This window comes from Drosophila teissieri, chromosome 2R (genome assembly GCF_016746235.2).
Source record: "Drosophila teissieri strain GT53w chromosome 2R, Prin_Dtei_1.1, whole genome shotgun sequence".
Classification (NCBI taxonomy): Eukaryota; Metazoa; Arthropoda; class Insecta; order Diptera; family Drosophilidae; genus Drosophila; species Drosophila teissieri.
In genome coordinates, this window is record NC_053030.1 from 2015823 (window position 1) to 2160001 (window position 144179).

At 41.8% G+C, this 144179-nt stretch overlaps 6 protein-coding genes and 3 pseudogenes across 13 annotated transcripts; 3 read left to right on the forward strand and 6 right to left on the reverse strand.

Moving 5' to 3' along the window:
* Positions 1-28881: 28881 nt before the first annotated feature.
* On the reverse strand, positions 28882-31204 carry LOC122612987. Its single transcript, XM_043786927.1, has 2 exons — positions 30780-31204; positions 28882-29671 (listed from the first exon to the last, which is right to left on the reverse strand). Exons 1-2 carry the CDS (start codon positions 31202-31204, stop codon positions 28882-28884), a joined length of 1215 nt encoding a protein of 404 aa, XP_043642862.1.
* An 8982-nt stretch (positions 31205-40186) lies between these two features.
* Positions 40187-48559, reverse strand: LOC122613001 (annotated as a pseudogene).
* Positions 48560-49089: 530 nt separating this feature from the next.
* LOC122613008 lies at positions 49090-57462 on the reverse strand (annotated as a pseudogene).
* Positions 57463-61995: 4533 nt separating this feature from the next.
* LOC122614801 lies at positions 61996-66569 on the reverse strand (annotated as a pseudogene).
* Positions 66570-70746: 4177 nt separating this feature from the next.
* On the reverse strand, positions 70747-84370 carry LOC122613796. 4 transcript variants are annotated; one of them, XM_043788179.1, is made up of 5 exons: positions 83928-84370; positions 82466-83857; positions 82118-82405; positions 81930-82056; positions 70747-71902 (listed from the first exon to the last, which is right to left on the reverse strand). In XM_043788179.1, the coding sequence occupies exons 1-5, from the start codon at positions 84234-84236 to the stop codon at positions 71745-71747; spliced, it is 2274 nt and encodes a 757-aa protein (XP_043644114.1). In that variant the 5' UTR covers positions 84237-84370; the 3' UTR covers positions 70747-71744. The 4 variants fall into 4 exon arrangements, with proteins under 4 accessions (XP_043644114.1, XP_043644113.1, XP_043644115.1 ...); XM_043788178.1 differs by having other exon boundaries at positions 82466-83860; XM_043788180.1 differs by lacking the exon at positions 70747-71902 and adding an exon at positions 72101-72357 and having other exon boundaries at positions 82466-83860.
* A 14806-nt stretch (positions 84371-99176) lies between these two features.
* LOC122613475 (phospholipase A1-like) lies at positions 99177-100680 on the forward strand. Of its 4 annotated transcripts, none has more exons than XM_043787675.1 (3): positions 99177-99318; positions 99375-100099; positions 100239-100371. In XM_043787675.1, the coding sequence occupies exons 1-3, from the start codon at positions 99273-99275 to the stop codon at positions 100293-100295; spliced, it is 828 nt and encodes a 275-aa protein (XP_043643610.1). In that variant the 5' UTR covers positions 99177-99272; the 3' UTR covers positions 100296-100371. The 4 variants fall into 4 exon arrangements, with proteins under 4 accessions (XP_043643610.1, XP_043643607.1, XP_043643608.1 ...); XM_043787674.1 differs by having other exon boundaries at positions 99236-99318; positions 99375-99380; positions 99486-100680; XM_043787672.1 differs by having other exon boundaries at positions 99375-100677.
* Positions 100681-101488: 808 nt separating this feature from the next.
* Positions 101489-102575, forward strand: LOC122613012 (pancreatic lipase-related protein 2-like). Its single transcript, XM_043786969.1, has one exon. It carries the CDS (start codon positions 101489-101491, stop codon positions 102413-102415), a length of 927 nt encoding a protein of 308 aa, XP_043642904.1. The 3' UTR covers positions 102416-102575.
* Positions 102576-127306: 24731 nt separating this feature from the next.
* Positions 127307-128862, forward strand: LOC122614269. Of its 2 annotated transcripts, XM_043788808.1 has the most exons (3): positions 127307-127647; positions 127702-128253; positions 128532-128862. In XM_043788808.1, the coding sequence occupies exons 2-3, from the start codon at positions 128224-128226 to the stop codon at positions 128745-128747; spliced, it is 246 nt and encodes an 81-aa protein (XP_043644743.1). In that variant the 5' UTR covers positions 127307-127647; positions 127702-128223; the 3' UTR covers positions 128748-128862. The 2 variants fall into 2 exon arrangements, with proteins under 2 accessions (XP_043644743.1, XP_043644742.1); XM_043788807.1 differs by having other exon boundaries at positions 127307-128253.
* A 13441-nt stretch (positions 128863-142303) lies between these two features.
* On the reverse strand, positions 142304-142936 carry LOC122614323. The gene is made up of 3 exons (XM_043788885.1): positions 142776-142936; positions 142539-142720; positions 142304-142490 (listed from the first exon to the last, which is right to left on the reverse strand). Exons 1-3 carry the CDS (start codon positions 142824-142826, stop codon positions 142370-142372), a joined length of 354 nt encoding a protein of 117 aa, XP_043644820.1. The 5' UTR covers positions 142827-142936; the 3' UTR covers positions 142304-142369.
* Between the last annotated feature and the right edge of the window lie 1243 nt (positions 142937-144179).

Below are 144179 nucleotides of genomic sequence, written 5' to 3' on the forward strand. Positions count from 1 at the left end.
TTTACCGTGTTTAATGCTCAGTGTTATAAGAATTATTTAAACCGTTGTAAGTTCCAGTTCGCACAGGATCCCAAACAGCTTTATAATTTCGTTAACACTAAGCGCAAAACAACTAGTTACCCTTCCTCGCTATTTTTTGAAAATACTTCGGTAACATCGGATCAGGCAATAGCCGATCTATTTGCCAAGTTTTTTCAAACCACATATTCTACGTTACCTCATTCCGAACGACCTTACTCTTACGCGGTATCAAAGTCAAATTTAATATTCTGTCCCACTTTAAACGAAAGCTCACTGCTTTATGATCTTCAGCGAGTTAAGCCTGTCTATTCGCCAGGTCCCGACGGAATTCCTGGCTCTGTGCTTAGATTCTGTTCGGAAGCCTTGTGCAAACCTCTACTAAAACTGTTTAACTTATCTCTAGAATCTACTCAGTTCCCCCAAATATGGAAGGAGTCCTTTGTGATCCCTCTCCATAAAAAAGGTAGCAAATCGGATGCAAGCAATTACAGAGGAATCTCCAAATTGTCTGCTATTTAAGCTTTTTGAAAACGTTATCACTCCTCATTTGCAGCACCTTTGTAGGTCAATTATTTCACCATGTCAGCATGGTTTCATGAAACGCAGATCAACAACTACTAACCTTCTGGAGCTAACCTCCTTCGTAGTACAGGGTTTCAAAAATAATCTTCAAACAGATGTCATTTCAATCATTCACTTTTAATAAAAAAACTTGATTTATTAGGTTTCCCTGTTGATCTCCTAAATTGGATTCTAAGTTATCTGAATGGCAGGACGCAACTGGTCCTCTTTAAAAATTCTCTTTCTTGTATTCTCCAAGTCACATCCGGCGTCCCACAAGGGAGCCACTTAGGTCCACTCCTTTTTACCTCATTTATTAACGACCTTCCCTTAATAATAAATCATTCGCGTGTACTAATGTACGCTGATGATGTAAAATTATGCTTGCAATATAAGGACATTTCTCGCCATTTGGACTTACAATCCGATCTAGATTGCTTTCAAACCTGGTGCCGTGATAACGTATTAAACTTAAATGGCTCTAAGTGTAAAGTTATGACCTTTTGTCGTGCCAACTCAATGCACGCAACTTACACTTTAAGTGGGTGCTCTTTGGACAGAATAACACATGTTGATGATCTTGGTGTTCTTCTGGACCCTAAACTTAAATTTTCAGACCATATTTCGTCTATTGTCAATAAGGCCAGGGGTGTGCTTGGTTTTATAAAACGGTGGTCAAAGGAATTTGATGATCCTTACATGACCAAAACATTATTTATTTCTCTAGTCAGTCCGATCCTCAAGTATGGATCACCTGTTTGGAGTCCACAATATGAAGTTTACTCGGACCGCATTGAATCGGTTCAAAAGAACTTCTTACTTTTTGCCTTACGGCGCCTTAATTGGGCAATTACGGCAAGCCTTAGATTACCTCCTTATTCGAGTAGATTAATGTTAATTAACTTACCCTCCTTAGCTAACCGTAGAACGATGCTTGGAACAGTCTTTATTTTTAACCTTATTCGTGGTGAAGTGGATAGTCCCGACTTGGTTAGTCGGCTAAACTTCACTGTTCCAAGCAGATTTACTAGAAATTACGTACCTCTAATTTTAAATCATTGTAGATCTAACTATGAGTTGCATGATCCCTACAGAGTATTATGTTCTGACTATAATAAATTCTATCCTATTATCTCTAATTCTGACTCTCTGCCGTTTTTAAAGCGATCAATACTAACGTACTTAACGAATTCTTAGATATTACTACTAGTATACATATATTTCCTCGTCCTTAACTGTCTTCTATATCACGTCTATCTTCCCGTGATTCGAGCCGTACGATACACGGTAGCGCCCCTCGGTCGGTTGGGCGGGAGGTGTGGCCGTGGAACTCGCGCGTTAAAAAAAAAAAAAAAAAATGTGGCCAAAAGGACGTATTACTAACGTAGTGATGGCCAAAGATGGGCAAGTACGCAGAGCTACAATATGGACACCAAAAGGCATCATGGTCCGCTCAGTGGCCAAGATTGCTGTCCTAGACGTCGCACAGTGGCGCCTTATATTATAGGTTTACAAAAATCATAACTCTTGAACCAGTTGAGATATTTTCATAATTTTTTTTTAATGAAAGGTAATTTTAGTACCTTTTGATTAAGTGGCCATACTATATGGTGTGATACATAGTAGATTTTATACTGGAAAATAATGTTTTTTGAGTCAGTTTTTTTATTTTCATCAATTTTTATCCAATTTCAACAAATACTTTTAATTTGTTTTCTCTGAAAATGCTAATATGGTACATATTTAATGTTTAATAACAACAAATAAATAAATTTTAATGAACAACATTTTTTGTTTATTTTTTATTGTGTCAATTTTTCATCCAAATTTATCTATGTATGCCCTTTTTGTTCAAAATAATCATTCAAGTTTACTAAATTTAATATTTTTGAAGAATAATTAATCATTATACATTCATTTAAAATCAGTACAAAGACAGGGACTGAAAAACAAGCCGCCAATACAGGAAACAATTTATGACCGCCATACAATTTCGTACTGCGCAGCGATTTGCACTAAGCCTCGCGTTTTATACGTTGAGTTGTTTTTTATACTTTTTTTTTTGTTTTTTTAATGTTTTGTAAATTTTGATTTGCCAAAAAACCTTTTTCCACTTTCACTCAAACGCCCACAAACAGTCCAAAACTAACATGCCCAAATTTTTATTTTTTTTTTATTTGTCGTTTTTTTAGTTATTTGGCCATGTCCGTCTGTCCGTCTGTCCGTCCGTCTGTCCGTATGAACGTCGAGATCTCAGGAACTACAAAAGGTAGAAAGTTGAGACTAAGCATACAGACTCCAGAGACATAGACGCAGCGCAAGTTTGTCGATTCATGTTGCCACGCCCACCTTAACGCCCACAAACCGCCAAAACTGCCACGCCCACACTTTTGAAAAATGTTTTGATATTTTTTCATTTTTATATTAGTCTTGTAAATTTCTATCGATTTGCCAAACAACTTTTTGCCCCGCCCACTCCAACGCCCACAAACCTCCCAAAACTGCCCCGCCCACACTTTTGAAAAATGTTTTTATATTGTTTCATTATACCCGTTACTCGTAGAGTAAAAGGGTATACTAGATTCGTTGAAAAGTATATAACAGGCAGAAGGAAGCGTTTCCGACCATATAAAGTATATATATTCTTGATCAGGATCAATAGCCGAGTCGATCTGACCATGTCCGTCTGTCCGTCCGTCTGTCTGTCTGTCCGTCTGTCTGTCCGTCTGTCCGTCCGTATGAACGTCGAGATCTCAGGAACTCTAAAAGCTAGAAAGTTAAGACTCAGCATGCAGACTCCAGAGATATAGAAGCAGCGCAAGTTTGTCGATTCATGTTGCCACGCCCACTCTAACGCCCACAAACCGCCTGAAACTGCCACACCCACACTTTTGAAAAATGTTTGGATATTTTTTTATTTTTGTGTTAATCTTCTTAATTTCTATCGGTTTGCCAAAAAACTTCTTGCCACGCCCACTCTAACGCCCACAAACCGCCCACACTTTAGAAAAATGTTTTGATATTTTTTTATTTTTGCATTAGTCTTGTAAAATTCTATCGATTTGCCAAAAATCTTTTTGCCACGCCCACTTTAAGGCCCACAAACCGCAAAAACTGTCAGTGTTGAAGACTCTCCTGCGCACTTTCACCATCTGAGTAACGGGTATCAGATAGTCGGGGAACTCGACTATAGCGTTCTCTCTTGTTTTTGTTATAGACTTGTAAATTTCTATCGATATGCAAAAAAACTTTTTGCCACGCCCACTCTAACGCCCACAAGACGCCATAAACTGTCAGTGTTAAATACTCTCCTTCGCACTTCCACTAGCTGAGTAACTGGTATCAGATAGTCGGCGAACTCGACTATAGCGTTCTCTCTTGTTTTTTTCCTAATTTCTACCTATATTCCAGAAATTGTTAAAATTTCTCGTTCGCCCTTCCACAACCAGAGTAACGGGTATCAGATAGTCGGCGAACTCGACTATAGCGTTCTCTCTTGTTTTTTTCCTAATTTCTACCTATATTCCAGAAATTGTTAAAATTTCTCGTTCGCCCTTCCACTACCAGAGTAACGGGTATCTGATAGTCGGGGAACTCGACTATAGCACTCTCTCTTGTTTTGATTTGGATTTCTGTTTCTCTATGTTTAAACGATATTGACCGATGTATGTGCGGCTTGTGAGCAATTTTTGCCGAGCAATTGAGGTAGCTTATTGTGGTTACACTGATTCTCGCCAACACCGGGATGCCTCCAATATTCTGCGTGGAACTCTCTTTTGGGCTAGTGCTTAAAATAACGTAAAACAAGCACGTAGTCGTGCTTAGTAGGCCCTTTCCACCTTCTGCACGCAGAAGCAAGCACTAGTCCCAGCCTATCAGGGAAATCTGCGTCAGCCTAACCGTGCCGAAAAACCTAAACAGCGAAGTTTCTCTTTGTTAACCACTGCTATTGCAAGTGGCGCAGAAAAGTGGTCAGCTGGCTTCTGTATGAACCAGCTGGACGGAACACAGCCTCGCCCGATGTTTACTTTCATTCACTTGCTATTAAACTGTACTGAACTTCGAATTTCTTAATTATTATGCGTGCTGCCAGTGTTCCGCCTCCAAGCCGGATCCCATTACTTTGCCATTCTGGTCAGGAGTGCCGCAAATAATTTCCACTCCCTTCTCTCTCCCACACAGCCTCCGATTTTCGGGAGCACAACGGTCGCAGGCCAACTATCATGGTGCTGAAACATTTTAATGCCTAAAGATCAGTGCTACTGGGAACTTATTATTAGATACAATTGCTGGTACGAGCGCCCTTTCAAATCTCCCCAAAACAAAATTATCGTGTGGAACGCGATAGAACCAGGACTGATACCGCATGTAGCCATCTATTGTCGTAAGTGCTTGGCATGGTATTTGCCCAGGAACTTACCCTGCTTGTCTTCTATCATATTATCGCAGCCATTTTTTTGGCATGACATTGAACTGCTACAGCCGTCATCTGGTACAGCAAAAACTGTATTGTCTATCGACTCTACATCCAAGAATGTAGGTCTAGGCTGATTATAAATTCCGCTTCAGGCAAACGACTGAAAATGCCGCTGATTTGGGAAAGCGAATAAGCATCCTTTTCTGTGAGTACGTTTTTTTTCTGCTATCCAAACATAAACGAAATTTTTCTAGCATATGCACTATGACTTAGGTTGATGGCCACAAACTAATAGTTTCCTTAACTTTCATTTATTTATTATAATAGATAGAGTATTTTACTAAACTAACCTAACTTAATTATTATAGTGCTAACTGCAGGGCCTATGGCCATGTAGGTTAACAATAGCATTGTATCTTAAAATCATATTGGATAATTGGCTAAATTATTGTTGTGTTCAATATGTACATTTGTATTTTTTACCCGTTACTCGTAGAGTAAAAGGGTATACTAGATTCGTTAAAAAGTATTTAATAGGCAGAAGGAAGCGTTTCCAACCATATAAAGTATATTTATTTTTGTATTAGTCTTGTAAATTTCTATCGATTTGCCAAAAAACTTTCTGCCACGTCCACTCTAACGCCTACAAACCTCCAAAAACTGTCAGTGTTTCAGACTCTCCTTCTCCCTTCCACTAGCTGAGTAACGGGTATCAGATATGGCAATATGGCTATTGCTTCGATATCGCTTTTGATGTTGAGGATAGTGTACTTGAATTGACTTATGAACTAGTAGTGCTACGCCCCCATATCTGTTGGTTTCTATATTTGTTAACAAAAGCTAAACGGTTTGAGGGTTTTATAATTTATTATTCGGATTTGTACGGTTTTTAATCAAAGTCTTTTCGGTTTTATCTTTGGCCTTAAGGGTCTTAGAAAACTGTGATCTCTTTTGGTTTGAGGAATGCTGGACATGATTTGTCTACCGGACTGTCATTTCTGCAGTTAATGCAGAATTTGTTACTTGTGCATTCGCTGTTGCCAGTGAAGGGCAGTTGAAGCAAAGTTTTGGGCTTTTACGGGCTTTTGTGATGTGTCCAAGTCGGTGGCAATTTCGGCATTTAAGAGGTAAAGGAATGGGAAGGATCGAGCCTTAACATTCTGTATTCTGGGTTGCTGGAAGGTTTGTGGTATCAAAGGTAAACTTTTCGATGGCTTGTTGTCAGAAAACTTGAGTATCTTCTCCACCTTGGAGTTCAACCTGTTGTGCTCGGATACATTTACTGTAAAAATGCTTTAAATGCTTGTCGGGCTTCCCAGTCGTCAGCATGTATTGGGCATATTAATTTTGGAATCACAATACTGCTCAGCAGTGCTAATATATCGTTCTCTATCTACGCAAATATGCAGAGAAGCTGCGGGAGCATAGTTGCTTAAGAGCTCTCCTAATCTCGCAAACTTACACTTTTGGCTCAGCGTTCTTCAATTGTCTCTCTTGTTATCGCCTTCGTAACCTATGCCACTGCTCGCTGCAACCAACCAAACGTACGGGTTCAGTCTCCATTACTATTGTAAAATTAAAATGTTCATTGAAGAGTAAAGACAGCCATAGGCAAAAGGAGGTATTCTACGGGCGGTTGTTCACTTTTACAATCGATTATCTATCAACTACATAGCTTGTTCTACATCGACAGAAAGAAATTAAGAACATTGGTTAATTTTTCTCAAATCCGAAAAACTTATTCATTTATGTATTTAAATCATTTCCCAAATTCGGTCACAAATCAAATTGACGCGACAGTCGATCCCTAAGTACAGATCCTGCTGCAATAGGAGCACAATGTATATGTTTAGATTTAGTCGTAGACTTCAGGGAGACAAACTTTTCCAACAATTTCTCGGTGTTGCCATCAGCAGTGCTCCCTTCCTTGACTCATTCCACCGGAAGTATCTCCTATAAGATATGCCGTAAAATCCACTTCTAATTCTGTCATATTTTTCATTAACGAGACAAGTTTCACATCTCCCAAAAGGAACTCCCTTCATCGACATAGTTGCGAAACACAGGTTATGTCGATCCGCAACGACATGATGATTGATGGTGTTAAAGAAGTCGTCAAAGGTTTGCTTCTTTGTTACCTTTGTCTTATTATCTCCCTTACTTTTTGCTTGCGCAAAGCTGAGCACAGATTTTCCCAATTTATGCTCTTATCCGATTTGTGGTGTCTCCAAAAAAAATCTTTTAACCAAACGATAGCAGGACCTAATAGAAGGTTTTTTATAGACACCGGCGCTTCTAAGAACTACATTCACACCCTAACCGGTGCTAAAATATATTATACCGGTGTGAAAAGATGTAAAGTAAATTCCATCCACAATGAAACACTCGTGAAACAAAAGTTTTCAGTCATCTTTTTCACAACAAAATGTATTTCTTCATTTTAAATTGCCTAAAGGAGTTTTATGGAATAGTGGGGTGGGACTTCCTAAAGGAAGTAGGTTCAAAAATCAACTTTTTAACATGAATGCGGCACTGAGTCCCTAAACTTTGTAAAAAACACAGATGTAAATTCCATCACTTTAAAAATCGAGGACGTGCAGAAATTAATTTAATTTAGTGATCAGCAAGAAGGACGGGTAATTCGCAGACCCTAATCAACCCCTGCCGTACAATATAAATACGATCGTAATAGGCAGAAGGAAGCGTTTCCGACCATATAAAGTATATATATTCTAGATCAGGATCAATAGCCGAGTCGATCTGGCCATGTCCGTCTGTCCGTCCGTATGAACCATTATTTCTGGAACCATTAAATATGAGGATTCGTATAGTGCTCTAATATAATGCATTTATATGTACTTGTTTGGATATGCTAAGCAAAATAAGAAAGCCTAAGCTGGCTTATCTTCGGGTAAAAGCCGTAACCACCAGAAATATTAGCATCTTTATAAATTGTATTTTTCAATGTCCTTGTTTAGCTATTGAGCTTTTTCAATAGCTGTTGCGAATAATAAATAGCCGAAGAAAGTTTGTTTATTTTCCGATACTGTTTATTTTGGGAATTGTTTACGGCAGCTAGGGCCGACAAAGAGCTATATCGAAACACAAGTTGAGTCTTTGCCGAAAAACGAAGAAGTGACAATTGGCGGGACAGACAGCCAAAATGCAGCGCCCAAGCTTAACGTAGGGAGATAACAAAGAGAACAAGGAAGATAAATGCGTGCGAGAACAGCGGTTTGCACTATGGGCATCGCAACTGCTACCACTGACTATTTCGGCTTACAATATTAAGAGTATGAGCTAGTCTACTGCACAGTTTTGGCGGCTGCATGACCCAACATCCTCCCCCCGTTGGAAGCTTTGCTTCCAACAGAGTCCTCAAGGGGAAGCAGACACAGCTTGTTCACTGCCCGCCTTATTACTCCAGACGCGGTCCTCAATTCTGCAACTCGAGCGACGCTGTCTCTGCCAGGAATCAACTGCATGACTCTCGCCAAAGGCCATCTCATTGGGGGTAGATTCTCGTCCTTAACAAGAACGACGTTGTCCACGGCTACGCCAGGCTTTGGGGTGCGCCACTTGGAGCGCTGCTGGAGCAACGTCAAGTACTCTTCCTTCCATCGCGACAAAAAGATTTGCTGAAGAAAGGAGATGCGCTGCCAAGAGTCAAGCCGATTATAGTTTAGGCCCGTTATATCTGTCTCGTCAAACGACGAAGGCGGACCACCATTGAGAAAATGCGCCGGAGTGAGGACGTCCAGATCGGCAGGGTTCTCTGAAATGGGAACTAAAGGTCTGGAGTTAATAACTGCCGAGATGTGGCACACCAGCGTCCTCAGCTCGTCGAAGTTCAGAACCGCCGTACCCACAGCGCGGTAGAAATGATGTTTGGCCGTTTTCACCGCCGCTTTCCAAAGTCCACCGAAATGGGGCGACCGTGGAGGGATGAACCGCCAGTCAATCGTCTCCGAAAGGCAAAAATTCTGAACGGAGCCTTGATGCTCGCTGCTGAGAAATAACCTTCGAAGTTCCAGAAGTTCATTCTTGGCGCCGACAAAGTTGGTGGCGTTGTCTGACCAAATTTGCTTCGGCTTCCGCCGGGTGCATATGAACCTCTTGAGTCCGCACAGAAACGCAACTGTCGCAAGATCCTTGATCAGCTTCAGGTGCACTGCCTTGGTTGCAAAGCATATAAATACGCAGACGTAGCATTTAACCGCGGGCTTGTTGCGAGTATCCGACTTGTGAAAGAAGGGTCCACAGAAGTCTATGCCAGCCACCTCAAAAGCGTGAGATCCTTCCAAGCGCTCCTTGGGAAGGTCCGCCATTATGTGCTCTATCAGCCGCGGTACATTTTACATATGTCTCCTGTAACAGCAACTGGGTGTGAGCGAAATCGAATTAGGATGTGAAATAGCTTGGGCTGGATGACCGGGCCAGCCATTAACACATCGTTAAGCGAGTAACCAGTGGAAGTGGCTGCTGATCCGTCAAAGACAACGCGAAGCTTGGTGGTAGTGCTATCCTCCTTCATGACGCAGTGATGTGGTAAAAAATATCAGCACGAGCTGACCTTAGATGCAGGCACAGGCGACATATGTCCCAGATCACGATATTCCTTCATGAACGCCGCATATTTAACCCTCAAGCCAGGATGCTTTGTAAGCTTCCTCTCCAGCAACGAGAATCTCCGCAAAGCCTGAGGATAGGAATCTCCTAAAGAATCCAAATGGAGTTTTAGCGGCAACCGTACCGAGTAATCGCCAGCTGGCAATCGTGTGTAATTTTTAACAAAGTGGGTCTCGCAATCTAGTTCCTCCTTAGTAGCTTGACCGGGACAATTTTCTACCTCCCAAAAGCGCTGCAGAAGTGAATCAAGTTCAACATCAATGCTGTTTTCCTTGCTGGCTGAAGAGGGAACGCGTGAAGCAATTAAGGCGCTACCACAAGGGCGCGCGCAGCCTCCAGACACAACCCAGCCCAGACGATTTTTTTGAAGCAATGGCAGTCCTGGCAACAACATTATCTGACCTACGCACAGCAGCTCATAAAACAGGCTAGCTCCTATTAACAGGTCAACACGCTGAGCTTTATGAAATTCCGGGTCGGCAAGCTGCAGGTTTTCTGGAATCTTCCAGTCCCCAATGTCCACATTAAAACTTGGCTGGCGATCCGTGATATTGGGAGCGATAACTGCTGTTATGCTCGTTGAGAAATCCGAAGTGACAGACCGCATCGCAATTCCTACCGAGAATCCATCAGTCGCGAAATTGGAATCCCCGATTCCAGTGTCGGAGACGGACGACCTCGACCTCTTAAGTTGCAGTTGATTTGCAAACCGAGAGGTGACCAAGTGCAGTTGAGAGCCAGAATCTAAAAAGGCCCTGCAGGGAACGAACAGTCCCGACCGATTCTGCACTAGAACGATTGCAGTGGCTAGCAGCACAAGGTCACTACCGAGATCCTGGGCAATTAGAGTAGAAGAAGTCGAAAGCGGGGCAGAAGGCTCAGTGTGGGAGCTTGAAGACACCGGAACATGTGGCTGCGAGGAAGGCGAACCATCTAGATGGAGCAGCGTATGATGCCTGATTCCACAGGTGCGGCAGCGGCTCGAGCTGCACTGGCGTAGCTGATGACCTGCCTTTAGGCAATTTTGGCAAAGTGCTAGTCTCTTTGCCTCGCGCAGACGATCTACTGGCGCTAAGTCTCTAAATTGCGGGCAATAATATATGGCATGCTCTGCACTATGGCAAAGCATGCAACCAACAGAATTTTGGGTGGTAGCAACTAGCGTCGAACGATTTCTGCCCACCTGAACGCCTGGCACATAGGTGGCCATGGCGCAATCCACGGCCTCCAAAGTCCTACATCGCTGCTCCAGGAATGCAGCCATCGATTCCCACGACGGAATAAGGTTGACAAAGACCGGATCCTCCAAGCGCTCCTCCCACTTAGCTTGGCTCGCCGCATCCAGCTTCTGCAGCAGCACTTGCACTATGATGCAGCCAGCGATTTGCTCAGTGGTGCCCAAACCCTTCAACGCACGAATGTGAGCGTTAAACTTGTCCGACAATTCCCGAAGCGATGCCACTGAACCATTCCGTACTACCTTTAAACCCAGAATCTCGGTGATGTGCGCCTGAAAAACGAGACGCCGATTATCAAACCTTTTTTGAAGCAACTCTAAAGCCGCTTCGTAATTGCCGTTTGAGATCTCCAATGATCGGATAGTTTCCAGCGCTGAATCCCTCAAACATGACCGCAGATGTTGAAATTTCTCAATGTTGGAGAGGTCCGGATGGCTGTCGATTATACTCGTGAACACGGAGTAAAAATCCGCCCAGTTTGCGTAGCCTCCGCCAAACGTTGGCAGCTGCACAGGCGGCAACGGCATCGGCCTCGGCCGCGGCCGCATCTGATGACCACTACACTGGTGGGGCACAACACCTTTCGCAAGCGTTGAGTGCGGCGCGAAATGCACATTGCGTTTGGCTATTTCCGCGCGCACACTAGCCTTGAATTCAACGATGAATTCATCGAAACTCTCGCTCATTTCACTGCCAATTTCGTCGAAATCCTATTCCTCCAGTTCAGTATGCAGAACATTGAAGGCACTTTGCAGCTCATCAATTTGCTCCAGCCTCACCGTAAGAGTGGGTTCGTCGTATCCGCTCAGCGTCTCATTAGACAGCGACGTTTGTAGCCTCTGCAACCTGCTGAACAGCGCATTGGCTTTTCGCTTTAAAAAAGTCACCCAGTTTTTGTCACTTTCAGCGGGCATAGCAACAAATCGCTTTTAATTCGGTTCAGCGGGAAGATGAGCACAAAACAAATGCCGAAAATGCAAGCGGAGTCAATGCACGTAACTATATATGTAGCAATGTATGTATGTATATATGTAATGCTAGCTCGCTTAAACACAGCCACTATCACCGAAATCACCACTCACTTGTCCAACCGATTGCGATTTAATGTATTTATATTTATTTATAAGCGGGATAAGTGCATTAATTAATGCATGCAAATTAACAAAAATCACGTCGGGGTCACCAATGTTTAGCTATTGAGCTTTTTTAATAGCTGTTGCGAATAATAAATAGCCGAAGAAAGTTTGTTTATTTTCCGATACTGTTTATTTTGCGAATTGTTTACGGCAGCTAGGGCCGACAAAGAGCTATATCGAAACACAAGTTGAGTCTTTGCCGAAAAACGAAGAAGTGACAATTGCCGGAACAGACAGCCGAAATGCAGCGCCCAAGCTTAACGTAGGTAATTAACAAAGAGAACAAGGAATGAGCGCCGTACAGATAAATGCGTGCGAGAACAGCGGTTTGCACTATGGGCATCGCAACTGCTACCACTGACTATTTCGGCTTACAATATTAAGAGTATGAGATAGTCTACTGCACAGTTTTGGCGGCTGCATGACCCAACAGTCCTCTTTTTAAAATTGTGCATGTATTTTAAGTTTTCTAGAATATATGGATACACACATGTATCGTACATATATGTAAAAGAATTAAAGCCATATTCTTTAATAGGCTTGTAACGAATTGCCTCCCACTTTTTAGATAGGTGTGTAGGCCACGCACCTTACACCTCGCTTAAACTGGAATTAAACACATTCGCGTCTCTTGGTTATATATATTTCACATGGCTCCTAAAAGACGACACAGCGTGTGTCGTTTCTGGTAGAGAGTCGGGAGGAAACAGGCTCATAGGGTTGCCAGTGGGATAGTATCGATCCAATCCAATCAGACTGCAGCTTAGGACATCGTCCCACACTACGAACCCGAGAGTGAAGCCAAAACCCTTCTCCCTTACAAATTCTACCGAGTGGGAACGCAGATCATGGCGGAACTTGTCAACGCTGGCGGCTGCGATGAGATTTTGGCGTCCGATCTGCTGCCTCAGTCCGAGGCGGTTTTGCAATCACTCCACGAAAGGCTGGAAGCTTCCTGGTCCTGGGGATGGTCATGCATGAACTGGTGGCAGCAGTTTGTCCAAGTCTCGTTGATCGATGAAAACAAACTGTGCCAAGTAGGCTTCGGTTAAACTTTTCAACCATTCCGTTCGATTGAGGGTGTAGCGGCGTCGTGCATGTCATTTTCACGTTGAGCAAGCGGAGGCAAGCTTGAAATACCTCTGACTCCAAAATACGACCTTGATCTGAGTGAAGGTGGAAGGCACCTCCGTAGTGATAGAAAACTTTTTGGACTAGGGCTCGGGCTACCGTTACCGCTGTTTGGTTGGGCAGTGCTATGCACTCCAACCCATTTGTGAAGTAGCACGTGACAACCCCAATAAAGCGGTTCCCGAGTGCGAACGGAGGGCTGTAGTTGGTCCACAGAAAGTCGGCTAAGTCCATTTCTGGCATTGTATTCATGGCAGCGTGTGCAGCGAGGGATCACGCCTGCGCGATTATGGGCGCTGCGTAAAGCTTCTTTTTGAACAGAGCACCACTAAGGCGGCTTCCGCCGTTTCGGTCTTAGTCATTAGAAGACCCTGGTCTAAGTAAAGTCTGGTCTCAACAAATACCAATACGCTTTAGTTTTGGGGCTTTCATTTCTTTTCTGATTTTGTCGTTCGCTCCTCTGATTTTATTTACGGCAGGATCAGCGCTTAAGTGGTAACCTAAACGGTGGAAATATCGCCTGGATGGACTTGTAAGACCATGACCTTATGACAGTCAATTTGTTCCGTGAATTTTCGATCATATATGTAGGTAATGATAACACTAAGCACTTTAGTGGATAGGACAACGGCTAGCAGTTCTCGCCGAGTTACGCAGTATTTGCTTTCTGCCGCTAAATTATTTGCTGTATTATTCCAGTAGACGCTCATGGTCGAGTTGGTGAGCACCGCGCCTGCAACAAGATGAATAACCCCTCTGGGGCGGGAGGTGGCGTCGTAAATTTGGCTTTTAGCGTGTCGAAGGCATCGCAAACCCTTCCGTTAGCTCATGCAGGGGGAGAGCGATGGTGGCGAAGGCCGTAGTGAGCTTTTGGTAATACAGAGTCCCACGAAGGATCTTTTGTTTTGAGGTTGTGGCCAGTTGTCGAATTTCCGAATCTTTTCACGTTTTCTCCATTAAAAATTGCAATGTATCTCTGAGCATTTCTCTTCCCTTCCGCTTATCAGTTTCTAGAGAGATTGGTAGTGATGAAGTAATAATAGTAATAAATATATTTCTTTCATGAAAATAGGTAAATGTAACAAAATATGAAATATATACATAACTCATACATGTGTTCTGCTGAGGTTAACAGTAAATTTGTTCTTTTAACTCTTGAATGCTGTTTCTGTTTATCTATAGTTACCGAATTTCTGTCAAACTCCACGTATTCTATTTGCATATTCCGATTTAATATTTATTTATAAACGTATTCACCATACTTCGCTGTAGCTTAGGTATATCCTTAAGTTTTTTAAAACATTACGATAAACTTGTTATCTTTTTTTTCCTGGGAGTTCATATTTTCCTATAATTTCCTTTAAATGTAGGATTTCAAATCTCCTCTCTATGGCCATGGTTGACGAACACCTGCAATTATCTTTATTCGTTGGCTTTTGTTAATTTTCTATTTTTTTCTTTATGAATTTTCTTGTGTTTATTGGTTGTAATTATTAATACGTTGTCTTTCATCACCTTGTGTTTTTAGAACCTTAATCTTAATCTTGCGTATCTCCCCTTTTCTCCTTTCTGAATATAGTGTTCCCTACTGGCACCGAATTTGCATCCGACTGCACCACTGTTCAAAGGAAGTTGTATGCAGCTCCAATTCATTGACTACAAAGGTCTGAAAGAGACTCAAAATAATAAGACTTTCTTTATTGAGTTTTTGTAAGAAACTGATTTTAATTAGAAATATCTTCGGCTTAAGTAGGTGACATAAGAATCCCATCTAAAAGTAAATGGCCTACGCAGAGGCCTTATTAAATAGTCCCCGCCTTATCGAGGTCTCCCACTAAGGGACTAATTTGGGGAACGATCTCAAGTGGTGTGCACTTTGATTACATGTTTTTGAGCACTGCACTCATATCGCCATAAATAATAAAATCCTAAATATAAATTTAGCACTCTCGATTCATTTACACAAGATATGAACGGAGCCCAAAATTGTATGTCTTTAAATATATTCGTGTTCGTCCGAACAAGGACCTAAAATAAAATTTGGAAGAGAATTCTATTCCTTAGTTCCAGATTATTTTCTTAGATATTTCAAACAAAGCCATGAAGTTCATTATTTTCTTGACTATGTTAATACTTTCCCTGACTGGAATAGTGAATCCCAATGCTTATCTTGAAACTTTTTCAATGATGGTCAATACATTTTTCTTGTTGACGAAATATACATCAACTGCTTTCTTGTCAAATCTCTTTTCTGTCCAAGCTATCTTCATTTTATTATTATTATTATTATTATTTGTTTCTATTTCTGGTTGGATTCTGCTCAATGCGTCAACCACTAAATTTGACGAACCGTTTTAGTACACTATCTAATAACAATACTCTAACGTGTGGAGTCTCCATCTTACGAGATTAGAGTCAGGCTCGTTAACACTTATTAGCCAAGTTAACGGTCTATAAGTCCGATGTTCAGGCACCAGGTTTCTATACCTATATGGTCAGGCGTAGACGGGCATATACTCCTTAGTTCTTATTTGATATTTGCCTACGTTTGTAAAAGTTTTTTAAATTGTCTGCTTCTCTATAATACCTTTGAGAACTTTCTACAAATTCTTTTTGTGAGCTATTCTCTATTCAAGTGCTCTATCCTGATCTCGTGAAATGGTACGCTGCTACTGTCGTTATATGTTGTTTAGTTCAAAATGATGTGTGGTTTTGAATTCAACAACATTTATTGATTCTTCTAAAAACAACTCTCGATCTGCCTCCGCATAATTTATTACCTCTATCAAACGTTGTCCTTCTGAACCTTGACCTTCTGAACGTTGACCTTCTAAAATCGCCATGTCTTTTTTAATAGTTCTGTGAAGATATGATTTTTTGTATGATTGTATACAGTTCTAATGTATAAAGACCATTAGAAGTAGGGTAAATTTTTGTTTCGTATTTGCTACGCGGAACCATTCGTTCTATATGTGTCATTAACTGCCTTTAGCTGTTGTAGTATATCTATTCCGAGCAGCCATTCAAAGAACTGACGGAATTTGCGTTTTCGTGATACTACTTTCTCAATGACTGTGGGTGTGCTAACTCAAGTCGAATAAACGAAAATGTGGAACTACATTTTATTGATTTATTAGGTGTTATCTTTAAAAAGGCAGTTTAGTTTACCCTTTTTTGGTCCCTGTTTGGAATATATGGAATCATCCTGGAAAATATGTATCATCCTGGGTGTTGTAGAGTTGTACACTTCCTGACGCTTTATTCTCGCTCCTATAGAAGGTGTTGTCCGAATTATGGGACTGCCTTGAGTTATTTGAATTATTAGTCCTCCTGTCCCTGCATTTGTTGTGGTTCCACTGTTCCACTGCCTTTCTCGATTTGGCTGACCATGGATCCAATTTGTGTTCCTAAGAACGTCCGTTCGCTTTTTATTAATTCCTCGTTCTTTATAATGTCTTTTTGCCACCGTTTTGCTTACGCTAATATGCTGATTCAACCGAAATGGAAATTTTAGCGGATGCGGTTACATGGCTTTCGGCGAGGGCCTCCGAGTGTAAATGCTGAGGTGTACTTGCTGGGTGTCATCTAAATGTCTGGCTGCCATAAGGAGCTTTTGTGTGGGGACCACCGAGGGTAAATGCTTCTTTGTCTGCTTATTTTTGTTTCTATTATTTGATTTCGTAAGTACCGTTTGTTCAAAATTCTCTTGCTTCCGAATGTGAACTGAATGCATTCTTCTTATAATTATGGCTTTTATCGCTGACAGCGAGACTGCGAAAATAGACTTGGATTACAAGATTTCGATTGGTAAAAACTGTGGCTGAATGTTTTGTTTAATTAATTGGTCAAAGCTTTTTTTGCTGGACCTTTTATTTAAAAGTTTGAAAATTATTTATGTCCGTTGTCGATGGTAAAGGCGTGTGAAATATTTACGACTACGGTGCCGTTGTTCTAATACGTGAGAAAGATTTATGTCGCCTAAGAGGTCCAGAAACTTTCCGATTCCCCGCGATTCGCTGAGATCCTTGTCACAAGTGTTCGAGGCGTAATGCTTTGCCTTCTCATACTCATCATCCAGGCTTGCCAAAATATCATCCTCCTCCGGTTCCGTTGAGACATCCGATCGCCATATCTCGTCTCCAAGATAGAAAAATTAATTTCCCAAAAGGAATATGCGCTGGTAGCTTTCCTGGATATAGAAGGAGCTTTTAACAACGTCATCCCAACGGCGATTACCGGAGCTCTGACAGACCTTGGGGTGGACCACCACTTGGTGGGACTCATAAACCAACTGCTCACCTGCAGGAAGGTTATGTCTTCACTAGGCGCGTCAACCCTCACTAGGCACGTCAGCAGAGGCACTCCGCAAGGAGGAGTCCTCTCCCCACTTGTATGGAACATAGCAGTCAACTCGACATGTGCGACATGGAAGGGGGGGGCTGCAGGATAATAGCCTATGCGGACGACGTTGCTATCATCTTCACAGGCAAATACCCTCGATCTCATGAGCGAAAAGCTAAGTGTTTTGTCCAACTGGACCAAAAATAACGGATTAGGAATTAACCCCTCAAAGACCGAGCTGGTTTTCTTCACTAGGAAGTATAATATACCAGACTTAGTCCCACCTATCCTATGCGGATACGACGTTGCTATCATCTTCACAGGCAAATACCCTCGATCTCATGAGCGAAAAGCTAAGTGTTTTGTCCAACTGGACCAAAAATAACGGATTAGGAATTAACCCCTCAAAAACCGAGCTGGTTTTCTTCACTAGGAAGTATAATATACCAGACTTAGTCCCACCTATCCTCAACAATCAAAGGCTTTCCTTCAGTAGCAGCGCAAGGTACCTGAGCGTAATACTTGACAGAAAACTAAACTGGACCCTGAACCTCGCAGACAGATACAGAAACGCTTCAATAACACTCTTCACGTGCAAGAAAGCAATAGGGCTCAAATGGGGCATGACACCCTATATAGTAAACTGGATATATACGGCCATCGTCAAACCAATACTACTGTATGGGGTCGTAGTATGGTGGCCGGCCCTGAAAAATAAATCCACCATAAAAATGCTAGCATAGTGCCGCGGCTCTTTGCATCAGCAGTGTTTTACGCACCACCCCAAACGAAGCCCTAAATGCCATACTCAACCTCCCAAGCCCAGAACTAGCTGGCATGGAACAGGCCACAGTAGCGGCAATCAGGGTTAGAGATACCAAACAGTGGAACCCACAAGAAGCGGGTCACTCATGTATCCTAAAACACACCCAAATAGTCCCCTCCAGGACAGACTACTGTACTCCAACGGAATACATACAAACACCGTTCAACACTATTATCCCAGAAAGGGACGAGTGGAACTCATAGACACCTGGCCCCCAGAATGCAATATGCTTTTATACGGACGGGTCAAAACTACAGAACAGAGTAGGAGGAGGAGTTTACTCCGAACAACTAGGCCTACGCATCTCGTAAATGCCCCGTATAATGATTTCTGCCGTAGCTGTAGGGACGAGGAAATGGAAGAAACGGTAAAGCATCTATTATGCCACTGCCCAGCACTGCAAGCGAAAAGACTTGCTCAACTTGCTGAATTCCTGATAGACACGTCCGACCTATCCGACACCGATCCACATCGGATACAAAAATTCACCAGCGCCTCTGGCTGGGGAAACTGTTAACTTCGCTCGAGCCTCGACGGGTAAAAAGGGAAATCACACACGGTATCACAATGGACCTCTAATGGTCTAAGTGCGTCGGATAAAACCGACAGCCGGCAAAACCTAACCTAACCCAATCATCGAGATTCGGTAGAGCGTTCATGAACTCTCTCATCTCAGCATCGTAATCGTCCCTCCCTACATTTGATTTGTGTATGCCTTTACCTAGTGCTAATAAAGCTACAATTCTTTGCCAATTTAAAAAATCTCACATATTGTAGCCACAGACAGCCAAAACGAAAATAGATGTGTCCGCATTATTAGTTAAGTTCTTTAATCAGGTGCAGCTATAGAAACTTTTTATGCAAATGGTTGCACTCTGTCGATCTGTTCGATCAGTCGAAGTGGCTATATTTGCTTCCGTCAGAAGCATATAAGTTAACACAAGCCAACGAACTAGAACAGTTGGCTCAGTGTGCGAAATATAATATCAAAATGTAAAAGTGCTGACCCAGCATTGGGCCGGAAACCCGTGCGCAGCCGACAAACACAGCATATTTGCGTGGCCGCTGCGAGTCTTTGTTAGCTTTAAGAATCAGTTCGTTTTTGACATTCAAAGAATAAAGAGCAATCGCTCATAAAACTTACTCCGGCAACTGTCGTTATCATTATAAATTACCATAGCTATCTGAGTCCCTAGGCCAGAAGCCAAAAGGAAGACAGTCATCTTCCCAACATAATCAGCGTAACTCTTCAAGTGAACTTACTACCTCCTACTCCCGTACGAGGAGCACCTGAAGATAATCACACTTACCTTGACTACCAGTGACCCAGTGACTGCGGCGAGGGATCCCCTCTGCAGCACCCCACACTTACATTAATTGGCGCTCAACTAGTGGTAAAAACCACCACCCACCACCACCACCATCACCAACACCGCCCACACAGCTTCTAAATTTGCGGCAAAGCAAAAGACAGCGGCGCGGGAAAAGTGAAGGGAATTAGTGATAAAATAACACACACACCGAAAAAAATCATGTGAGTGGGAACCGATGCTAAACGCATTTTAAGTCTGTTAATATTTTTATGTACCACAACCGCTGCACAGAAGCGTTTTTTTTTAATAAAGCAATTGTTAATCAACGCCAATGTTACAGTGAAAAAAAATTATTTTCAGCAGAAATTATTTTAAACAAAAAAATTATTTCCAACAAAAGTTAATAAAAAGAAATTATTTTCAACAGAAATTATTTTGAACAAAAAATTATTTTCAACAGAAAATAATTTAAACAAAAAAATATATTTTCAGCAAAAATTATTATGAACAAAAACAAATTATTAATCCAGCAGATACACTAAAACGTGGTCTCATATCAGTGTGAATAAAAACAAAAATCATGTAATTATTTTTTACAACAGCGCATACGTTAGCTTTTCATTTTTTATTGTTGTTTTATGTTTCCATTCGATTCAAGCGTGACACTTGACGCTGCAGCCTTTGTCTTTATTTATTGTTTGTTTGTCTGTGGTCAACTGCTACCCACACAGGCAGTCTCTGCATGCCTAGGCGAATTAAACCGCTCATGCAGCCCGGGTTCTCACAATATAGGAATAAAAAACCATACTCCAGCGACTCAGAGTCCGACAGCGAAAATCTAGCTTCTTCTCTAAGACGTGTAACCGCGAATCCCCCCGAAATGTCGATAGATCCAGAACAACTCAAAGCTATAATACAGGCAATTGTGACCAACGCTTTAGCGGACGAGGCCGCCAAAAACCAACTCGTACAAAATGAACTGCGTCAGACAATTCAGGGACTGGCCAGCCAGTTGGCAGCAACACATGTCGCGCCCACCTCAGCTGTGGCCCCCGTAATTAAAGCCTACGAGCCCATAGACATAACTAATAATTCTCAATGTGGCGTGACTTTAGACGCCGTTAAATATTTGCCTGAATTCTCGGGGTCACAGGAATCATATGTTTCGTGGCGACAAGCGGCGATTGCTGCGTATCGCATATTTAAAAATTTCAACGGCACCTCTCGCCATTATGAGGCAGTGACAATTATTAGAAACAAAGTTAGGGGCGCGGCCGATAACGTTTTATCCTCGTTTGGCACTGTACTGAATTTCGATGCTATTATAAATCGGCTCGATTTCACTTACAGTGACAAGCGTCCAATGCATGTCATTGAACAGGACATGAGCACTTTAAGACAGGGATACAACATGACCCTGCTACAGTATTATGATGAGGTCGAGAAAAAACTCACCTTACTCACAAATAAAGCTCATATGTCTCACGAGCCATCGACGGCAAAAATATTGTGCGAAAAATTCCGAGAGGACGCCTTGCGTATTTTCATCTCGGGACTTAAACGCAGCCTCACTGATGTGCTTTTCGCGGCAAAGCCGAAAGACATGCCGTCAGCTCTGGCCTTAGCGCAAGAAGTGGAATCTAACCACGAGAGATATGTTTTTGCAGCCAGTTTTGCAAGAAGTCAAGAAGATAAAGATCGCAAACCTACTACAAAAGCGCAGGGTCGTCAACTTGACAAGCACGACCACCATGACCCACAACCTAATAATACCAAAAACCCATATTTCAATAGGCAGCATAAGACACAGGTTCACGCCGAACCGCAAAGTACCAAAAATTACAAGAACAACGGCACACCAGAACCTATGGAGGTCGATCCCTCATTTTCTAGAGTGCTGCAGCCGACCCAGGCAAACGCCTACCAGAACAGAAGACCAGCCACCTCTGAGCGCACAGGCGCCGTGAGGAAACAACAACAAATTAACTTCATTACGCAGAATACGGAAGAAAAGACAGGAGCGTATGCCGCCGCCGCCTCCAAAGCGGAATCAAAAATAGACGACGATGCCATCGCCGGGTATGATTCTGACTACGTCAATTTTTTAGGGGAAAATCCCTGTTACCCGTCATCAGACGAAGAGTAGCAGGGGTACCAATGAATTTCCTTTTAGATACCGGCGCGTCAAAAAATTTCATCCGACCTCGCAAAGAGCTAAAGGGTATCCGCCCGGTGGACTCTCCTTTCGAAATTCACTCAATTCACGGCACCACCACTGTTACAAAAAAATGCTTCGTCTCGATTTTTAATCTGAAAGCGACTTTTTTCATTCTACCAGATTTTACAATATTCGACGGGATAATCGGGGCCGATCTATTAACACAGGCCGGCACATCACTTTGCCTCGCTTCCGCCCAGCTCAAATGGGGTAACGAAGTTGAGAAGATTTCATTCCATAAATGCACTGACGTCAACTTCACTAACGTGGAGTGCGCAGATGCACCACCTTTGGTGAAGAAGGCATTTCTGGGAATGATAAAGAGCCGAAAAAACGCCTTCGCAGATCCCAACGAGGCCCTGCCATATAACACATCGGTAGTGGCCACGATTAGGACGACTAGCGAAGAGCCCATTTACGCCAAATTATATCCATACCCCATGGGGGCAGCAGATTTCGTCAACAACGAAATCCAAGACCTGCTTAAAAATGGTATAATTCAAAGGTCGGTGTCTCCTTATAACAACCCAATATGGGTGGTTGATAAAAAAGGAACCGACGAGGCCGGCAATCAAAATAGACGATTAGTCATAGACTTTCGTAAGCTAAACGAAAGAACTATCCCAGACAAATACCCGATGCCAGATATCTCCATGATACTGGGCAACTTGGGCAAGGCCAAATTCTTTACGACACTGGACCTCAAGTCCGAGTATCACCAGATCGTCTTAGCGGAAAATGACCGCGAAAAAACTTCCTTCTCCGTAAGCGGAGGGAAGTACGAATTCAAGAGGCTTCCCTTTGGCTTGAGAAATGCTGCCAGCATCTTCCAGAGAGCCATTGATGACATTCTCAGAGAGCAAATCGGCAAGACTTGCTATGTCTACGTCGATGATGTAATAATCTTCTCAGAAAATGAGAATGCTCATGTCAAGCACGTGGATTGGGTTTTAAAAACCATAAGCGATGCAAATATGACGGTCTCAGTAAAAAAGTCAAGTTTTTTTAAAAAAAGCGTAAACTTCCTTGGCTTTATAGTCACCAGTGATGGCACTACCACCGATCCAGAAAAGGTCAGGGCCATAAAAGAGTTCCCCGAACCAAAAACAATATTTGAGGTTAGATCATTCCTAGGTCTCGCGAGCTATTACAGATGCTTTATTAGGGACTTTGCAGCCATAGCAAGGCCTATTTCGGACATCTTAAAGGGCGAAAATGGAAGTGTAAGCAGACATAGATCGCGACACATCCAAGTACAATTCAATGAGGCGCAAAAAAATTCTTTCGAAAAACTGCGCAACATTTTGGCATCCGAAGATGTTATGCTCAGATACCCGGATTACAAGAAGCCATTCCATCTAACGACGGATGCTTCAGCCTACGGTATTGGAGCAGTGCTTTCACAAGAGAACCGTCCTATTACAATGATCTCGAGGACATTAAAGGATAGGGAAATAAACTACGCCACAAATGAAAGGGAATTATTAGCCATCGTTTGGGCGTTGGCCAAGCTGCGACACTATTTATATGCGGTGAAAGATATAACTATCTTCACTGACCATCAGCCATTGTCATTCTCGGTATCAGATTCTAACCCTAACGCGAAAATTAAAAGGTGGAAGGGTCGCATCGAGGAAACGGGTGCGAAGGTAGTCTATAAACCGGGAAAAGAAAATTTGGTTGCTGATGCCCTGTCTAGGCAGCAAATTAACGCCATAGAAGAACAGGATGCAGAATCATGCGTTGCGACCATTCACAGTGAGATTTCCCTCACTCACACCATAGAAACAACGGATAAGCCCCTAAATTGCTTCCAGAACCAACTAATTCTAGAAGAGGCCCGCTTTCCGCTAAAACGCTCTTTCGTTCTCTTTAAAAATAAGAAACGACATTCGATCAACTTCACCGACAAGAAGTCATTACTCGATGACCTTGCGGATGCAATAGTCCCCAAGGGCGTAAACGCCCTCCATTGCGATTTGCACACGCTAGCAACGGTGCAGGACGACTTAGTCCGGAGATTCCCGACTACAAAATTCTGGCACTGCAAAAACCGTGTTACAGACATTTTTGGGGTCGAAGAAAGAAGGGAAGTCATATTAGCAGAACACAATAGGGCCCACCGGTCGGCCCAAGAAAATGTGAAGCAGGTTCTCACAGAGTACTACTTCCCAAAAATGGCCAAACTGGCCAATGAAATTGTCCAAAACTGCAAAACGTGCGCGAAAGCTAAATATGATAGGCATCCGAAGAAACAAGAGATTGGCGAGTCACCGATTCCCTCTCATGTAGGAGAAATGCTACACATAGACATTTTCTCAACGGATAAAAAGTATTTCCTCACTTGCATCGACAAGTTTTCGAAATTCGCCGTCGTACAGCATGTGCCGTCAAGAACAATTGAGGATTTGAAACCAGCCTTATTGCAGGTCATGAATTTCTTCCCAAAGGCCAAAGTGATTTACTGCGACAACGAGCCATCGCTAAAATCGCACACGATCACGGCCATGCTAGACAACCATTTTGGCGTCAGCATCACGAATGCGCCACCCCTTCACAGTGTCTCAAACGGGCAAGTGGAACGTTTTCACAGCACTCTACTAGAGCTCGCCAGGTGCCTAAAAATCGACAAGGGCATAAGTGATACTGTGGAAATAATCTTGTTAGCCACTACCAGATATAACAAGTCAATCCATTCGGTCATCGATAAGAGGCCAGTCGACGCAATACAAGAATGCACGGACGACACACAAGAACGGATTGCTGACAAAATTAAGAATGCCCAAGACGCGCTAAGGTCTCGAGAGAATGCTTCTCGACTAAACATAGTCTTCGAATTGGGCGAAAAGGTTTTGGTCAAAACTAATAGAAGGCTCGGCAATAAACTCACTCCCTTGTGTGAGGAAAAAGCCATACAGGCAGACCTGGGGACCACGGTCCTCATTGAAGGGAGGGTGGTCCACAAGACAACTTAAAATGACTCTCTCGCTTAATTTTAAATTTTTTATTATTACTACCTATCATCAGCCGTTTGGCAAACTTCCATTTAGTAGACATTAAGTCCATTGCCAAAGGCACGATGTTTTAGTTTATTATAAAATTAATTGGTGATGGGATAAACCTCAGCGAACAAGAAAAAGCGACTAAAAGAATACATTTCCACAGGTGCAGAATTTTCATCCTCCTTTCACTGTCATTGGTGTCAGCGCACATCACTAACTATTCACAAGCAAGGTATATCCCCATCATAGATGGAGAGATCCTGGTGTGGGAGGAGCTCGCGTATGTGACCCACTCGGCAAATCTTTCGGAATACATGCGCGTAATAGAAGAAACAAGCAGCATGAACGAGATGTTTCCACAGTCTCATATGAGGAAATTGCTAGAAGTGGATACCTCGCACCTTCGGGACACGCTGGATTCGTTAAAAGTCCACCACAGAATCGCAAGGAGTTTAGATTTTCTGGGCTCAATGCTAAAGGTAGTAGCGGGGACGCCGGATGCCGGCGATCTAGAAAGAATTAGATTCACAGAGTGGCAGTTGACACAGTCAAACAATAGGCAAATCAAAATTAATACTAGAATACAAAGTCGAATCAACCAATTAACAACAACTGTAAATCAAATCTTGCAAACACATAAAAATACACAAATTGACACCGGCCATTTATATGAGACACTGCTGGCTAGGAATAGAATACTAATGATGGAGTTACAGAATTTAATGTTGGCTGTAACACTGGCGAAAAACAATATTGTCAGTCCAAATATCCTAGATCATGCAGACTTAAAATCAGTTTGGTTGAAAGAACCCACAGATACCCCCATAGGGGATCTTATGTCCGCATCGTCTGTAAAAATACTACAATCCTCTAACATGATACACTTTATTATCAAATTCCCCAAAATAAAATTATCTTGTAAGAAGGTCACTATTTTCCCAGTAGCTTGCAAAGGAGTTATGCTGCGGATAACCGACAACATGGTAGCAAAGTGTGGAGAAGAAGTCCATAAAATCAAAAACTGCACCCCAACACCGGGGGCTACCTTTTGCCAATTATCAACGGAAAGCTCATGCGCCAGGGAACTACACACAGGCATCATAGCGCATTGCGAGTCGCAACCAAGCGACCTACACCCGCTTACCCGCGTGGACGAGGGAATCATCATCATCAATGACCGGCCAGCCAGGGTCACGGTGGACAACGGAACAGAAGTTTACCTACGTGGCACTCATCTCATCACCTTCAATGATCGCGTCGTGATAAATGACACCACCTTTATAAATCACGACAAGGCCCAAATACGAGCTCCAGGGGTAGCGAGTTCCCCATCATTGAATATCACCGCCAACAGAGATATTCTGAGTCTCCCCTATCTTCACCAGCTGAGTGAACGTAACTTGGAGTTCATCAAAGAGTTCGGGAGAGAAATGATACTAATCATTCACATCGCATAATATTTATCGCAGCAGCGATTTGTTGTGCATTGATTTGTATTGGTATCACCTGTCTACGGTTCCTCGGAGCGCGGAGATCTGCAATCCAATTAAACGGGATGATCGCGAATTAGGACCAGCCGAGGACGGCCGTAATCTTGAAGGGGGAGTAGTTAACACAAGCCAACGAACTAGAACAGTTGGCTCAGTGTGCGAAATATAATATCAAAATGTAAAAGTGCTGACCCAGCATTGGGCCGGAAACCCGTGCGCAGCCGGCAAACACAGCATATTTGCGTGGCCGCTGCGAGTCTTTGTTAGCTTTAAGAATCAGTTCGTTTTTGACATTCAAAGAATAAAGAGCAATCGCTCATAAAACTTACTCCGGCAACTGTCGTTATCATTATAAATTACCATAGCTATCTGAGTCCCTAGGCCAGAAGCCAAAAGGAAGACAGTCATCTTCCCAACATAATCATCGTAACTCTTCAAGTGAACTTACTACCTCCTACTCCCGTACGAGGAGCACCTGAAGATAATCAACTTACCTTGACTACCAGTGACCCAGTGACTGCGGCGAGGGATCCCCTCTGCAGCACCCCACACTTACATTAATTTATACATTAGCTTCCCAGACAGCCTCAGTAAGTCAAGGTGGCAAACGCCAAGTTATTGAAATGGTCAACTGAATGGTCAACGAACTGAGGAGTTGCTAAAGAGTTTTAGTTCAGGGGGTAGCAAAGAGAAGCAATAAATTAGATTTAGCAAATATTTGACGCAAAAGTAAACAGACACAAACACATATAAACTTGCCATAATTAAACGTTATTAGAGCGGAACTAGAAAGAAACCCCATAGACTGACTTTTGGGATTAAAAATGCTCATCTAAAGTAGGCATTGCCCGTATTCTGATACAGACACGCGTTTATTCCCACTTAAACGTTACGTTTGAATGACCGGTTCTATATAACCATTATGACGTTGCACTGCACCAAGTTGTAACATAAAAGCATGGGAAATTCTCGGAGTACACCGTATTTTTTAATATTATGGGGAAATAAAAAGGGAGCTAGTTTCGGAGGCTTTGAAAAGAAGGAATCAATATTGGCCAGCTCAGTCTCCAGAGTCAATCCTTCAACTTATTAAAGGACATCGATCCATATAGACTTCACATAGACTAAAGTTTCCAATTTTGTATGCTAATCACCGGACTATTAAACTCTCGATCGATAGAAATTTACAATACTCATAAGAAAATGAAAAAATATCAAAACGTTGTTCAAATGCGTGGGCGTGGCAGTTTTGGGTGGTTTGTGGGCGTTAGGGTGCGCGTCGCAAAAAGTTTTCCTGCAGATCGATAGAAATTTACAATACTAATAAGAAATGAAATAATATCACGCCTGTGTAAGCGTGGCAGGTTTGTGGGCGTTACAATGGACGTGGCCAAACGAATCGACAAACTTGCGCTGCGTCTACGGACAGACAGACGGACATGGCCAGATCGACTCGGCTATTGATCCTGATCAAGAATATATATACTTTTGTAACGAACTGTTTTCTTGGTTTCTGCTCGCTACGGATTGCAACGGCTTTGTTCGTCCCACCAAATTTATGATTTGTGTGATTGCCCGACTAAGAAGAAGAAGACGAAGTTTCTGATTTAAACCACCTTTATTCAGTGAGGCTTGCTAAAGAGAATCCTGTGATCCTCGCCTTCGGATGCGCGTCGTCGCTCCTTCGCCGTCCTTCTTTCGTCGTCCTGCGTCGCTCTTGATGGCGGATCCGTGCCGCCTCGACTGGGCTTAGGATGTTATAGTGACAGGGTGTATCGTCCGTGAGATAAGCTAGCGCTCCGCCCCGAACCACCTTTGCGACCACTGACTCCACCGTCCCTTTCTGACCACGCTAGGTCATGGTGTTTGCTTGTCCTTCGCTTGTCCTTGCTTGCGGAGATCCTCTTTTGATGCTCGCTTCGACGCACTTGTACTTTCACTTGTTCGCTTCACTGTATAGTTCTCCATGCACTGTTCCTGATCGACTGTCTGCCTGTGTGGCACTCCGCGTACTTTCTCATTGACTGTCTGTGTGGCACTCAGCGTACTTTTCCTGATCGACTGCCCGTATGGCACTCCGCGTGCTCTTCTGATCGACTGTAAATTCAGACTGAGTTTTGGCCTCTCATCCATTCTCCTTCTCTCCGTTCTATGCGCTGCCCAGAAACGAGCGAGCGATCAGCTGATCGCCGCTCTCCCGCACATTGGGACAAGCAGCAAACTGAACATGCCGCCCGCCAATGCTAAACGTAGCATGAAAAATCGCAAGAAATAATTTTCTATGATTGAGGTGCGTAAGAATGCTTAAGAACGGATTGGATCGGACAATTTACGCAACTCCATGTGAGCGGATTTTATAGCACCCTCTACCTGTGTTCGTTTATCCTGCGTCTCATCTATCGACGAATGTCGTCCACATATATCTCGCTGATCAAAACTTCTTCCGCCTTAGGAAATGAACGCCGCTCATCCTTCGCTAACTGTTGAATGACCCTGATGGCCGTGAAGGGTGCAGAAGCCGTTCCGAATGTTAGCGTTGACAAAGCATAAATATATATTTATGGCGCCGCCCGCCATAAAATCGGCTGATATTGGCCGTCATCCGGGTGCACATCTATACAGCGATACATTTTCTGTATATCCGGCGTGAAATCGAAACGATATTTCCGCCAATTAAGTATGACTGCCGTTATGTCGTTCTGCAGGGTCGGTCCAGTCCAAAGAATGTCGTTTAAAGATCGTCCATTGCAAGTCCTTAAGGAGGCACCGAAGACGATTAGCTGTTTGGTCGATTGAGGATCCTTCTTAAAAACAGCGTGATGCGGGGGAACACAGAATGCTACGTGCCTATTCGTGGAAGTATTCCTTACAGAACTGCTTCCACTGCCCACCGCCGGTGCTATTTCCTCAAGCGCGAAGTATTCCTCGATCTCCTCCACATATTTGCTCCACCGTTCTGGGCTGCTAGACAGACGTCTTTCCAAGTGCAGGAACCGATTAAGTGCCATTTGATGAGATCTTCCCAGAACCATGGCTGGCTGTCGATAGGTTTTAAAGGGCAACCGCACTACGTAGCGGCCATCCGATCGATGCACAAAAGTTCTCTGGAAAAAGGACTCGCACCACAAGTCCTCGTCTGTTGCTGTAGGGCGGTCTGGAACCGACTCGACCTTACAGAAACGCTTCAGCAATGCCTTGGTGTGCAAAAGCACTCGATGACAGCGCAACTGAGTTGAATCCCTCACTCCTTCAGGACGTCCAGATAGGATACATCCGAAGTGCGTATTCTGAGCTATGGGCTCGCCTGGCAAACCGATCCTGGTGTGAATTGCGCCAACATGTCCACTCCTAAAATGAGATTGACTCGCTTCTACCGCGCGTAATGGGGATCAGCCTATGAGAGCCCTCTAACATGATTCCAATGTTGTGGCGTGAAGCTTAGACTTGGCAAGCAGAAAGTAACTGAATTGAGCACATATGCTGAATCAACACCTAAAGTGAAATTTGGGTTAATAATACTACAGATTTCGAAATTTACTGTGTACTTGCAACGACGACCGCCCCGGGACCCACCCCAAAAAATAGATGCTCGGGTGGCTGACCGCTTCAGGTGCAGAGACTGAACGACGTGTTCTGATACTATGGTTGCATCGTGACAGCGCATGTGATTTGCTCAAGCTAATAATGCATAATTTCGCGCTGCTCACTATATCCTTCCTCCTGTAAGGCTAGAAAGGTTGCGTAACGACGCAAAATATGGTCGCCGCCGCAGTGGTAACAGGAGTTATCCGGGCGTCTTGAGCGCTCCTGTGCATTATGCACTCGAACTAGTTGGCTCGGGTTTTATTTGTTATGCGTTTAAATTATTTCAGGCAATTTTCCGAGTGGAATTGCAACTTAACGCGGCCGCAATCAAACGTAAGCTAATCACAGAAAACTTTTCGAATTTAAATTTTTACCCTTGCAGGCTCCCCTCATGGGCCCACATGTAGAGTTGTGTCCCCTTATATATGGTTAAATAAAGGTCATTGTAAGAGGAGTTCCCCGGCAAGAGTAAAAACACAGTCGAATTAATTTCAATCGTTATAATTATTCACTGATTTACTTTAAGCTAAGCTAAGATTATGTACATGCGTGTTGTTGGGTGTGATGGGGGTTGCTGTCCTGGAATTTTCCAAATCGGCTGAAATAGAAAACACTCGAAAGGGCGAACACTTGACTTTTCTTAATTGCGCGGGCGCGACCGGGCGTATGTTTATTCGTTAGCAATAGTTTTTACACTGAAGCTTATTCTAATTAGCTAGGCTCTCCCAAGCGCAGCGGAGACTCCTTGGTGACTCTGTGGTGAAGAGCGAGAACCCGTGAGAGGGAGCGGAGAGCGGGTGACAGTCCAAACCCCGTAACTTGGACATTCCGCCCCCCTTGCAATCACTGGGGTGCAAAAAAACCATCCTACGGCAGGCTGCAGGCACCGGACACGATCCACCCAAAAACAGTTTTCTGGGCGACCGGCATTCCCTCGTCGAAGGTCAGGAATCCGGATTGGATGACCTTTGGATAAGCATCTGCTCCCAAGACCATGGAGACGGTAGCAGGCCGATGGAACTGGTCATCAGCAAGCATGATGTCCCGGAACTTGGACACCACTGTGTCGCTCAATGCCCGGACAGGTGTGCGGATCCGCACACTGGGCTCGATCTTGAGCACGACCTCCAGCTTCGTTCCCGCGTCGACCCTGGAGCGAATCGTCGTCGTGCAGACCTTCTCTTCGCCAACACTGGTCATCGGCAGCTTAAAGGCTGACGGATGGAGTACCTCGGGTACGTCTGCTCTCCAAGGCACCGAGCACTGCGTTTCGTTTCGGATGACGGAGGGGGCCATCCTGCGCGGGGTAGTTCAATGGCGAAAGGAGATCCGAAAACCGAAATGAAAAAGAATGGATGATTTAGTGATAGTGAACTACAACTAAGGACAAGAGGCGCGCCTATTTATTGTGGAGATTCGGAAGACTCCGTCGGCAAAAGCACCACTTTTGCCACTGGACGTTTAAGAACTCCACGTGCAGTACGGATATTTACTACACGGACGTTGCCGTCGGCTCAATTCTGCGAGCCGCCACTCATTAAAGGGTAAGTGGTCGTTCTTGATGACGACCCTGTCATCGATGCGGAGATTTTTGGACGGGGCCTGCCATTTAGTGCGCTTGTGGAGTTCTTTGAGGTACTCTTCTTTCCATCGCACACGGAACTGCTGATGGAGAGCCTTCAAATGCTGCCACCGATTAAGAATGGATTTCGTTTCTCTCTTTACTTCGGGTTCCACCGTGGACATAGGGGTCCCCCGACAAGGAAATGACCTGGCGTCAGAGCCAGCAAATCTGTCGGATCCTCAGACATAGGAGAGAGCGGCCTGGAGTTAAGGCACGCTTCTACTTTTGACAAGAGCGTGGAGAGCTCTTCGAACGTGTACTTTCGTGTGGCAGTGCATTTGTAAAATAGCGTCTTAAAACTTTTTACGCCTCCTTCCCAAAGGCCTCCCATATGGGGTGCTCCCGGAGGAATAAATTGCCATTGCATCTCTTGATGACTATAGGCATTCGTCACCGACCTTTTACAGCTTGAAGGAAATCGCGGGAAAGCAGGGTGGCAGCGCCAACAAAGGTTTTGCCATTGTCTGACTGGACTTGACGTGGACACCCTCTTCTGGATACAAACGAGCGAAAGCGGCAAGAAACTTTTCGGTCGTTAAGTCAGATGTAGGCTCTAAATGGATGGCCTTGGTAGAGAAACAAACAAAAACTAACACATACCCCTTTGTAATAAGACATGCTCTTCCCGTATAGTTCTTTATATCAAACAGACCGGCGTAATCCATGCCAGTATACGTAGAATGGTCGGGAGAACGATGCTCTTTCTTTGGGCAGGGCACCCATCAGTTGGCTTTGCAACCGCTTTTTGTGGATCACACATACTTTGCACGAATTTACTACTGCTTTCATCAGGTTCTTAATTCTCGGAATCCAGTATTTCGACCGGATGAGGCGCTCTGGATGCCGTTCATTGTATTGAAGGCTTTCGGAAGCCGCCACACGGCCGCACGCCCTGATCAGTCCTTGCGGATCTAGAAACGGGTTCATGCTTAGGATGGAACTTGAACTTGGCACTGGACGCTTTTCACTTAGGCAGTGATATTCCACAGGGAATTCTCTGCGCTGAGTGTTCGAAATTAGGAACCGTTCGGCGGCGGCGATTTCAGTGGCCAGCAAATGCACATCAGATGGAGATGTCTGCTTCCTGCACCGCTGTATGAAGCGATGAACATAAGCAAGGACCCGTAGAGCTTTCTCAAGCTTGGAAAAACGTGCCAACATCTCTTCAGAAGGAGCTTTTGCGAGATGGACTTTCAGAGCACGCTTCTCCAGGTCGGTCACCGGAGCGTTGTCGACCTGAGTTGGCCATTGGTTGCTTGGATTTTGCAACCAAGTCGGCCCGTGCCACCATAACTGGCTATCGGCTACATCTTGGAGGGAAACTTCTCTACTTGCCTGGTCTGCTGGATTATGCTCAGATTGAACATGAGACCAATTCTCTGTTTTTGTGGCCTGGGCGATCTTCGTCACCCTATTGGCTACAAATGTGGTCCACTGGCACGCTGGCTTGCTTAACCATGCAAGCACTATTGTCGAGTCCGTCCAGCAGTAATGTTCGGAGTTGATCGTAGGCATCTGCGGAATGATGGCTGCAGCCATTTCGGAAAGCAATAACGCTCCGCACAGCTCCTCTTGGGAGCGAAACCGTTTTGACTGGTGCTACCCGGGTTTTCGCGGTTAGGAGTTGCACCATAATGGGGCTGCCCACTTCTACGCGGACATATATTGCCGCCCCATAAGCCTTTTGCGATGCATCGAAAATGCCATGATGCTCGACCTTGAAATCTGGATGAAACGAGAGCCAGCGTGGAATGCGTATCTGCTCTAAAACCGAATAACTTTGGAGAAAATTAAGCCATCGCTGAGAAAGCTCATTTGGAATGTTTTCGTCCCACCCAAGCTCCTGTAGCCAAATCTCCTGCATGAAAATTTTAGCTCGAACGATAAACTGCGCTAACCAGCCTGCAGGGTTGAACAATTTGGCAATTTGGAACAGGACTTGGCGTTTTGTAAAGGACGTTTCAATAGCCAACTCTGGCGGAACAAAGAAGAATTCGTCGGAGATTGCCTTCCAGCGAATACCGAGGGTTTTGGCAGTGCTTTCTGCAACAATCTCGAGAAAATCAGTATTTAATAGATGGTCGCTCTGAATGGCCGCTAAAACTTCCTTTTGGTTGGAGCTCCATTTCCTCAATGGAAATCCGGCGGAACTCAGAGCGTCTCGGAGCTCTTGCACCTTGAGCTGAGGTTCTTCCGTGGAGTCCGCTCCGGCTAGAACATCATCCACATACATGAAATTTCGAATGATATTGCTAGCTTTTGGATGGCTGATGGCTTCTACGTCAGCTGCTAGCTGCTGCAGTACTCGGATGGCCAGGCGCGTAATTGACTGCAAAGGATACTGTTTTGAGTTCCCCTCTATTGTTTTGGAAAAGTATTCGTTGGAATTAAGTGCGCTTCGGATCTACCCAGATCTGCCGATACATTTTTTCGATATCAACGCTAAACACGTATCGGAAATAGCGCCACTTCAGAATTTGAATGGTCAAGTCGGACTGTAAGACAGGGCCAGCATGAAGGATATCATTTAAACTGGTACCATTCGATGAAGGGCTGGAGGAATTGAATAGTACACGGAGTTTAGTAGTTACGCTCTCCGGTTTTAAGACGGCGTGATGTGGCATATAATAGGCGTTGCCATCATGGGTAGGAAGAACTTGTCGCCTGTGCTTTAAGTCGAGATATTCCTGGATCACCGAATCGTATCTCGCTTTTAAGGCCTCATCTCCTTTTAGACGCTGCTCATTTCTTAAAAACTGAGCCAACGCGAAAGACCTGGAATGCCCTAGCCCGGAACCGATATGTTCTGGGTAGCGAAAAGGCAGAGTAACGACATATTTGCCGCACTCGTTTCGCGTGGTCGTTTAAAGGAAATTCTTCTCGCACATGGAATCGGACTCTTTTACCAACTTTGTTGGTATATTCTCCACCTCCCAAAATTTTGTGAGTAGTTTGTCCAGTGAATTATCGTACGCGTGGGAGATCTGCGTCGAAAAGGAGGAAATTCTGCTTTGTGCTGAGGCTGACATAAGGAGAGAGTTATCTTCGGGAGTTTGGATGAACACAGATATACCAGCAGGCAGTCCCAGTTCTCAGTGTTGATGCCTGACATTTCTAAGGCAGTCAAACAACCCTGAACAGTACTTTGCAGTACCTTCAAGGCCGTCCCAGATTCCTGTGGTATCGACTGCACATTAAACAGTATTTTCAATTGACTGTTTACCAACAATCGTTTATTTTCGAAACGCTCTGTTAGGCTTTCCCACGCAGAGCGGAAACCCTCGTTGGTGAGAGGCGAAATCGAAACGATGGCATGCGCGTCGCCACTTGTTTTGGCATTTAAATGGAATAACTTTTCAACCGGAGTCAGCCGTGGATTATTGATATAAATGGCTGTGAAAAGATCCCGGAAAGTCGGCCAGCGAAGATAGTCGCCTGCGAAAACTTCTGTATCGCATGGAGGCAACCGACAGCCAGAGGAAATGTAGGCCTGGGGCGCAGCGTTCGCGGCTGGGATGGACTGAGAGGTGCCCTGCTCGATTTTATCCACGAGCTGGGCAACACACCTTTCATAGACTGAATGCAATAACTGTATTTAGCCCTGAGAATACGCATGTTGCCTGCTGCCGCTTCGCCTGCTGACACAAGGCACTCTGAGCAGATGTCGAATTCCTTTTCCACCTTGTCCCATAGGGCTCTGACTTGGTCGCGACGGACGCTAAGCATCGTGACGGTTGGAGCTGCGGATTCCGGAGTGTTAATCTGAACCTCAAATTCGCTTAAGCAGTCAGAAACCGAAATGAATTTGGCTAGCGCTAGATCGGAAGCAGCCATATTTTTTAGCTATGCGCTGTACTGTGGCTTTGGATGGAGTAGCACAGTCGTCGGAAATCTGCGCAGGCGTTTTCACCGAAATGCTTGGAATTCTTGGACTCTTGGGCCCTTGTGGCGAAAAAATAGACCTGGGTTTGTCAGCGGACAATTTCTTCTTATCATCCCCGATGGGCATAATCGAAGAAATGCGAAATGGAAAGGAAGCGGTTTTGGAGCACGGTCACACTTTTGAAAATGTGGACAGATTCCTTAGACTGCACTTAATAAATTTAAGCTTGCCGCCGTGAACGGTATAAAGCAGCGGAAAAAGACCGTATAGGATGTAACGGGTGAGAAAGTGGTGTAAAATTTACGAAGTAGAAACGCCGTAGTTTCGACTAATTGGACAGCTGACTCGGAGTGAACAGCAAATTGTATAAATGACCGGTGATTTATGGTAATTAGGTCCACCTGATTTAAGGTTGGAACACTTGGAATGTGGAACACGGTGAAAAAAAATGTTTATTAGAACGTAGAAAATTTTATTTTTTTGTTTACAACTGGAAACGGAGAAATTGGAATGGTGGAATTGAAATCTTTTTTCCGCGTTGTAAGTACTTCTAAAAACAAACACAAATTAATATCCAAGCAATACAGGAAAAAATATTTGTCGGGTAAACGACTTATATTTGGCGGTCGTATTATTTATTTATGGATGAACAAATTATTGTCTTGTAGTTTTTAAAATTTTTTTTGAAAATTTAAACAATAATTAAATAAATATTAAAAATTTATTTGTTAAAAAAGAAAAAACCGCTTTTAATTTATTGCTCGGAAATTGATTTGGAAATTTATGGAAAAAATTGATGGAAAACAAAACGCCTTTTCCGCGTCGGCACTTGGAAAAAAATTTTATTTGTGGTTTGGATTTGCCGACGGGAAACAATTTACACTTTGGTATATGTTTAAAAGGAATGCAGATAATATGCGCAATGTATGTCGGTAATATATGTGGATGTAATATATGCAATGTATATGTGATATATGTGGATGTAATATATGTAATGTATATGTGATATATGTATGTGGGTGTAATATATGTAATGTATGTGAATGTTGTATATGTTGATGTAATATATGGAACTGGCGGGTAAATGTTTCATTAATATTTTATTTGGAATGGCCAGAGGGTATGTGTTGTTAATTTTGTTATTGCATTCTTCGATAACAAATTGTATTAAGTGGACTGCGGAGTTAAAGAAAAAATGTGTTGCGAAAAGAATTTGGCTTGCGTTGGACACAGTGAAACGAGAACAGAATATTTGCCACTTTTGGCAGAGCTTTGGACTTAGAAATTTTCACTGTACTTGGCACAAATTATTTTCACTTTTTCACATTTGGAATTTTGCACTTTTCGGACTGGATGAATATTTAAATATATTCGGAAATTTGGACTTAGAAATTTTCACGAATGAGGGTGAAAGGAGAACGGTGGGTAATATGGCGGCGCCCGTAGGAATGAATAAGTACTTTTCTTTAATTGCTTTTTTTCGGAGAAATCCGTTAGATTTGACAATAAATCTTACAGCAAATTGAACGAAAACCTTTTGCTGCAGACCGGCAGTTAAATGGAATGGAAATTTCGTACTTATCTTGTAATTTGTTCGCTGGTGGACAGACTTGAAAATCCAGGTGATCTGGCTCGAATGGATCAAAATGTTGAGTGTGATGGGGGTTGCTGTCCTGGAATTTTCCAAATCGGCTGAAATAGAAAACACTCGAAAAGGCGAACACTTGACTTTTCTTAAATGAGCGGACGCGACCGGGCGTATGTTTATTCGTTAGTAATAGTTTTTACACTGAAGCTTATTCTAATTAGCTAGGCTCTCCCAAGCGATCTCTCCTCGATCTCCTCCACATATTTGCTCCACCGTTCTGGGCTGCTAGACAGACGTCTTTCCAACTGCAGGAACCGATTAAGTGCCATTTGATGAGATCTTTCCAGAACCATGGCTGGATGTCGATAGGTTTTTAAGGGCAACCGCACTACGTAGCGGCCATCCGATCGACGCACAAAAGTTCTCTGGAAAAAGGACTCGCACCACAGGTCCTCGTCTGTTGCTGTAGGGCGGTCTGGAACCGACTCGACCTTACAGAAACGCTTCAGCAATGCCTTGGTGTGCAAAAGCACTCGATGACAGCGCAACTGAGTTGAATCCCTCACTCCTTCAGGACGTCCAGATAGGATACATCCGAAGTGCGTATTCTGAGCTATGGGCTCGCCTGGCAAACCGATCCTGGTGTGAATTGCGCCAACATGTCCACTCCTAAAATGAGATTGACTCGCTTCTACCGCGCGTAATGGGGATCAGCCTATGAGAGCCCTCCAACATGATTCCAATGTTGTGGCGTGAAGCTTAGACTTGGCAGGCAGAAAGTAACTGAATTCAGAACATATGCTGAATCAACACCTAAAGTGAAATTTGGGTTAATAATACTACAGATTTCGAAATTTACTGTGTACTTGCAACGACGACCGCCCCCGGGACCCACCCCAAAAAATAGATGCTCGGGTGGCTGACCGCTTCAGGTGCAGAGACTGAACGACGTGTTCTGATACTATGGTTGCATCGTGACAGCGCATGTGATTTGCTCAAGCTAATAATGCATAATTTCGCGCTGCTCACTATATCCTTCCTCCTGTAACAATATAAGGCTAGAAAGGTTGCGTAACGACGCAAAATATGGTCGCCGCCGCAGTGGTAACAGGAGTTATCCGGGCGTCTTGAGCGCTCCTGTGCATTATGCACTCGAACTAGTTGGCTCGGGTTTATTTGTTATGCGTTTAAATTATTTCAGGCAATTTTCCGAGTGGAATTGCAACTTAACGCGCCCGCAATCAAACGTAATCTAATCACAGAAAACTTTTCGAATTTAAATTTTTACCCTTGCAGGCTCCCCTCATGGGCCCACATGTAGAGTTGTGTCCCCTTATATATGGTTAAATAAAGGTCATTGTAAGAGGAGTTCCCCGGCAAGAGTAAAAACACAGTCGAATTAATTTCAATCGTTATAATTATTCACTGATTTACTTTAAGCTAAGCTAAGATTATGTACATGCGTGTTGTTGGGTGTGATGGGGATTGCTGTCCTGGAATTTTCCAAATCGGCTGAAATAGAAAACACTCGAAAGGGCGAACACTTGACTTTTCTTAATTGCGCGGGCGCGACCGGGCGTATGTTTATTCGTTAGTAATAGTTTTACACTGAAGCTTATTCTAATTAGCTAGGCTATCCCAAGCGCAGCGGAGACTCCTTGGAGACTCTGTGGTGAAGAGCGAGAGCCCGTGAGAGGGAGCGGAGAGCGGGTGACAGTCCAAACCCCGTAACTTGGACATTCCGCACCCCTTGCAATCACTGGGGTTGCAAAAAAAACCATCCTACGGCAGTCTGCAGGCACCGGACACGATCCACCCAAAATCAGTTTTCTGGGCGACCGGCATTCCCTCGTCGTCCCTTTGGATAAGCATCTGCTCCCAAGACCATGGAGACGGTAGCAGGCCGATGGAACTGGTCATCAGCCAGCATGATGTCCCGGAACTTGGACACCACTGTGTCGCTCAATGCCCGGACAGGTGTGCGGATCCGCACACTGGGCTCGATCTTGAGCACGACCTCCAGCTTTGTTCCCGCGTCGACCCTGGAGCGAATCGTCGTCGTGTAGACCTTCTCGTCGCCAACACTGGTCATCGGCAGCTTAAAGGCTGACGCCAACGAAGCGTCGATGCAGCTCATGGGGGTGCACGGATCGATGAGTGCTGCGGTCTCGAAGGTCTGCGTCCCGGTCTCCAACTTGACCAGCGCTGTCGGAAGAATGTTCACGCTGTGGCGTTGCAGTAGCGACGCGAGCGATGGGCCTGGCGTGGTCGATTCCTTGCGTCGTGGCGGTGAACTCCTAAGCTGAGTTGGCGGATTTTGCCGGCGGGAACGCTGGGACGAGGCCGAAGCTGCTTGCCGGGTTGGCACCGGTTGGAGACGCGAGCGCGCTCGCGACCGCGACGACGAGCTAACCTGCTCGTTCATGTGGAGCAGCGTGTGGTGGGATCGGTCGCACTTCTTGCAACGATCACCGCATCGGCAGTCTCTCGTGGAATGCTCGTGAGCGAGGCGATTGGCGCAGTATTTGTTAATAAGGACTGCTCGCAGACGCTTTTCAGCGCTGAGCTTTAGGAACCTCGCGCATTGAGTACCTCGGGGACGTCTGCTCTCCAAGGCACGAGCACTGCGTTCGTTTCGATGACGAGGGGCCATGCTGCGGGTAGTTGAATGGCGAAAGGAGATCGAAAACGAAATGAAAAAGAATGGATGATTAGTGATAGTGAACTACAACTAAGGACAAGAGGCGCGCCTATTTATTGTGGAGATTCGGAAGACTCCGTCGGCAAAAGCACCACTTTTGCCACTGGACGTTTAAGAACTCCACGTGCAGTACGGATATTTACTACACGGACGTTGCCGTCGGCTCAATTCTGACGAGCCGGCACTCATTAGAGGGTAAGTGGTCGTTCTTGATGACGACCCTGTCATCGATGCGGAGATTTTTGGACGGGGCCTGCCATTTAGTGCGTTTGTGGAGTTCCTTGAGGTACTCTTCTTTCCATCGCACACGGAACTGCTGATGGAGAGCCTTCAAATGCTGCCACCGATTAAGAATGGATTTCGTTTCTCCCTTTACTTCGGGTTCCACCGTGGACATAAGGGGTCCCCCGACAAGGAAATGACCTGGCGTCAGAGCCAGCAAATCTGTCGGATCCTCAGACATAGGAGAGAGCGGCCTGGAGTTAAGGCACGCTTCTATTTTTGCCAAGAGCGTGGAAAGCTCTTCGAACGTGTACTTTCGTGTGGCAGTGCATTTGTAAAATAGCGTCTTAAAACTTTTTACGCCTCCTTCCCAAAGGCCTCCCATATGGGGTGCCCCCGGAGGAATAAATTGCCATTGCATCTCTTGATGACTATTGGCATTCGTCACCGACTCTTTTACGGCTTGAAGGAAATCGCGGGAAAGCAGGGTGGCAGCGCCAACAAAGGTTTTGCCATTGTCTGACTGGACTTGACGTGGGCACCCTCTTCTGGATACAAATCGAGCGAAAGCGGCAAGAAACTTTTCGGTCGTTAAGTCAGATGTAGGCTCTGAATGGATGGCCTTGGTGGAGAAACAAACAAAAACTAACACTTACCCCTTTGTAATAAGACATGCTCTTCCCGTATAGTTCTTTATATCAAACGGAACGGCGTAATCCATGCCAGTATACCTAAATGGTCGGGAGAACGATGCTCTTTCTTTGGGCAGGACACCCATCAGTTGGCTTTGCAACCGCTTTTTGTGGATCACACATACTTTGCACGAATTTACTACTGCTTTCATCAGGTTCTTAATTCTCGGAATCCAGTATTTCGACCGGATGAGGCGCACCATTAACTGGTTACCATTATGGAGAGTTATGCGATGTGTGAAATTCGCTAGGACGCGAGAAAGCAGGCAGTTATACGGAAGAATCACTGGATGCCGTTAATTGTATTGAAGGCTTTCGGAAGCCGCCACACGGCCGCACGCCCTGATCAGTCCTTGCGGATCTAGAAACGGGTTCATGCTTAGGATGGAACTTGAACTTGGCACTGGACGCTTTTCACTTGGCAGGGTGGCAGCGCCAACAAAGGTTTTGCCATTGTCTGACTGGACTTGACGTGGGCACCCTCTTCTGGATACAAATCGAGCGAAAGCGGCAAGAAACTTTTCGGTCGTTAAGTCAGATGTAGGCTCTGAATGGATGGCCTTTGTGGAGAAACAAACAAAAACTAACACTTACCCCTTTGTAATAAGACATGCTCTTCCCGTATAGTTCTTTATATCGAACGGAACGGCGTAATCCATGCCAGTATACGTAAATGGTCGGGAGAACGATGCTCTTTCTTTGGGCAGGACACCCATCAGTTGGCTTTGCAACCGCTTTTTGTGGATCACACATACTTTGCACGAATTTACTACTGCTTTCATCAGGTTCTTAATTCTCGGAATCCAGTATTTCGAAAGATGAGGCGCACCATTAACTGGTTACCATTATGGAGAGTTATGCGATGTGTGAAATTCGCAAGGACGCGAGAAAGCAGGCAGTTATACGGAAGAATCACTGGATGCCGTTCATTGTATTGAAGGCTTTCGGAAGCCGCCACACGGCCGCACGCCCTGATCAGTCCTTGCGGATCTAGAAACGGGTTCATGCTTAGGATGGAACTTGAACTTGGCACTGGACGCTTTTCACTTAGGCAGTGATATTCCACAGGGAATTCTCTGCGCTGAGTGTTCGAAATTAGGAACCGTTCGGCGGCGGCGATTTCAGTGGCCAGCAAATGCACATCAGATAGAGATGTCTGCTTCCTGCACCGCTGTATGAAGCGATGAACATAAGCAAGGACCGGTAGAGCTTTCTCAAGCTTGGAAAAACGTTCCAACATCTCTTCAGAAGGAGCTTTTGCGAGATGGACTTTCAGAGCACGCTTCTCCAGGTCGGTCACCGGAGCGTTGTCGACCTGAGTTGGCCATTGGTTGCTTGGATTTTGCAACCAAGTCGGCCCGTGCCACCATAACTGGCTATCGGCTACATCTTGGAGGGAAACTTCTCTACTTGCCTGGTCTGCTAGATTATGCTCAGATTGAACATGAGACCAATTCTCTGTTTTTGTGGCCTGGGCGATCTTCGTCACCCTATTGGCTACAAATGTGGTCCACTGGCACGCTGACTTGCTTAACCATGCAAGCACTATTGTCGAGTCCGTCCAGCAGTAAAGTTCGTAGTTGATCGTAGGCATCTGCGGAATGATGGCTGCAGCCATTTCGGAAAGCAATAACGCTCCGCACAGCTCCTCTTGGGAGCGAAACCGTTTTGACTGGTGCTACCCGGGTTTTCGCGGTTAGGAGTTGCACCATAATGGGGCTGCCCACTTCTACGCGGACATATATTGCCGCCCCATAAGCCTTTTGCGATGCATCGCAAATGCCATGATGCTCGACCTTGAAATCTGGATGAAACGAGAGCCAGCGTGGAATGCGTATCTGCTCTAAAACCGAATAACTTTGGAGAAAATTAAGCCATCGCTGAGAAAGCTCATTTGGAATGTTTTCGTCCCACCCAAGCTCCTGTAGCCAAATCTCCTGCATGAAAATTTTAGCTCGAACGATAAACGGCGCTAACCAGCCTGCAGGGTCGAACAATTTGGCAATTTGGGACAGGACTTGGCGTTTTTTAAAGGACGTTTCAATAGCCAACTCTGGCGGAACAAAGAAGAATTCGTCGGAGATTGCCTTCCAGCGAATACCGAGGGTTTTGGCAGTGCTTTCTGCAACAATCTCGAGAAAATCAGTATTTAATAGATGGTCGCTCTGAATGGCCGCTAAAACTTCCTTTTGGTTGGAGCTCCATTTCCTCAATGGAAATCCGGCGGAACTCAGAGCGTCTCGGAGCCCTTGCACCTTGAGCTGAGCTTCTTCCGTGGAGTCCGCTCCGGATAGAACATCATCCACATACATGAAATTTCGAATGATATTGCTAGCTTTTGGATGGCTGAGTTCTACGTCAGCTGCTAGCTGCTGCAGTACTCGGATGGCCAGGAAAGGCGCGCAATTGACTCCAAAGGTTACTGTTTTCAATTCGAAATCTCTGAGTTCCCCTCTATTGTTTCGGAAAAGTATTCGTTGGAATGAAGCGTGCTTCGGATCTACCCAGATCTGCCGATACATTTTTTCGATATCGGCGCTAAACACGTATCGGAAATAGCGCCACTTCAGAATTTGAATGGTCAAGTCGGACTGTAAGACAGGGCCAGCATGAAGGATATCATTTAAACTGGTACCATTCGATGAAGGGCTGGAGGCTTTGAATAGTACACGGAGTTTAGTAGTTACGCTCTCCGGTTTTAAGACGGCGTGATGTGGCATATAATAGGCGTTGCCATCATGGGTAGGAAGAACTTGTCGCCTGTGCTTTAAGTCGAGATATTCCTGGATCACCGAATCGTATCTCGCTTTTAAGGCCTCATCTCCTTTTAGACGCTGCTCATTTCTTAAAAACTGAGCCAACGCGAAAGACCTGGAACGCCCTAGCCCGGAACCGATATGTTCTGGGTCGCGAAAAGGCAGAGTAACGACATATTTGCCGCACTCGTTTCTCGTGGTCGTTTGAAGGAAATTCTTCTCGCACATGGAATCGGACTCTTTGAACCTGAACAGTACTTTGCAGTACCTTCAAGGCCGCCCCAGATTCCTGTGGTATCGACTGCACATTAAACAGTATTTTCAATTGACTGTTTACCAACAATCGTTTATTTTCGAAACGCTCTGTTAGGCTTTCCCACGCAGAGCGGAAACCCTCGTTGGTGAGAGGCGAAATCGAAACGATGGCATGCGCGTCGCCACTTGTTTTGGCATTTAAATGGAATAACTTTTCAACCGGAGTCAGCCGTGGATTATTGATATAAATGGCTGTGAAAAGATCCCGGAAGGTCGGCCAGCGAAGATAGTCGCCTGCGAAAACTTCTGTATCGCATGGAGGCAACCGACAGCCAGAGGAAATGTAGGCCTGGGGCGCAGCGTTCGCGGCTGGGATGGACTGAGACGTGCCCTGCTCGATTTTATCAACGAGCTGGGCAACACACCTTTCATAGACTGAATGCAATAACTGTATTTAGCCCTGAGAATACGCATGTTGCCTGCTGCCGCTTCGCCTGCTGACACAAGGCACTCTGAGCAGATGTCGAATTCCTTTTCCACCTTGTCGCATAGGGTTCGGACTTGGTCGCGACGGACGCTAAGCATCGTGACGGTTGGAGCTGCGGATTCCGGAGTGTTAATCTGAACCTCAAATTCGCTTAAACAGTCAGAAACCGAAATGAATTTATTTTTTAGCTATGCGCTGTACTGTGGCTTTGGATGGAGTAGCACAGTCGTCGGAAATCTGCGCAGGCGTTTTCACCGAAATGCTTGGAATTCTTGGACTCTTGGGCCCTTGTGGCGAAAAAATAGACCTGGGTTTGTCAGCGGACAATTTCTTCTTAATGCGAAATGGAAAGGAAGCGGTTTTGGAGCACGGTCACACTTTTGAAAATGTGGACAGATTCCTTAGACTGCACTTAATAAATTTAAGCTTGCCGCCGTGAACGGTATAAAGCAGCGGAAAAAGACCGTATAGGATGTAACGGGTGAGAAAGTGGTGTAAAATTTACGAAGTAGAAACGCCGTAGTTTCGACTAATTGGACAGCTGACTCGGAGTGAACAGCAAATTGTATAAATGACCGGTGATTTATGGTAATTAGGTCCACCTGATTTAAGGTTGGAACACTTGGAATGTGGAACACGGTGAAAAAAAATGTTTATTAGAACGTAGAAAATTTTATTTTTTTGTTTACAACTGGAAACGGAGAAATTGGAATGGTGGAATTGAAATCTTTTTTCCGCGTTGTAAGTACTTCTAAAAACAAACACAAATTAATATCCAAGCAATACAGGAAAAAATATTTGTCGGGTAAACGACTTATATTTGGCGGTCGTATTATTTATTTATGGATGAACAAATTATTGTCTTGTAGTTTTTAAAATTTTTTTTGAAAATTTAAACAATAATTAAATAAATATTAAAAATTTATTTGTTAAAAAAGAAAAAACCGCTTTTAATTTATTGCTCGGAAATTGATTTGGAAATTTATGGAAAAAATTGATGGAAAACAAAACGCCTTTTCCGCGTCGGCACTTGGAAAAAAATTTTATTTGTGGTTTGGATTTGCCGACGGGAAACAATTTACACTTTGGTATATGTTTAAAAGGAATGCAGATAATATGCGCAATGTATGTCGGTAATATATGTGGATGTAATATATGCAATGTATATGTGATATATGTGGATGTAATATATGTAATGTATATGTGATATATGTATGTGGGTGTAATATATGTAATGTATGTGAATGTTGTATATGTTGATGTAATATATGGAACTGGCGGGTAAATGTTTCATTAATATTTTATTTGGAATGGCCAGAGGGTATGTGTTGTTAATTTTGTTATTGCATTCTTCGATAACAAATTGTATTAAGTGGACTGCGGAGTTAAAGAAAAAATGTGTTGCGAAAAGAATTTGGCTTGCGTTGGACACAGTGAAACGAGAACAGAATATTTGCCACTTTTGGCAGAGCTTTGGACTTAGAAATTTTCACTGTACTTGGCACAAATTATTTTCACTTTTTCACATTTGGAATTTTGCACTTTTCGGACTGGATGAATATTTAAATATATTCGGAAATTTGGACTTAGAAATTTTCACGAATGAGGGTGAAAGGAGAACGGTGGGTAATATGGCGGCGCCCGTAGGAATGAATAAGTACTTTTCTTTAATTGCTTTTTTTCGGAGAAATCCGTTAGATTTGACAATAAATCTTACAGCAAATTGAACGAAAACCTTTTGCTGCAGACCGGCAGTTAAATGGAATGGAAATTTCGTACTTATCTTGTAATTTGTTCGCTGGTGGACAGACTTGAAAATCCAGGTGATCTGGCTCGAATGGATCAAAATGTTGAGTGTGATGGGGGTTGCTGTCCTGGAATTTTCCAAATCGGCTGAAATAGAAAACACTCGAAAAGGCGAACACTTGACTTTTCTTAAATGAGCGGACGCGACCGGGCGTATGTTTATTCGTTAGTAATAGTTTTTACACTGAAGCTTATTCTAATTAGCTAGGCTCTCCCAAGCGATCTCTCCTCGATCTCCTCCACATATTTGCTCCACCGTTCTGGGCTGCTAGACAGACGTCTTTCCAACTGCAGGAACCGATTAAGTGCCATTTGATGAGATCTTTCCAGAACCATGGCTGGATGTCGATAGGTTTTTAAGGGCAACCGCACTACGTAGCGGCCATCCGATCGACGCACAAAAGTTCTCTGGAAAAAGGACTCGCACCACAGGTCCTCGTCTGTTGCTGTAGGGCGGTCTGGAACCGACTCGACCTTACAGAAACGCTTCAGCAATGCCTTGGTGTGCAAAAGCACTCGATGACAGCGCAACTGAGTTGAATCCCTCACTCCTTCAGGACGTCCAGATAGGATACATCCGAAGTGCGTATTCTGAGCTATGGGCTCGCCTGGCAAACCGATCCTGGTGTGAATTGCGCCAACATGTCCACTCCTAAAATGAGATTGACTCGCTTCTACCGCGCGTAATGGGGATCAGCCTATGAGAGCCCTCCAACATGATTCCAATGTTGTGGCGTGAAGCTTAGACTTGGCAGGCAGAAAGTAACTGAATTCAGAACATATGCTGAATCAACACCTAAAGTGAAATTTGGGTTAATAATACTACAGATTTCGAAATTTACTGTGTACTTGCAACGACGACCGCCCCCGGGACCCACCCCAAAAAATAGATGCTCGGGTGGCTGACCGCTTCAGGTGCAGAGACTGAACGACGTGTTCTGATACTATGGTTGCATCGTGACAGCGCATGTGATTTGCTCAAGCTAATAATGCATAATTTCGCGCTGCTCACTATATCCTTCCTCCTGTAACAATATAAGGCTAGAAAGGTTGCGTAACGACGCAAAATATGGTCGCCGCCGCAGTGGTAACAGGAGTTATCCGGGCGTCTTGAGCGCTCCTGTGCATTATGCACTCGAACTAGTTGGCTCGGGTTTTATTTGTTATGCGTTTAAATTATTTCAGGCAATTTTCCGAGTGGAATTGCAACTTAACGCGCCCGCAATCAAACGTAATCTAATCACAGAAAACTTTTCGAATTTAAATTTTTACCCTTGCAGGCTCCCCTCATGGGCCCACATGTAGAGTTGTGTCCCCTTATATATGGTTAAATAAAGGTCATTGTAAGAGGAGTTCCCCGGCAAGAGTAAAAACACAGTCGAATTAATTTCAATCGTTATAATTATTCACTGATTTACTTTAAGCTAAGCTAAGATTATGTACATGCGTGTTGTTGGGTGTGATGGGGATTGCTGTCCTGGAATTTTCCAAATCGGCTGAAATAGAAAACACTCGAAAGGGCGAACACTTGACTTTTCTTAATTGCGCGGGCGCGACCGGGCGTATGTTTATTCGTTAGTAATAGTTTTACACTGAAGCTTATTCTAATTAGCTAGGCTATCCCAAGCGCAGCGGAGACTCCTTGGAGACTCTGTGGTGAAGAGCGAGAGCCCGTGAGAGGGAGCGGAGAGCGGGTGACAGTCCAAACCCCGTAACTTGGACATTCCGCACCCCTTGCAATCACTGGGGTTGCAAAAAAAACCATCCTACGGCAGTCTGCAGGCACCGGACACGATCCACCCAAAATCAGTTTTCTGGGCGACCGGCATTCCCTCGTCGTCCCTTTGGATAAGCATCTGCTCCCAAGACCATGGAGACGGTAGCAGGCCGATGGAACTGGTCATCAGCCAGCATGATGTCCCGGAACTTGGACACCACTGTGTCGCTCAATGCCCGGACAGGTGTGCGGATCCGCACACTGGGCTTGATCTTGAGCACGACCTCCAGCTTCGTTCCCGCGTCGACCCTGGAGCGAATCGTCGTCGTGCAGACCTTCTCGTCGCCAACACTGGTCATCGGCAGCTTAAAGGCTGACGCCAACGAAGCGTCGATGCAGCTCATGGGGGTGCACGGATCGATGAGTGCTGCGGTCTCGAAGGTCTGCGTCCCGGTCTCCAACTTGACCAGCGCTGTCGGAAGAATGTTCACGCTGTGGCGTTGCAGTAGCGACGCGAGCGATGGGCCTGGCGTGGTCGATTCCTTGCGTCGTGGCGGTGAACTCCTAAGCTGAGTTGGCGAATTTTGCCGGCGGGAACGCTGGGACGAGGCCGAAGCTGCTTGCCGGGTTGGCACCGGTTGGAGACGCGAGCGCGCTCGCGACCGCGACGACGAGCTAACCTGCTCGTGCATGTGGAGCAGCGTGTGGTGGGATCGGTCGCACTTCTTGCAACGATCACCGCATCGGCAGTCTCTCGTGGAATGCTCGTGAGCGAGGCGATTGGCGCAGTATTTGTTAATAAGGACTGCTCGCAGACGCTTTTCAGCGCTGAGCTTTAGGAACCTCGCGCATTGAGTACCTCGGGGACGTCTGCTCTCCAAGGCACGAGCACTGCGTTCGTTTCGATGACGAGGGGCCATGCTGCGGGTAGTTGAATGGCGAAAGGAGATCGAAAACGAAATGAAAAAGAATGGATGATTAGTGATAGTGAACTACAACTAAGGACAAGAGGCGCGCCTATTTATTGTGGAGATTCGGAAGACTCCGTCGGCAAAAGCACCACTTTTGCCACTGGACGTTTAAGAACTCCACGTGCAGTACGGATATTTACTACACGGACGTTGCCGTCGGCTCAATTCTGACGAGCCGGCACTCATTAGAGGGTAAGTGGTCGTTCTTGATGACGACCCTGTCATCGATGCGGAGATTTTTGGACGGGGCCTGCCATTTAGTGCGTTTGTGGAGTTCCTTGAGGTACTCTTCTTTCCATCGCACACGGAACTGCTGATGGAGAGCCTTCAAATGCTGCCACCGATTAAGAATGGATTTCGTTTCTCCCTTTACTTCGGGTTCCACCGTGGACATAAGGGGTCCCCCGACAAGGAAATGACCTGGCGTCAGAGCCAGCAAATCTGTCGGATCCTCAGACATAGGAGAGAGCGGCCTGGAGTTAAGGCACGCTTCTATTTTTGCCAAGAGCGTGGAAAGCTCTTCGAACGTGTACTTTCGTGTGGCAGTGCATTTGTAAAATAGCGTCTTAAAACTTTTTACGCCTCCTTCCCAAAGGCCTCCCATATGGGGTGCCCCCGGAGGAATAAATTGCCATTGCATCTCTTGATGACTATTGGCATTCGTCACCGACTCTTTTACGGCTTGAAGGAAATCGCGGGAAAGCAGGGTGGCAGCGCCAACAAAGGTTTTGCCATTGTCTGACTGGACTTGACGTGGGCACCCTCTTCTGGATACAAATCGAGCGAAAGCGGCAAGAAACTTTTCGGTCGTTAAGTCAGATGTAGGCTCTGAATGGATGGCCTTGGTGGAGAAACAAACAAAAACTAACACTTACCCCTTTGTAATAAGACATGCTCTTCCCGTATAGTTCTTTATATCAAACGGAACGGCGTAATCCATGCCAGTATACCTAAATGGTCGGGAGAACGATGCTCTTTCTTTGGGCAGGACACCCATCAGTTGGCTTTGCAACCGCTTTTTGTGGATCACACATACTTTGCACGAATTTACTACTGCTTTCATCAGGTTCTTAATTCTCGGAATCCAGTATTTCGACCGGATGAGGCGCACCATTAACTGGTTACCATTATGGAGAGTTATGCGATGTGTGAAATTCGCTAGGACGCGAGAAAGCAGGCAGTTATACGGAAGAATCACTGGATGCCGTTAATTGTATTGAAGGCTTTCGGAAGCCGCCACACGGCCGCACGCCCTGATCAGTCCTTGCGGATCTAGAAACGGGTTCATGCTTAGGATGGAACTTGAACTTGGCACTGGACGCTTTTCACTTGGCAGGGTGGCAGCGCCAACAAAGGTTTTGCCATTGTCTGACTGGACTTGACGTGGGCACCCTCTTCTGGATACAAATCGAGCGAAAGCGGCAAGAAACTTTTCGGTCGTTAAGTCAGATGTAGGCTCTGAATGGATGGCCTTTGTGGAGAAACAAACAAAAACTAACACTTACCCCTTTGTAATAAGACATGCTCTTCCCGTATAGTTCTTTATATCGAACGGAACGGCGTAATCCATGCCAGTATACGTAAATGGTCGGGAGAACGATGCTCTTTCTTTGGGCAGGACACCCATCAGTTGGCTTTGCAACCGCTTTTTGTGGATCACACATACTTTGCACGAATTTACTACTGCTTTCATCAGGTTCTTAATTCTCGGAATCCAGTATTTCGAAAGATGAGGCGCACCATTAACTGGTTACCATTATGGAGAGTTATGCGATGTGTGAAATTCGCAAGGACGCGAGAAAGCAGGCAGTTATACGGAAGAATCACTGGATGCCGTTCATTGTATTGAAGGCTTTCGGAAGCCGCCACACGGCCGCACGCCCTGATCAGTCCTTGCGGATCTAGAAACGGGTTCATGCTTAGGATGGAACTTGAACTTGGCACTGGACGCTTTTCACTTAGGCAGTGATATTCCACAGGGAATTCTCTGCGCTGAGTGTTCGAAATTAGGAACCGTTCGGCGGCGGCGATTTCAGTGGCCAGCAAATGCACATCAGATAGAGATGTCTGCTTCCTGCACCGCTGTATGAAGCGATGAACATAAGCAAGGACCGGTAGAGCTTTCTCAAGCTTGGAAAAACGTTCCAACATCTCTTCAGAAGGAGCTTTTGCGAGATGGACTTTCAGAGCACGCTTCTCCAGGTCGGTCACCGGAGCGTTGTCGACCTGAGTTGGCCATTGGTTGCTTGGATTTTGCAACCAAGTCGGCCCGTGCCACCATAACTGGCTATCGGCTACATCTTGGAGGGAAACTTCTCTACTTGCCTGGTCTGCTAGATTATGCTCAGATTGAACATGAGACCAATTCTCTGTTTTTGTGGCCTGGGCGATCTTCGTCACCCTATTGGCTACAAATGTGGTCCACTGGCACGCTGACTTGCTTAACCATGCAAGCACTATTGTCGAGTCCGTCCAGCAGTAAAGTTCGTAGTTGATCGTAGGCATCTGCGGAATGATGGCTGCAGCCATTTCGGAAAGCAATAACGCTCCGCACAGCTCCTCTTGGGAGCGAAACCGTTTTGACTGGTGCTACCCGGGTTTTCGCGGTTAGGAGTTGCACCATAATGGGGCTGCCCACTTCTACGCGGACATATATTGCCGCCCCATAAGCCTTTTGCGATGCATCGCAAATGCCATGATGCTCGACCTTGAAATCTGGATGAAACGAGAGCCAGCGTGGAATGCGTATCTGCTCTAAAACCGAATAACTTTGGAGAAAATTAAGCCATCGCTGAGAAAGCTCATTTGGAATGTTTTCGTCCCACCCAAGCTCCTGTAGCCAAATCTCCTGCATGAAAATTTTAGCTCGAACGATAAACGGCGCTAACCAGCCTGCAGGGTCGAACAATTTGGCAATTTGGGACAGGACTTGGCGTTTTTTAAAGGACGTTTCAATAGCCAACTCTGGCGGAACAAAGAAGAATTCGTCGGAGATTGCCTTCCAGCGAATACCGAGGGTTTTGGCAGTGCTTTCTGCAACAATCTCGAGAAAATCAGTATTTAATAGATGGTCGCTCTGAATGGCCGCTAAAACTTCCTTTTGGTTGGAGCTCCATTTCCTCAATGGAAATCCGGCGGAACTCAGAGCGTCTCGGAGCCCTTGCACCTTGAGCTGAGCTTCTTCCGTGGAGTCCGCTCCGGATAGAACATCATCCACATACATGAAATTTCGAATGATATTGCTAGCTTTTGGATGGCTGAGTTCTACGTCAGCTGCTAGCTGCTGCAGTACTCGGATGGCCAGGAAAGGCGCGCAATTGACTCCAAAGGTTACTGTTTTCAATTCGAAATCTCTGAGTTCCCCTCTATTGTTTCGGAAAAGTATTCGTTGGAATGAAGCGTGCTTCGGATCTACCCAGATCTGCCGATACATTTTTTCGATATCGGCGCTAAACACGTATCGGAAATAGCGCCACTTCAGAATTTGAATGGTCAAGTCGGACTGTAAGACAGGGCCAGCATGAAGGATATCATTTAAACTGGTACCATTCGATGAAGGGCTGGAGGCTTTGAATAGTACACGGAGTTTAGTAGTTACGCTCTCCGGTTTTAAGACGGCGTGATGTGGCATATAATAGGCGTTGCCATCATGGGTAGGAAGAACTTGTCGCCTGTGCTTTAAGTCGAGATATTCCTGGATCACCGAATCGTATCTCGCTTTTAAGGCCTCATCTCCTTTTAGACGCTGCTCATTTCTTAAAAACTGAGCCAACGCGAAAGACCTGGAACGCCCTAGCCCGGAACCGATATGTTCTGGGTCGCGAAAAGGCAGAGTAACGACATATTTGCCGCACTCGTTTCTCGTGGTCGTTTGAAGGAAATTCTTCTCGCACATGGAATCGGACTCTTTGAACCTGAACAGTACTTTGCAGTACCTTCAAGGCCGCCCCAGATTCCTGTGGTATCGACTGCACATTAAACAGTATTTTCAATTGACTGTTTACCAACAATCGTTTATTTTCGAAACGCTCTGTTAGGCTTTCCCACGCAGAGCGGAAACCCTCGTTGGTGAGAGGCGAAATCGAAACGATGGCATGCGCGTCGCCACTTGTTTTGGCATTTAAATGGAATAACTTTTCAACCGGAGTCAGCCGTGGATTATTGATATAAATGGCTGTGAAAAGATCCCGGAAGGTCGGCCAGCGAAGATAGTCGCCTGCGAAAACTTCTGTATCGCATGGAGGCAACCGACAGCCAGAGGAAATGTAGGCCTGGGGCGCAGCGTTCGCGGCTGGGATGGACTGAGACGTGCCCTGCTCGATTTTATCAACGAGCTGGGCAACACACCTTTCATAGACTGAATGCAATAACTGTATTTAGCCCTGAGAATACGCATGTTGCCTGCTGCCGCTTCGCCTGCTGACACAAGGCACTCTGAGCAGATGTCGAATTCCTTTTCCACCTTGTCGCATAGGGTTCGGACTTGGTCGCGACGGACGCTAAGCATCGTGACGGTTGGAGCTGCGGATTCCGGAGTGTTAATCTGAACCTCAAATTCGCTTAAACAGTCAGAAACCGAAATGAATTTATTTTTTAGCTATGCGCTGTACTGTGGCTTTGGATGGAGTAGCACAGTCGTCGGAAATCTGCGCAGGCGTTTTCACCGAAATGCTTGGAATTCTTGGACTCTTGGGCCCTTGTGGCGAAAAAATAGACCTGGGTTTGTCAGCGGACAATTTCTTCTTAATGCGAAATGGAAAGGAAGCGGTTTTGGAGCACGGTCACACTTTTGAAAATGTGGACAGATTCCTTAGACTGCACTTAATAAATTTAAGCTTGCCGCCGTGAACGGTATAAAGCAGCGGAAAAAGACCGTATAGGATGTAACGGGTGAGAAAGTGGTGTAAAATTTACGAAGTAGAAACGCCGTAGTTTCGACTAATTGGACAGCTGACTCGGAGTGAACAGCAAATTGTATAAATGACCGGTGATTTATGGTAATTAGGTCCACCTGATTTAAGGTTGGAACACTTGGAATGTGGAACACGGTGAAAAAAAATGTTTATTAGAACGTAGAAAATTTTATTTTTTTGTTTACAACTGGAAACGGAGAAATTGGAATGGTGGAATTGAAATCTTTTCTCCGCGTTGTAAGTACTTCTAAAAACAAACACAAATTAATATCCAAGCAATACAGGAAAAAATATTTGTCGGGTGAACGACTTATATTTGGCGGTCGTATTATTTATTTATGGATGAACAAATTATTGTCTTGTAGTTTTTAAAATTTTTTTTGAAAATTTAAACAATAATTAAATAAATATTAAAAATTTATTTGTTAAAAAAGAAAAAACCGCTTTTAATTTATTGCTCGGAAATTGATTTGGAAATTTATGGAAAAAATTGATGGAAAACAAAACGCCTTTTCCGCGTCGGCACTTGGAAAAAAATTTTATTTGTGGTTTGGATTTGCCGACGGGAAACAATTTACACTTTGGTATATGTTTAAAAGGAATGCAGATAATATGCGCAATGTATGTCGGTAATATATGTGGATGTAATATATGCAATGTATATGTGATATATGTGGATGTAATATATGTAATGTATATGTGATATATGTATGTGGGTGTAATATATGTAATGTATGTGAATGTTGTATATGTTGATGTAATATATGGAACTGGCGGGTAAATGTTTCATTAATATTTTATTTGGAATGGCCAGAGGGTATGTGTTGTTAATTTTGTTATTGCATTCTTCGATAACAAATTGTATTAAGTGGACTGCGGAGTTAAAGAAAAAATGTGTTGCGAAAAGAATTTGGCTTGCGTTGGACACAGTGAAACGAGAACAGAATATTTGCCACTTTTGGCAGAGCTTTGGACTTAGAAATTTTCACTGTACTTGGCACAAATTATTTTCACTTTTTCACATTTGGAATTTTGCACTTTTCGGACTGGATGAATATTTAAATATATTCGGAAATTTGGACTTAGAAATTTTCACGAATGAGGGTGAAAGGAGAACGGTGGGTAATATGGCGGCGCCCGTAGGAATGAATAAGTACTTTTCTTTAATTGCTTTTTTTCGGAGAAATCCGTTAGATTTGACAATAAATCTTACAGCAAATTTAACGAAAACCTTTTGCTGCAGACCGGCAATTAAATGGAATGGAAATTTCGTACTTATCTTGTAATTTGTTCGCTGGTGGACAAACTTGAAAATCCAGGTGATCTGGCTCGAATGGATCAAAATGTTGAGTGTGATGGGGGTTGCTGTCCTGGAATTTTCCAAATCGGCTGAAATAGAAAACACTCGAAAAGGCGAACACTTGACTTTTCTTAAATGATGGGGCGCGACCGGGCGTATGTTTATTCGTTAGTAATAGTTTTTACACTGAAGCTTATTCTAATTAGCTGGGCTCTCCCAAGCGATCTCTCCTCGATCTCCTCCACATATTTGCTCCACCGTTCTGGGCTGCTAGACAGACGTCTTTCCAACTGCAGGAACCGATTAAGTGCCATTTGATGAGATCTACCCAGAACCATGGCTGGATGTCGATAGGTTTTTAAGGGCAACCGCACTACGTAGCGGCCATCCGATCGACGCACAAAAGTTCTCTGGAAAAAGGACTCGCACCACAGGTCCTCGTCTGTTGCTGTAGGGCGGTCTGGAACCAACTCGACCTTACAGAAACGCTTCAGCAATGCCTTGGTGTGCAAAAGCACTCGATGACAGCGCAACTGAGTTGAATCCCTCACTCCTTCAGGACGTCCAGATAGGATACATCCGAAGTGCGTATTCTGAGCTATGGGCTCGCCTGGCAAACCGATCCTGGTGTGAATTGCGCCAACATGTCCACTCCTAAAATGAGATTGACTCGCTTCTACCGCGCGTAATGGGGATCAGCCTATGAGAGCCCTCCAACATGATTCCAATGTTGTGGCGTGAAGCTTAGACTTGGCAGGCAGAAAGTAACTGAATTCAGAACATATGCTGAATCAACACCTAAAGTGAAATTTGGGTTAATAATACTACAGATTTCGAAATTTACTGTGTACTTGCAACGACGACCGCCCCCGGGACCCACCCCAAAAAATAGATGCTCGGGTGGCTGACCGCTTCAGGTGCAGAGACTGAACGACGTGTTCTGATACTATGGTAGCATCGTGACAGCGCATGTGATTTGCTCAAGCTAATAAGGCATAATTTCGCGCTGCTCACTATATCCTTCCTCCTGTAACAATATAAGGCTAGAAAGGTTGCGTAACGACGCAAAATATGGTCGCCGCCGCAGTGGTAACAGGAGTTATCCGGGCGTCTTGAGCGCTACTGTGCATTATGCACTCGAACTAGTTGGCTCGGGTTTTATTTGTTATGCGTTTAAATTATTTCAGGCAATTTTCCGAGTGGAATTGCAACTTAACGCGCCCGCAATCAAACGTAATCTAATCACAGAAAACTTTTCGAATTTAAATTTTTACCCTTGCAGGCTCCCCTCATGGGCCCACATGTAGAGTTGTGTCCCCTTATATATAGTTAAATAAAGGTCATTGTAAGAGGAGTTCCCCGGCAAGAGTAAAAACACAGTCGAATTAATTTCAATCGTTATAATTATTCACTGATTTCTTTTAAGCTAAGCTAAGATTATGTACATGCGTGTTGTTGGGTGTGATGGGGGTTGCTGTCCTGGAATTTTCCAAATCGGCTGAAATAGAAAACACTCGAAAGGGCGAACACTTGACTTTTCTTAAATGAGCGGGCGCGACCGGGCGTATGTTTATTCGTTAGTAATAGTTTTTACACTGAAGCTTATTCTAATTAGCTAGGCTCTCCCAAGCGCAGCGGAGACTCCTTGGAGACTCTGTGGTGAAGAGCGAGAGCCCGTGAGAGGGATCGGAGAGCGGGTGACAGTCCAAACCCCGTAACTTGGACATTCCGCCCCCCTTGCAATCACTGGGGTTGCAAAAAAACCATCCTACGGCAGGCTGCAGGCACCGGACACGATCCACCCAAAATCAGTTTTCTGGGCGACCGGCATTCCCTCGTCGTCCCTTTGGATAAGCATCTGCTCCCAAGACCATGGAGACGGTAGCAGGCCGATGGAACTGGTCATCAGCCAGCATGATGTCCCGGAACTTGGACACCACTGTGTCGCTCAATGCCCGGACAGGTGTGCGGATCCGCACACTGGGCTTGATCTTGAGCACGACCTCCAGCTTCGTTCCCGCGTCGACCCTGGAGCGAATCGTCGTCGTGCAGACCTTCTCGTCGCCAACACTGGTCATCGGCAGCTTAAAGGCTGACGCCAACGAAGCGTCGATGCAGCTCATGGGGGTGCACGGATCGATGAGTGCTGCGGTCGCGAAGGTCTGCGTCCCGGTCTCCAACTTGACCAGCGCTGTCGGAAGGATGTTCACGCTGTGGCGTTGCAGTAGCGACGCGAGCGATGGGCCTGGCGTGGTCGATTCCTTGCGTCGTGGCGGTGAACTCCTAAGCTGAGTTGGCGGATTTTGCCGGCGGGAACGCTGGGACGAGGCCGAAGCTGCTTGCCGGGTTGGCACCGGTTGGAGACGCGAGCGCGCTCGCGACCGCGACGACGAGCTAACCTGCTCGTGCATGTGGAGCAGCGTGTGGTGGGATCGGTCGCACTTCTTGCAACGATCACCGCTTCGGCAGTCTCCCGTGGAATGCTCGAGAGCGAGGCAATTGGCGCAGTATTTGTTAATAAGGACTGCTTGCAGACGCTTTTCAGCGCTGAGCTTTAGGAACCTCGCGCATTGAGTACCTCGGGGACGTCTGCTCTCCAAGGCACGAGCACTGCGTTCGTTTCGATGACGAGGGGCCATGCTGCGGGTAGTTGAATGGCGAAAGGAGATCGAAAACGAAATGAAAAAGAATGGATGATTAGTGATAGTGAACTACAACTAAGGACAAGAGGCGCGCCTATTTATTGTGGAGATTCGGAAGACTCCGTCGGCAAAAGCACCACTTTTGCCACTGGACGTTTAAGAACTCCACGTGCAGTACGGATATTTACTAACGGACGTTGCAGTGGGCTCAATTCTGACGAGCCGCCACTCATTAGAGGGTAAGTGGTCGTTCTTGATGACGACCCTGTCATCGATGCGGAGATTTTTGGACGGGGCCTGCCATTTAGTGCGTTTGTGGAGTTCCTTGAGGTACTCTTCTTTCCATCGCACACGGAACTGCTGATGGAGAGCCTTCAAATGCTGCCACCGATTAAGAATGGATTTCGTTTCTCCCTTTACTTCGGGTTCCACCGTGGACATAAGGGCTCCCCCGACAAGGAAATGACCTGGCGTCAGAGCCAGCAAATCTGTCGGATCCTCAGACATAGGAGAGAGCGGCCTGGAGTTAAGGCACGCTTCTATTTTTGCCAAGAGCGTGGAGAGCTCTTCGAACGTGTACTTTCGTGTGGCAGTGCATTTGTAAAATAGCGTCTTAAAACTTTTTAATTGGACAGCTGACTCGGAGTGAACAGCAAATTGTATAAATGACCGGTGATTTATGGTAATTAGGTCCACCTGATTTAAGGTTGGAACACTTGGAATGTGGAACACGGTGAAAAAAAATGTTTATTAGAACGTAGAAAATTTTATTTTTTTGTTTACAACTGGAAACGGAGAAATTGGAATGGTGGAATTGAAATCTTTTCTCCGCGTTGTAAGTACTTCTAAAAACAAACACAAATTAATATCCAAGCAATACAGGAAAAAATATTTGTCGGGTGAACGACTTATATTTGGCGGTCGTATTATTTATTTATGGATGAACAAATTATTGTCTTGTAGTTTTTAAAATTTTTTTTGAAAATTTAAACAATAATTAAATAAATATTAAAAATTTATTTGTTAAAAAAGAAAAAACCGCTTTTAATTTATTGCTCGGAAATTGATTTGGAAATTTATGGAAAAAATTGATGGAAAACAAAACGCCTTTTCCGCGTCGGCACTTGGAAAAAAATTTTATTTGTGGTTTGGATTTGCCGACGGGAAACAATTTACACTTTGGTATATGTTTAAAAGGAATGCAGATAATATGCGCAATGTATGTCGGTAATATATGTGGATGTAATATATGCAATGTATATGTGATATATGTGGATGTAATATATGTAATGTATATGTGATATATGTATGTGGGTGTAATATATGTAATGTATGTGAATGTTGTATATGTTGATGTAATATATGGAACTGGCGGGTAAATGTTTCATTAATATTTTATTTGGAATGGCCAGAGGGTATGTGTTGTTAATTTTGTTATTGCATTCTTCGATAACAAATTGTATTAAGTGGACTGCGGAGTTAAAGAAAAAATGTGTTGCGAAAAGAATTTGGCTTGCGTTGGACACAGTGAAACGAGAACAGAATATTTGCCACTTTTGGCAGAGCTTTGGACTTAGAAATTTTCACTGTACTTGGCACAAATTATTTTCACTTTTTCACATTTGGAATTTTGCACTTTTCGGACTGGATGAATATTTAAATATATTCGGAAATTTGGACTTAGAAATTTTCACGAATGAGGGTGAAAGGAGAACGGTGGGTAATATGGCGGCGCCCGTAGGAATGAATAAGTACTTTTCTTTAATTGCTTTTTTTCGGAGAAATCCGTTAGATTTGACAATAAATCTTACAGCAAATTTAACGAAAACCTTTTGCTGCAGACCGGCAATTAAATGGAATGGAAATTTCGTACTTATCTTGTAATTTGTTCGCTGGTGGACAAACTTGAAAATCCAGGTGATCTGGCTCGAATGGATCAAAATGTTGAGTGTGATGGGGGTTGCTGTCCTGGAATTTTCCAAATCGGCTGAAATAGAAAACACTCGAAAAGGCGAACACTTGACTTTTCTTAAATGATGGGGCGCGACCGGGCGTATGTTTATTCGTTAGTAATAGTTTTTACACTGAAGCTTATTCTAATTAGCTGGGCTCTCCCAAGCGATCTCTCCTCGATCTCCTCCACATATTTGCTCCACCGTTCTGGGCTGCTAGACAGACGTCTTTCCAACTGCAGGAACCGATTAAGTGCCATTTGATGAGATCTACCCAGAACCATGGCTGGATGTCGATAGGTTTTTAAGGGCAACCGCACTACGTAGCGGCCATCCGATCGACGCACAAAAGTTCTCTGGAAAAAGGACTCGCACCACAGGTCCTCGTCTGTTGCTGTAGGGCGGTCTGGAACCGACTCGACCTTACAGAAACGCTTCAGCAATGCCTTGGTGTGCAAAAGCACTCGATGACAGCGCAACTGAGTTGAATCCCTCACTCCTTCAGGACGTCCAGATAGGATACATCCGAAGTGCGTATTCTGAGCTATGGGCTCGCCTGGCAAACCGATCCTGGTGTGAATTGCGCCAACATGTCCACTCCTAAAATGAGATTGACTCGCTTCTACCGCGCGTAATGGGGATCAGCCTATGAGAGCCCTCCAACATGATTCCAATGTTGTGGCGTGAAGCTTAGACTTGGCAGGCAGAAAGTAACTGAATTCAGAACATATGCTGAATCAACACCTAAAGTGAAATTTGGGTTAATAATACTACAGATTTCGAAATTTACTGTGTACTTGCAACGACGACCGCCCCCGGGACCCACCCCAAAAAATAGATGCTCGGGTGGCTGACCGCTTCAGGTGCAGAGACTGAACGACGTGTTCTGATACTATGGTTGCATCGTGACAGCGCATGTGATTTGCTCAAGCTAATAATGCATAATTTCGCGCTGCTCACTATATCCTTCCTCCTGTAACAATATAAGGCTAGAAAGGTTGCGTAACGACGCAAAATATGGTCGCCGCCGCAGTGGTAACAGGAGTTATCCGGGCGTCTTGAGCGCTCCTGTGCATTATGCACTCGAACTAGTTGGCTCGGGTTTTATTTGTTATGCGTTTAAATTATTTCAGGCAATTTTCCGAGTGGAATTGCAACTTAACGCGCCCGCAATCAAACGTAATCTAATCACAGAAAACTTTTCGAATTTAAATTTTTACCCTTGCAGGCTCCCCTCATGGGCCCACATGTAGAGTTGTGTCCCCTTATATATGGTTAAATAAAGGTCATTGTAAGAGGAGTTCCCCGGCAAGAGTAAAAACACAGTCGAATTAATTTCAATCGTTATAATTATTCACTGATTTACTTTAAGCTAAGCTAAGATTATGTACATGCGTGTTGTTGGGTGTGATGGGGGTTGCTGTCCTGGAATTTTCCAAATCGGCTGAAATAGAAAACACTCGAAAGGGCGAACACTTGACTTTTCTTAAATGAGCGGGCGCGACCGGGCGTATGTTTATTCGTTAGTAATAGTTTTTACACTGAAGCTTATTCTAATTAGCTAGGCTCTCCCAAGCGCAGCGGAGACTCCTTGGAGACTCTGTGGTGAAGAGCGAGGGAGCGGAGAGCGGGTGACAGTCCAAACCCCGTAACTTGGACATTCCGCCCCCCTTGCAATCACTGGGGTTGCAAAAAAACCATCCTACGGCAGGCTGCAGGCACCGGACACGATCCACCCAAAATCAGTTTTCTGGGCGACCGGCATTCCCTCGTCGTCCCTTTGGATAAGCATCTGCTCCCAAGACCATGGAGACGGTAGCAGGCCGATGGAACTGGTCATCAGCCAGCATGATGTCACGGAACTTGGACACCACTGTGTCGCTCAATGCGGATCCGCACACTGGGCTTGATCTTGAGCACGACCTCCAGCTTCGTTCCCGCGTCGACCCTGGAGCGAATCGTCGTCGTGCAGACCTTCTCGTCGCCAACACTGGTCATCGGCAGCTTAAAGGCTGACGCCAACGAAGCGTCGATGCAGCTCATGGGGGTGCACGGATCGATGAGTGCTGCGGTCTCGAAGGTCTGCGTCCCGGTCTCCAACTTGACCAGCGCTGTCGGAAGGATGTTCACGCTGTGGCGTTGCAGTAGCGACGCGAGCGATGGGCCTGGCGTGGTCGATTCCTTGCGTCGTGGCGGTGAACTCCTAAGCTGAGTTGGCGAATTTTGCCGGCGGGAACGCTGGGACGAGGCCGAAGCTGCTTGCCGGGTTGGCACCGGTTGGAGACGCGAGCGCGCTCGCGACCGCGACGACGATCTAACCTGCGAGCACTGCGTTCGTTTCGATGACGAGGGGCCATGCTGCGGGTAGTTGAATGGCGAAAGGAGATCGAAAACGAAATGAAAATCCATCGCACACGGAACTGCTGATGGAGAGCCTTCAAATGCTGCCACCGATTAAGAATGGATTTCGTGTCTCCCTTTACTTCGGGTTCCACCGTGTCCCCCGACAAGGAAATGACCTGGCGTCAGAGCCAGCAAATCTGACGGATCCTCAGATATAGGAGAGAGCGGCCTGGAGTTAAGGCACGCTTCTATTTTTGCCAAGAGCGTGGAGAGCTCTTCGAACGTGTACTTTCGTGTGGCAGTGCATTTGTAAAATAGCGTCTTAAAACTTTTTACGCCTCCTTCCCAACGGCCTCCCATATGGGGTGCCCCCGGAGGAATAAATTGCCATTGCATCTCTTGATGACTATAGGCATTCGTCACCGACTCTTTTACGGCTTAAGGGAAATCGCGGGAAAGCAGGGTGGCAGCGCCAACAAAGGTTTTGCCATTGTCTGACTGGACTTGACGTGGACACCCTCTTCTGGATACAAAACGAGCGAAAGCGGCAAGAAACTTTTCGGTCGTTAAGTCAGATGTAGGCTCTAAATGGATGGCCTTGGTGGAGAAACAAACAAAAACTAACACATACTCCTTTGTAATAAGACATGCTCTTCCCGAATAGTTCTTTATATCGAACGGACCGGCGTAATCCATGCCAGTATACGTGAATGGTCGGGAGAACGATGCTCTTTCTTTGGGCAGGACACCCATCAGTTGGCTTTGCAACCGCTTTTTGTGGATCACACATCTTTTGCACGAATTTACTACTGCTTTTATCAGGTTCTTAATTCTCGGAATCCAGTATTTCGACCGGATGAGGCGCACCATTAACTGGTTACCATTATGGAGAGTTATGCGATGTGTGAAATTCGCAAGGAGGCGAGAAAGCAGGCAGTTATACGGAAGAATCACTGGATGCCGTTCATTGTATTGAAGGCTTTCGGAAGCCGCCACACGGCCGCACGCCCTGATCAGTCCTTGCGGATCTAGAAACGGGTTCATGCTTAGGATGGAACTTGAACTTGTCACTGAAAGCTTTTCACTTAGGCAGTGATATTCCACAGGGAATTCTCTGCGCTGAGTGTTCGAAATTAGGAACCGCTAGGCGGCGGCGATTTCAGTGGCCAGCAAATGCACATCAGATGGAGATGTCTGCTTCCTGCACCGCTGTATGAAGCGATTAACATAAGCAAGGACCCGTAGAGCTTTCTCAAGCTTGGAAAAACGTGCCAACATCTCTTCAGAAGGAGCTTTTGCGAGATGGACTTTCAGAGCACGCTTCTCCAGGTCGGTCACCGGAGCGTTGTCGACCTGAGTTGGCCATTGGTTGCTTGGATTTTGCAACCAAGTCGGCCCGTGCCACCATAACTGGCTATCGGCTACATCTTGGAGGGAAACTTCTCTACTTGCCTGGTCTGCTAGATTATGCTCAGATTGAACATGAGACCAATTCTCTGTTTTTGTGGCCTGGGCGATCTTCGTCACCCTATTGGCTACAAATGTGGTCCACTGGCACGCTGGCTTGCTTAACCATGCAAGCACTATTGTCGAGTCCGTCCAGCAGTAAAGTTCGGAGTTGATCGTAGGCATCTGCGGAGTGATGGCTGCAGCCATTTCGGAAAGCAATAACGCTCCGCACAGCTCCTCTTGGGAGCGAAACCGTTTTGACTGGTGCTACCCGGGTTTTCGCGGTTAGGAGTTGCACCATAATGGGGCTGCCCACTTCTACGCGGACATATATTGCCGCCCCATAAGCCTTTTGCGATGCATCGCAAATGCCATGATGCTCGACCTTGAAATCTGGATGAAACGAGAGCCAGCGTGGAATGCGTATCTGCTCTAAAACCGAATAACTTTGGAGAAAATTAAGCCATCGCTGAGAAAGCTCATTTGGAATGTTTTCGTCCCACCCAAGCTCCTGTAGCCAAATCTCCTGCATGAAAATTTTAGCTCGAACGATAAACGGCGCTAACCAGCCTGCAGGGTCGAACAATTTGGCAATTTGGGACAGGACTTGGCGTTTTGTAAAGAACGTTTCAATAGCCAACTCTGGCGGAACGAAGAAGAATTCGTCGGAGGTTGCCTTGACGTTGCAATTGACTCCAAAGGTTACTGTTTTCAATTGGAAATCTCTGAGTTCCCCTCTATTGTTTCGGAAAAGTATTCGTTGGAATGAAGCGTGCTTCGGATCTACCCAGATCTGCCGATACATTTTTTCGATATCGGCGCTAAACACGTATCGGAAATAGCGCCACTTCAGAATTTGAATGGTCAAGTCGGACTGTAAGACAGGGCCAGCATGAAGGATATTATTTAAACTGGTACCATTCGTTGAAGGGCTGGAGGCATTGAATACTACACGGAGTTTAGTAGTTACGCTCTCCGGTTTTAAGACGGCGTGATGTGGCATATATTAGGCGTTGCAATCATGGGTAGGAAGAACTGGTCGCCTGTGCTTTAAGTCGAGATATTCCTGGATCACCGAATCGTATCTCGCTTTTAAGGCCTCATCTCCTTTTAGACGCTGCTCATTTCTTAAAAACTGAGCCAACGCGAAAGACCTGGAATGCCCTAGCCCGGAACCGATATGTTCTGGGTCGCGAAAAGGCAGAGTGAGGACATATTTGCCGCACTCGTTTCTCGTGGTCGTTTGAAGGAAATTCTTCTCGCACATGGAATCGGACTCTTTTACCAACTTTGTTGGTATATTCTCCACCTCCCAAAATTTTGTGAGTAGTTTGTCCAGTGAATTATCGTACGCGTGGGAGAAAAGGAGGAAATTCTGCTTTGTGCTGAGGCTGACACTGGCCCAGTTAGTACCCAGCCGAAAATGGTTTCTTGCCCCAAGAGAGAGCCACAGATGTTGGTTTTTGCTCCACTCAGAAGCACCGAAGGCAGAATGTCGGCTCCGATAAGGACATCTATTTGTGCGCTCTCATAGAATTTTGGATACGCCAGTGGAAAATCGGGAAGATCCCGAAGGAAATTTTGCGGAATTGGGTAGGAAGGCAGATTTCCGGCTAGTTGAGGGAGGACATAGGCCGTCGTCTCCAACTGCAACGCGGGCCTAGTCGGAGATCGGATGGTGAAACTGCAGAGCTTCTTGGACTGAGCGGATACTGTTTGGTTTAAGCCTGAGACTTGGGCTTGAACAGCCGCTCGGTTATGAATGTTGCCTCTGATCCGGAGTCGATCACGGCGCGTGCCTTAAAGTTAGTGCCAAGATGGGAAATATTGATTACGGCAGTGCCAAGAAGGATAGCTCTTGAGCCCGTGGCGAAATAATTTTGAACACCGGCTTGCTCATTTGGAACGAAATTGGCCTGATTAGCAGAAATTGGCCTTGCAGGATTTGAAGGACTTGAATTGCTGGAAAAGGGGTTGTTTCGGTGCAACAACGTGTGATGACGGCCACGGCAAGTAAAACAATTGTGCGTGCTTTTGCACTCACGAAGCTGATGTCCCTTTGCAAAGCAGTTTAAGCATAACTGCTTTCGTTTAATGAAGGCTGACCGGTCGTCAACCAACATTTGGAGAAAACGCGGACATACACGGACAGGATGGTTTTCCTTGTTGCACAAGTCGCAACTTTTCGATTTTGGAGCCACTTTCGTCTCACAGGAATTTAGTTTTCTAGAGGGCCCACTTGAGTTCATCGCTTTGGAGTGCGACTGACTTGGTACGGACGGTCTCACATCATCGATGGCCTCTAGGGTTCGCTGACGTTCTGTGAGGATGGTGTTCAGCTCTACCCATGTCGGGATGTCGGCTTTCTGATGGAGCGACTGCTCCCATAAGGAGAGAGTTATCTTCGGGAGCTTGGATGAACACAGATATACCAGCAGGCAGTCCCAGTTCTCAGTGTTGATGCCTGACATTTCTAAGGCAGTCAAACAACCCTGAACAGTACTTTGCAGTACCTTCAAGGCCGCCCCAGATTCCTGTGGTATCGACTGCACATTAAACAGTATTTTCAATTGACTGTTTACCAACAATCGTTTATTTTCGAAACGCTCTGTTAGGCTTTCCCACGCAGAGCGGAAACCCTCGTTGGTGAGAGGCGAAATCGAAACGATGGCATGCGCGTCGCCACTTGTTTTGGCATTTAAATGGAATAACTTTTCAACCGGAGTCAGCCGTGGATTATTGATATAAATGGCTGTGAAAAGATCCCGGAAGGTCGGCCAGCGAAGATAGTCGCCTTCGAAAACTTCTGTATCGCATGGAGGCAACCGACAGCCAGAGGAAATGTAGGCCTGGGGCGCAGCGTTCGCGGCTGGGATGGACTGAGACGTGCCCTGCTCGATTTTATCAACGAGCTGGGCAACACACCTTTCATAGACTGAATGCAATAACTGTATTTAGCCCTGAGAATACGCATGTTGCCTGCTGCCGCTTCGCCTGCTGACACAAGGCACTCTGAGCAGATGTCGAATTCCTTTTCCACCTTGTCCCATAGGGTTCGGACTTGGTCGCGACGGACGCTAAGCATCGTGACGGTTGGAGCTGCGGATTCCGGAGTGTTAATCTGAACCTCAAATTCGCTTAAACAGTCAGAAACCGAAATGAATTTGGCTAGCGCTAGATCGGAAGCAGCCATATTTTTTAGCTATGCGCTGTACTGTGGCTTTGGATGGAGTAGCACAGTCGTCGGAAATCTGCGCAGGCGTTTTCACCGAAATGCTTGGAATTCTTGGACTCTTGTGGCGAAAAAATAGACCTGGGTTTGTCAGCGGACAATTTCTTCTTATCATCCCCGATGGGCATAATCGAAGAAATGCGAAATGGAAAGGAAGCGGTTTTGGAGCACGGTCACACTTTTGAAAATGTGGACAGATTCCTTAGACTGCACTTAATAAATTTAAGCTTGCCGCCGTGAACGGTATAAAGCAGCGGAAAAAGACCGTATAGGATGTAACGGGTGAGAAAGTGGTGTAAAATTTACGAAGTGGAAACGCCGTAGTTTCGACTAATTGGACAGCTGACTCGGAGTGTATAGCGAATTGTATAAATGACCGGTGATTATTTTTTGTTTACAACTGGAAACGGAAAAATTGGAATGGTGGAATTGAAATCTTTTCTCCGCGTTGTAAGTACTTTTAAAAACAAACACAAATTAATATCCAAGCAATACAGGAAAAAATATTTGTCGGGTGAACGACTTATATTTGGCGGTCGTATTATTTATTTATGGATGAACAAATTATTGTCTTGTAGTTTTTAAATTTTTTTTTTTTAATTAAAAAAAAAAATAATTAAATAAATATTAAAAATTTATTTGTTAAAAAAGAAAAAACCGCTTTTAATTTATTGCTCGGAAATTGATTTGGAAATTTATGGAAAAAATTGATCGAAAATAAAACGCCTTTTCCGCGTCGGCACTTGGAAAAAATTTTATTTGTGGTTTGAATTTGCCGACGGGAAACAATTTACACTTTGGTATATGGAATGCAGATAATATGCGCAATGTGTGTCGGTAATATATGTAGATGTAATATATGCAATGTATATGTGATATATGTGGATGTAATATATGTAATGTATATGTGATATATGTGGATGTAATTTATGTAATGTATATGTGATATATGTATGTGGGTGTAATATATGTAATGTATGTGGATGTTGTATATGTTGATGTAATATATTATTGTATTCTTCGATAGCAAATTATATTAAGTGGACTGCGGAGTTAAAGAAAAAATGTGTTGCGAAAAGAATTTGGCTTGCGTTGGACACAGTGAAACGAGAACAGAATTTTGGCTACTTTTGGCAGAGCTTTGGACTTAGAAATTTTCACTGAACTTGGCACAAATTATTTTCACATTTGGAATTTTTCACTTTTCGGACTGGATGAATATTTAAATATATTCGGAAATTTGGACTTAAAAATTTTCACGAATGAGGAATGAATAAGTTCTTTTCTTTAGTTGCCTTTTTTCGGAGAAATCCGTTAAATTTGACAATAAATCTTACAGCAAATTGAACGAAATTGAATTGAAATTGCAGACCGGCAATAAAATGGAATGGAAATTTCGTACTTATCTTGTAATTTGTTCGCTGGTGGACAAACTTGAAAATCCAGGTGATCTGGCTCGAATGGATCAAAATGTTGGGTGTGATGGGGGTTGCTGTCCTGGAATTTTCCAAATCGGCTGAAATAGAAAACACTCGACCGCGACCGGGCGTAATAGTTTTTACACTGAAGCTTATTCTAATTAGCTAGGCTCTCCCAAGCGCAGCGGAGACTCCTTGGAGACACTGTGGTGAAGAGCGAGTCACCGGGAGAGGGAGCGGAGAGCGGGTGACAGTCAAAACCCCGTAACTTGGACACGTGTGTGTGTGTGTATATAAAAAGAAACGCCCTGCGGCGGGCGTTCAGCGTCGTGTGCAAATTCAGACTGCATTTTGGCCTCTCCTCCATTCTCGTTCTCCCCGTTGTATGCGCTGCCCAGAAACGAGAGAGCGATCAGCTGATCGCCGCTCCTCCGCACATTGGGACAAGCAGCAAACTGAACAGGCCGGAAACGCTTCCTTCTGCCTGTTACATACTTTTTTACGATTCTAGTATATACTTTTACACTACGAGTAACGGGTATTATTACTTGGAATGCGTATGGCAGAAGGTGACAATGTTGCAGCGCACATAAATACGTTCTGTTCGACAGTGGAAAAACTCAAAGAAACTTTCTCCGAGGAGACCTGAAAATGTAATCATTGAGGATCAGAAGTCAGAAGATGATAAAAATAAAGAAGCCAGTGAGAACCCCAGTGCACTATGCAGTGCAGCGATTCCAGAAAGAGACACAGTTCGTTACCAAGAGGATGACGAGGAGGAGCCACCGGCAGGAAAGGCAATGAGGATCGGGCCAGGCAGGCCTAGAATTATTCGGACCGGCAAGGCAGGGTGACCAAGGAAGAAAGCCAAGAAAGAAACCAAGGAAGAAAGCTATGAAGAAGCGTTATATATCCAGCAAGCTACATTTTTGAAGGAACCCTGAATATGACGCGCTCGTGAAAATAATACCTGGACGACTTGCGATTTGCCAAAAGGAAAACCAGCCATAGGATGTCGAAGGGTTATTACCATTATAAGGGACGGTGAAGGCTATCCCAACCTGTACAAAGCTCGCTTGGTAGCGAAGAGAAATTTTTTCACAGTCAAGTCCAGATTTGAATAAGTGGACGAAGGTCAGCTGAGCACGTTTTTGGGTAAAACGTAACGGATAAAAAAAAACGTAACAGAAAAAGAACAGATAAAACGTAAAAGCGAATTAAGCAGTATAAAGATGAACCAGACTTTGTACATCAAGGATATGCTGCAGCGACACGACTTGGAGCAGTGCAAGCCGACAGCGACACTCTTAGACGTGGGATTCCAGATTTTCAACACAACGAGCATTGTGTTACTCAGGATCCAACCCCTTATCAGTCTTCCATAGGAGAGTTGATGTGGAATGCCAACAAAATATTAAGCTATCAGGCTGAAGGTTTGCCATTGGTGGGCTACGTTGATGCCGACTGGGCAGGTGATGTCAGCCACCGACGTTGGTACACAGGATTTATTTTCTTCTTGTCGAGAGGACATATCTCTTGAAAGTCGGAAAAAAACAGTGTTGCCTTAGGCAGCACTAAAGCAGAATGCATAGCGCTCTCATCTGCTGTGAAAGAAGCGCTACATCTAAGGCATTTAATCATCGAGATCGGTTGTGGATGGAAGGACTCTCCAACAATCTATGGAGACAATCTTAGCGCTCAGAATTAGGCCAGAAATCCAGTTTACCATGCGCGGTCAAAGCTTATTGATATCAGGTATCATTTCATTATGGAAGTTATCCATAAATACGAAGTGGAATTAAAATATGTACCAACTATCGATATGATATGCGATATGTTAACAAAGAATTATGAATGTTATGTACATTTCTGTATTGTAAACTTAAATGATTAAATTGGGGAGAAGTGTAGAAACTAGGTACAATATTACCATTTATAAGCGTATGTAAACGAACATAAGAATAACAGAATGTATACGTATCATATGCTTAAGTTTAGTTGTAAGGATCAAAGACTAGAAAGTCTTTCAAAATCGGTTCGTTACAACAAATATACTTGTTTTCCTCCCGAAATTCCGACTGAGAAAGTGCTTTTCCTACAAAACAACGGAACAACATTGTTTTCACAAAAAATAAGGCAATTAGATGTACTCTTATAGATATGTTAAGGAAATACAAAACCCGAAGTATTCCGATTAACAATCGTTAATTTTCCGGTAATAAGCCAAAACCATGTTTTTCCCACACAACGTTCCTGCAGAAAAAGTATCTTATTTAATTTTACAATGTCTTCATTTAAAAATTGTAAATAATATAAGTGTTCTAACATACCTTTGTATATGTTAAAAATAAAAATCATATATTTATGTATATCTATAGTACATATATATAAAATATTTTCTCTAAAATTGAGTACGTTTATGTTTTCTAACATTGACTGAGGCTATATTTTTAATCGTCATTGTAAGAAGGGCAGGTAATTTTTAAACAAACGGTACTTACGAAAACCAACTTACGAAAACTAAAAGAAGCGCGAAGCATTTTTGATGTTTTATTGCCTTTCTGTGCAGTTGCATTTTCTATTTTTAATCGTCAAGATATTCAGTGTTTTCTTGTGCCTTAGAAATTTAGCGGTGGCTTTCAGATTTGTGTTTGTATTTTGCAAGTAAGTATCACATAATTAATAATATATATAAATATTTAATTTCAATTGAATTTTTGTTTTGTTTCATTTTTTTTCCATTTTGTTTTCTTTTTTCTTCACAAACAGCATTGAACTGTCCTAATATTCTGAATTATAACATGACGACATTTTAAATTATAAATTTAAAAAGATGTGTGTATCCAAAACAGGGTTCGGCATGTACCGGAATATGCACGATAATAAGTAAATGAGCAATTTTTTTTTATTTCACTTAATACATATATCCAAAAGAGTATAAATATATACATACATTAGAGTAGAGAACTACGAGCCCTGACCACTATTAATTCGCACGGCTGGTGTTTTTACGCATATGCAATGTTTAGCACACAATATATGTGAAGATAATGCAGATAACACATACAAACATATATTTTTCTGAAAGATAATTTTATTCTCTATTTGATAGAACAAAAAGTTTGTAGTTTTTTAACGTACAACAACAACAGGATTTATTTACATACACTATTCTTATTATTGTTTACAAACGCTTGACCACTATTATTTCGTACGCTATAAACTTTACAGTCTATTTGGCTTAATATAATATATATAATTAATATTAATACTTGGTAACATCACCCTTAGCCCCTGAAACACATTTACAATTAATTTGCATTGAATTAAGCAGGTATTGGCACTGCTCTGTTGAAATAGAGTCCCATATTTAAATAATTGCTGTTGTTGTTGTACGTTTTTTTCTATCAAACAGAGAATAAAATTACCTTTCAGAAAATTATATGTTTGTATGTGTTATCTGCATTATCTTCACATATATTGTGTGCTAAACATTGCATATGCGTAAAAACACCAGGCGTGCGAATTAATAGTGGTCAGGGCTCGTATACAAAGACTTCTATCCAATGCTTCTAAACATATACATTATAGGGTAAGGCGTTGGTAGGCGAGGCAGATATATTTGTATTGATACATGTATATTATGGCGAACATGGTTAACATTTTTGAGATTTTTTGAGTTTCTTTATTTCTATTTTTTTTTAGAGCGGAGAGACTGGTGGTAACCCGACATAAACGGTGGGTCACGGCCGTGCGTTCACCTTATTTTATATGGAAGATGACTTATCTCAAAAGTTAAACAATATAACTGGTCTAAGCACTTTTAGAGAGATGATGTGTATCCGGTTTTGTGTGAAAATAATTAAGTGGTTGTGCAAGTACGTCTTAACATTTGCGGGTTAGGGTCAGCACCCCACTCATGTAATACTGCGGGACCATTAAATATTCAGGCAGGGTGCGTTTACAAAAAGAGGTTGTTGACGCGGCCTGTGCTTGTGTGGATGCTGGTACTGTTGCCTGACGCACGATGTGACCAACCTTTCCTGGAAAAAATAATGTCATTTTGTTAAAAAGCTATTTAATTAATTTAATTTAATTTAATTTTGGGCGAACATTTTTTTGTAAGTTAGGGTAAGCTTTCGAAATGTTAGCGGTTTATTTAGAACTGAAAATAACCAATTTATTACTATAATATGATATTTACATAATTTAGACAATGTTTTTAATTTTTTTCATTTTTTCAAAGTTCTTTTGGCAGCAATATCACGTAGTCGTCCGACTTTGATCAAATTAAATCCGAAAATATAGTGTGATGTATGATCTAAAATTCGGAGAAAACGACTACAGCATTCTCATATAGTCGTCCAATATGGATCAAAATAAGTTTATGGATCTTTAAGTTTATAGTGTCAACTAATTTATAAATTTTTTTTTTTTGTTTATCTTCGGGGTCCCACTTTTGCCAACCGACCGAGGGGTGCTGTCGTCTGTCGAACGCCTTGATTGAAGATGTAAGATAATAGGTAGATAATTAACAGTATATACAAGAATAAGAAGGTAGTATAACTCGATAGTTAAATTCAAAGCTTTACGAGTAACGGATATAATAAAAAGGGTGGTAGACTGAAATAACAATCATTTGAAACAAACAAATTACCGACTGGTTCTTAGTGTACTCACCAGTACTAGTACTTAGTTTACTTAGCAGTACTGGTACTTAGTTTACTTAGCAGTACTGGTATTTGGTTTACTTACCAGTACTGGTACTTAGTTTACTTACTAGTAGTTTGTTTGCTTCAAATGATTGTCATTCAAGTCTACGACCCATTTTGTAAAGCTAGACTACGCACGCAGATTCTAGTCTACTAGACGCAGTTTGTTTTAGAGCTTTGCCACGACCACTATAGCATTCACACTTTTTCGATTTTATTTTATTGTATCGTATAAATATATATATAAAAATTGAGAACAAGTTTGGTGAATGATTATAACTCCAGAACGCATGAGCCGATTTCAACGGTTTTGCATTCGTTGGAAAGGTCTCGGAAAAGGTCTTAGGAAATGAGCAAAGAAAATTCTGGAAAAAATCAAAAGAAATGCGGGTAAACCGTTTTTTACATGCAGCGCCATTTCTAAAACATAGGATGTCATTCTTCTCTGCTCATTTCGTTTTATTTAATTCATGAGACAAACATTATTTGGTTCATAAATAAATTGTAACAGCATGCATTTGTTTTTGAGGTGGTAAGTCGAACTGTGTTAATTATGTGTATCGTGCATTTGAGGTTAAACTCACCACTTCCACCTTCTTCGACTTCCTCATCCTCCTTCTTCTTCATCAATTAGAATTTACACGAGCCGAACGCAATAAAGCAAGAAGACTAAAGCATCAACAATCACGCAGGTTTTCAGAAGAAGGAGGAGGAAGACGAAGAAGGAAGAAGAAAAAGGTAGAGGAAGAAGAAAGAGAATGAAGAAGAAAAAAAAGGATGAAGAAGAAGAAGGAAGAGGAGGAAAACGAAGAAGGAAGAAGAAGGAGGAATAAGAAGGAGGATTAAGAAGATGGAGGAGGAAGAAGAAGGAGAAGGATTAAGAAGATGGAGGAGGAAGAAGGAGAATGAAGAAGAAGAAGGAATAAGGAGCATGAAGAAGTCAGAAGGAGAATGAAGAAGAAGAAGGAATAAGGAGCATGAAGAAGTCAGAAGAAGAAGGAGGAGGAAGAAGGAAGAGGTGGAAGACGAAGGAGGAGGAGGAAGACGAAGAGGGATAAAACGGTGAATTTAACCTCAAATGCACGATCCGCATCATTTACACAGTTCAACTTAAGACATTAGAATAACAAGATGCGTAACGCCATACGATTTTTTTGCACACGATTTTTTCGTCGTGGCTTTTCAAGTGGCTCCAGGCTCTCTCAAAATTTTGTTCAAAAGCCAGAGAGCGGAGAGCTCTAGAGCCAGCAGCTATCTTGTACGCCTACAGCGACAGCTGACCACTGTATTGGTGCACACGTATACACATGCATTGTAAAAATGACAAAATATGCCCTTCATCTTAGAAGTTCTTAGACTTTAAATCTATATTATTTTTTATAAATTGACACCACTTAAAAACTCTAGTCTACAATTATTCAAATTCAACACAGAAATAATAATAGCACAATCTATGTACAAAAAAATGCATAATAATTTTAAAAGATGACTTTATATTAGAATAATTGTCATTAGAGTATTCAGCGTGCGACGTGTGAAAAATATAAGAAGACAATGATTCTTCGCTGCTTATGTGCGCACTTCGTGCAGCAAGAAATCAATTTTGCAATAAACAGTTTCCATATCTTTATTTATTTTATAAATATTATTTTCGTTTATGAATTATTTTTATGAAATATTTATTTTTTAAATGTAATTTCTTTTTTTTTTTAAATTCTTTGTTTTAAATTATTTTACAAAAAAATGCATAATAATTTTAAAAGATGACTTTATATTAGAATAATTGTCATTAGAGTATTCAGCGTGCGACGTGTGAAAAATATAAGAAGACAATGATTCTTCGCTGCTTATGTGCGCACTTCGTGCATCAAGAAATCAATTTTGCAATAAACAGTTTCCATATCTTTATTTATTTTATAAATATTATTTTCGTTTATGAATTATTTTTATGAAATATTTATTTTTTAAATGTAATTTCTTTTTTTTTTTAAATTCTTTGTTTTAAATTACAGTAGTTTTAAAAATTTACTTTGTATATATTTTTAGTATTTATTATAGCTATTTAGTCAAATTACTAGTATAAAAATTACCAATATTCAATATTTAAAATGCAAATAAGATTCAGATAAATTATTTTTTTTTTATTTTGTTTTGATGTTTTTAAAAAAGCGCGCAATTATGGGTGGGAAGAAAAGCGCGCCAATTTTTTTGTTTTTCCTTTTAATACGTTTTCTTTTTCTCTTAATACGTTTGCTTAAAGCTGACTATAAGTAGAGCTTCTCGATTTTTTTTAAATTTCGCTATAAAATTGTGTTTACAATCAATTAAAGTTGTTTGGTTGCATTGCTAAAGTACGGAAATATATGTGCGAATTATATATTGCGATTGGTAGTGGTGAATAAGAGAAAATTTCAGTTAACAGAATTAAACTTAATTTCGTAATTTTACGCGCTAATACTACGTGCTGCTGTTACTGCTGCTTTTTGAAAAAGGTTAGAGTTAAAATTTATTATTTTTAATATAAAAATATTTTATTGGCCCATTGGAATTGCATGGCTATGGCCGAAAAGAAAAGGAGTAACATAAGTGGAAACAAGTGCAGTTTACCACACTGCAAAAAATCTGGGCGCGATTTCCCCACCCTTAAATTGTTTAGGTTTCCTGAAAAGGATCCAACAATTTTAATGAAATGGGCGGAAAAGTGCCAATTTACGGAGGACTTTGTAGCAAGCACTTCATCACTGTTTTTATGCCCTGATCATTTCTCCCCAGATGATATTGGGGTAAGATATCTGAAGAAAGGAACAATTCCAGATCGAAACCTAATGAAATATAATAATAATGATGAAATTAATTTCTATGCTGTAAGGTCGCCTGCGCAAAAAAGATACATTAAAAGTGTTTCAAAAAAAATATATTTTTTATAAAAATATGTCTGATGAAAGACAAATTCGTATTAAAATGCTGAGGAAAGAATACTCAAATTTAACACGAAAGATAAAAAACCTACAATCTCAAATTGATAAAATCAATTTAACGGGAAATGAAAAAATATTAGCAAAAATGCTTCTGAAAGAAAAAAAGGCACAAATACCAGATGGAATGATTCCGAGAAATTGTTTGCTCAGAGCATATATAACAGGTCGAATGAATCGGATAAAGTATGCATATTAACTTGTGATGAAGTAGCAATAAAAAAAAACTTAACGTATAATGTATCAGTTGATATAATAGATGGACTAGACCATTTAATTGATCGCTCTAATAAAATGGGAAGCCACATTTGCGTATTTGTAATTCGGGGTATTTTAAAGAAATGGAAATTTTTACTGAACTATTTCGTGCCGGAAACAAATATAAAAGGCGATTGCTTAAAAAAGCTTATTTATAAAAACATTAATATTGCTGAAAATATTGGGTTCAAAGTAAGGGGTGTTGTTTATGATCAAGGAGGTAACAACAGAAAATGTACCTCATTACTTGAAGTCACCAATTTACCTTAAATAGTAAGAAATATTATATGTTTTATGACATTCCGCATCTTTTCAAGTCTATGAGAAATAATTTTCTAAAACCTAATTTTGAAACCCCTGACGGAGGAGTTGGCTTTGATGTCATCCGAGAAGTTTACGAAAGAGTCACGTTAATCCAACTAGATTTGAGATGTTTGGCAACTCAGACACTTAGTCACACAGTTGTAACCAACTAGTAACCAAAACAAGCAATTTAATCGAAATAGTCCCGAAGTTGCAGCTTCTACTGCTGCATTTGTCCAAAAAGTTAATGATTACTTTGATTGCCTGAATAGCAGAGTATTAACTGACAAAAACCCCATGAAATGCGCACTTCAAGTAAACAATACTGTTTGGCATAAACTGAAGGAAATGCAGGAATACCTAACATATCACGGGAATAATATATATTGTCTATATTTGCTATATTTGTACTCGTCAAAGATATATTTAAGGACCACACGGACCACTTTTTCTTTTTAACAAGTAGAGCTAACCAGGATCCCCTAGAAAATATATTTGCGTGCGTTCGAGCAAAAGGTAGTAACTGCAGAAATCCTAATTTAACGAATTTAATATAATAATTGCCAAGCTCATATCCTTACAATTTTTTAAATTTTCCCAAAATTCAAATTGCGAATCAGATGATGATGTGATGTTGCCAATAGAGTTCGATTCGATTATATATCAGCCTTGCATTGAAAAAAAAGAAATACAGCAGCAAGAATACAGTGTATCATTTTCTGAAATTGTAGAAGGCAATGAGAGGTACTTTGACCAAAATATAGATAATTTTTTGTGCAATGATATACCCATTGAATTAACTTCGAGTAGATATTTTGTAGGATATATTGCAAAGGGATCAAGTTGCGATAAATGCAGATCGGTAATTTTAAAAGAAACCGAGCATTTAACAGCTCCATCAGAGCTTTTTATACATGAGAAAAACTACTCGACAGAATCGGACTTTGGAAAACTAAAGGCACCATCTGATCTATTTTTTAATATTTGTTAAATATTTTTAAAAACAAGAAAGAACGCTATAGTCGAGTTCCCCGACTATCTGATACCCGTTACTCAGCTAGTAAAAGTGCGAAAGAGTCTTCAGCACTGACAGTTTTTGGCGGTTTAGAAATTCGAAATCGATAGAAATTTACAAGACTAATACAAAAATGAAAAAATATCAAAACATTTTTCAAAAGTGTGGGCGTGGCAGCTTTGGGCGGTTTGTGGGCGTTAGAGAGGGCGTGGCAAAAAGTTTTTTGGCAAATCGTTAGAAATTTACAAGACTAATACAAAAATGAAAAAATATCGAAACATTTTTCAAAAGTGTGGACGTGGCAGTTTTGGGCGGTTTGTGGGCGGAGTGGGCGTGGCAACAAACTTGCGCTGCGTCTATGTCCCTGGAGTCTGTATGCTTAATCTCAACTTTCTAGCTTTTGTAGTTCCTGAGATCTCGACGTTCATACGGACGGACAGACGGACATGGCCAAATCGACTCGGCTACTGATCCTGATCAAGAATATATATACTTTATATGGTCGGAAACGCTTCCTTCTGCCTGTTACATACTTTTCAACGAATCTAGTATACCCTTTTACTCTACGAGTAACGGGTATAATAATAAAAAACAAATGTGTATACAAAAATTTATTGTAGACCAATGCATTAAGTGCACAAATGAGAGTAGTGATTTCTCATTATGGTTTCATGTAGAAAATGAATGTTATGAGCATAAAATAGATCTTTTAAAAAAACTTATAAAAGTTTTGCTTTTTAAACATTGCAAGTGGACTGTTATTACTGATAGACAAAAAAGTCAAGCTAAACTCAGCATTTTATCTCATAAGTGAAAAAAATGAAAACATTCAAATAATTGACGACTTAAAAAGTTAAATTATATAATTAAAAAAAGAGGCAATATGTAATAAAAAGCAATAGTTAGAAAACTAGCTTAGTTGGGGAACATGGAAATGTTTTAATGTTGAACATTTAAATATTTCATGTCGACTCGAAGGTCATATAAATATAAGACCCCATTACAATTGTAATGGCCTCCCCGTGGTGTTCCCTGGGTACCGATTATTAGATATATTACATATAATTAATTATCAATATAAATATCAATATGTAAACGGTAGCTAATTCGAGCGGCGCTTTTATCAAACGAATATTTAAAAAAAATTCTTTCAAACCATAATAGTTACGAATCAAAATTGACCAAAACATTAATCAAATTTGTTTCTTAGATTAAAATTGATTTCGGCCCGAAAATCGCCTTCTAGCACAAGCACGCACACATACACACTATCTCCTTTAATGTTTTAACTCACACAAGTGAGACAATTCTATTTTTAGATTTTTACGCTCTCAATTTTAGGCGAGCGAAAAGAGAGCAATTTTGGTCGTCACCAAAAAAGTGGCTGCATAGTGCAAAACAAATGTATGGCCGTTACGCATCTTGTTATTATAATGTCTTTGGTTCAACTTACCACTTTATTGAATCTAAAATTTCCTTGGTTTAAGCTGCAGTGCCATTTCTGAAATATAGGATGTCATTTTTCTCTGCTCAGTTAGTTCCAGAGTGCTATTCTCTTTCATTCAATTTTGTGCTTTTGGAAATCAAATTGAATGGTGGACGAACAGCACACTCAGCATTAAAATTGCCGTTAAATGTGCAGGTTTGTTTGGATTCATTGATTGATCTATTTAAAATACATTAGAGCTAATTACTATATTATTTTTGAACGTACAGGTGATTGACAATCCCACATGCAACATATCAAGAAATTCTGCAATGGCAAAAGTTTTGCAGCAAGCAGCAATTATTATATTGGATGAATGTACAATGACACATAAAAAATCTCTGGAAGCATTAAACAGAACAATGCAAGATCTACGTCGCAATCAACAAATTTTTGGTGGTGCACTAATATTTTTGTCAGGAGATTTCCGACAAACATTGCCGGTCATTCCACGTGCAACGTTAGCTGATCAGGTCAATGCGTGCTTGAAGTATTATGTCCTGTGGCGATATGTCCAAAAATTGACATTGAACATAAACATGCGTGTTCAATTGCACAATGATCAATCTGCAGAACGGTTTTCGAAGCAATTATAAGAAATCGAAAGTAGCAATGTTCCAAATACAAATGGCTTGATCACTTTGGAAAACAATTTTTGTACAATTCTACAATCTATAGGCGAATTAATAGAAAGCGTTTTTCCAAATATAATTCAAAATCAAAGAAATCACGATTGGTTGACAGAACGAGCAATATTGTCACCAAAAAATGTACATGTCAATGAAATCAATTTTCACATTCAAGAAAAATTGCCAGGCGCACTGACATCATATAAATCTTTTGATAGCGCAATGAAAAAAGATGATGCAGTCCATTATCCAGTTGAATTTTTAAATTCCCTAGAACCGCCTAGTATGCCACCGCATTATTTGAACTTAAAAATCGGCTCATCAATTATTTCACTACGGAATTTAAATACACCAAAATTGTGCAATGGCCCAAGATTGGTTGTAAAAAAATTGATACCGAATTTAATTGAAGCCACGATATTGACTGGAAAAGCGAAAGGAGAAATGGTGCTCATACCGCGTATTCCGTTGATACCAATAGACATGCCGTTTGAATTTAAGCGACTGCAATTCCCAGTGCGTCTATCATTTGCCATGTCCATCAATAAGGCACAAGGACAAACGCTTCAAGTATGCGGGTTGAATTTGGAAGAGCCGTGTTTTTCTCATGGGCAGCTATACGTAGCCTGTTCAAGAGTTGGCATTCCAAACTCTTTGTTTGTATTCGCTCCAAATGGACAAACGAAAAATATGGTTTATCCAAATGTTTTGGATTGAAAATAACAATTTTCAAATAAAAAAAATGACTTTCATATAACAAATTCTAGGAATTTTTCATTGAATTTTAAGACTGCATGCGGCGAAGCGCATACGGCCCACTAGTATTCTATTAATATATATATTATATAGTAAAAGGTATACTAGATTCGTTGAAATGTATGTAACAGGCAGAAGGAAGCGTTTCCGACCATATAAAGTATATTCTTGATCAGGATCAATAGACGAGACGATCTGGCCATGTCCGTCTGTCTGTCGGTCCGTATGAACGTCGAGATCTCAGGGACTATAACAGCTAGAAAGTTGAGTGTACAGTTATTCACCTCCACGCCGCCCAGTCATGCCTAAATATTGTGTATATATAATAATGTAAAGCACATGAGTATAGCAAGCTTGCTCTTGTATTTTGATGGGAAAGAAAGAGGCTAGATGTGCTAAATTCCTATATTAATTTCAGTAAATTACACAGTGAAGGAGAAATTTGAGATCATATAAACGGGATATATTCATTATCAACAGCCGAATCGATAAGTCCATATCCGTCTATCCGTCCGTGCGGTAATACGCAAAATAGTAACACAGTTTTAAAGCTTTCTGCCTAAAAGTTTCTTAAAAAGGTGCTTTTTCACCTTATTAAAGAATTACCTTCTCTTCGTTAAAACACATTTTCATGCACTAATGTACGCACATGGACCACCTTATATGTACATGGACAACCTGTTTGGAGTCAGTAATCTTATCTTACCGTCCCTGGCAAGCCGTAGAACGAAGCTTGGAGCATTCTTTATTTGTAATCCTATTTCTGGCATAGTTGATAGTAACTATTATTTTCATGACCCCTACAGATAATTATGTTTTGAATATAATATATCTCAAATCTCCAGTTAAGCTGTTCGACAGACGTTAGCACCCATTGATCGGTTTGGCGGAAGTTGTAACCGTGGGACAAAGAAAGAAAGAAAAAAACGAGAAAGAACGCTGTAGTCAAGTTCCCCATCTATTTGATACCCATTACTCAGCTGGTGGAAGTGCGAAGGAGAAATTTCGATCTCGATCTCCATACTCTACGAGTAACGGGTATACAAATTGTTATATATTAGTTAGTTGACACTATAAACTTTAGGATTCATTTTGATTAATGTTGGACCACTATATGCAATCGCTGTAGTCGATTTCTTCGAATTTCAGATCATACATCAGTTCCTAGAGACTATTTTTTTTGGACTTAATTTGGTCAAAGTCAGATGTCATAATGATGTAGTCGATTCCTTGGAGTTTTCCCGTTAATTTTTGTAGCTAATCATTAAAAATTGGTAAAAAAAAAAAAAAAAATCAATTAAAACATTTTTCAAAAGCGTGGTCCTGAGGGTTTTTTACGGAATTTGTGAAATTGGCTAGAAAATAAAAAAAATCACCGAATAGGTTTTAAAAGTAAGCAAGACAATTTTTGGCTCTTTGTGTGCGTTGGTTTCCAACTTTAATTACACTTCAATATAAAGATCCCCGAAATGTACTTAGTACAACCATTGAGCAGCGGGCACTTGTCGTCAAACCCTTTAATGTGGAAAAAGTCAGCGAGTTATTGCAGATTGCCCAATCAATACCATAAAGTTTTGTTAGGGAAAACCGTAAACCGTCAAAATGACAGAAATAAAGCCTGTTGGGAAATCGCCTCAAAAGTTTTTAGAATCGTACAAAATATTAAATTATAAATTGAAAATAAAAAGAGAAGCAGAATAAACTGCACAAAAAAAGCTTCATTGAAAAAAACCGGCAAATTATGATTTGTTATATATCTTTTTCGTTTTTAAAATTAGAAAACAGTTTTTGTTTAATAAATATGTAAATAGTCCCACTTAAAATACTGCGTTTCCATTTTTCTTGTATCTTTCTTAGTTTAGCATCAGTAACGACTTGAACTTTAATTTACTAACTGCGCGACATAAGCTTCAAACCACTGTATTAAACATCTTACCCATCACGTTTGCGCAATGAAAGCGACCATCTAGTTGCTGAAGGAGGGAAAGATCTCGACAACGTGCCCAGGCATTAAGTATGTCCCTCACATTTATAGGCACTAATTCAGTTCTGCCTTCGGCATTCTGTTAGAAAAATGTGTTGCATTAGTTTTAAAAAGTGTATACAATATGTATTTTATATTACCCGTTTAAATTGGACAATGAGCTGTTGATGGGTCGCCATCTCGATCAGCCGTTTAAGTTTGGGATGGTTTCCCTGCTGCTTTGAGGCCTGTATCAGTAGCTGCTTAAGATTGACACTGCTTTCTGTCCGTCGCCGCTTGTCCAGTTGCTTGAAATAGCCATGAAGCAGCTCCCTGTCATAGGGCACGCGCAGTTTATCAAGGGCTTGCACTAGGTGCTCCTCGTTGCACGTCTTTCCTGTAGACAGACTTGCCACCAGTGGCTCAGTCAGATAGCCTTGATTGAGAAGCTATTTCGCGAAAGTGGGTAATTTCACTATTTACAACTAATATAGCTAGCGTATACACACCTGTAGACCGTTGAAACTATTATCACACGAAATAAAACTTTGGTTGCGGGTTGGGTACAAATTGGAACCAGAAACCATTCCGGTTATTAATAAGTTGTACCTGTTGGCGAACGGAACCCCATCGAAGTATACTGGGGACCCGCTTCGACAGCGCACCTGGTCCGACCGCGCGTAAAGCGAAATGCTACTGCCCCGACTGCCAGCTGATCTACGGCATTTAGGACATGTGCCCGGGTCTGGGGCTTTGCCGATGGTGTTGGCCAAGAACTCCTTTTCTAGACAGTCTAAGCAGTTTTCCTCTTTGATTCCCAAGTCAAATTGGTCCGTGCACGAAGAAGACGTGGTCAATGTCACAATAGTCGCAGGAGCAACTTGATCGTGCTTTGTCCCCGACCCTGACAGTTGCTGCTGGCATGATGTTGCACGGAAATCAGTGCAGCTATAGCAACGTTCGTCAAAGCTAGTCGAAGGGCGAGAGCGCCGCGACTTGTATGAGGAGCTTTTATTCATCACAGACGAGGTGTGCAAAAAACGCTTTGGCTTAGCACCAGTCAGCTTAGGCTCTGGATTTTCGCTGGGGACACTAGTGCTGCGCGAAAAATTTGAGCCTGTGCGCAATGGGTTAGGCAACGAATGAGCCTGAGACCGAAAGCTTCCGGAGGATTTAACCTGCTTTTCCGCGCCAACAATTATTAGCTCATTTAAATCTATGTCCACGCCAGCTTCACTAACACCTACGTCTTTGATTTTATCTAAATTCAAGTTGATGCGGGCGAACTTCTTACTAAGGCGCTGCTTTTGATGCTGCATTAGATCTTCTTGCGGAAAATCATCTATGGGCGAGCTGTGCAGCTGCCCTTCCTGCGAGGAAGTAGCTCCGCCTACGTTGGTCATTTGGCTATAGTCGCGTTGCATTAACAACAAATTGGCCTGCGGCAGGATGCCCATATGGTGGGGCCCGCCAACAAGATCCAACTCTGATGAGGGGTCTGGCTCGAAGTCCATTTCCAGGAACTCGGTCTCATCTTCGACGCAAATGACGCTATCGCTTCCTACAGCATGTACTGGTCCTCGGCCGATGTCCAAGTGCTGCCTACCTAAGCTGCCCGTGGCGATTATCTTCATGTCCAGATCAGCCCCTTCACCACAGTAAGCGTAGACACAGTCGTCAGAGTTGATAGATATCTCCTCTGCGTTCTCGTTGTCGTCGTCCAGCAAAATTAGATCGTCACCATAAAAATTTTCACTAGCATAGCTTAGATTTTCCGTCGAATTGTTTATGGAGGTGCGGCTGGAGTTATAGCCACAAGCGGCGGCTTCAAAGGATGAGAGTTCTGCTGCTGTAAGTCCATAGCTTGCCACGTCCAGTTCGCAGTAGGCAGCACTTTCCTCCTGCTTAAAAGGTGAACAGAAATAAAGCATGATGAACATGATTTTTGCGATTATAGCGGTGGTTACTTACCTTATCACCACCCTCTGCGGCCATGGTCGCTGCACCGCACTCTCCTGTCTTAGCCTCGCCATCTCCCCCGGTTCCGTCGACCAGCTCGTCCACTGCTACGGCCTGCGCTGATGTTGTTGCTGCTCGTTTTTGGTTTGTGCCCATTGTCTTTACACCGGTCCCACAATTGACTTGGCTGAGTAAAAGCTCCGGGAGTTGCTCGTCAGCCGCATCAGAACTGCGGGACCGCGTCGCACTGTAATTAACGATATTGTTATTGTTACTGAGATGCAAACGCCAATTTAATTTATCTAGATTTCGAAAATCCATTCCTTTTCGGCCTGGGCAGTGTTACCAGATGGTGGAACGATAAAAATGCCGTCGCAAGCCGCTTAAAATCGTTGGTGCAACGAAAATAATGCGATCCATTCACACAGCCAAATTAATGCGTCAATGGTAAAAAGCTCAATAAAAAAATTCAAAAGCAACTAATTTAAAGAGATTATGGTACATTTTTTGGAAAGAGGGGCTTTGAGGCAAAGTTTCGTAATAATTTACCAAATTTTGTTTTTCCTGATTAAGTAATATTTGGGGAGAATCATCCTTTTATAATTAATTTTTTTTTACGGAAGGGGTGAGATATCATAAAAATGTGATTACGTAATAAATAACCGTCCTTACATTCTAGTATCGCAAAAAATCAGGGTGAGCAAAACATATGACAAATAGTGTTCGCTAGTTTTCGATATTTTTATTGTTATCTGCAGTGCTATAAAAGGCGTACTTAGATGCTGCTTCTCATTTTAACTAGTCGAATTCTACGCAAGTATATCAGAAACCGAAAATGCAATGACGTGTCATGTTTTTGTTGTTTGTTTGAAATCGGCAAAATGACTAATAAAATACACAAAAAAAAAAGGTCGACGTAACAAATTTATTAAAGAGTGTGAACGTGAAAATGTTTCTTCTATCTGTTACATTTTTTCAACGAGTTTAGTATACCCTTATACTCCTGGAGTAACGGGTACAAAAATATTCGAAAATACTTGTTGAAAACAAGCGATATTCCGTTCGAGAGATATTGCTAAATAAGATTTTTGACTATGAAACTCTTATTTTCTCTGTCAAACATCTCGATAAAGAAAACAGTAGCACTACATTTTTAAAATCAAAACAAGAGATAACAATATAGTCGAGTTCCCCGACTACCTGATACCCGTTACTCAGCTATTCGAAGTGCGAATGAGAGACTTCAACACTGACAGTTTTTGGCGGTTTGTGTAAATTTACAAGACTAATACAAAAATGAAAAAATATCAAAACATTTGCGCCAACTACATCAATCAACTTGACCTCCCCCTGCCTAAGCCCAGGAGGTCCTTCAAATCGCCAGCACACTGGTGTTCCAAACAGCCAAACATAAACCTTCAAATCTACAATGCTACTAAAAAGGATACATTCCGCCCCACTTCACAAGAAATTAGGCACATTTTAAGCTATCATCCAACAAAAGTCACCTTGCTCTGGGTTCCGAGTCATCAAGGAATCCATGGAAATGAACTAGCTGACAATGCCGCTTAAAATATGAGATTTACAACATCAATCCTTTTCACTCCGATTAACTGCAAGGATATACAAAGTAGAATTCAGCTATACCTTAAAGAAAAGTAACTCTCCGAATGGGCTCGTTGCTTCGCACTCCAGTCCGCTGGCAGAGATTTGTTGCACAATATTAAAGTAAGTAATCATGTTTTGTGCGAATATTGCCGCTAATTTGACTGAAGTAGATTTTATTTGCAACAAAAATATGAAAAAATATCAGAACATGTTTCAAAAGTGTGGGCGTGGCAGTTTTGTTCGGCTTGTAGGCGTTAGGGTGGGCGTGGCAAAATGGGTAAACAACTTGCGCTGCGTTTATGTCTCTAGAATCTGATCAAGAATATATATACTTTATATGGTCGGAAACGCATCCTTCTGCCTGTTACATACTTTTCAACGCATCTGTTATACCTTTTACTCTACGAGTAGCGGGTATAATTAGACAAGTTAGGGAAATACCTATATTTGACAGGAGAAAGGGTTTCATCAAATTTAATTAGACCCAGACTATATTCAAAAAACTGTATTTTCTACCAAGAAGGTTATTTACTTTTGGTTTTAAAAACGCACCTGCTACATTTCAGCGTTGCATGAATAATACATTATACATATATACATATATTACATGTTCCCATTGTTTACTATATTTAGACGACATTATATTACAGGAGCACATTCAATATCTTTAATAAGTATTCAAAAGTCTTTAGAGATCAAATATTAAATGTTAGATAAATGTAGTTAGATAAATGTTCATTTATGTATGGAGAAACTGATTTCCAAAAATAGTAAAAAATCTGAATCTCTTTCCTGTATTCTCTGAGTCACACCCGGTGTCCCACAAGGGAGCCACCTTTTTACCTTATTTATTCACGACCTTCCCTTAGTAATAAAACATTCGGTAGTACCTATGACCGTAGACGATGTTAAATTATGACTCCAGTATAAGGACATTGCTATTCATTTGGACTTACAATACGATCTATATAGCTTTCAAATATGGTGCCGCGATAACTTTTTAAACATAAATGGCTCGAAGTGTAAAGTTATGACCTCAACTCAACACGCGACGTACGCTAAGTGGGTACCCTTTGGACAGAATAAAACGGGTTAATTATCTTGTTGCTCTTCTGAACCCTGAACTAAAATTTTCAGACCATATTTTGTCTATTATCAATAAGACCAGGGATGTGCTTGGTTTTATAAAAAGATGGTCAATGGAATTTAATGATCCTTACATGACCATAACCTTATTCATTTCATTAGTTCGTACGATTCTTGGGTATGGATCACCTGTTTGGAGTCCACAATACGTAGTTCACTCGGACCTCATTGAATCGGTTCGGGAAAAACTTCTTACTGTTTGCCTTACGGCGCCTAAATTTGGATGCAAGCCTTATATTACCTCCTTATTCCAGTAGACCAATGTTAATTAATTTACCTAACGGTAGAACGATGCGTGGAACAGTCAATATTTATAATCTTATTTGTGGTGAAGTTGATAGTCCCAACTTGGTTAGTCGGCTAAACTTCTCTGTTTCATGCAGATTCACTAGAAACTACTTACCACTAATCTTAAATAATTTTAGATCTTACTTTGAGTTGCATTACCCCTATATTCTGACTAAAATAGACTTTATCATATTATCTCTAATCTTGACTCTCTGCTGCTCTTAAAGCAATTTTTGGGTCTCGCAGCCGCCAGCAGCTTCTAAATTTATTTCTTCATTTATTGTCAATGTTCAGCTGTGAGTGCATCTAAGCTCTCCTCTCACGCCCGCTCTAGTACTCTCGCACCTACACTTTGGCTTGGAGTTCTGGTGTTCTCTGTAATCAACAAATGCACGCTTTCGCATCCAACAAATGCATGCGCGCATCGCTACTAAACTTCGCAAAAGAAAATTCGTTTAAAATTCGCTGCAAAATAAAAGCGTCTTTTTATTTTTGCAAACATAGCTAATAAAAAGGTTTATTAGCTCAACAGCAAACAATTCTAACTTTTTAAACAATATTTATAATTTATAATTAATTATTTATTAATATTATATATAATTAACAAATATTTATACAGTTCCTCGTTTCCGTACTCTTTTCTATATTGCGTCTATATTCTCGCGAATCGAGCCGTACGGTTGGGCAGTCGGAGACTCGGACGTAGTCTAAAAAGAAAATACATATCCAGATTTTGTAAGGAAATTTGATTTAATTAGATATGCAATAGATATGCAGTACTATCCTTGAAAGGGTACACATATTTTTTGCCAGTAGAATTTTAAACGAACATGAGTTTAACTATACATCCATCCATATCGTTTCTAGAGATTGCGACGTCAAAATTGGGCAGTCAATCTGGTTCACTGGATCACTATTTCTGAGGGACAAAAAGAAAAACTGGCCCAGAAATGCACATTTTGAGCTGGACGATGAAGTCTTGCGTCAGGTAGCAAGGAAGACTGCAGTGGATTGACCGCTGCTGTGCAAACTTCCAATTGGTTGGATGTCATCGAGGGATTCTCGCCACACCTCAAACTGCTAAGTGTTTTCGCATATATGTTCCGCTTAACAAAGAAATGCAAAGACAAGAGTATAGTTTTCGAAGAAATTCTGTCACCGAATGAATATAATAAAGCTTTTCATAAAATTATCGAAATAGTTAAAAAGCATCTGTATCAAATAGAAACTGTCTTCAACGATTGAACTTATTTATTCATGAAGACACTTTGTGCAACATTTCGTTGTTGCGAGTTGGATGGCGTCAGCTGTCGCTTCTGTATCATACGATGCCAAGTTTTTCTTGCTGATAAAGAAAACCTACCAATTTGAACAGAGCTACGTCCGGCATCTGCCCAATTCAAACTCATGTCGGCCTTCAAGTGCTTGTTAGCATCCTACGGCAGCGTACTTGGATCGTTAACGTTCAGGAACTCTGCAGTCAAACGGTTTGATCATGTTCGCTGTTTTAAATGCAAGCCTTGACTGATGACACAAACTATGGGAAATCTACCCGCAGATAGACTACTTGCTCTCCGCCCATTATTTGACGTTGATTTTTGTGCCCTGTCTGTTTATTTGTTTGTATCAGAACTAAGAACTGATTCTTTTTTATTGGATTATTGGTCGACGAGGATGTCCGCAGACGGTTCATTGCGACAGCGCGACGAACTTTGTCGAAGCGAGTCGTCACTTCCAGGATCTTCGCGAGCGGATCGAGGAGCAGGCTGACGCAATTCGCGAATTTGCATACCTGATGACGGCTTGTCTCGGCAGTCAGGAAATCGCTTTGGCGGCGATGGGAATATGTCCTGGGCCTTTAAGTTCAGGGCAAGAGGCAAGAGACAACAGTGGCTCGACCTTGGAAGGATCAGTGTTTTGGAGGGCGATTCACATGCTGGCGCCGCTGCAACTTTGTGGAAGCCGCGGAGGCGTTCAAGGGGGCCGGTGTTGGCTGAAGTTAGAAAATGTAGTGGTTTATTGTTATTGTATGGATTAAAAAAAAAATTTAAGTTTAGTGTCAGTTAGTTTAGGGCGGAAGCGTGAGAGCAAAATAAAGCTCTTTTCCGCTCTCTGCAAATTTGCCCCGCCTTCGCCAACTTTCTTTAAGCTAGGCTCTAAGTATGATCATGTGGAAATTGAAGTCATGTCGAAATTTGAAACCGTCAACCGCATTCTCCTCATCGCCGCCGAATAAATAAATAATTTTTGCCAAGTTTATCAGTATTTTTATAAACTAATCAAAAATTTCATGGGCAAATACATAAATCAGCCCTTATCTCTACGGAAAAAATATCAAAATATGATCTGACCATAAACCACTTGTTTGGTCAAATTTAACCGAGCACTTAAATATTTAGAAAGGATAGACTGAAAACAAGTATTTTAAACTTTTTTATAAAGTGTGGACTTTACATTTCTTAGGTGTGTGTCAACTCTTTGTTAAGCCACAAAGAGTTAAAAAATGATTTAATAGCGGTATAAAAAATATTTATTTATTTAATATTAAAGTCAGATATAAAATTATTGAGCCTCAAAAAGTTTGCCTTGCGAAAACAATGAATTCGTTTGGTTGACTTCTCTGATTATACCCGTTACTCGCAGAGTATGAACGTCGAGATGTCAGGAACTATAAAAGCTAGAAAGTTGAGAATAAGCATACAGACTCCAGAGACATAGATGCAGCGCAAGTTTGTCGATTCATGTTGCCACGCCCACAAACCGCCCAAAACTGCCACGCCCACACTTTTGAAAAATGTTTTGATATTTTTTCATTTTCTTATGAGTATTGTCAATTTCTATTGATCTGAAAAACTATTTGCCACGCCCACGGTAACGCCCACAAACCGCCCAAAACTGCCACGCCCATACTTTTGAAAAATGTTTTGAAATTTGTTCACATTTTTGTTCGTCTTGTAAATTTAACTCTATATACCAAAAATCTTTTTGCACGCCCACTCTAACGCCCACAAACCGCCAAAAACAGTCAATGTTGTAATTTCTCTTTGCTCTTTCACTAGCTGAGTAACGGGTATCAGATAGTCGGGTAACCCGACTATAGCGTTCTCTCTTGTTTTTCTTTTATTACGGTACCGATGTCGATTGACACCTCGAAAGTAGGATGATATGGATCTTCAGGGGGAGTAAGAGGTCTTACTCTGGACAGAAACCCACTTTCAGGACTTGTCATAAGACATATGTACATATATGCACTACTCAACCCAGAGAGTTTCGAATATAATTAACTTGCGACAACGAGCTTTATTGGCCTCTAAAGGGTTATGTATAAGATTAAAAAGTTCGTCCATTCTCGAATTGATGGCCCGAATGTAGATGTCTGTCGCCATGAATTTATTGTTAAGGCTATTCTCAGAGTTTGGTATATCTCCAGCCAGCACAGTTGCATAAACCCCAGACTGACTCGTGTTACGTCGAGCTGTATCAGCGTTTGATCTTAATGTGTTGCAAAGTTGTTAATCGACGGTAGCCTAGCCCTTGACTTTTTATACCCGTTACTCGTGGAATAAAAGGGTATACTAGATTCGTTGAAAAGTATGTAACATGCAGAAGGAAGCGTTTCCGACCATATAAAGTATATATATTCTTGATCAGGATCAATAGCCGAGACGATCTGGCCATGTCCGTCTGTCCGTCCGTATGAACGTCGAGATCTCAGGAACTACAAAAGCTAGAAAGATTAAGCATACAGACTCCAGGGACATAGACGCAGCGCAAGTTTGTCGATTCATGTTGCCACGCCCACTCTAACGCCCACAAACCGCCTAAAACTGCCACGTCCACACTTTTGAAAAAGGTTTTGATATTTGTTCATTGTAGTCTTTCATTTAGTTTTGTAAATTTCTATCGATTTGCCAAAAAACTTTTTGCCACGCCAACTCTAACGCCTATAAGCCGCCAAAAACTGTCAGTGTTAAAGACTATCCTTCGCACTTCCACTAGCTAAGTAACGGGTATCAGATCTTATCATCGTCGTTACCCTGAATGTTTTTTGATTTTGACTTTTTGTGGCAATAAATGTTGAGGACCTAATCGCCGTGATCTAGAAACATAAGCAAGGATTCCTTAGATCACTACTATGGTTGTTCTTTTTTCATTTGATGATGCCAAAATTGACAATTTAACTTATTTAGTTCTTTTATTACTGTTTGGAAAGCATTAGAGTTGGCTGTGTATATTCTGGACACACCAAACTCAAAAGTGCGAATAGTGCTGGTAGCACTAGTATTGATGTTGCTGCTGATTGTTACCATCGAGCTGGGGACTGCATATTCGGTTGGCATTCCTCCCAGGCTAGCGGATAAATCTGCACGGCTGGTGCGGGTCTTCACCAGCTTCTTTCCTTGTTTCCTCAAATTTTTCAATCCTTTTGCTAGGTCGCGATTGAGCTAATGAATTTTCCATTGTATCATATTATACTTATAATACAATTATAATGCAATTGATTGATATTCACGATCAGAAGTCCGCAAAGTACCTGGTTCTCCGAGGAAAAAAAGAACGAAAAAAATCAATCATATTTCTCTTGATTCATGAACAATTCGTGATCAATTTTTTATTGTCAAGTGAACACTCGCTCAAACATTCTAGTAAGTTCACGCGATTTAATAAACAGAAACATAATTATGGACATCATTCACATTTTTTTTTCAATCTCTCATCAGGCAGCAATCACCCTTGTTCGTCGACTGCTTTTGGAGCGGTCAAAGCGACAAGTCTAGGAAGCCTTCGAGATTTATAAAACACCGCGGAAACTCGCCCAGCAATTGGCGGTGCTCTTAAAAACGGCACTAAATGGGACGTACTTACATACGTATAGCGTCACCTAATACTGAGAAGCTCCATGGGATAAGAAGGGACGTGGAACCAAACGTCAGTATGTGTTTTATTTCCTTGTCAGACTAACTAAATTCTCACGACAATGGAACAGCACGTCGACGACAATTCGGACTAGCGTTTGACTCCGGATTGATTAACAAAGATTGAGGTAAGTTAAACAATGTAGAAATAATAAAAACAAGAGAGAATGCTAAGTTGCCCTACCTGCAACTGGACTGCTCGTCGGTATGGTTACGATTAACTATAATTTGCATTTTATCATGCTCCCCGCCATATTCCTAATCTTCTCCTTGGGTCATTGGACATAATCTAGGCCATTTAAGAGTAATCCCGAAGCTAACCGGACTATTCAAACGGTCAGATCGCCTAACCTATCGCGATACCTATCGATAAGGCCCTATTATCATCGACTCCAACTGCAACAGTATCTTGACTGAACGCATCGGCGCACAGTGGCGCATTAGATACTTTAGGTGAATAACAATCATAACTCTTGAACCAGTTGAGATATTTTCATAATTTTTTTTTAAATGAAAGGTAATTTTAGTACCTAAATAAATTTTAAAGAAAAAAATTGTATTTTTTTTATTTTGTCAATTTTTTATCTATTTTTACCTTTTTGTTAAAAATAATAATTAAATTTTACTTTATTTAATCTTTTTTAAGAATAATTAATCATTATACATTCATCATTATACAATCATTACAAAGTCAGGGATTGAAAAACAAGCCGCCAATACAAACCGCAAAGTCCAAATTTTCTACAAAAAATACCTGCTTTTTTTGCAACGTAAAAATCTTGAGCACAGTTTCTTAGAATGGCACGCGATGGAGCTATCGATAGAAGTTAAAAGACCTATCGATCATCGAGTTCGGGAGTTTCTAGAAAAGTGAAACGTCGTGGAAGCGTATCCATATGTCAAAGGTATACTTTCGTCTTTGTCGGCCATAATGTTGGCGCAGTGAGTTTCAATCGCACTGAAGTTCTACGCACAACTGCAATGTGTCGCACACCTCTTCTACGTGCTCACCACACGTGCATCGAACTCGGCGTCAGCGACAACACTGGCGCCGCGCTGTAACGGTTCTTCCCAAAACTACAAAATACACGCTGGCGCCGCGCTATAACGGTTCTTCCCAATATTTCCATTATGATGAAATACACTAAAATCATACCCATACACTAACACATGCAGAAGTACCCTTCAGTACCAGTCCCTAAGGATTCCCTAGGGAGTCCCCAGGAATCCTCGAGCGTTCGTGGCGAGGAATTCGAAGTTCCCAAGGAAAATACTTGCCAGTTTTATATATTTCACGTTGAACTTTTTCCAAACACCACTTGTCACGTTATACAATTGAATACAAATGCAAAAGGAAAGCGGTGACGGGAAACGAAACCGAAAATTCAGGCAGGCGCGTGCCTGGGTATTTCCAACCATAATGATTCCGTGTAATTAGAATTACATAGTCAAAAAATCACTCTCATTTTCGTCCACTGCTCTGAACTACTTCGAAAAAAAAAACAAATATGAACTGCGGGCACAGGCAGCGGCAGAGACCCGACAGAATTCGGCTTGACTTCGGTGTTCGGAACTTTGCTAGGAAAAGTCTTTGAGATATGTTTTTGTTTTTTCGAACTCTCGCGAAGAAAATTACGGGCGAGGAATTTCGATTATGAACGGATTTAATTCCAAACACATTTTTATACTCGTTACTCGTTTGTAAAGTATACAAATTCTTGACCAGAATCAATAGCCGAGTCGATCTGCCATCTCCGTCTGTCTGTCCGTATGAACGTCGAGATATAAAAGCTTGAAAGTTCAGATTAAGCATGCAGACTCCAGCAACATAGACGCAGCGAAGTTTGCTGACCCATGTTGCCACGCCCACACTTTTAAAAAATGTTTTGATATTTTTCATTTTTTTATTAGAATGCCTTTGCCACACATTTTTTGTAAAAATGTATGCCTTTCCCAAAAAAAACTTTTTTCTACGCCGGCCCTAATCATCACAAACCGGCTATCAAGCCAATTGAAATTCGGGCAATTTTTAGAGATTGGAAAATAAAACGGTAAATACGAGATAATATAATTGTTGATCACCCGCTGTACGGTTTTATTATAAATATGTGGTCGCCGCATATTTTATTGTCATGTCAATGTTTCATATGAATCATGTCAATGCATAAACATCATAAGAAACAATGAAAATGTATGAAAAATAATCATGTCGAATATATGCCGAGTACATACCGACTAAATAGGCGCATACAACTTTATTACATGCTTCAAAAGTGTGTGGGATGTATTATTTATTTTTTTTATCTTCAACACTGATTTTAATCTTCTTTACCCTTGTAAAGGAAACCAGCTGACGGCAAATGGAATTCCTTTAAAAAAATATTGCTCAGAATTACAAAACAAAAACAAGAGAGAACGCTATAGTCGAGTTCCCCGACTATTTCGATACCCGTTACTCAGCTAGTGGAAGTGCGAAGGCGAGTCTTCAACACTGACAGTTTTTGTCGGTTTGTGGGCGTTTGAGCGGGAGTGGCAAAACGTTTTTGGCAAATGGATAGAAATTTACAAGACAAATACAAAAATGAAAAAATATCAGAACGTTTTTCAAAAGTGTGGGCGTGGCAGTTTTGGGCGGTTTGTGGGCGTTAGAGGGGGTGTGGCGACATGAACCGATAAACTTGCGCTGCGTCTATGTCATTGGAGTCTGTATGCTTTGAATCTGAACTTTCTAACTTGTAGTTGCTGAGATGACAGGCTGATAAAGACAATAATAGATCCACAAGAGAATTTCTTTAGCTGTGAAATTTCAGTAAATCTTTTTTTCAAAGGAACTCGTTAGACATACTTAGCATCTAATTTTAACAATATTATAGAATTATATTAAATCAAACAATTAATAATTGAAGGCGAGAACGTGTATATACTTAGCCAAGAAATCTTTGTAAAAAGTTTTGATGATAGTATATACATACATGCATTTGATGATGGCTCTGCCAATGACTGTTTTAAGATTAAGAACATTAATGAATTTGTTTCTTTTCTATTTCATATTTACCCGTTAAATCATAGTAAGATATATTTTAGAATTAAGTATGTATTATCCACATGGTGTTAAACATTAATATTAATTTCGTTTTATATTATTATTATATGGAATGTAATGAAAAAAATTTATAATAAAGCACGATATGGTCGAATATTATCCACAAACCGTTCTTCATTTCAGCATGAAGTAGTTATAAATCGTTTCTGAACTGGGAACAATCTGAAAACAATTTGTTTTCAAAATAAGCCATTTATGTTACTGATTTAGTACAGAAATGGACACATTTTGAATACACTATGTTGCAGAAGCGTTTAACATTAGTTCACAATCTTAATTTGTTTTCAAAACATCCCATTTATGTTAATTCAGGACATAAATGTTGTTAAAATAAAATCCATTCCTGCTTAATTTATCTTAAAAATGGCAACGTTTTATTTTTTTGTTATTTACTGTGCAGTTATTTATTTTATATTATAATATGAAAACTATTTATAAGTCTTTAAATCTTAATACTAGTTTATTTTGTCAACAGTTTATTTTAAACTTTCCTTCAATGAGATGTCCCTAAAAAGTTTGTTCACTGGGCAGGTAGGTTTTTGCGGCGGAGACGGGATTGACTGCTGAGATGCGTCTGTCTCCTCGCTAGGTGGTTGGGGTGCGATGTATGCTTGACGTAGTATTTCTTTTTGATTTCGGCTATTGCATTTGTGACTCGCAGGATGTTCAATTCTCATTGAATGTTTTCGTTTCGAACATACCACGGCGCTCCGGTGATAGTTCTGAGCATCTTTGATTGAGCTCGTTGAATGATGTCCATATTGCTATTGCATGTATTTCCCTATAGCTAAGAGCCATAGGTCCAAATTGGTTTCAGTATAGTTTGATCTTGTACATAAGTCTGTTTAGCCAAACTCTGACCCAGTGAGTGTGGCTGCTGCTGTTAACGAGGTGAGCTATCGCTACCGTTCCTCTTGTTGTTGTAACTGTCGTTGCGGTAGTTATTGAGGTCACTGTACTTGCCACTGTCGGTAAGCGAAGTGCAATTTCGGGAATGTTTAGAGAAGTTGTTGTAGTAGCTTTGAGTTGCTGTGATTGGTTACTCAATGGTAATGAGGGAGAGCAAGAGCGCGCCCTTTCTTGCTTTGTTGGTAAAAGTGCATTTGCCGGGTTTAGGTTCAATGTCCGCTCGCTTACTGCATTTGTAAAAGTTGCGGGCTGTGTTTATATAAATGAGAAGTAAGCGTTATTCTATTGCAGAGATTGCCGACGTTCGTCTTGCTCTCGCAGGCAGTGAAAGCGAATATCGCTTCGGCTTATAGTTATTTTAAGTGTTTTTTTTATTTTTTCATTTTATGAACGGACAGTTATTGAAGTATTAATATCTGTGCTTATGCACTTATTGTTAACAAATGTGATTGTTTTGATACTGAAAAATCCCGATTTTTACCATTTTCTGGGTGTAACAGCATATCACTTGCGCAGGGCGGAGATCGTGCGCTAAAAGCAACACAGTTTAGTACCTGCTTATTGCCGATAAGTTTCGCGAATCGAATCGAATGATGGTCTTCCACTCTTCAATTTGTGCCACAGTTATTCGCGAAAAAATTCATTTTATTAATTTGTAATAGCTTGAAATTTTTGTATACTTGCTGCTGTCAACGTTAACTGTCAGACGTCTTGGACTTGCGACTGAATACTATTTAGTTTCGCTTGAAGGTATGCTTCGTTCGATGTATGAGTTAAAGCCGAACTTTTTATCTATATTATTTATTATAAATTCTGAAAGGTCAGAAATTATGAACTCAGCTATACCTTTTTTTTTTGAACGAGCTGCCGAGGTATGCACATGCAAATATTTTTCATCCCCAGTCACAACATTTTAATTAGTAATGGGGTTTGGAAAAAGAAAAGAAGCAGTGAGTTCTAAGGCATACGATTTTTGGTTTTTGACGGGTGCTAAATCATTGCTGTCCGTATCTCAGGAGGGGAAAGCTAAACTCATAAGCCCGTGCATTTCGAAAAATAGAGATTTTTGTTATTTAATCGGCGAAATTTGCCGCCAGAGCAAACAATAAACCAAAATCGTCAGCAGCTGTAGAAATTTTGGATGGGGAACAGTCTCCAGGCGGGGAAGCTTTGTTAAAATCTCTCGTTAACTGAGTATTTATTGTGACCATTTCAAGTCTTCAGATTGTGCCCAGACAGCAGCAAAGAAATTCGAGTCAGGAAGGGCACCGCCTTACAGAGCATGGAAGCCTAGCCAAAATATTCTTGCAAAGTATAAAGTATAATACTACTATGCTCCAAATCGATTAGCCAGGCTCCTACGGGCTCGACCGCTGCAGCCTCCTTGCATTATTCCCAGTAATGAACGTGTGTTTAACCTCAACATGAAAAGAATATTAAACACACCTGCAAGTGGATTCCAATCAAGATATTATTGGGAGGAGCGCTCGCCAACTCAGAAAGTGTCTATTTGTAACAATCATACTTCCAGTTGAATAACCGGGATCTATGTGGTTACGTACCCTCGATCAGGCTCATAACCTTTGCATACACTCTCGCGGCTTTTACCTCAGCAATCGTCTTTCATCGGCTAACCCCAACCAAAATATGGGAACATAGTGTGAAATAAATACTAGGACAACAGTGGTCGCCAAACTACAATTTTTCAGTTATGAATCCTAAAAAAAAAATTTGTTTTGTGTTGAGTGAAACAAAGCTCATCAATTTTTCGGAGTGTTTAGCGGGAGTAATTAATTACTTAGTGGGAGCAGCTGATAAATATTTATTCGGTTCATTAATTGAGGATGACAAAAAAAAGGTAGAAGATAAAACAGAGAATTAAAACAGAGATTAAAACAGAGAATTTAATGAAATATTTAAAATAACAAATAAACAAGAGTGAACGCTAGTCGAGCTCCCCAATTATCTGATACCCGTTAATTTCAACACTGACCGTTTGTGGGCGTGACAAAAATTTTGTGGGCAAATCGAGAGATATTTACAAGACTAACAAAAATGTGAAAAAATATCAAAACCGTTTTCAAAAGTGTGGGCGGTGCAGTATTGGGCGGTTTGTGGGCATTATAGTGGGCGTGGCAACATGAATCGACAAACTGAGTCTATGTCTCTGGAGTGTGCATGCTTAATTTCTAGCTTTTATTGTTCCTGAGATCTCAACGTTCAGTTCATACGGACAGACAGACGGACATGGCCAGATCGACTCGGCTATTGATCCTGATCAAGAATATATATACTTTATATGGTCGGAAATGCTTCCTTCTGCCTGTTACATACTTTTCAACGAATCTAGTATACTAGTATACTAGTATACGAATCTAGTATACGAATCTAGTTACTCTACGAGTAACGGGTATAAAAATATATTATAAATAAGGAACTGACCAAAGTCCATTATCACTGTCACTAATAAAAGACTTTAATAAAATATTAATACAATATTTACAATAAATTTATTTATTTTTTTAACTAAAAAGCACCTTTTCAATAAAACTACTTTAAAAAATCCTTGTTTTTATCTCAATGTATTAAGATAATAAAATCCTTTTTTTGACTTTGGAGACTAAGCTGGCCATCACATATTATTTATTCCTTGTTCTCTAAGCAAATCCTTGATTTAGCCTTTTTTTTCCCCAGTATATTAAAAAAGACGGTGTACTCCGAGAATTACCCATGCCTTCTATGTTACAACTTGGTGCAGTGCAACGTCATAATGTTAATATAGAACCGGTCATTCAAACTAAACACGTTTCAGTGGGAATAAACGCGTGTCTGTATCAGAATACGGGCAATGCCTACTTTAGATGGGCATTTTTTATCAGGGACTGACTTATTGGGTTTTTTTTACTTTCGCTCTAATAACGTTTAGTTATGGCAAGTTTATATGGGTTTGTGTGTAAAACTGTTCATCTGTTTACTTTTTGGTGTAACCGTTGTCATCTAAACTTTACAATTATTTTGCCTTCATGAAATCATTGTACAAATTTGGATGAATCGGGTGCAGCAATTATTTGCTAAATCTACATTTTTTTCTTCCCTTTGCCGCCCCCTGAATTAAAACTCTATAGCAACTCCTCTGTTCGAGCGCGCTACCGATCTCAGTCATTTTCACATTTTAATTACTTGGCATTTGCCAACTTAGACGTACTAAGGCTTTCTGGAAAGCTAATGTATCAAAACCCAGAATGCAGCGCGCTATTTAATTAATTAATGTTGTTCAGACGGAAGCATATAAAGCCACCTCGACTGATCGAACAGATCCACAGAGTGCAAATGCCATTTGGATTGAAAGCTTCTATAGCTGCAGCTGATTAAATAACTTTACTAATAATGCAGACACATCTGCTTTCGTTTTGGCTGTCTGTGGCTACAATATGTGAGTTTATTTAAATTGGCAAAGAATTATAGCGCCTCTTAATAAAACTTTAATAGCATTAGGTAAAGGTATACACATAGCAAATGCAGTCAGGGGCGATTACGATGCTGAGATGAGAGAGTTTATGAACGCTCTACCTAACCTCGATGATACTCCCTATGGCTTAGGACAGCGATCGGATATCTCAACGGAACCGGAGGAGGATGATATTTTGGCAAGCCTTGATGATGAGTATGAGGAGGCTAAGCATTACGCCTGGAACACTTGTGACAAGGATCTCAGAGAATCGCGGGGAATCGGAAAGTTTCTGGACCTACCATTTATAAAAAAGATAGCGAGTAACCTGAATCCATTTGGCAGCAAAAATCTTCGCATGCACTTCTACCTCTTTAAGAGGGAGTTCCCAGAGTGTGGAAGGGAGGTGAATTTCTCAATCGAGCGGAAGTGGAAGCACTGTGGCTTTAATGCTTCTCTGCCCACAAGGTTGATGATACATGGTTGGATGAGCCAGTCGCGTGGCTCATTCAATCGGGATGTGAAAAATGCATACCTGAAAAAAGGGGAGTACAATGTGATCGTTGCCGATTGGAGTTCAAGTTCAGCTAATATTAACTACTTTTCGGTGGTAAAGCTTATAGAGACCTTTGGGGCTCAGTTGGCCCAATTTATAAGGGACCTTAATCGTCGGTTTGGAGCTGACTTTGACAACATGTATCTTGTTGGTCATTCCTTGGGAGCGCAGATCGCTGGTTCTGCCGGGAAACGTTTGAAACCGAATCAGGTAAATACCATATTTGCTTTGGATCCCGCAGGTCCAAAGTTTCGTCATCGCGGAACCGAATTTCGGATAGATCCCAGCGATGCAAAGTTTGTGGAGTCTATGCATACGAGTGCTAACTTTGGATTTCGCCGGCCTACAGGCAATGCCACCTTTTATCCAAACTATGGAGCCTTTCAGCTTAGTTGCTACTACCTAGGCTGCTCCCATATTCGATCATATCAGATGTTCGCCGAGTCTATTAATTCGGCTTTGGGATTCTGGGGGACGCCTTGCATCCGAGATAATAGTAGGTGGCAGTGCGACCAGAGCCAGCGACAGTCCATCCAGATGGGAGGTGAGCCTTCGATTCATAAAGAAGGAATCTACTACGTGAAGACCTCCGCCAGTGATCCATTCGCCCTTGGAAAGCAGTAAGGCGCATATTTAAATCATAGATATAACATTTTTAAACTCGCTAGTCGTTTAGTAAAAGATATAAAAGATATATTGTAAAAGATATAACATTTTATGAATATCTACATATGGTTATCCAAGCCTGAAACTTTGATCAAAATTATTTCGTAATAATTTTTTAACGAATATGGATCTTTTGTATACCAGAGTTCAAATTGATATCATTCATATAATAATAATTGTTTTTGGTGTACAATTGTTTTTTTTTTAAATAATTTTACTTAAATAAACTTCGGCTTACCTAAGCTAATTGCAAATTTTAACCAAAGTAATATTTCAAATATATTTAAATTAAAGAAAATAATTTAATACTTACAAAATGTATATATTTTCTTGAGTTTAAAAACAGAGCTTCTCCTTACCCTAAGCTATACATATACTAACATACATTAACGGACTCGCCATGGATTGTGTTTTTACACCAGTATCGTAAAGACACAATACAAAGTTTTCGGATTCCGTTAATGTTTTCTCGGGAACTATTTAAAGTATTTGAATCGGACCAAAGAGGACGTTGAATAAACCCAGTTGATTACGGCAAAATATATATAAATATATATATTTATACCCGTTTCTAGAAGAATAACGGGGAATACTAGATTCATTGTTTATTCTCATGTATATTCTTACATGAAGCAAAGCAAGTTTTTTAACTGATGTTGTTTACCCGGTTTCAGCCTCGGTTAGAGATAGAATTGGAGTTTCAGTGCTGTGTTATGCTGTGCTCTGCGCTCAGTTCACCGGTTATAGGGTCGAGGTTTTTCACTTCCTGACTCTATTTTAATCAATTCAAACAAGCAAAATATCACAAGAATTATCCCCGAAAGGTATAGATGAGAGAAAGAGCAAGTGGGACACGATTATCGGTTAGTGATTTAGTTGGAATTTATCACGCGTTCTATAAACACCCTATCTTGGTAATGGTACATGGCTTGAATGAACTGCGCGGTAGTTGTGGAACCAGCGTTATTAATTCTGGACCTACCATTTATAAAAAAGATAGCGAGTAACCTGAATCCATTTGGCAGCAAAAATCTTCGCATGCACTTCTACCTCTTTAAGAGGGAGTTCCCAGAGTGTGGAAGGGAGGTGAATTTCTCAATCGAGCGGAAGTGGAAGCACTGTGGCTTTAATGCTTCTCTGCCCACAAGGTTGATGATACATGGTTGGATGAGCCAGTCGCGTGGCTCATTCAATCGGGATGTGAAAAATGCATACCTGAAAAAAGGGGAGTACAATGTGATCGTTGCCGATTGGAGTTCAAGTTCAGCTAATATTAACTACTTTTCGGTGTTAAAGCTTATAGAGACCTTTGGGGCTCAGTTGGCCCAATTTATAAGGGACCTTAATCGTCGGTTTGGAGCTGACTTTGACAACATGTATCTTGTTGGTCATTCCTTGGGAGCGCAGATCGCTGGTTCTGCCGGGAAACGTTTGAAACCGAATCAGGTAAATACCATATTTGCTTTGGATCCCGCAGGTCCAAAGTTTCGTCATCGCGGAACCGAATTTCGGATAGATCCCAGCGATGCAAAGTTTGTGGAGTCTATGCATACGAGTGCTAACTTTGGATTTCGCCGGCCTACAGGCAATGCCACCTTTTATCCAAACTATGGAGCCTTTCAGCTTAGTTGCTACTACCTAGGCTGCTCCCATATTCGATCATATCAGATGTTCGCCGAGTCTATTAATTCGGCTTTGGGATTCTGGGGGACGCCTTGCATCCGAGATAATAGTAGGTGGCAGTGCGACCAGAGCCAGCGACAGTCCATCCAGATGGGAGGTGAGCCTTCGATTCATAAAGAAGGAATCTACTACGTGAAGACCTCCGCCAGTGATCCATTCGCCCTTGGAAAGCAGTAAGGCGCATATTTAAATCATAGATATAACATTTTTAAACTCGCTAGTCGTTTAGTAAAAGATATAAAAGATATATTGTAAAAGATATAACATTTTATGAATATCTACATATGGTTATCCAAGCCTGAAACTTTGATCAAAATTATTTCGTAATAATTTTTTAACGAATATGGATCTTTTGTATACCAGAGTTCAAATTGATATCATGCATATAATAATAATTGTTTTTGGTGTACAATTGTTTTTTTTTTAAATAATTTTACTTAAATAAACTTCGGCTTACCTAAGCTAATTGCAAATTTTAACCAAAGTAATATTTCAAATATATTTAAATTAAAGAAAATAATTTAATACTTACAAAATGTATATATTTTCTTGAGTTTAAAAACAGAGCTTCTCCTTACCCTAACCTATACATATACTAACATACATTAACGGACTCGCCATGGATTGTGTTTTTACACCAGTATCGTAAAGACACAATACAAAGTTTTCGGATTCCGTTAATGTTTTCTCGGGAACTATTTAAAGTATTTGAATCGGACCAAAGAGGACGTTGAATAAACCCAGTTGATTACGGCAAAATATATATAAATATATATATTTATACCCGTTTCTAGAAGAATAACGGGGAATACTAGATTCATTGTTTATTCTCATGTATATTCTTACATGAAGCAAAGCAAGTTTTTTAACTGATGTTGTTTACCCGGTTTCAGCCTCGGTTAGAGATAGAATTGGAGTTTCAGTGCTGTGTTATGCTGTCCTCTGCGCTCAGTTCACCGGTTATAGGGTCGAGGTTTTTCACTTCCTGACTCTATTTTAATCAATTCAAACAAGCAAAATATCACAAGAATTATCCCCGAAAGGTATAGATGAGAGAAAGAGCAAGTGGGACACGATTATCGGTTAGTGATTTAGTTGGAATTTATCACGCGTTCTATAAACACCCTATCTTGGTAATGGTACATGGCTTGAATGAACTGCGCGGTAGTTGTGGAACCAGCGTTATTAATTCTGTACATCTACATGTAAGTTAACAACAACCCCAATACGCAAGCTCCAATATTTAAGCTCAGCGTCTGCATAATTTCCTGCACACGCCGAGCTGCCAAGCAGAACTCTAAGACCTCTAATCTGTTTGGCGGTTGCTTCCGCTCCTACCCGCATATGTGATTCTTAGATTTCGTGGCCTATTGGAATCAGCAAAGACGACGTCGATCCACTGCCACCAAGGGCAGCACAGCCGACAGTTAAAGACCCACAGCTTGTAAGAGACAGTTCAGTTAGTTTATTTGCTAATATGGCTTTAATCAACAGGATTTTTTATTTTTTATGTTGCGCTTTGCAAATAATTAACTGGCTCCAGAACAGGGTTGGCGGCTAGCAATTAGATTTGCTGCAACCGGTCTAAACGCAAGTGATATTGAACACGCAACTCACGGAAAACAGACATTTTTCGCTAGTTCAATTTAGCTCCGGCAAATCTTAACTTGTTCATTTGCCCATTGGTGGAGTCCAAGGACTGAAGGCAGGGTCACAGCATCGGAGGATAATAGGTAGTTATTGAAGCAAAAGGATGAAATCTGGATCGTCGGAGGGAGAAGCCACACAATAAAATACCTCAAGTACTGTAAAAATATAAAACAAACAATGAGATCACACAGGTGATGTAATCCATTCCAGCTGTACGATTCCTAAGGGACCCTATAAAGTAAAAAGGAAAAACCCAGCTACTGATTATTAAGTAAGAAACAAATACCAAAAACTAAAAAATTAACTCCCTATCTAACTCAATCATTGAAACATAATATTAAAGAATCCAGAAGAATGGCTAACGTGATTGACCTGATTAGGCCCCCGATACTTAGTTCAGAGTTGCTAGACAACGTAGTCGACGTCAGGAAGAAACAGAATTAAATAGGAACATGTCTGAAAATTAAGACAATGCTGTGTTACCAGCTTCTGTTAGCAAAATCCTAGCAAAACTATTGGCGGGTTTATTGAGACATCACAATTCTCCAAAAGAATTCGCAAATTTAGCAGACCAAAAAATTGCCACTATTGAACACACAGGGAACTTAGGTGACTTAAAAAATGTCATATAGTAAAAACTATCCAAGAGTTTTCAGGTGATCCGTCCGAGTTCAGCTCATTCTTTCCAGGTCACTCCAAAATACGATGGTATCTTACATACGATAAGTAATAAGATTGTAGGACATGCGGACTAGAACCCTAAAATATCCCATTGAACTGACTAGCGATATCGAAATGTCTGACTCTTCATTACGTGGACACAATCTGTGAAAGAATTCCGGTTGTATTGTATTATTAAGAGAAGCAGAAATTTTAATGACAAAAGTGTACAGAGATAGAGCATAAGACACCTTCGTGTCTCAGAATTTCAGAGCAAAGCACGCAATTTAGAAACTAAAAAGCCTTTACCTGTTCCTCGCAGCAATCAATTTATCAATAGACAACTACCAATTTCACCCCCAAGAATTCGGTATTACGAATTCGATCAGCAACTGCCAACCGCTTTTCCACGACAAATTTCTCATAACTAACTACTCAAGAGATTTCCAGACTTGGTCGCAGACCCAAACCAAAAACGGACCTACATAACTAATGTGAAGTCAGCGATCCGAACCTAGCCCGATACTCCTGTTTACTCAAAATTTGATCAGTATTCAATGACACTGAAATATGAGGTAAACAAAAAATAAAAGAACTTTTAGAAGATGGTATTGTCGGGCCACGCAGCCGTCAGCATTAAACAAGACCAATTGTAATAGTTAAGATTAAAGTAATTCAATCATTGTTTTCCTTTGTTTATTTATTTGCTAATTTATCTTACCAAACGTTTGTATACATTCTTATCTTTACGCTCATCTTTGTGCAGAGCATTCGGAGCGACACTCTCTCATTTTTGATCTCCGCTTGCATGCAAACGTTTTCGGACACCAAAAATAACTCAACTCGGGATGGGATGTCAGCCCAAACGTCGGTGGAAGGCGTGACTGCTACCACCGGCGGGCACGGAGGGGAGCAATCCCCTCTGCGTGTCGTCAGCGGTCACACCTCTGATTTGACGGGAGCAGGTCATGTCAGTTGCAATGCTACTGCCACAACAACGACTCAAGGGAGGCTAAGCCGCTCAGGTGCAATAGTCGATACAGACTCGGACCTGGAGAGCGTGCCGCTCTCTAAAGAAGAGGAGGAAATCCTCCTCAACCGAGAGCGCCAATAAGGACGCACCGGGGAGCAAGCAGCGACTCGGGCCGAAGGAGGCAGGCCCTTCCCCCCAGAATGCGAAGAAGCCCGAGAATAAGCTAAAAGTCAGTGAGGCGACCAAACGACACTTGATCGTGGCACTCATAGACAGAAGCGATAAAGCCGGCAAGATGACCGAGCCGCGGTGGAAGTTGGTGCAGGCGCGACTCGTTGAGTCATTGTTTGGAAGCCGCCCAGGGACTTTCGCTGGACAAGACGGACGAGGAGGACGAAGACCTGACGTTGACAGTCAACCCGTCGAATGGAGATGAGCCCAGTACCCACGCCACTGAGGGTGCTGCAGCTCAATCTTCATAAAAGCAAGGTCGCGTCGGCGGAACTCCTCATCGCCCTGAAGCAAGGGTCCGCCGACATAGCTTTGGTCCAAGAGCCATGGATTGCCTCGGGCAATGCCGTCGCCGGACTAAAATCCTCCAATTACAACCTGTTCTATACACCATCGGTAAGCAGAAACAGAGCCGTAACTGGGGAAAGTTCAAGAATGCAATCTTGACACGACTCGCGACTGGCCCGAATCCGCTGAAGACATAGAAAAGTCCCTAGAGCCCCTCTCCAGGGAATTATTAGATGCGCAACGCGCAGCATGCCCGACATCTAGAGCCAGGAAGAGGACCAGGCCACCCTGGTGGAACGGTAATCTTTCGCTTCTACGCAACAACCTCAGAGATTTTTTCGAAATCGCCAAAGACGCGAATAATGATATAATTAATGGGGAATACAAGATCCTACTCAGGGATTACAAGAAGGAAATACCCAGGGCACAATGAAGCTCGTGGAGAAACTTCTGCTCCAATATCGAGACGGCCCCAGAACGGCTAGACTCCGGAAGCTGCTATCGAAGCAGCCAACCATACAGAGTCAGCTCAAACGCGATGACAGACAGTGGACTGAGGGCATCGAAGAGGCCCTAACAGCACTAATGCATGCTCACTTCCCAGGATGTACCGAGATATCCGATGCCAACAAGCACCAGGACCTCGTAACTGGAGAAGAGCATCTCCCAACAAATTTAATATCCTCTAGAAGAATCCAATGGACTATAGACTCCTTTGCGGGAATAAAAGCACCGGGACTAGATGGAATATTTCCAGCCATGCTACAGGTGACCAAAGAATTGATCACCCCATGGCTACTCGCTATATTCACAGCTTGCTTAGGCACGGGCTATATCCCTATCCAATGGAGGACCTCTAGGATTGTCCCAAGCCCCAAGGATTACAGGACGATTAGTCTCACCTCTTTTTTACTCAAGACGCTAGAAAAGCTGCTGGACATATACATCAGAAACGATGAGGGACGACTACTGTCATCCAACCAGCACGCTTACACGAAAGGTAAATCCGTGGAGACGGCACTACACTCATTAGTAGCCACCATTGAGAAAGCCCTGCATAACCAAGAATATGCTCTCGGAGTGTTTGTGGATATAGCCGGAGCATTCAACAACGTGACCACATACGCTATAATGGATCGCCTAGAAGCGGGCAACACGCCCCCCGCTATAAGTTTGTGGATTAATGTTAATTAACTTACCCTCCTTAGCTAACCGTAGAACGATGCTTGGAACAGTCTTTATTTTTAACCTTATTCGTGGTGAAGTGGATAGTCCCGACTTGGTTAGTCGGCTAAACTTCACTGTTCCAAGCAGATTTACTAGAAATTACGTACCTCTAATTTTAAATCATTGTAGATCTAACCATGAGTTGCATGATCCCTACAGAGTATTATGTTCTGACTATAATAGATTCTATCCTATTATCTCTAATTCGGACTCTCTGCCGTTTTTAAAGCGATCAATACTAACGTACTTAACGAATTCTTAGATATTACTACTAGTATACATATATTACTACAGTATCGCGTCTATCTTCCCGCGATTCGAGCCGTACGATACACGGCAGCTCCCCTCGGTCGGTTGGGCGGGAGGTGTGGCCGTGGGATTCGCGCGTTTAAACAACAACAAAAAAATAGAAATCTTCTAAGCTGTAGACGGGTACAATCTGATTGGGGCACCGCCCCACCATGGTGAAAGGAGCACATAGGGGCACGCCGCAAGGCGGGGTCCTGTCGCCTCTCCTGTGAAATCTTGTAGTGGATGACCTTATCAAGAGATTCGAGAGGAAGGCCCCAAAGATAACAGTCTATGCTGACGACATAAGCATAATTATCACGGGAGTCTGTCCATCGACACTCAGCTCGATTATGGAATCAACGCTCAGGGAGATATGTGAGTGGGCGAATAGGGTAGGACTCTCCATAAACGCGTACAAGACGGACCTCATTCTCTTTACCATGAGATACAAGGTGCCGCTATGGGTCCTCCCGAAGATTAACTCAACCAGGCTAACCCCGAAGACACAAGTCAAGCACCTCGGAATTGTTTTAGACAGCAAGCTGACATGGAAGCCCAATGTACTAGAGAGGGTGAAAAAGGCCACCATAGCGCTAGATGCATCCAAGAAGATGCTTAGCAGCACATGGGGCCTCTCACCCGCTCTAATGCACTGGGTTTACATCTCGGTGGTCCGTCGAACTCTGATGTATGGAGTCTTAGTGTGGTGGCAGGCTATGGAGAAGACGACTTACAACAAGCTCATGGAGAGAACTCAGCGGCAGGCACTGCTCTGCATAACAGGGGCGCTGAGGTCAACCCCCACAAAAGCACTCGAAACTATAATTGGAGTCGATCCCCTAGACATCTACGCGCAAATGATTGCAGGAAAGGCTACACAACGTCTAGTTGCATCAGGGAATATGTCTCTACAAGGACTCGGGCATAGTTCAGTATATCTGACTACATGGTCACCAGAACGTGCCCGGATGTAAGACCAACAACATTCATGGGACCAGACGACTGGAAAACAGGTCAACACCTCATGCTCAACACCTCAATATATACACCGACGGCTCCAAGATGGAGGAAGAAGTTGCAGCGGTACAGTATACAGACCCTGAAATGAGGCTGTCGTATAAGCTACCAAGCCAATGCAGCATATTCCAAGCGGCAGAGCTTGCGCAGAGCATTGACCGCCCACATGAAGCGGTCAACTTGTTCGTAGACAGTCAAGCGGCGATAAGATCCATGCAATCGTCAGCGGTCAGTTCCAAAAGTGTACTGGCAAGACGGGAGGCACTAGATATCCTTAGCACGACCACGTCAGTGCGGATCTACTGGGTTCCCAGCCACCAGGGCATCGATGGTAATGAGACGGCAGACGAACTTGCAAAGGAAGGCGTCGGACTGGCGAATGAAAGATCAGAAAACGTTCCTGTCTCCCTTAGAACGCTCCAAAGCGAACTGGAAAGACGGGCTGACACACGAGCCAAAAGCAGATGGAGGAGAACTTCCACCACCTGCAAAATCATGTGCAAAGAGCGCAACGCAAAACTCAGTCACTACGTGCTGCATCTTCCAAGGAAAGACTACAGACTGTTAGGGGGAATTCTTACAGGTCACTGCTTAGCTGCGGCACACGCAGTCTAATTGGACATTACCGACAATGCCAACTGCCGGAAATGCGATGAATTTGAGGCAATCGAAACCTTGGAGCCCTAAAAGGGGCAAGAATAAACTACCTAGGCGCTCCGGTTCTGGCATCGCTAGAAGATACCTCCAGGAAGAAGCCAGGCGAACTACTTGCCTTCGCGAAAAATACCTCAATCCTAAAAGATTTCGAAAACCGCGTAAACATTCTCTAGGTTCATAAAGAAACATTCGGACAGCTACGGGCCATATTGGCCTATGCGCGGCCTCGTGAGGGCCTCCCGACCTAACCTAACCTAACCTAATTCAAAAGCTAATGGAAAACCTCATTGGCTAAACATTTGGCGACCCCGACGTGATTTGTGCAAAAGAAATAATATAGCTTAATGCAAATCGCGAAATACATAAATGTCGGAAAATAATTAACTATAAATACTGCAGCAAATTTTTTGGTTTCTTTATAGATTACAGGCATTAATTGCTTACATATATATACGGTATATATATAGTTATAGTATATACCTATATATATGTATGTATGCATATACAGCCGCCTGGTTAGCTGTCGTTAGCGGTTTGTCGTTCTCTTTCGTTCTGTGTTGGTATTGAAACTATTTGCCATGGATAATGAACGAAAATAATTAACTATAAATACTGCAGCAAATTTTTTGGTTTCTTTATAGATTACAGGCATTAATTGCTTACATATATATACGGTATATATATAGTTATAGTATATACCTATATATATGTATGTATGCATATACAGCCGCCTGGTTAGCTGTCGTTAGCGGTTTGTCGTTCTCTTTCGTTCTGTGTTGGTATTGAAACTATTTGCCATGGATAATGAACGCAGCCCAGAGTGGACTTTTTGAAGCGTATGTAAACTGCATTATTCGCAAAGGTTGCAAACATCGTTGTCAATTGAGACGCTAGCGGATGTGATGAACCAACGCTACTTGTGAGGCTGGACCCAATCGACATGCCGATTGCAGTTATCCACAGCATCAGCCGCGACATAGGTCGTCTGCATTGCCGCCTTTTACGCTTCCAACATTCAGCGGAGGCTATGCGAACTGGACAGACTTTTCTCGATGTTTATGAGTATTTTAGAGAAGTCATCCGGACCTTACCTACTTTGAGAAATTGCCGCACCTAAAGTCTTGTTTAAAAGATTCTGCGTTGGATACCATCCGAGCTTTGGAAATCTCGACCGGCAACTATGCTACAGCGATAGATTTTTATTGCAAAAACGATTTAATAATCGCCGTGATAATCGGCGATTCTGGGTTTGAAGGCAGTAGGCAATGGATCAGTTTCTAAACTAATGCTCATACTCGCGCTCTCAAAGACTTGGGCTCGACTGAGCAGATCGCCGGAGTCATCATAGTGCAAGTCCATCTCCCAAAACTGGGAGCAATAGTTATTGCCCCAACTACTATTGGCTGCTTGCGCTGTCATGATTTACTACGCTGTTAGCCACTGTGTCCGTTTTAGTTAAAAGCCGTAATGCATATAATTGCAGCCCGTTTTGCCAACCAGCTTCAACTTAAAAAATCAAGATCGTATGGCGCAATTTCGGAAATAGGCGTTTCCAATTTTGTTACTGCGTTCTACTGCTTCATACCACTCTACAAACATTTTTTGCCACCCTTATCACACTCAGCAAATTTGAGTGTCGGGTGCCACTCTCACCGGTCATGGCGAGTACTCATTTTTGTCTCGTAAAGACTCGGGTTTCTCGTAGAGCACTTCGCCCTAATGCCGTCTGGTGATTGTCCGGTTGCCGGCCAAGTTAAACTTGGATCTGTTGGTAGATTCCTATTCCTTCATCCCTGGTAATTTCTTGCCTATATTTATTACCGCATACTGTGTCATGAAAGAAGATAGCTCTACAACTAAGCTTCGAGTCTTCGAGCTTTGACGGATCAGCTTCTACTTCTATGGTTACTCTCTTAATGATTTGTTTATGTCGGACCCAATCATCCAGCCCAAGCTGTTTCATACATTAATCCGGTCTCTTCGCACCCAGTTGGAATTACAGGGGACATCTGCAAGATGTATCGCTGTGTAAGAATTTCGCAAGAGGACATCTACTTGCAATGCATTTTATGGAGAGACCCATCAACAGAAGAGGTTAAAGTGTATAAACACACAGTTACGTACGGCACCAAACTAGCCTCTTACTTGTCTGTGAGGGCGCCACTTGGTGATGGATGAGCAGATTTCTAAGTGGATGATCTTATATCAGGAGAGGCCATCAACATTATGCACCAGACCACTAAAATTCTTGCTAGAGGCCACCTCAAGGTTTCCTCAGCTCCAATACTAGTTTTTGAGGATGTACCCAAGGTGAACAGGGAATCCTACTGGAAATTTGATGATGGGAGTGACAATACCAAAACTTTTGGTGTCGCTATCCTATCTCCTATCTCTAATCATCTTTTGTTCTTATTTGCTGTTCTGTAGTTATCATCAACCCCATGTAGACCGTCTGTATTATCCACAATTGCGGAGTTTTACGATCCCTTAGGAATTCGTATTTGCGAAGTGTAAAATCTTTCTGCAACAGCCCTGTAAGGAAAGGCTATCCTAGGATGAAAGCCTCCCTGAGGCTCAAAATACGAAATGGCTTAATATTAGCAGCAGCTTTGGAAGGATATGTCGCGTTGAATTCCCACATTTTGTGCTGGACTCAGATTGAGATCTTGAAATTCATGGGTTTTTCGATGGTAGCCTTGAGGCTTACGGTGCTTGTGCTTACATTGTGTCCAAAGTAAAACATCGTTTCAGCCAGTTACTTTGCTCGAAATCTCGTGTTGCTCTATTAAAGACCATTACTGTTCCAAAGCTGGAGCTCTGCGGTAAATATTTCTTAGCTACCCTTATGCATGAGGTAGCTAGCCTATGGTGTTGTCTTGGATTCGTGATGAACCTTCGAGATTCAAATTTTTTGTGGCTCATAGGATTGCGTATAATTAGGAGTTGACTACTTTCATGGTTTGGAGCTATGTTCCGACGGCCTTAAATCCATTCTCTCCATAGGTGCTCTTTCCTCTGAGCCTGGCGGGATTCCAGTCTGGACACATGGACCGTCCATTCTAATCGGGTCAGAGAAAGACTGGCAATCTGCTAGTCTCTTATTGAGAAGTGTATGGCTGTCAAAATCTCCGTATGTGGACATAACCATTTGCTCTACATTTTCAAACTCCTTTACTTCGCTGCAGCGTGTATTCGCTTATGTCTACAAGTTTTGCAATAGAGTTCGGCATCCTGGTCTCACGAGAGCGGACCCTCAAAACGGAATTCAGCTAAGCTGCGCATAGTTCAGCACACTGATCTATGGGAGGACATACAATCTTTAAGGATTAATGGAACTGTTTCCCCATCCAGTTCTCTCTCGCCTTTCCTGGATTAGTTCGGCCTTCTTCGAGTGGACGGGCGACTTACCAGTTCTTCGCTTAATTTCAATGGCCAGCACCCAACGAAACTACCAAGATCCCATCCAATAATGTTAGCAATCATTTCGCATTACCATGAGTCTAATCTTCATACCGGCCCTAAAACTCCACTTGGTGTAATTCGTTCCAAATATTGGCCTATTGGTGGGAAAAAGACTGACCAAGGCTGTGAATAGATGCGTACGATGTTTTTGGGCTAAACCTAGTCTCGTGGAACACATTATGGCGGATCTTCCGAAGCATCGGCTTGATGGATCGCATTCCTTTCAGGCCACTGGAGTCGATTTCTTCTCGAAGCCGGAGACTCGCAATAAGGCCCCAATAAAGTGATACGTCTACGTATTTATTTACTTCGCATCCAAGACTGTGCATCTGGAGCTAATCAAGGATCTCTCCACGGTAGCATTTTCCACGGTTTCAAGAGCTTTTTATGCACCAGGCGAAGGCCTAAACAATTTTGGTCAGACAGCGCCACTAATTTTGTCGGCGCCAGAAACGAGCCACTGGAACTAAAGCGGCTGTTCCTTAGCAGTGATCACCAGAAGTCGGTGCTCGATTTTTGTCTATATGAAACTATCGATTGACTTTTATCCCTCACGTTTGCCCCATTTTGAAGGTGAAAACGGCCAAGAACCTTTTAAAACGTGCTGTGGGTCTTTCATTCCTGGCATTTGATGAACTGAGGACTCTTGTATGCCATATCTAAGCCGTGATTAATTCTAGACCTTTCAGAGCGCCACGCTGATCTGGATGTTCTTACCTCAGCACATTTCCTAAACGGCGGAAGAGTATCTAACGTTACTTCAGCAGGGTTCCGAGTGGCGAACTCCAAGGCCTGGTCTGTCGGTGATCGACTTTGTTTTGGTCAAGGACTAGAATATACCCCCAATGAGGCCCTTAGTTAGAGTGCTTCAGCTGATACCCGGCAGAAATGCGGTCTCTCGAGTTGCCGTACTGAAAACATCATCAGCAGAGACAAGACGTGCAGTGAACAAGCTGTCTGCTGTCCCTTAAGGAGTCTGTTGAAAGCCTGACTTCCAACGGGGGGAGCATGTCGGGTCACACAGCCGGCAGCATTAAACAAAATCAGTTGTAACAGATAAGATTAACGTTTTACAAGCGTTTTCGCCCTGGTTTGACCCTTTCGTTGTCAAATAAACTACAATAAACCAAGAAAATAATTTGAACAATACGTGTTATTAAGTCAAAAGCCAATGAGCTTGGCTGAACAGGTATAATTCGACCTTCTAGGACCTCGTTCAATCCATCATTCAGAAGAACAAATTATTGCATGGTTAATTCAACAAAATAACCATTGCAGATAAATAACCCATTCCGGAGATAAATGAGGTACTTCCCAACTAGGGGACAATAAAGTATTCTTGGTTTTAGATTTGAAAAGTGGTTTCAAATATCTTTAAAAAATAGCGACGCATTTTTTTTAGAAAAGACCGCCTTCGCCGTAAACAACAGAAAATATAAGTTTACACGATTCTTATTTGGTCTACAGAATGCGTCCTCAATTTTCCAACGCGTCTAAGATGACATACTTCGAGAACATATTGGTATATTTATTAAGGATAATGATACGCACATTGAGAACTTGGTCTAAATTTTTCAAATTCTTCAGAACGCTAAAATTAAATGGTCGTCTCCGATAGGGGAGCAGAAAGCAACCCGAGAAAAGTGGCAGCGAAAGCAAAAAATCCATGCCCTAAAACTTTTAGGGATCTGAGATCCTTCCTAGGCCTTCTTGGCTATTGTAGAAGGTTCATAAAAAATTATGCCAAATTGGCCACTAATTTCACTTTTAAACGAGGAAGGATGACGAGTGTCCAAAATAATGTCATCCAAGAAGGGGATTTCCCTAGACAACGACGCTGTAGAATCTTTTAAAAAGCTCAAATGTAACTTAGTATCAAATGAATTAATTCTACCCAGATTTCAATAGGGAGTTTCATTTAACTACCGATGCTTCAAATTTCGCAATCGCAGCAAAAAAAGAAGACCTCCCCGACTATCAGATATCCGTTACTCAGCTTGTAGAAGTACGAACAAGAAACAGGAACTTAAAAAATTACAAATGTATTCTTTCGCCCAGCAAACATTTTACAGAGGATTAACATAAGCCTTTTAAGTTCTACCGGAACTTACCGTTACTCGTTACCGTTAAGCGGTTCGTATCTTGGGGAAAGTTATTTATGAGGCTTTTGAAGAGTGAAGCTTTCAAAAAGATCGGCTTTAGCTTTTTTATATGAAGAGTGAATATGTCATATTAGCTTGTCCTCAAGCGATTATTTCTGGATATAAGTGTAGTACTGGATTTTCAATTTCAGCTATTTCTGTTTTTGATTCTGTTTCTTTTTCGATATTTTTGTTAGTTGTTTTACTTGGTTTTAGGTAAGAGATAATAATTTTGTGTGTATAAAAGTAAAATATTGTAACGGCGCCTGAAGCGTTTTGACCCATATATAAATATTTGGCCTGAAAGTATGCACTTTAAATAGTTCGTTGCCAATTATTGCAGTTAGGTTGCAGCTGCATTGGAGCAACCGATAGTGAACAGCTGTAACAGAGTCGCAATCCAAAGCCCAGCTTTGGAAGCACGGCCAACTTCACCGGTCGGAGAACAAATTCCGGTCTCATTCTTTTCTTGGAAAATTCCGAAGCGACTACACGCGTTTTAATCGAGTGCGTGTTCAATATAACCAAACATAACCTCTGCGACTTATTGCGTCTTTCCCACGAGGGAAAATTTTCTCAATTTCTAATAAGTTGGCGAAAGGCAAGGTAAGCCACAAAATGCCCATAGTTTTCTGTCGTAATTCTGACAGTATCTTTGTTTTGCGACCGTTCGAAATAGGAAGTGTCCAGAAGAAGTGTCCCCTTTCAGACGCAGCGGACAAGACGGCAGAGCGCCCCCTCCGCAATTGGCAGCTGAGGAATCAACGGACTACGTGTTCCAGAAGCAGCAGCTCCGGACCCGTTCGCCGATTGGGATTTTTCGCCCTCTCGCAGGGTAGCGGGCACCAGCATCACCATCGCCTAGAAAGGCGCAGCAACTAGCTCGGTAGCCAAGGAAGCAGAACTAAGCCCCTCCGACCGGCGGAGCACAATCTACGGCCAGCGGAACATCGAGGGAATTTAATCTCCAAGTGTAGCCAGAAGAATAAAAAGGAATAAATAGTGCGGATGTAGTCCTTCAGAGTTCTCAGTGCAGTCGGCATAGCCGTAAAGGTGGCCAAAAGGCAGATTTAAGTCCCATGCTCGTGTCCAAACCCAGGCTGTTAGATTTGGATTGGTAATATGTGGGTTTCTCGGCCCCATACAGTGATCCCTCGATAATAGAGACGAACATTTATTAAAAGCGAGCCACACATTAGATTTATAAGCGGTCACGAGTTCCCTAATTTCGGCCATGCTGCCAATGCTTGTTTACGTTAATTACACTGCGAGAAAGAATTTTGAAATTAATTAATTTGAATTACAAATCAAATTATTATTAACTAAAAAAAAAAGAATCATTGAATGAAATGAAATGGAATAGAATTGAACCAAACAAAAAAATTCGTAAATTAAATTAATTTTGTAAATTTAAAAGTTTTGGAAGTTAAGAAATTATATCATAAAAATGATTTAGCCGTCACGTTAAAATTGTATTAATAATTAAGCAGTCATGAACTAATACGGTTTTAAGTTTAAAAGAAAGGTTTAAATGATTTAGCTGGCTACATGTTGTGAACACTAATTGTTTAAATTAACCCATGGCGATCTTAAGTCGCATTCGTTTACAGCCATCGCTCGGGAGATCGATCTTTTGCCGCTGGAAAAAAAATGATTTCACCGTGAGTAACGACAAACAAAGAATATAATTATTGGCTAGTATTTTGCCAATCATTTTAATTTAAACAAAAGTCATTACACAACACCTACATTTGCCAATTAGCCGGTAAAATAAATTGATAATGAAAATCAAGATGAATTTAGTTAAATCTACTTAAAACTGAACCAAACAAAACCGACTTATCTTCGTTAAAAGAATAAATATTTTGTAATATAAAAATTAAACTAAATCTAGTTAGAAAACCAAGTACACGATGAACACTGAAATAAAAGTTTAGGGAATTTATAAAGAAAGAAAAATTAAAGAAGATTTAGTCATGCCAACCGAAATCAAAATATTAATGAAAACTATTAATTAACCTAAGCGACACCCAATGAACGTATATATGTATATATTTATAACTAAAACCTAACCTAACCTAACCCAAACCATTTTGTACGCATGCAGAGGTTTGCGATATTAGGAAGAAAAATTTATTATGCTGTTAGACTTAATTATTATTATTAAAATATATTCTATCGAAATCATGGAGTTATTATTTTTGTTTGAACTCGGCAAATGGTTCAGCAGTCGTAAGGGTATCAGAAGGATCACCCGAGTGAGACTCGATCACCATCTGATCATAGGTTGAGCTGGTCTCCGATGACGTAATAATAACACCGACGTCTCATTACCGAATTCCCCTCCTCTTTTCTTTCTCTAACCGCTTTAACCGTCCCTTTTGGAATTTGTTTACGTTTCTCTATCTGATATCCGAAATCTTTTCGTATGCCGTAGCAGCACGCTCAATTCTTGATAAATAAATAAAAAGCCAATGCCAGATCAGACTGAGCAAGACCTCCACCCCCAACGTCGACGAGCTAGAGCCGGACCCTATAGCGTGCCCCGCAAAGTCAGATCTTGGTCGAAACAGTGCTTTACAAACGTTGCACGTTACAATATGTAAATTAAAACTAAAACAGATATGAAGATTATTAGTATGTTTCTTTAAATTGTGTTACTCTTATTGTTTAACAAAATCATTTCTTTAATTTCTATGTGTGACATTGGTTCGGTTTTTGTTACATTGTGTTCAGTAAATATTACATTTGTGTATTGTTGAATACTATTAGATATTGTAATTTGTTTTAATTCTGCTGTGCAGTTGGATATTTTTATAATTTTATTATTTTCAATATAAATCTCTTAACCGTTACAATTGTGATAAAGATTTTCTCTTGTCATATTCCAGGTTATAAGTATATTTGGTTTAATGTATTGAATATAGGATTGTTTACGATATTTTTGAAAAGTGCAAGTTGGTGTTTCGTGTTTTATTATGTTAGCTATGCAATGGTCTTTGACAATGTTCTTTGATAGTGTATTTAGAACATAGTTGTTATGTGAGTAGAATTTGCCTTCAATAATTTCCTTAATAATTTGGCCATTATTGTCAGGGTAAGGTGCAATTATGAAAGTTGGTACAATTGAATTTGTGGGGACCACCCACTAAACTTTCACAACGTGGCGAACAGCCAACACCGCGAATGACACTTTTCGATAGTTAGCTTTTTCGATAGCTTTCGAGGACAATCTCTCTCTTAAGCTTATAATTTAATCAATAAAGGATTACTCATTCATACTCCCACATTGGTGACCCCTACGTGTTCTAATTGCGAAAATCGTATGGAGATCGCAGTATTCCGGCGAACTTACTGACTTCGGTTGAAAACTGGCACTTTGCTGCTTCCAACGTTCAGTTGCATCTGATTTTAACATTCTTCCTTAGGTTCTAATTATGCCTAAGCCTCATTGCTGCGCAGTCCACAGTTGGACAGCGGAGAGGGAATATTACTTACATATGTATTACTCTGCTAAGAAAGAGAGTGTTATGTGCGCTCACAAGTGGTCAGCATAAATGCTGATCAAATATCACATGCACTTGAAGTGGAATATTTCCATAAACATTGCAACAGAGTGTTACAGTGTGTTTCTGTACTATTGGCTAGTACAGTGGGTATTCGATACGTGCGCATACTACACCTCCCTCCTTTTGAAAAACAACGTAATATATTATGTATATATTATGGAGTTGTTATGTAATATTATGGAGTTGTTTTATAAGGTTTTACTTAAAAGGTTAATTTTTAATTAACAGAGGAATATTATTTTCTTTTAAATAAATTTTTTTTTCAATTCTTATTTTTTTTTTTTTTATGTATTTTTTTCTATATACATATATTAAATTACAAATAGTAATTAAATGTAAATAAGTATTTTTGTCTTAGCATAGCCATACTAATTACAAATATGAAATAAACAATTTTAACCTATCCTTATGTACCGTTTGTTTTTTGTTTTTATTATTCGTTATTATAAAGTTATTTCTATTTCCGTTACTTTATACGGACCAGTATATTTATATTCCAACTTATGACCTGTTTCATTTCTTAATAAGACTTTATCACGTACTGATATATCTATGTTGTTTATTTTCTGATCATATAATATTGTATTATTTTTTTTATTTTCTTCTATCATTATTCTGGCTCTTTTATATGCTACTTCTAATCTGTATTTACTTTCCTTAGCATAGTCATCTATATTATATATGGTCTCTATATTATCTGTACTATTAAATTGTTTTGGTAAATTATTTGTTTTACCAAATACTAACTCATATGGACAGTAATTATGTGCCATTGAGGGGGTAGTGTTAAAACAGAAAACGAAATATTGAAGCCATACGTCCCAATCATTTTTATCAACCGATATATAAGATCGTATGTATTCATTGAAAGTTCTATGACTACGTTCTATTGTTGCAACTGTCTGGTGGTGGTGTGCCGTAGATGTTATATTTTTAATTTCTAGGTATTTGCATAAATCATTTATAATTGAATTTTTATATTCTGTTCCCATGTCCGTAATGAACGTCTTCATTGGACCGTACATCAGAATAAATTATTTAAAAATTGCTTTAGCGACAGTGTTCGCGTTCTTATTTGGAATTGGTATGGCAACTAAATATTTAGTTAGGACACATATTAGAGTGACTGCATATTCATTGCCATTTTCTGATTTTGGTAGTGGACCAATAGTGGTTACTATCACTCTGTCGAAAGCATTTATTGACGTATCAGTTATTATCAATGGGGTCTTACTGTGTTTGGTTATTTTAGCTTTTTGGCATTTTTGACATTTTCGTATGTACTCAGTAATGTCTCGAGTCATACCTTTCCAAAAATAATATCATTTGACCTTGGCCAAGGTTTTTGCAATGCCGATATGACCTCCTTGAATTGGATCGTCATGGAATTTTGACAGTATGGCTTCTTTCTCTTTTTGTTTTTCTATAAGGGTCACCGGGTTGAGTAGCGCTACTCTTAATGTATTCAATATCTTATTGCCCATTTGTTTGAAATTATCTATTGAAACATGTTTAAAGATATTTTCCCACGGTGCCATTTTGAGTTGGCTGATTTTATTTATACCGGCTTGCATTTCAAGTCTTTGGAAAAATTGACCTAAGTCTAGGATTCCATTGGTATATAAATCGTTAACATCGTATCTTGCAGTAATTTTTCTACCATGCTTAAATAAACATAGCGTATGTTTTACATGCAAGGTCACTACTTTACGTACTTCGTCATTGTTTATGACTTCATATACGTTGGGCTTAGAAGTTTTCTCTATAGATTGCGTAGGCAATTCTATTTATTTGTTATCCGCGCGGATTCTCTGTCTATTTTGGTGTCTAGTAGTGACTATATTTCCTGTAATGTTTTGTAGGTCTTTAATAGTTATTCTTGATAACGCATCAGCTACATGATTGTCTTTTCCCTTTAAATATTCGACTGTGAAATCATACTCTTCTAATTCTAGCCTCATACGTGTCAGTTTAGAACTCGGATTGATCATTGAGAAAAGATATATTAATGGTCTTTGATCTGTTTTGATTGTATGTGTTTTCCATAAATATGTGGTCGGAAATGTAATATTGCCCAGTGAATTGCAGCTAATTCCTGCTCAGTTGTACATTTATTACTTTCTCCTTTACTGAAAGCTCTTGATGCGTATGCAATGGGAAGTTGGAGTCATTTATGCATTCTTTTTGCATAATATTGTTATGTGCCGTGAATATTCGGCGAAATTTTTAATGAAACGTCTATAAAAATTACAAAATGCTATGAAACGTCTAGCGCTGTCCGCATTGTGCGGTGTAGGGTAATTCATAATGACATCATATTTCTTGTCATCCGGAAGTATTCCTCTATCTGTGCATTTATGACCGAGAAAAGTCACCTCATGCATACAAAATGAGCATTTTTCTGGATGTAACTTTAGAATGTATTTCCTACATTTCTCAAAAACTTCTGTTAAGTTTTTAAGCATATGTTTTTCGGAACAACCTATAACTATTAAGTCATCCATATAAAGGAATGCTTGTGAAGGTTCTAATCCAGGAGCTCCAGGAATTAGGAGCTATTTTTAGTCCGAAAGGTAGTCGCGTGAAGCGATACGAGCCATTGCTCGTTGAAAATGAAGTTATATCTCTTGAACTTTCTTCGAGACATGAAAAATACTTTGCTCGTCCAAGTTGATCCAAAATATCATCAATTCTTGGGAGTGGAAATTTATCGGACAGTAATTATACCCGTTACTCGTAGAGTAAAAGGGTATACTAGATTCGTTGAAAAGTATGTAACAGGCAGAAGGAAGCGTTTCCGACCATATAAAGTATATATATTCTTGATCAGGATCAATAGCCGAGTCGATCTGGCCATGTCCGTCTGTCCGTCCGTCTGTCCGTCCGTATGAACGTCGAGATCTCAGGAACTACAAAAGCTACAAAGTTGAGATTCAGCATGCAGACTCCAGAGACATAGAAGCAGCGCAAGTTTGTCGAATCATGTTGCCACGCCCACTCCAACGCCCACAAACCGCCTAAAACTGCCACGCCCACACTTTTGAAAAATGTTTCGATATTTTTTCATTTTTGTGTTAGTCTCCTTAATTTCTATCGGTTTGCCAAAAAAATATTTGCCACGCCCACCCTAACGCCCACAAACCGCCAAAAGCTGCCACGCCCACACTTTTGAAAAATGTTTTGATATTTTTTCATTTTTGTATTAGTCTTGTAAAATTCTATCGATTTGCCAAAAAACTTTTTGCCACGCCCACTTTAACGCTCACAAACCGCAAAAACTGTGAGTGTTGTGTGTCCTGCGCACTTTCACCATCTGAGTAACGGGTATCAGATAGTCGGGGAACTCGACTATAGCGTACTCTCTTGTTTTTTATGAATTTGACGATGTCATTTACTAATCGCCATTTCTTTTGTTCTGAACCTGGATATGGTTTTTTAGGGACAAGTAATAATGGGCTTTTAAATTCAGATACCGATGGTTCGACAATCCCGTCGTTGATCAATTTTCCAACTTGTTTCTGTATTTCCTTCACCTGACTATTTGGGCTTCTATAATTTTTTATATATACTGGTTCATCATCTTTTAATCTCAGTTTTTGTTTATAAAAATTATTTGTGCTTATTGGTTCATATTCCAATCCGAATATATCATTATATTGGGTGCATAAGCTTGAAAGCTGTGATTTGAATTGTGGAGGAAAGTTTTGTTTTAATTGAGATAATACAGAATTTTTTCTATCGTGTAGATTAGTTTTGACTTCTTCGTAGTTCGTAAGTGATTCATATGCAAAATTATTTGTACTGACTATTTGATCTTTATTTGTTGTATTGAGTAGTCTTATAATAGCGTTTTTAGATGTTGTTATGGTACTTGCTATGTAAATACCATGCTTAATTTCTTGATTTGGAATCAATACACTGTCTTCTTTTGAATTTATATGTATTTTTCTAATAACTTGGGATCTTGCTGGCAGAAGTATTGAGTTGTTGCCAGAACTGTTTGTTATTGGAACATAAATTGGAAATTTTAAGTTATTGGGTCTTGTTATAAGCCAATCTTCAGATGGCTTGAAGTCTAATTGACAGTTGTACTTTTTAATAAAATCGATTCCTAATATGCCATCGCAAGGAATAGCGAATTGTAAATCCACGATATGAATATCGTGTTGGATTATGTATTTAGTGGTCTGTATCTCAATAGAAGTTAACCCCTTGGATTTGGTTACCTCTTGACTTATTCCTTTTATATCTATAATATAGTTGTCTTCTATGTTTTGAAAGACATCCGAATTTTCTTTAACTATTGATATGTCTGCACCTGTGTCTACTAAAAAGACAAGTTCTTTTCCTGTAGCCACATGGTTAAATGATACAAATATGTTGTATTAATGGTGTGAACCCTTGCATTTTCTATTGTTGAGTATTTAAAGGGATTTGCGGGTTTTCCGATATATTATTGACTAACCTTACATTATTTTGATTATTATAGTTGTGGCCTCGATTCGAGTTACCACGGCCTCTTGAGTTTCCTCTATATTGGCCTCGTCCATTAGTGTATTGAGAATTGGTTTTATAATTATTGTATCTAAAATTATTATTGTGACCGCAAAAATTACCTCTATAATTTCCGCGTCCGCGGTTTCCGCCGCGCTGTGAATTATATTTGTAATATAGGACAGTGTTTGGCTGACCGGTTGCCTCTGTGCAACAATTTACAAATTTTGATACGGCCTCATTTATGGTATTGAAGGTACCAGCTTGCATGATACGTTTTACGTTATTGATAGTGCAATTCTTAATCATTGCTTTCACTGCAGGCTGAGTGGAATAACTTCTGGCTTTCTCTAGGGATAAATCATCTGTTATATATGCACCTTCTAACATTTTTGTCATCTGCTCAACCTCTAGTGTGTACTGGTTGGCAGTTTTATTGCGTTGTTGTAAGTTCATCAGTTTTGCTGATAATACTTCTACAGTTTCGCCTTTGACATTGCTTTTGAAATCGATATTGGTTTGCGCCATTGTGATATTATTGAATATGCTTGAAGAAGTATCAGAATCTGTAGAATTATCCAGATCTGACATCAAGACAGCTGGGATAGTAAGGTTATTTAAATCCTGTTCTATTTTAAGGTTTGACTCAAGCTCTTCTAAATCTATTTGATCAGTACTAGCTTCTTCTGTTGATTCCGGTTCATCACCAGTTTCAGTTGTTAGAGAAGAGTTAAGTATGGTTGGTACTGATATGTCTAGATTAAATTTTGATTTAACTGATTCAGGCAATTTTTATGTTACTTTTTTTCTTTATATAATTCGTTCCATTCCATTATTATATGGATATGAACTCTCTATTCAAGATAAGGGTAAACTGAACTCTATCATATGCTTCCCTAATTGCCTTTAGTGTAGCCATACTTTATTAAATATATTTTTATTTTATTTGTAATTTAATTGTGTTTAATTTATTATACCCGTTACTCGTAGAGTAAAAGGGTATACTAGATTCTTTGAAAAGTATGTAACAGGGAGAGGGAAGCGTTTCCGACCATATAAAGTATATATATTCTTGATCAGGATCAATAGCCGAGTCGATCTGACCATGTCCGTCTGTCCGTCCGTCTGTCTGTCCGTCTGTCTGTCTGTCTGTCTGTCCGTCTGTCTGTCTGTCCGTCTGTCTGTCCGTCCGTATGAACGTCGAGATCTCAGGAACTATAAATGCTAGAAAGTTGAGAATAAGCATACAGACTCCACAGATATAGACGCAGCGCAAGTTTGTCGATTCATGTTGCCACGCCCCCTCTAACGCCCACAAACCGCCCAAAACTGCCACGCCCACACTTTAAAAAAATGTTTTAATATTTTTTCATTTTTGTATTAGTCTTGTAAATTTTTATCGATTTGCTAAAAAACTTTTTGCCACGCCCACTCTAACGCCCACAAACCGTCAAAAACTGTCAGTGATGAAGACTCTTCTTCACACTTCCACTAGCTGAGTAACGGGTATCAGATAGTCGGGGAACTCGACTATAGCGTTCTCTCTTGTTTTTTTTCTAAAATGTTGTTAATTTCTGTATACCTCGATGTACAAGTTTTTCATGTGATTGAAATATGATTTCTTTGAGTTTGGCAAAAAATCCAACATTCTTTAATAGGAAGAGACTCCCAATTACTGACACCAAAAAGGTATTAATAATTTCTCTATGTGTTCTTTAAATAATTTCAAAGTCTACATCGCTTTCAGAAATGGCAATGTTTCTTTGTTTCTAATGTTTCAAGTACAATTAGTTTTGACTTTTCAAGTGTCATTACATCACATTGAATTGTGGTAATGAAGTTACCGGAGATTGATTTTTATCAGATTTAATGAAAATTATTTGTTTTTTGAAATAGTTTATTGGATTATCTTTTTTTATTTTAATAAGGTTGCGATTGCCTTCTTCTGCACCATGCAGAGTAACTCCACTTTGATGATTTTCTTTTAATTCTTGATTTTGAGAAATTACTGCTACAAGGGGTTAATTACTGGCATCTGTGGTTAAAGTAAATTTTTTTTTCGAAATCAGGTAGTTCGATAATTAGTTCTCTAATTATTAAAGCTTTAATTTTTTTGATTGCTACTCTGTACTTAAGATTTTGTGCATCTATCTCTGCTCTTTTTATACCCGTTACTCTTAGAGTAAAAGGGTATACTAGTTTCGTTGAAAAGTATGTAACAGGCAGAAGGAAGCGTTACCGACAATATAAAGTATATATATTCTTGATCAGGATCAATAGCCGAGTCGATCTGACCGTGTCCGTCTGTCTGTCTGTCCGTCCGTATGAACGTCGAGATCTCAGGAACTATAAAAGCTAGAAAGTTAAGACTCAGCAATCAGACTCCAGAGACATAGAAGCAGCGCAAGTTTGTAGATTCATGTTGCCACGCCCACTCTAACGCCCACAAACCGCCTGAAACTGCCACACCCACACTTTTGAAAAATGTTTAGATATTTTTTTATTTTTGTGTTAATTTTCTTAATTTCTATCGGTTTGCCAAAAAACTTCTTGCCACGCCCACTCTAACGCCCACAAACCGCCCAAAGCTGCCACGCCCACACTTTAGAAAAATGTTTTGATATTTTTTCATTTTTGCATTAGTCTTGTAAAATTCTATCGATTTGCCAAAAAACTTTTTGCCACGTCCACTTTAAGGCCCACAAACCGCAAAAACTGTCAGTGTTGAAGACTCTCCTGCGCACTTTCACCATCTGAGTAACGGCAGATAGTCGGCGAACTCGACTATAGCGTTCTCTCTTGTTTTTTTTAACATTTGGTTATTGGTTTTGCTATGTCTGCGTAGTTTGGAATAAATTTAAGATAATAACCGGTTAACCCAAGGAAAGCTTGGATAGTTTTAATTAAGGGATGTGGATAAAATTATAATATCATCCAGATACACTCAACAATGTTTGTTAAGCAACAGTGAAGTATATTATCATGCACAAAGGAGCGCGTGCATTCCTATATATATACTTCCTATACTCTATACTTCATTTCACCAGAAGCATCCGTTATTTTGGTACTACCCAGGTGAACTATTGTATTGTGAATTACTTTCCCAAACTAATCCCTGATAAAGCATTTCCTGTACTTGGTTATTGACTTCAATTTCGTGCATTTGAGCATGAATTGAATAAATTGGGGAGTTATGTGTTGTATTTAGTATGTATTTAATGTTATTGCCCTATTTTTGTGATATAAAAATGATTGTGCTTTTTTAAACTTTTTCTGCCAACAAGCATATTGTAAGTATTTGACAAATTGTGTATATAAAATTATTCATTTGTTTTGAAAATACTATTGCTGGGCAACATAATCAAGATGTTCAACGTATAATGACCATTTGATGTTAAAACTTCAGATCTAGTATTTTGAATTAGAAGACCAAGTATATTTTTATTAATCATATTTTTTGTAGATCCTGTGTCTATAAGGCCTTTGTATGTGCAACCTTTGTATGATATTTTTTGAGGGTATATACCGTTTGACGATTTTACGTTTTATTGGAATGTTTTGGGAAGGAATTTTGTGAATAATTGGTTTTGTGTTCATGAATGGGTTGGGTTTGAAATTATTTGGTACGTGCAACATAGGTTGGTTGTTACGCATATGCTGTGTGTAGGTGGGTCTAAATGGTTGCATGTCTTGATTAAAATTATATTGAAATGGCAAAGAATATTGTGGATAACTTGATCGATATTAGGTTTGAGTATTTGTATTAAATTTGTGTGATTAAGAATTCTGATTAGGATTTGAGTTTTTTGAGCTTTTCCGAAATTTTATTCAATTCAAAAATTAATATGTTCTTAAAAAATATGTCCTAATTTTGTGCAATAGAAAATAACTTTCTGTAATATTATGATGAGCAAAATAGCGAATATTTGTATTGGTAATTGTTTGGGAACAAGACACTTTTTTTTCACTCTTCATCTACCTTTGTAGATTCGTTAAGTTTAATGCGTTTCTTATTGCATTATTTCCGCTCATGTCACATTTATCGTTTTATATGTAGACTCCGAGCTTTCTTAGTACAAGTACTTTGAATATATGATCTATTCACTACTTCGAGTAATAACACTAAGTCATCAAAGTCCAATTGCACGAAGGTCGAACATATAAATATTATACAAACAGATGCCATACTGGCGATTCATAAATAATTATAAGCATAAATGGGCCTTCGAACCGGATCGCCAGCATCACGTTTGATTTTCGACAGTTGGACTTTATTATAGTTTTGTAAATGGCCATCCATAGAATCCTATATCGTACAGAATCGTTCCCTATTCTCGATCGCCACGCGAAGTGTGATTCAACAGCTTGTCCGGAGAAGCGTTCACATTAGTCAAACGTATTGGTGTCACCAATAATAACTACCGTAAAGCGATATGACAAACCCTAACTAATTATCCGATCGTTTTTAAACAGTTTTATAACGCTACCTGCTGCTATCAGCCCTAACGCAGTTGGCAGGGTAAATTGGCAAGACTGTAAATTAATCATCGACCAATTCTTGTAATTTCGTACATCTCGTTGCAACACTTTAGAGGCTTTTCAACTCGTACTTACAACCCTAACTCCAAGATCAGCTGTCACGCACCACGCTGATACGCCGTTAAGGCTGGACGACCTGAAATGTCCATTGTGGACGCAGATGCGATTTTCCTATCGCTCTAAATAAAATGTTGGGTTGGTTAATTGCAGGTTCGTATCCTGCTTGTAATGTACACTCGGTTTCTGCTGCTATTCATCACTTAGATCTAGACACTGTGGTTCGCTCATTTATGGAGATGGTGATCCCACAGAGCGACATTTTGCTGACACATACACGCGCACAGAGAACGGTGTCTACGTTGTCGAGTACCCCTTTAAGAATGGCCATCACCCGTCTGGTGTCATTAGAACGGAAATTTGTCCATCTCCGGAACTAAAGCGGCATGACCATCTACAACGGGGTCATATGGTACAGCTCACACTCTCTCAGATTCAGGAAACCGCAGAAACTTGTTGTTATTTGCCGCACCACGCTGTCATCAAGCTGGATAGTCTGACTACCAACTGTTCTTCAATGGATCAGGCAAGGACAGCTGTGGGATCTCGCTCAATCGGCGGCTTCATGTTGGACCACCGATTCAGCGTAACCTTCTTGGAGTTTTTTCGCCTGTATACGGTTACGTATAGTTTGGCGCCGTCCCCATTTCTGGCAGTTAGAGTTTTAAAGCAACGCGGTGACGACGACGTTCCTAGAGTATCCTGCAGCAGCCGGCGCGCTCACGCACGATGCCTATCTCGACGATATCCCGACAGGATGTAAGTCAATTGAAGAACTTTTGCTGTAAACCGACGAGCTGATTGGGCTGTTAGAAAGGGCGAAATTTAAATTACGAAAATGGAGTTCCAACTGTTTTCGCCTTCTAGAATTCTTGCCAGAAGAAAGTCGGTGCTACGATCCTGTACAGCTCCTTAACAGCTCAACCAAGTCAACCACAGTCAAAATCATGGGAATTTAATGAAACCGATGATCTGATGTTATGTTTATGAGGATCTCCCGTGGCTTACAAACTTTCAAGTACCTCAATACATTGCAGCTCTCTTTCAAGAAGTTCAACTGCAAACGCCACCATGCACGCCTACGGTTCTGTTGCCTACGGAATTGGAGCACCTACATCTGCAACCGAGCAGCTGAAATATTGAATAACTTTACTTGTAGTTACTGGAACCATGTTTACATAAAAGACAATCCTGCAGATTGCGCCTCTCGAGGACTTTATCCATCCAAGCTTCTGGAGCATCAACTCTGGTAACACGATACGTCATCGCTGGCCAAATCTGTCTACGATTGGCCACCGTCCACAAACAAGTCGAAAGTACATGTGAACAGTACGAAGTTTGAACCAATAAATATGTATTATACAAACAGATGCACTACTGGCGTTTCATTTACAAACACAAGTTTTTTGATCAGTATTTTAATGGAATCTTTAATCACCTGAACATAAATAAGAAAATCTGTTTGATTAATTTCGAAATCCACATCTTCCAAAGAGCGATCGACGGTCCTACGAGAACAAATTGGCAAATCGTGCTTCGTTTACGTAGATGTAGTCAATATTTTTTCTGAAATTGAAAAATACCATGTTAGGCACATATATTAAGTTTTAAAAAGCCTATGTGTTGCCAACATAAAGGTGTCCAACGAAAAAACACAAAAAAGTCTAAGAAAACTCCCATTGTCTTCGGTGACTTGCAGAGAGATGCTAAGATACTAAGAGAGGCTATGAAATGTCTTGGCTTCCGAAGATGTAGTTCTCAGATACCCTGATTTCAGGAAGCCATTCGATCTAAGAACGGATGCTTCCACGAACGGTATCGGCGCGGTTCTATCGCAAGATAACGGACCTATTACAATTATCTCTAGGACCCTCAAAGAAGGCGAGTCACACTATGCCACGAATGCAAGAGAGTTGTTGCCCATTGTGTGGGTTTTAGAAAAGCTACAGCCCTATCTGTAGGGCACTAGCGATATCAATATTTATACAGACCACCAGCCTTTGACATTCGCGGTGTCCGATCGGAATCCAAATCCGAAAACATAAAGAAGCAAAGCGTATATTGACTATCATAACGCAAAAATCCATTACAAACCGGGTAAGGAAAATCATGTGGCAGACGCTCTCTCCAGACAGAGTATAAACACCTTACAAAATGAGCCTCAGTCAGACGCTGAGACTATCACTGACACGGTCGAAACGACACACCACACATTAAACTGCTTCAGATATCAAATCGTTATAGAAGAAGCACGTTTCCAACTAAACCAAGATTTTATTGTTTCGTAGCAGAACTCGCCACTTGATCGCGAACCCTGACTTCGTAGACGTGATACACTGCGACCTACCCACTCTAGCAAGCTTTCCACATGACTTAATTGCTCATTTCCCGGCTACACAGTTTCGCTATTGTAAGAATGTTGTAATGGACGTAACCAATAGAAATTAACAGTTAGAAATTATCACTGCAGAACACAGTCGTGCGCACAGAGCTGCTCAGAAAAATGCTTACTATTTCATTAAAATGAACAGCTTAGCAAAAGAAGTGGTTGCAAATTACAGAATATGCACCAAAGCCAAAAGCACCCAAAAAAGCAAGAGCTCGAGGAAAAACCCATACCAAGTTATATCGATAGGATGCCATTCCTAATATGCGTTGACAAGTTCTCGAAGCTTGCAGTACATCCAACTCGAAAACTTGTTCTCTAAAATCGGAACAATATATCGCGACAATAAAGCCGCCTTCAATTCTGAAACTATCACCTCTTTACTGAAAAACAGCTAACGCATCGACATTGTGAACGCGGCCCCTCTATTTGCTAGACAAAAAAATCAGCGATATTTTAAAACTAATCTTGAGAGCAACGGTAGAATATAACAAGACCCTACACTCGGTCACTCATGAGAAACCGGTCGAGATTTTCCACATGTGATCCGATGATCGCTGCCTATACATTAAAGACAGGTTGATAAAGACCCATCAAAACGACATCGAAAGATGCAACCCAGCTAGACGAAACCGTGTTTTTGAGGCAGGAGAAGAGTTATTAGTCAAAAACAATAAAAGGTTAGGAAACAAGGTTACCCTATTATGCACGGAACAAAAAGTTCAGAAAGACCTGGAAACGTTTGTGGTGTATAAGGACAACCTCAAATAGGTCCCGATACTTATAATTTGCTAGTAAACCATATTATTAAGTAGTAAGTCTCATTATTAAATAGTAAGCCACATTTTTTAATAGTAAGCCAGATTTAAGTTAAAACACCGTGGTCTCTCTCTACGTCTGGATTGTAGATTCGCCCTCACATCGCTCATCACCCTAGCAGTAGCAAACGCCAACTACATCCCAGTCGTAGACGGAGATGTGCTTATGCTTGAACAACGTGACTGTTTGAGAAACTCTAGCAACCTTTCCGAATTCACTAGTAGGATGAGACCGAAAAAGACTCGGATATCTTTTCCCCAATCGCATATGCGCAAATTACTAGATGTTGATACAGATCATCTGAGAACATTATTTTCCGCCCTTAAAATACACCATAGAACGAAAAGCCGACATAGTTAATCAAACGATCCTTGATCATGCCGATCTCAAATCACTTATTGAACAAGATACTCCAAAGTTAGTTTATTAGAAGCCGCTAAAATTAGGGTTCTCAAATCCGATGACATAATCCATATATTAATAGCCTATCCTAGAGTCAAAGTGAGATGTAAGAAGGGGTCCATCTACCTGGCACCATCAAGTAATCCTACGGCTGGACGAAGACACGTTGGTTAAATTTGAAGAAGACACCTTTGCGGTCACCGAGTGCACGGAAACCACGCACAACACCTTCTGTGAGCGGTCTCGTCGGGAAATTCGTTCGGTCCATGTGGGAAGCACGGCCCAATGTCATACTCAACTCAGCCACCTGAGAGCAGTAATGCCAGTAGATGACGGCATCGTTATCATCAACGAGGCAACAGCCCGCATAAGCACGGACGGCGGCCCAGAAGTGCTTGTTAAAGCAACGCACATGGTAACCTTCGAACGATCAGCCACCATCAACGGAACGGAGTTCGTAAATATGCAAAACAAAATTGGACAAGCAGTTATCAAATGAAAAGATCACTCAGCTTTGTGGAGCACGTAGAGGATACTTACCGGATCGACCGGAAATATCTGCTTCCCCCCGAGCCCGTATTCCCTGTCGCCAGGCCTGAGTATATGCATGGAATACAGAGTCGACTTCATTGCTTTGAACTATTTTTGTACTTTAGTGATGTCCAAGATCCGAAAGCTTGCGAATAAGCTTCACGAATAAAACATTGCTCCGGCTTTAGCCGTAATAACTTTGGCTTATTATCGATACAATTACTGAGCAACAAGGCCAGCGATTAGAGAGCAAAGTAACTCTCCAACGTAATCATCATGAGAAGACTTTGTTATAACCGAATTGCAGCTCCACTGCAAGATTCCACGGACAGCAGCAAACGCCACTCAACAACACTTCAACCAACGCAACCTAACACGCCTCCTATATCGAAGCGGGACAGGAAGGAACTTAATTTATATAGGAAAATATGCTGCCAGAATATCAGAATATGCTCACTCGTCGCCAGGACTTCAATTTCGAAGTCGCCCGTAGCCGCGGGGGCCGAGGCTGAACTGACATGAAAAGTCCTACGAACAACCACGCCTCATGGAACAGGTTGAATCAGAGACACAAACCCTCCACCGCAGCAGCGGCGCCACGACCACACTGTTATGTTGGGATTGTGGCAGACAAGGCGTTTGAACCATAGAATGTTGCCGACGCCGCGAAATGGGACACGCGAGGGACACAAGTATCCGGGGGCTATCCGAGAAACCCCCCGAACGCCCTGAGACAGTAACAACCGCGATCCAGCAGGTTCACAACCGTATCCGAAGGACGACCCCTCACCGCTACATTGGCGGCGCCACCACGAGCCGCTCCACAAGCGCAGCCCCAGCTGGTGAACCCGCTACTCGAAGCTGGGCTAACGCATTGGCCACCCTGGACTGATCGGCCGTTCGGCGAAACCATTTTCGCCAAGCAACAAAAAGAGTCCGATTCCAGGATCTGGATTCGCCGACAAACACCGCAGCCCCTCTTGCGGGACTTCTGACGCCGAGTACAACACAGAGGAAGAGCCGCGACCCAGTGACCAACTAGGGAGTTATCCAGAGCCATGGATTGGGTCGTTTCTGGATCGAGAGCTATCTCGCTTCAACAAACATGACGGCGTGTCCCACATTGCCGAACATTCTATCATCATGCGAAATAATTGGCCCCTCAAGCAAAGGTACCATCCGAAGTATAGGAATGAGAACCGTCATCGATCGCCAGATTGACAAGCTTCTCCGTGTAATTTCACTGGAAGGGTATGCCCTTTTGCCTACATACCCGGCCCCGGCAACCTTTCAGAGAGCCCCAGGCACCGTCAATTGCCCGGACATGGAGCCACGACTTTACCTGGAGCACGTACGGAATCTACGAAAGTTGTTCCGACGCTAAAGAGAAGCAAATCTCCGTCTAAGCCGAGACAAGTACCAGTACCACGGGATCAGCGAGGTCGGGATCAAAACAGACCCTGACAAGATTGCAGCCATCCGGGAGCTGAAACCGCGGACGAACCCAAAAGGGCTTTGCTGTTGCCTTGCCATAGTGTTTTGATATTGACGATTTGTGCCAAATTTTGCCGACGTGGTCTAGCCAATGACTGCTCTCCTCAAAAAGGATCGGAATAGACGACGAAACAGGAGCAGGCCTTTCAAGGGCTGAAGGATTTATTTTGGGAGGATTTAGTTTGGGCTGTCTGCAAGATGCGTTGCTACCTCGAAGGATACAGATTCGAGGTACTTACTAACCACCACTCGCTTAAGTGGTCAAGCTCCATAGACAACCCTACGGACCGGATTACTGGGATGGCCCTTGAATTTTAACAATTCCAATAAGACACCAATTACCGACACGGGACACAAAATTTGGTTGCGGTGCCGCGCTGGGCCTTGGACTCAAACCAGCCAAGGGCACAGAGGTCGAACGGTAACGGTGTGGACTTTGGTCGAGCACAAAGAGGACGGAGCGTGAACTAACGGGACATGGGTTGGACCTTGTACCCGAGCGGGCCGTGCGCAAAAGGGGAAATAGCCGGATCCCCACGGCCTATAAAGGGACGTCAGTCAGTGAGAGTACACGGAGTAAGGAGGATCACTGCAAGTGAAGACATATATTTCGGCAAGGCAAGCAGATCTTCATTCGGTCCGCTAAATACCACTAAGGGAATGTCCTACGCAGAAGCACTACGAACAAGCTTGGAAAATCCACTCCAGACGCACTCAGAAAACGCTCAGCAGGTCCCAAGGCAGCCGCAAGGAAACGGCAAACTTTGCATTGCCGCTGTCTACTGCCTCCCTCGCTTTACTATCTGTGAAGGTCAATTCATTGATTTCTACAACACACTGGGGGATCTCTTCATAGCTGCAGGAGACTACAATGCCAAACACACGCACTGGGGATCACGCCTCGTGACTCCCAAGGGAAGCCAACTTTATAATGCACTTATAAAAGTGGCCAATAAACTGGACTACGTTTCTCCTGGTAGCCCCACATATTGGCCTACAGACCCCAGAAAGATCCCAGCTCTTATTGATTTCGCGGTGACAAAAAACAGCTGGTTCTGGAAAAGAAGCGTCTTCGACGGGCGTGGCAAACCAGCAGATCGCCATGCTCGAAGCAACGTCTTAATGAAGCCACCCGCAATCTAAACCGGGCTCTATATTGGAAAACTCTCGCCAACCAGTACAAAGCATCCCTTGTGGAGGCTCACCCAAATCTAAGCTCTCCAATTGAGGAAACTCTTCAACGGAATCATAAGCCTCGGCTACTACCCAATGATTTTAAAAGTCATTTTTCGATGTTCTGTTTTAGCAAAATTGCATATGTTGCATTCGTTTATTATATTTTGAAATAAGTGATTTTTTTCTAAAATGTTGTTAATTTCTGTATACCTGGATGTACAATTTTTTCATGTGATTGAAATATGATTTCTTTGAGTTTGCCAAAAAATCCAACATTCTTTAATAGGAAGAGACTACCAATTACTGACACCAAAAAGGTATTAATAATTTCTCTATGTGTTCTTTAAATAATTTCAAAGTCTACATCGCTTTCAGAAATGGCAATGTTTCTTTGTTTCTAATGTTTCAAGTACAATTAGTTTTGACTTTTCAAGTGTCATTACATCACATTGAATTGTGGTAATGAAGTTACCGGAGATTGATTTTTATCAGATTTAATGAAAATTATTTGTTTTTTGAAATAGTTTGTTGGAATTTCTTTTATATTAATAAGGTTGCGATTGCCTTCTTCTGCACCATGCAGAGTAACTTCACTTTGATGATTTTCTTTAAATTCTTGATTTTGAGAAATTACTGCTACAAGGGGTTAATTACTGGCATCTGTGGTTAAAGTACATTTTTTTTCGAAATCAGGTAGTTCGATAATTAGTTCTCTAATTATTAAAGCTTTAATTTTTTTGATTGCTACTCTGTACTTAAGATTTTGTGCATCTATCTCTGCTCTTTTTTTTTAACATTTGGTTATTGGTTTTGCTATGTCTGCGTAGTTTGGAATAAATTTAAGATAATAACCGGTTAACCCAAGGAAAGCTTGGATAGTTTTAATTAAGGGATGTGGATAAAATTATAATATCATCCAGATACACTCAACAATGTTTGTTAAGCAACAGTGAAGTATATTATCATGCACAAAGGAACGCGTGCATTCCTAAGGTTTGGTGAAAAATGCTTATTTAGATATTGGTTCTGAGTCTATTTCTATTTGATGGAATCCCTTTGCCAAATCGATAGTTGTGAAACATTAAAATTTTCCTAACTTAGTATTCGATATCTGTCGGAATAGTTATTTCATTGAGTTTTCTATAATTAATAACTACTCTATACTTCATTTTACCAGAAGCATCCGTTTTTTTGGTACTACCCAGGTTGAACTATTGTATTCTGAATTGTATTTCCCAAACTAATCCCTGATAAAGCATTTCCTGTACTTGGTTATTGGCTTCAATTTCGTGCATTTGAGCATGAATTGAATAAATTGGGGAGTTATGTGTTGTATTTAGTATGTATATAATGTTATTGCCCTATTTTTGTGATTTATAAATGATTGTGCTTTTTTAAACATTTTCTGCCAACAAGCATATTGTAAGTATTTGACAAATTGTGTATATAAAATTGTTCATTTGTTTTGAAAATACTATTGCTGGGCAACATAATCAAGTTGTTCGACGTAAAATGACCATGTTAAAACTTCAGATCTAGTATTTTGAATTAGAAGACCAAGTATATTTTTATTAATCATATTTATTGTAGATCCTGTGTTTATAAGGCCTTTGTATGTGCAACCTTTGTATGATATTTTTTGAGGGTATGTACCGTTTGACGATTTTACGTTTTATTGGAATGTTTTGGGAAGGAATTTTGTGAATAATTGGTTTTGTGTTCATGAATGGGTTGGGTTTGAAATTATTTGGTACGTGCCACATAGGTTGGTTGTTACGCATCTGCTGTGTGTAGGTGGGTCTAAATGGTTGCATGTCTTGATTAAAATTATATTGAAATGGCAAAGAATATTGTGGATAACTTGATCGATATTAGGTTTGAGTATTTGTATTAAATTTGTGTGATTAAGAATTCTGATTAGGATTTGAGTTTTTTGAGCTTTTCCGAAATTTTATTCAATTCAAAAATTAATATGTTCTTAAAAAATATGTCCTAATTTTGTGCAATAGAAAATAACTTTCTGTAATATTATGATGAGCAAAATAGCGAATATTTGTATTGGTAATTGTTTGGGAACAAGACACTTTTTTTTCACTCTTCATCTACCTTTGTAGATTCGTTAAGTTTAATGCGTTTCTTATTGCATTATTTCCGCTCATGTCACATTTATCGTTTTATATGTAGACTCCGAGCTTTCTTAGTACAAGTACTTTGAATATATGATCTATTTACTACTTCGAGTAATAACACTAAGTCATCAAAGTCCAATTGCACGAAGGTCGAACATATAAATATTATACAAACAGATGCCATACTGGCGATTCATAAATAATTATAAGCATAAATGGGCCTTCGAACCGGATCGCCAGCATCACGTTTGATTTTCGACAGTTGGACTTTATTATAGTTTTGTAAATGGCCATCCATAGAATCCTATATCGTATAGAATCGTTCCCTATTCTCGATCGCCACGCGAAGTGTGATTCAACAGCTTGTGCGATTCTCGAAAGAGCTTTATTTCTCCCAGGAGGAACAAGATTGGGAAAACCCCGACGACGACTTTGATGCATGAGGAGAAGCAGTATTCTACATTCGTTATTCTAAGCAATACCCTTCAAGAATTACGGGCTGAATGTACGACCAATAGTACCCCTACAATTGTTGAAATGGCAAATACTACGCAGAGAAGCCATGTCTTTTAGTTTAAGCGAATTTTTTTGAACCTTTTCTGCGAATTATGAGGATTAAAAACATTATTCGGTCATGTTTACGGCATCGATTGCGACCAATGCGAGGCTTACTGACTGCCTACGATTTCATTACCTAAAATCATATTTGTCCGGCGAAGCGTTCACATTAGTCAAACGTATTGGTGTCACCAATAAGAACTACCGTAAAGCGATATGACAAACCCTAACTAATTATCCGATCGTTTTTAAACAGTTTTATAACGCTACCTGCTGCTATCAGCCCTAACGCAGTTGGCAGGGTAAATTGGCAAGACTGTAAATTAATCATCGACCAATTCTTGTAATTTCGTACATCTCGTTGCAACACTTTAGAGGCTTTTCAACTCGTACTTACAACCCTAACTCCAAGATCAGCTGTCACGCACCACGCTGATACGCCGTTAAGGCTGGACGACCTGAAATGTCCATTGTGGACGCAGATGCGATTTTCCTATCGCTCTAAATAAAATGTTGGGTTGGTTAATTGCAGGTTCGTATCCTGCTTGTAATGTACACTCGGTTTCTGCTGCTATTCATCACTTAGATCTAGACACTGTGGTTCGCTCATTTATGGAGATGGTGATTCCACAGAGCGACATTTTGCTGACACATACACGCGCACAGAGAACGGTGTCTACGTTGTCGAGTACCCCTTTAAGAATGGCCATCACCCGTCTGGTGTCATTAGAACGGAAATTTGTCCATCTCCGGAACTAAAGCGGCATGACCATCTACAACGGGGTCATATGGTACAGCTCACACTCTCTCAGATTCAGGAAACCGCAGAAACTTGTTGTTATTTGCCGCACCACGCTGTCATCAAGCTGGATAGTCTGACTACCAACTGTTCTTCAATGGATCAGGCAAGGACAGCTGTGGGATCTCGCTCAATCGGTGGCTTCATGTTGGACCACCGATTCAGCGTAACCTTCTTGGAGTTTTTTCGCCTGTATACGGTTACGTATAGTTTGGCGCCGTCCCCATTTCTGGCAGTTAGAGTTTTAAAGCAACGCGGTGACGACGACGTTCCTAGAGTATCCTGCAGCAGCCGGCGCGCTCACGCACGATGCCTATCTCGACGATATCCCGACAGGATGTAAGTCAATTGAAGAACTTTTGCTGTAAACCGACGAGCTGATTGGGCTGTTAGAAAGGGCGAAATTTAAATTACGAAAATGGAGTTCCAACTGTTTTCGCCTTCTAGAATTCTTGCCAGAAGAAAGTCGGTGCTACGATCCTGTACAGCTCCTTAACAGCTCAACCAAGTCAACCACAGTCAAAATCATGGGAATTTAATGAAACCGATGATCTGATGTTATGTTTATGAGGATCTCCCGTGGCTTACAAACTTTCAAGTACCTCAATACATTGCAGCTCTCTTTCAAGAAGCTCAACTGCAAACGCCACCATGCACGCCTACGGTTCTGTTGCCTACGGAATTGGAGCACCTACATCTGCAACCGAGAAGCTGAAATATTGAATAACTTTACTTGTAGTTACTGGAACCATGTTTACATAAATGACAATCCTGCAGATTGCGCCTCTCGAGGACTTTATCCATCCAAGCTTCTGGAGCATCAACTCTGGTAACACGATACGTCATCGCTGGCCAAATCTGTCTACGATTGGCCACCGTCCACAAACAAGTCGAAAGTACATGTGAACAGTACGAAGTTTGAACCAATAAATATGTATTATACAAACAGATGCACTACTGGCGTTTCATTTACAAACACAAGTTTTTTGATCAGTATTTTAATGGAATCTTTAATCACCTGAACATAAATAAGAAAATCTGTTTGATTAATTTCGAAATCCACATTTGACGTGGACTTTCCGCTTCTTCGCAGAATGCTCTCAGATTTCTTTTAAAAGGTGTTTTCCTGAATTTGTAAAAGTTGAATGTCAAAACATGATCACAAACACATGACGCACTGCTATTTAACACTTCTGTTGTTTCCACAATTTGCCCAAGCGATGATAAGCCGGTATACACCAAACTATACCCGCATCCCATGGGTGAGTTTGTGAAGCGAGAATTCACAGATTTATTGCAAAAAGGCATTATTAGAACTTCAAGGTCGCCTTACGACAACCCAACATAGTTTGTGAACAAAAAAGGCCATGATGATTTGGGGAATAAGAATACGCGTTGGTTATAGACTTTAGAAAACTTAACGAAAAAACCATCGCTGACAAGTACCCAATGCCAAATATTCCCATAATACTGGCAAATTTAGGAAAAGTCAAATACTTTACAACGTTAGAATTAAAGTCCGGCTATCACCAGATATACTTTGCCGAGCATGACCGCGAGAAGACGTCCTTCTCGCAAAATGGCGGAAAGTATGAGTTTTGTCGATGACCGTTCGGTTTGAAAAATGCCGGAAGCATCTTCCAAAGAGCGATCGACGGTCCTACGAGAACAAATTGGCAAATCGTGCTTCGTTTACGTAGATGTAGTCAATATTTTTTCTGAAATTGAAAAATACCATGTTAGGCACATATATTAAGTTTTAAAAAGCCTATGTGTTGCCAACATAAAGGTGTCCAACGAAAAAACACAAAAAAGTCTAAGAAAACTCCCATTGTCTTCGGTGACTTGCAGAGAGATGCTAAGATACTAAGAGAGGCTATGAAATGTCTTGGCTTCCGAAAATGTAGTTCTCAGATACCCTGATTTCAGGAAGCCATTCGATCTAAGAACGGATGCTTCCACGAACGGTATCGGCGCGGTTCTATCGCAAGATAACGGACCTATTACAATTATCTCTAGGACCCTCAAAGAAGGCGAGTCACACTATGCCACGAATGCAAGAGAGTTGTTGCCCATTGTGTGGGTTTTAGAAAAGCTACAGCCCTATCTGTAGGGCACTAGCGATATCAATATTTATACAGACCACCAGCCTTTGACATTCGCGGTGTCCGATCGGAATCCAAATCCGAAAACATAAAGAAGCAAAGCGTATATTGACTATCATAACGCAAAAATCCATTACAAACCGGGTAAGGAAAATCATGTGGCAGACGCTCTCTCCAGACAGAGTATAAACACCTTACAAAATGAGCCTCAGTCAGACGCTGAGACTATCACTGACACGGTCGAAACGACACACCACACATTAAACTGCTTCAGATATCAAATCGTTATAGAAGAAGCACGTTTCCAACTAAACCAAGATTTTATTGTTTCGTAGCAGAACTCGCCACTTGATCGCGAACCCTGACTTCGTAGACGTGATACACTGCGACCTACCCACTCTAGCAAGCTTTCCACATGACTTAATTGCTCATTTCCCGGCTACACAGTTTCGCTATTGTAAGAATGTTGTAATGGACGTAACCAATAGAAATTAACAGTTAGAAATTATCACTGCAGAACACAGTCGTGCGCACAGAGCTGCTCAGAAAAATGCTTACTATTTCATTAAAATGAACAGCTTAGCAAATGAAGTGGTTGCAAATTACAGAATATGCACCAAAGCCAAAAGCACCCAAAAAAGCAAGAGCTCGAGGAAAAACCCATACCAAGTTATATCGATAGGATGCCATTCCTTATATGCGTTGACAAGTTCTCGAAGCTTGCAGTACATCCAGTGCAGTCCAGAACAATAGTGGACATCACAGGGCCCTTGCTTCAACTCGAAAACTTGTTCTCTAAAATCAGAACAATATATCGCGACAATAAAGCCGCCTTCAATTCTGAAACTATCACCTCTTTACTGAAAAACAGCTAACGCATCGACATTGTGAACGCGGCCCCTCTATTTGCTAGACAAAAAAATCAGCGATATTTTAAAACTAATCTTGAGAGCAACTGTAGAATATAACAAGACCCTACACTCGGTCACTCATGAGAAACCGGTCGAGATTTTCCACACGCGATCCGATGATCGCTGCCTAGACATTAAAGACAGGTTGATAAAGACCCATCAAAACGACATCGAAAGATGCAACCCAGCTAGACGAAACCGTGTTTTTGAGGCAGGAGAAGAGTTATTAGTCAAAAACAATAAAAGGTTAGGAAACAAGCTTACCCTATTATGCACGGAACAAAAAGTTCAGAAAGACCTGGAAACGTTTGTGGTGTATAAGGACAACCTCAAATAGGTCCCGATACTTATAATTTGCTAGTAAACCATATTATTAAGTAGTAAGCCTCATTATTAAATAGTAAGCCACATTTTTTAATAGTAAGCCAGATTTAAGTTAAAACACCGTGGTCTCACTCTACGTCTGGATTGTAGATTCGCCCTCACATCGCTCATCACCCTAGCAGTGGCAAACGCCAACTACATCCCAGTCGTATACGGAGATGTGCTTATGCTTGAACAACGTCAAACCAGCCAAGGGCACAGAGGTCGAACGGTAACGGTGTGGACTTTGGTCGGGCACAAAGAGGACGGAGCGTGAACTAACGGGACATGGGTTGGACCTTGTACCCGAGCGGGCCGTGCGCAAAAGGGGAAATAGCCGGATCCCCACGGCCTATAAAGGGACGTCAGTCAGTGAGAGTACACGGAGTAAGGAGGATCACTGCAAGTGAAGGAAAAGCGATCACAAGGACGTGGCGTGGTCAGAAGGGACAGTGGAGTCATTGGTCGGCAAAGGTGGTTTGGGAAAGACCCCTAGCTTGGCTCACCGACGATACATCCTGCCCCCATAACATCCTAAGCCCCATTCGTGCCAGCAGGTGGTCCGTTGGCAGAGGCGACGAGTGTCTGGCATACGCAGGAGGGTCGGTGGAGTCATTGGTCGGCACAGGTGGTTCGGGGAAGAGCAGATCCATAGGAATGAAATTGTAACATACCGCACCGTTTCAGCCCCGCCAACGAACTCTACGACGAGCTGACGCCAGATCAAGAGACAGCATTGATCCCACCGGAGTAGAAAAGCCGTCAGCTATACGCAAATTTTAAACTTTTTACAGCCCATGAAATTCGAAATGGCCGCACGAGATTGCTAGATCTGCGGACACAAGGATTCGATGACCGCGATCGCCGACTATCGATGAAATCGAGACCCGATCAGCAGATGTCGACATTGAAACTGTGCAAACGACAATGACCAGAGGAACCATGAAGTTCACTCTGGTGGAGATCTGAATTGGGGGGTTAATCGCAGATCTCATGCCACCACGCCCCACGACTAGGCCTTGTGGGCCAAGAAAGATTGGGCTTCACTAGAGCCACCCTAGCCGCCACAGCAGTCGCATCCCTGTGATTAATCGGAATTTAATCAATTGAACTGAACCCATAGATATGGATTCGCATACGCATCTAAAAAAAATATATTTCATTTTACCAACAATTTTGATGAACTGTATAGGTTTAATTATTTAGAAGTACGGGTCTCCATTGCCTCGAGATTGGTAAGCTTGACCTTCTGAGCCGCCAAGGCCAGGCAAGGTATTATAATAATCGCCTTGCCCACTGCTCCGTTGCTGTTCCATCGGAGAGCTAAAAAGAGCTACATTAATGCCAGGAATACGTTGTAGATATACATACTAAAGCCCGTTTCGAGAGTTCATTTCACGAAGCTTTTTTGTGTATCGTAAGGGACTGCGATAACCAGGACCTCCGAGCGAAGCGGATCCGCCATTAAAATTTGAAGACCCTTGTCCGAAGTAACTCTGCTGCTGGCTATATCCGCGGTCACTGCCAGTTTGGTTGTTGAACATTTCAAAACCCTTTAAAAGCAAAAATTCATTGCAAATGCATTGAAAAATATTTTTGTATACTTACCTCACCGCCTTCACTATAACCATCGTATTGCATACCATTTCCGTATTCCATTACTACAAATTTAGAAAAAATATAGAACTTGGCCTTTTAAAATTTTTACAATTTTTTTTTGTCCGTTTTTAGAGTTGTTTACAGTCCGAAACCTGAAATGAAACTGTGAAAAACTCAAAAAATGGGTGGAAGGTGTAAAAAAACAAATTTCATTTTTTCCATAGATAGAGTGATGAATTATAGTTAAATTTTTAAAAAGTGTTGTTCGGGGATAATAGAATTTTATAACCGTAAAGAACGCCTTCTAGCTTCAAAGCGAACGGTCGTGTTTTTTTTCTGCGCTCCGAATTTATCCAGCGGTGGATTTTAACAAATAGTGCTGTTTGGTGTTGTTTTTGTACTTAACTGCACGGTGTACCCGCTCTCCCACACAAATTCCTAAAGTGCAGACTACGCTCTTGCGGTACATTTTCTGATTTTGTCTTTTGGTACAGTGGTCAAAACCCAATTAAACATGGAAACCAATGTTGTCTGCTTCCATAACAAATGCCGTCAGGTAATAAAGCCTGAGCAGTCAAAAATTACCTGTTGGCTATGTGATAGAATGGTGCACACTAAGTGCGCTGGTTTTCACGGCCAAACAAGTGATGACCTAGCTAAAGGCCCTAATCTAAAATACTGTTGTGATACTTGCCTAGGAGTTGCGAATGAAATGCAACCTTTTATGCGCCAAACTAAAGGTGGCTTGAAAGGACTGATCAGCAGTTTTGGCGTGGCTAGAGATAGTTTTCGTCGAGCTGATGATCTTCTTTCCGCGCTAGATTCATAATTTAATAGCCTCAGGAGTCCAGCCTAGGATTGCTACAGATTCCGTTTTGTCCGCACTGGTTTCTCAACCGGTGATTCCACCCGTCCCAAATTGCTTACCACCACAAAGAAAAATTGTGTCCGGACTACCGGCACAAGTTGGCACTTCAGAAATACAACCTGCAGTGCCAAAACCTCTCGGTGGTTCTACTAAAGAAACAAATTTTTGTTTCTCGGCTTTCCCCTGATCAAACATCATCTGATGTATTGTCTTATATACAAGACAAAACAAAAGCTGACAACATAAAAGTGGAAAAATTTAACTTTTCTTACGCTAGGGACATATAGTCTTTTAAGATAACTGTCCCTAATGAGCTATTCTCGACCATATGTTCTGGTGATTTTGTGAAAGAGTTGGAAGCTAAGATTAACAAGAGAGAACGCTATAGTCGACTATCTTATACCCGTTACTCAGCTAGTGGAAGTGCGAAGGAGAAATTTCAACACTGACAGTTGTTGGCGGTTTGTGGGCATTAGAGTGGGTGTGGCAAAAAGTTTTTTGGCAAATCAATAGAAATTTTCAAGACTAATTCAAAAATGAAAAAA

Excerpts from the sequence above, each read along its gene's own strand:
- LOC122612987 (XM_043786927.1), bottom strand. The coding sequence starts at position 31,204 with ATGGCCCCCTCCGTCATCCGAAACGAAACGCAGTGCTCGGTGCCTTGG. Across the intron at positions 29,672-30,779 it reads TCCGGTGCCTGCAGCCTGCC|GAGTGGACATGTTGGCGCAA; the intron begins GTAGGATGGTTT and ends ATCTCATTTTAG.
- LOC122613796 (XM_043788178.1), bottom strand. The coding sequence starts at position 84,236 with ATGGATTTTCGAAATCTAGATAAATTAAATTGGCGTTTGCATCTCAGT. Across the intron at positions 83,861-83,927 it reads CCGCAGAGGGTGGTGATAAG|CAGGAGGAAAGTGCTGCCTA; the intron begins GTAAGTAACCAC and ends TCACCTTTTAAG. Across the intron at positions 82,406-82,465 it reads ATAGTTTCAACGGTCTACAG|CTTCTCAATCAAGGCTATCT; the intron begins GTGTGTATACGC and ends TTCGCGAAATAG.
- LOC122613475 (XM_043787672.1), top strand. The coding sequence starts at position 99,273 with ATGCAGACACATCTGCTTTCGTTTTGGCTGTCTGTGGCTACAATAT. Across the intron at positions 99,319-99,374 it reads GCTGTCTGTGGCTACAATAT|CATTAGGTAAAGGTATACAC; the intron begins GTGAGTTTATTT and ends AAACTTTAATAG.
- LOC122613012 (XM_043786969.1), top strand. The coding sequence starts at position 101,489 with ATGAACTGCGCGGTAGTTGTGGAACCAGCGTTATTAATTCTGGACCTA.
- LOC122614269 (XM_043788807.1), top strand. The coding sequence starts at position 127,904 with ATGGTACAGCTCACACTCTCTCAGATTCAGGAAACCGCAGAAACTTGT. Across the intron at positions 128,254-128,531 it reads CGACGATATCCCGACAGGAT|CTCTCTTTCAAGAAGTTCAA; the intron begins GTAAGTCAATTG and ends AATACATTGCAG.
- LOC122614323 (XM_043788885.1), bottom strand. The coding sequence starts at position 142,826 with ATGGAATACGGAAATGGTATGCAATACGATGGTTATAGTGAAGGCGGT. Across the intron at positions 142,721-142,775 it reads GTTATAGTGAAGGCGGTGAG|GGTTTTGAAATGTTCAACAA; the intron begins GTAAGTATACAA and ends TTGCTTTTAAAG. Across the intron at positions 142,491-142,538 it reads AACTCTCGAAACGGGCTTTA|CTCTCCGATGGAACAGCAAC; the intron begins GTATGTATATCT and ends AGCTCTTTTTAG.